Source organism: Hypomesus transpacificus, chromosome 15 (assembly GCF_021917145.1).
Source record: "Hypomesus transpacificus isolate Combined female chromosome 15, fHypTra1, whole genome shotgun sequence".
NCBI classification, from domain to species: domain Eukaryota; kingdom Metazoa; phylum Chordata; class Actinopteri; order Osmeriformes; family Osmeridae; genus Hypomesus; species Hypomesus transpacificus.
The window spans coordinates 10331281-10472132 of record NC_061074.1 but is presented as its reverse complement, the minus strand read 5'-3'; the positions used below and the strand labels follow the sequence as shown (position 1 = coordinate 10472132).

Sequence of the window (140852 nt, the reverse complement as noted above, 5' to 3'; positions counted from 1 at the left end):
TTTAAGTCTAGTCTTGGATTTTAGAGCTAGTACGGAATTGCATACACAATGGTAGATGCTTTTACTAGATTGGATGAAAATGGAGAGATGAAGGTTGTGTCATACTGGCAACAGCTTTTTATTTTAATAAGCCGTTTGCTGCGTCTCTTGCCCAGGGCTACCTTGAAATTGTGATTAATGGATGGTTCCTGGTTAAGGAGAGTGTATAACATTTTTACATGGCGGTGATGTTATGGAAGATAATCGAGTTCTGTGTTTACAACAAAGATTTTAGCATCATCCTATGACATTTTATGCAGTCAGATAGATGTACCTGTACTTCATTACACATAGTATCAAAATCTGAACTACAGAAACCCAAATTGGCTTACTTAAAAAAACTAATGACATAAGTAAAGATTAGAGCCATTCAAATTGTATATGGCCAAGCATTATGGTGAACATTGGAGGTTCGTTTGTTATGTTACGTTTGTTAGTATGAGGGAATTTCTAATTGTCCCCTTCCTTTTGATCTTCCTGCCAAATGGTCTCCCATCTGTGTGTCTGAGCGCAGAGGTAAGGGGAGTTGGGGGAGGGGAATTGGGGGGGGGGGGGGGGTGGAGGGAGACTGCAGATGTCGGCGCAGAGTCTTCATCATTCTCTATGTCATTCCAACATCTGCCTCCATCCTGCTCGAGGCATTGTGGTCCAACCAACAACAGCTGTTTATTTCAACAGAGGGACAATAGCCTCAAAAGACATTTGGATATCTTCAGAATCAGAATGTGTTTTAATCGCCATGATAGTTTGCACAGACAAGGAATTTGCTTTGACAGAAAGGTGCATACATTAAACATATCAGAATCTTAAAAATTTAAATATGAGGTCTAACTATACTAAGGGTACATAAACTAGCAATACTAAGTGGATTTAGAACGTAAAGAAAAAATACAATAATATGAAATACAAAGTTGCCGTAATTTACAATATAAAAACACAAAAAATACTAATATTACAAAAAATACATATAGTACAAAAAATACAATTGTGTACCATTTGTATTTTTTGTAATATTTGAATTTTTTGCATCTTAAACATCGAGTATACTCTGTAGATCTTGTTGGTTATTCGAGGGGTAATGTTAGAACATTAGGTGGCTGATGATTTGTGGATTTCATAAATAGAAAGGGTGATCTTGATCTATGTGTAGGATCCTTCAAATTGACGGTGTGTATCATGCACTGTATGCGAGCCTAAAGCGACACGAATGAGCTCCATGATTGAGTTGGTAGGAAGAGCTTGTGTTGATGTAAATTAGTTTACATTAGAGGTCTCTGTGTCATTATGGCAGCGGCTAAAGAAATCATTAGTGTCGCCATTTCTGTACGTTTTTACACCTTCTAATGAAATAAGGATTGTTTCTTTGAAGCATGTCTTTAAAATGTTTCGATTAGCCTTTGTAGAATTTGTAAATGTGACTGCCATTGCTTGCAACTCGCAGTGAACTGACAGGTTCATAAATTGAGTAATGAATTAAACAGGTATTCATGATATTGAGATAAATGTCTGTGGTTACAGGTTCATTTATCACCCGTACTGACTGCATGTTTCTTTGATATTTTGCACATTTTAAATTACTGCTGACCTTTTAAGAACAAATTAGCTTTAGACATAAAACATGCCTTCATGTCACATTTTATACACAAGACAAGCAATTTATTTGTCGCTTTATTTTTTACAAAGATTGAATCTGCTGTGTTTTTTGTGTAATTTGAATGTTGAACTAAATGACAGCCACATGCGTCAAGATCTCAAGGTGTCAACAGTAACCTTTTGAGGTAATGTATGAAATTAAAAAACCCAAGCAGGATTTCAGAGCAGTGAAGTGTATCATCATTGGTCATGAATCTGAAGCCAAATCATCCAGTGATTTTAATTTGCTGTTGCAAAATATCAGTTGACATAAAGTGGAACGGACTGTGTTGAGGCAAATTGATATTCACAGCCGCAGGATTCCAGGGCAACTATTTGTATGGTTAGAAAACTTTAAAAAGGTCAATGTCAAAGCTCGTAATCCTGGTATAAACAATTGGGGATGAAAGAGCACTGAAAATATAAGATGCTTCAAACAATGTGAGGATGCTAATTTTCTTAGCCTGACCATGCCCTATGCATATCATTTGCTATCTACATAAAGCTTATTGGAGCCAATGATAGAAAAAGTGTTGTAAATTGTGTGGAGTGGCTTACAATGACTCTCTCATACAATAGATCAATAGTAATTAGCAATTAGGGCCTTTAGGATCTGAACTTGAAGGATGACTCTTGAAGGATGATCATGGGATGGTGCTGTATTGACTGCTCGGGTATTCAATGACTGATGACTTGTGACTCGAGGTGATGTGCTGGTATGCTTGGTAGCCGAGTACGAAACGGACTGGCACTGCACAAACACATCAGTGTCCAATGGTGACCTGCGTAGGCATATGCAGACACAGTACTGCCTAAAATTAGTATTATAATATGTCAAACAACTGCACTCTTCTGACTTTCAGTCAAAATGCTTAGGATCAATTTAAACCCTTGGTAAACCATTGGTTGTGTTTGTGGATTGTAAAATAGCTGCACAAAGGCTGCTTGTAAACAAAGGTGATATGAAATTAATGTTTTCTTTGTTATACTCACAGGGACGTCTGCACACAACTCCGATAGCGAAGGGATGACACAGAACCCATATTGTAAATAGTGTGATGATGGACACATTTCATGAGTACCTCATCGGAAAACAGGGATTTCAGTCCCCGGTGAACACGATGATTAAAGTTGCTTTGACATTCACAATTTCCTGTGGCAATCAAACAGGGCAGCAACAGGAAGAGGACATTATTAAACATTGCTAGATGCTTGCCAGATCAAATACGAGTTACATCTTTTTGAGGCAGTAATGAAAAGCTCTGCATACCTGTATGATCTTAACTAGTAAGCGATTTACTTTTTATTTCAGTTTGTGACACACATACCTATAATAAGCACACTTTTATCCCTTTATACCATTCGCCTGTTCTACATGACGAGCAGCTAATTGTCAGATTTTTTTTTATTTATTACACCCTGTTGCATTGCATTGGGAAGTTTGGTTCATCTTCTAGTGACTGGAATGTCAAATATGACATTATGGTATGGTATTACGGGGTTCGTTGTTGGATATGCTTTGATCGATTTTGTGGGGCACAGCCGTTAAAGCCACTTTGCTTCTTTTTAAAGGATGGTTCACAAATGTTGTAAATTACTCATATGGCTCATTAATTGTTGACTATAGTATTTGATCAACCACAAAGTCATTTCATGGTGTTGTAAAAATGTTCATTTTTTATTCATTCAGTAATATTAATTGTCACCATATTGGACTGTAACTACCTACAGTTCATAGACTGAAAGAGGTCTATTCTAGAAACAGACCTGTCCTAAAAGGTCCATACAATGCAAGAAAAAAATACCTTCAATAAACATGTTCCAATTTGTTTCTTCGCCGAGTGCTGCTGAGGCTAACACGTTTACCACCCTGCTGCACTCGGTAAAATCAGTGTGAATCTGCAAATTAATTTCCCCCATTTTGGTTGTTAGTCTCTTTATGTTATCAAGCTAGGCAGTTCACACTGCAAATGGGCTCTGGAACATTATCTGAATGAGCACCCGCTCTGTAGGCCTCCCTTTCTCTTTTAGTTAATCTGCTTATCCCTTCAGAGATAGCAGGCTTGAATGGGCCTTGGTAATAGTGTTGGAGTCCTATAATGGAATTTTCTAAAGAGCTGCCCATAGGTACGAGTTTGGGTAAATAATGTTTGCACACTCCTAAAATTATAAAATACACAAAATACATACGCAAAGTATACAGAATAAATCTTCTTATTACAATATTGCTTCTAATGTGTTGCAAATGATTTTGTGAGAATTGAATGTGTATGAGTATCATATCCAAAGTTTTTAAGCTGTTTCTATAATGGAATCACCACAAGGTTGAAAAGGAGAGTTATACAGTCTACTTTCTTGTAGGGGATTGTATACGTAACATCCACACTTAGCAATGGAAGCCTCGGAAAATGACAAATCTGCAAGCTCATGGTTAATTTTCTCTGGCCACCCTCCAATTTAAACTAATTTCCCTCCGGTAAGAAAAGTGCCTGGCCAATCACAACCATTTATCTGATATGGGTGGGTTTGATGCAATGACGGTACAGAGGAGCCGTTTTGAGGCATTTTCATAAACAACCGACTTTTCATTGCTCACCTGTCCAATTATATTTTACATTTTGTCCAGAGGCGTATAAACGGACTGCGCCCATGGATTCAGCCCCATGGAAATCGAAAATGAACTGAGAGATTCAAATATGCATTTGCAAATTGATCTGGCAATGCCAAGCTACTGAATCGGGACTAGTTGATTGAAATCAGCAAGCCTAGTGTCCCTCATTTGATTTATGATGGCCCTATTTCTGTTTGAGTTATTTTATTTGCCTACATGATGGGACTGTCAGAGCAAACCAAGATAAAGTACTGCCGGTATGTCGAGCATACCTGAAGGGATTCTCGCTGTCACTTTTAGCTACGCTTGTCTCCTTACGAAAGCAGCCATTTTCATCCCTCTGTTACCCTAACACTCAGGATGAAACCAAATTCAGTTTCATAAGATAATAGGTGCTTTTGAAAGCGTACGGTTCATGAATCATTGATTTGAGTAGGAGTTGATTTAAACTCCTTGCTTCTTGCTGTGACCATCATTTTTCACTGTTTGGGAATTCTATGACAGCATTATAACAGGGAGTTTCTTTTGTAACCATAACTCACAGTGTTAGTAGACTACTGAATGTCACCCTACTGTATATGAGTGACTGTGAACCTTGCTATCTTTTAGCTTATGAGTTACCTTTGCCATTAGACAATGCCGTTCTTGGTAAGCACAGTCGATCAAATTAGTCTCCACATTTGTCATGTGACTTTTAAAGGTTGTCAGTTGTTTTTCCACTTGTCTTGTCACTGTATTCAATATCAGTCATTTGAGCAGAGGGTCTCCACTGTGACTGGTGCCTAGCAGGAATGGAACTGGGTCTTCTACAGCAGCACTGCACTCATTAGATAATGCTTTAGCACTCATAACACAGAGAGCTGCCATTCAGCCCATGATTAATCAAGTTCCTGATGGTCAGGCTGGGTTTGGAGTTGGCAAGCTCTCAGAATCGAAATCTCAAGACAGAGAGTCCACAGCGATGTTCCTAGAGAAGCTGAAAGAAACACATTTCACACCATATAACCTTAGTGCATTAAACGCTAATGAATGTGAAGAGAAGAGAGCACTGCAGAATGTTGTTGGTCCAGCGCAATCGTTTAAGCCTATTGCTTACGTTAATTTCTGAAACAAATGGATTGTTTACTTTACCCTCTTTGTTTTCAATCGCATACAACATAATGATACTCTTAAATAATCTTTTCAAAAATTGTATCTTCAATTCAGGAATATTCAGGAACTTATATTGGAGTTTACTCTTCTGTCACTTTTGTCAATGTCAGACAGTCATCCCACAAACATACAGTGACATGTTAATAATGATAGGTTTCTACTTTTTGGGCCTCCTTAAGGATGCCGATGGTCAGGTTTAGAAAAACAAGCCAATCTGTCAGGCATTTATTGGATGGCTGTTTTTATTGATTGATATTTGTTATGCACATGTTATATGTTGCATGTTGTGTATGTTATACACAAGAACATCATTTGTTGCTGGATCAAGAATTTGACCAACAACTTCTAGAGGACAGAATAGACATAGTGTCATATTGATTGAGGACCAGATCCATCAGTTAAAGACTTGATCTACAGGGGTGGGTGGCTGAGCGGTTAGGGAGTTGGGCTATTAATCAGAAGTTTGTTGGTTTGATTCCCGGCCGTGCGAAATTACGTAGTGTCCTTGGGCAAGGCACTTCACCCTACTTGCCTCGGGGAGAATGTCCCTGTACTTACTGTAAGTCTCTCTGGATAAGAGCGTCTGCTAAATGACTAAATGTAAATCTAACTTTCATAGACATTCCTACGCAGAGTCCCTCTGAAATAGACATTTTAAATGTTAATTTTGGTTTTCAATTTACTTCTTTGGTCAAATTGACAAAAAACAATTCAGCAATGTGAATCATTTCATTTTGATGGTTGTGCATCTGTTTCTAATGAACTCATGTGAACTCGAAGTCTGAAACTATCAAGTGTTGTCCACTGATAGACATGAGAACAGGAGACAGAAATGTTCCAGTTCTAAAACTAGGTTACTCTTCGAGACGCACACCCACTAATTTTCTAATTATCACCTGAGCCAATTATCTGCTCTGCTGGCTCCATGTTCTGTTGGAAAGATAGCAGACATGTCTTCAAATAAACAGGCATGCTAATCATTCAAATACTGAGGCTGCCTTATATAATTACAATACAATTTGTAAACAGTCTTGAGCTGATGGATACTTACATGTCAGATGGAGTACAAAGGTTTATTGCAGTAAATGTTAGGGTCATGTGGTCTGGAATCCAAATCCCATTTTCTCTCAAAAAGCGACCTGTCAATCAACAACCGTATTGATCCATCCTACTTTAAATGCTACAAACCAAATTCAATTCCACTCTTACTACAGACAAATCAAATGATGTTGCTATTCTACCTCTATTGTCCATGCAGGTCAATGTACATTATGATATCAAGTCCATTCTTGACACATTTTTACACATTGCCCCAAAAAATAAATGGAACATTTCCAACAACGAGCAGGTCTCAAACATTTGTGGGCAGGTTACCATGACATTTGATGTATGTTCAAGAAGAGGGATATCTCAGGGGACTTTATTAATGTTTAGAGGTGCCCAAGGAAGAACATTTGAGTTTTTTTTGCTCACCACTACACTGTATAACACTTCACATAGGTGTGATTAAATTTGAAGGAAATTGCTCCTGGAACCCCTTGAGCCTTCCAGAGAGAGAGAAAGAGAGAGAGGGAGGGAGAAAGAGAGATATTAAGTGTGCATATGACCCCAGAGCCAGAGTTGAGGTCGAAGGTAAAATTGGAACAGCTAGCATGGTCAAATAACTTTGTCATGCTGTAAACTTCATTGCATTTATTAGCTATTTGTAGTATATGACTGCAAAGTGGTCTCTATCAAATCTCTATCAATACTGCTTGAGATGTTACTGTTTCTGCACATGTTAACATGTACAAACCTTTCTTGGGCATTCATTTGAATTTTTCTCAAGTTCAAATAAGAGATTCTTGACAGGATTAAAATGGTGTTTGTGTAGATTAAATCCTTTGAACAAATACAAGATTATATTCAATATTCTTGACACTATGGTGATCATAGTCATGCATAATCTTACAAAATAAAGTGAATGTGTAATCCTCTCTTGGAAAGTAAGCTCATCAGGAACATCAAAATAAAATCACGTATTTTTGTTAATTGGTTGAAGAATATGTCAATCAACGGCTCCCTCCATAATTCACTTTCTTTACCCATCGTTATGAATTCCTGCCATTGACATTCATGCTCACATGCAATCACCACTGGGGCATTAATAACACTTCCCTTGAATAACAGCGCAACCTACTGGTCAGACACTCGCATCATACTCAGAGAAATCCACGACAGTCACCACAGAATCTACTAAATGAAAGACAAATATGCCCCGCTGTGCCTTCTCTCTTATAATTCACATGCCTGATGGTGCTGTGTGTTCCTGCATGTTAAATGAAGCACAAGTTAAAGAAAAGAGTCTGCTTCAGCTGTTTGTACAACGATTTATTTTATTAATGCCCCATGTCCTGTTTTATGTTTGAAAGCACTAAATCATTTATTATCCAGCAAGGGGACATCGCGTGTTCAAATAAATGTAAGGAATATCACTTCACCCAACCCTAATTGCCACTGGCTTTGATGCGGACCATTAACAATAGTGGTGGTGAGATGTTTCATATTTGTGGACTGGAGGGACAAGGAGAAGAGGGACAGAACTTGGAGACTTGGGGCAAGGTTGGCATGCGTCCATGATTAAACATGTGGATGCCAGGGGGTGCAGGAGTGTGGAACGGACCTTGATGAATAAAGTCATTGGGTGAAATTGAATTTTTTGTGTGCAAATGGTTGTTTTAAAAAAGGTTTACAGATGGGAAACTTTAATTATATTTTTGTATATACAGAGGCATGTATTAAAATGTTGACAAAAATGTATGTTAATGATTCAAAAAAAAAAAAATATGTTGACAAAAATGTTGTTGTTGATGTTTGGATATGTTTACAGTATACACTGAACTGTAGTCTTAAGACTTGTCAGCCGATGAGGATAGAAAGGCTGGCTGTTTTGTGGCACAAGGTATTCTGGTTGATCTGACAGGTAACCTATATGAGAAATGTGAATGATTAAAGATAGGCTTGCTTAGTGCAGATGATTTTTGGTCATTTACGTCTCATAATTGAATTTAATATTTTTAACAGTTGAAATGAAGCCCATCAATTAGGCCTACCGTATTTCTTCGATTAAATGCCGCAGCGTTGATTACACAATGTTCATTTTTGGTGCTGCGTTTATTCGAGGGCAGCGTTTATTTGAGGGCGGCGTTTAATTAGTAAGAGGGATTTCGTGAATTGTAGCTGCAGTGTGGCCATAGACAAACAAAGAATACAAGGAGGTCAAACACAAAGCCTAGTGTAAAATTGAAGCAGCGCGTTTAGTCGGGAGTACAAGTGCAGTATGAGTGCGGCAACTCCCTTTCTCATTGGCTATCAATTGGCTAACTGTCTCAGATACAAGTATTCTACATTGTGTAGAAAATCTGAAACAGCAAGCCAAAAGCCACTTTAGCTTTCAAACAGAAAGTTATGCAGAAAGCACTCACCAGCAGCAACAGATCTGTAGCCCGCGAACTTGGGGTTGATGAAAGGCGAATACGCAATTGGCTAATAACATTGTATATTGTACACTTGTGATTTACTTGTGTAATAAATACTGTGTTTTAATTTCACCAATTACATAACAGTTTTCTGATTGTTTTGGTTCGGCGTTTAATCGAGGCTTTGTTTATTATACAATGTTCATTTTTGGTGCGGCCTTTATTCGAGGGCGGCGTTTCATCCAATAAATACGGTAAATCTATGTTTATCTCTCTACTACATTTTCATGGTAGTTAGCAACATGTTGTGTGTGTATGCATGAGTGTTGATCAGCAAAATGGGAGTACATATTTAATAACACATTCTTACCATCCCTGTCATCCAGCAAAAAAATCAACATTGCAATTGCTGAATATAGGCAATGTTTACTTATGCCATTTATTCAAAAAGCAGGTGATGAGTCACACATGGCTATAAATTAAATGGATGCTCCCCATAGTCTGATTTGTCCCCTGAGGGGCCACATCAGTGTGGTCGGCTTTTATGATCTAATGGCTTGCCATAGAAATATAAAAGGCCTTTAATAATGGTATGCCAGGCTATTAGCATTTTGCTTTGTAGTGATTTTCTCATCCTCCCTCTAGCTACTCACATTCCTTTATACAATTGCAAAAAATAGATCTGCCCATACATAATCCTGGAACTTGACTGAAGTACATGATCGTCGAGATGATGGTGAACACTAATAGTCGAAAGTTCTACCTAAATATATAATGAGAGAGGTCCAATCATCCAACAAGTTTGACATGGCTCTCTTGCATATTTCTGTTTACACTATATGGCGAATATGTGGACAGTGACACCTCTCAGTAAATGGACACCTGCTTGATGCAAAATCATGGGTAGCTATTAAGATGGAGTTTGTTCCCTCTTTGTTTCTGTAACCACCTTCACTATTCTGGGAAGGCTTTCCAATTGACATTGGAACATTGATGCAGGATTTGCTTCCACAGATGCAGACCTGACTTGCAGATGGAGTTAAGAATTCATCCCAAATGTGCTTGATGATGTTTAGGTCAGGGATCTGTGAAGGCAACATTTTCTACACCAATCTTTGTTTGAAAACATCTCTGGATGGACCTCCCTTTGAGCATGGGAGCATTATCAAGCCAAAACAGAAAAGGGTCACAAATTGTTCAATTATCAAATTGTTGACACAGTTTGAAGTTCATAATACTTTAGAATTATCTTATGCATTAGCATTTCCCCCAGTAGAACCGAGAGCTATAACTTAAAACCATGGAACCCTGCCCCTATTGTTAATTGGCTTGATAATGCGGAAATGTTTTGTTGAGTTAGGTGTAGAAGAAACTTGACTTGACTGGCCTGCACAGATCCCCCGACCGAAACACCACCAAACACGTTTAAAATAAACTAACAATACGTGTCTAATCTCCCAAAATCATACACGTTGCCTTATGCTCGCTCATGAATACAAACAGCGTTACGGGTGACTGATAGCCTACCTAGATCACTGTATGAAGGTCTGTCACTCGCGGTTGACGTGTCCTAATGTTATAATTGTACGTCTATTGAGGTGATTCATCAAAACCATGGTTGACTGGTGCTAACTTGTTCATCGCTAGGCTATCTGCACACGACAAACACTTCAGAGTTGCAATCCGTAGACATGGTGTATGGTCACAGAGCAAAGGGTCGCCTCAGCATCTAATGGCCACTGAGCGACAAAAAAAAAGACGCTAATTTGTGGGATTCATCACATGATGGATTAGACCTGCTGTGAGATTATACCTGCACCAAAGCCTGGGCGTGGGTGATTTAACTTTTCTTGCGAATGGCGAGGATGAGGCGAAGATGATGGTGGAACAAGAAGCGGGAGGCGACATGTCCTGATTCCGTGGTGAATAGTGGGCTGGAGGGGAGGGCATAACTTCCTGATTTGGAAAGAACCAAGTTAGGCAGAGACTCATAGGGGCTGAGGGGAAAGTTGAGGCGGAAGATGGGATTGGCTGGCCTGCTTTGATTTGTTTTGCTGCATTACAGGGTGAATATGAGCATGTCTGGGGAGGGTAGCGTGACGTTGGAGACAAATGGGTGAGCAGAGGGGTCAAAAGTGGAGGAGTTGGAAGTAAATTCCGAGCATCTAAGGAAGCCGAAGAAGGCCAGGAGGAACATGGCCTCTAGGGTGGAATCGGTGGAAGGGGAGGAGTAGGTAGTGCGCAGTGTGTGTATGCAGGCGGCTAGCAGGTTGGCAGTGAGGGGGAGCCGTGCGGAAGGAGAGCAGGGATCTAGGTGCTTAAGGCCTTTCATAAGGAGGGAGGTCTGACTGTTGGAGAGGGCTGTGCAGGGGGAACCGGAGAACAATTTGCAAAATAAGTTTATGCCACTGAGGTACACGTGGATGGTGGAAGTGTGGATGGAGAGGTGCGTGTGAGCGTTAGAGATGAAGCTGGTGATGGAAAGGAGGTCGAATGAGGGGAAGGTGAGGTGGTGAGAAGTTTGGAAGGACTTAAAGCACTTCCAGGCTGTCCAGTAGGTGGAGAGTGTACGGGGGGACAGACCTTGAATTATGACGTCTTGGGTGTGGAGGTGAAGGTCGTGGAGGGGTGCCGTCATGGGAAGGTTGTATAGGAAAACAGAGGGACCAGAGTGGGAAGGGGGTCCGCCTCTGGGGCCAAGCGTCTGAATTTATGGAGGGAGAGACGGGAGAGGGAGTCAACAATGGTGTTGTGGTGGTCGGGGAGGTGAGTGGCTCTGATAATGTATTGATGTGTGACTGAAAGCCAAATGAGGCGGCAGATGAAGGGCATGGCAGTGATAGTCTGATCGGCCCTTATAGAGGGTTTTCACCGAGCCGCTGAAATAACGGCGTAACAGTAGCTGTTTATCAATCCGAAGAACGCAAGTACATTCTTTTAAAGAACGTTCTGGCAAGCCTCCTTGCGAGAATGGTCTTGCAAGGACGCAAGGACGGAGAATGAATTGAGATGGTTAGGGTTTTCCTGGACTCGCAGCATTATGATAACACTGACTAACTACAAAAACTAGATAACAAAGCTAAAAAATGGTCCGTCTACATGTAATTTTACGTTTTTTGTAGCCCTTGCTAACTTACAGTACCTGTTAACTAGTGTCTGCACCATAGAGTTAATATAACTAGAGTAAGCTACTTTTGTCTTCCAAGATGGCGTCCCCATTCATTTCTATGAAAAGTGCTCAGTGGCGCAGTGAGGCAAGCGAGAGCGCGAGACTGGACGCAGCCATCTTTCCACTTCCGTGTCTTCCCGTCTAGCTTTAAACAGTGGCTCTTTTTTTCCCTAGCTCCGAGAGCTCATGTAAATCGGCTATCGACCAATGTGAACTTTTGTGCTCGTGCCCTGTTAGTATCCGCCATCACATTTGCAGGCAACTTTCATTGACTAAGCAAATAAATGGGTTGCTAGTTTACCCATTTCGGATTGGTTTCAAACATAGCAAAAATCGGGAAAAATTATTCTATGAAAAAGCTAGTAGTATGAGCCAGGTTCGAGAATCAAACAAAAATTATTGGGGGAGATAGTTTTGTAAATGTTGAATGGAGTTAATAGAATAAAAACGAGCGGAAGACTCGGAAACCTAACCGTACATGCAATATCACCTACATCCACCGGGGCCGTTGCTTCAAGCCGAGGGGCGAGGGGTGGGGGCTTGGTCACCATCCGATGCATCCTCGATAAAAGGGGCGGATCAGGAACATTTCCGGGTATTTTTGGCGTTCTTGGTGACTTGTGTTCATTGGATCGGAACCGTACTTAGGCAATAAAAGATGACGTCAAACGAGTTCGCAAGAACACAAGAACGGAAAAAAAGTGGATTGATAAACAGCCAATGACTTGGCGGGCCCGAGTGCAGATATCACCAACGGGCCCCTTAACCGACCTATCGTCAGGCGAAATTATTGAGTGTTGAGCTTAGCGAGGCGCATGGAAATGTACATATTATCAGTGTTGCGTCTGAACACGTTCATGAACTCATTCATAATTTTGGTGAACGTGAACTGAACGTAGCCAACTGTATTACTGCCTGATGAACGATACTGTGCAGTGGACGCATTCATTTCTGGTGTTTGTGAATGGCACGTTCACTCTTTTTAATTTCGTTTAATAAGGTGCCAGATTTCTAGAGACTTCCAGGGTAAAAACACACCGTTAACAGTCTTGTGTCCAGGGTTTCCCACCCTGTCAATCGCTGCGTGTGCTTTCTTTCTTTCTTCTACTGTCTATGCCTGGCAAGTGTGAGAACGCCGAATTGCGTAGAGGCAGAGAGCGGTGTTGCAGACGGCAGCCACATATTGAAAAAAAGAACTGAACTAACCTGGTTCATTATTTGGAGCTTTGAACTTTGAATTATTAACTATGAGCTGAACTAGTTCATGTAGAAAGTGGACTTTCCCAACACTGCTTATTACAATACACATTGTGAATTGATTGGCGAATGTTTGGTTAGCTAGATATGCTAGCTTGATGTTTAGCCTATCTAGCTAGCTTTAGCTATTTCCAACAACATCCTGCACATTGTTTTCAATATCTAACCTGGCTGCTGCTTTATGCCTATACGTGCATTTAATGACGTTTAACTTAATAGCCATGTCTATCAATAGGCATGCATTTAATAGGCTATACCAGACAGTAAACGTTAGCCTACCCTGGTGGCTGAGTTTCACTCATTGCTGTTGGGCCGGGGGTAAGACGTAACGTCCTCTTGAACACCTCGCCACAAATCCAAATGAAGATAATTTTGCCAGCTTTGCCACCCTTTCATCCTGCTCTTTGCGTTCGTGCCGCTTCCTGCAGCCTCATTTGTGTTTTTGAATGAAGGGCATGGGGTAGCCTACTTACCGCAATTACTAAACACGAGAAGCAATGCAACACAACAGGATGGCAAACGATCACAACGTGTGGGGGCTATAGAATCTTTGACATCATATCACCCAGACAATATTACTTAATAAAAACGAAATTATTTTAATTCAGCAAAAGGCAAATGAGGCAAAGTGAATTATTTGCTGTTTTTAAGACTGACTATTGTTAAAATGTTTATTGGGCAGGTGAGTATAACTGACACCATAATTGAGTGATCTTTCTGTGATTTACGCGGAGCGAGGGGCCCGGTCAGTTCTTCAGGTAGAGTTCTCATTTGAGATCAAGGACGGGGCCCCTTTCGCCACGGACCCTAGTGCAGCTGCACTCCCTATAGTTACGCCACTGGTTGTCGGAGTGAATGAGTATGGATTAGCTTGACCATTCATGGCCCCAGAAGAGGGTGCCGATGATGACGGGGTAGATCTCATGAAGTGCGGGGGGAGGCAAACGGGCCAACCATTAAGCCCGGTGAGGTCGAGGGAGCAGGAGGAGCGGGAGTGGGCCCTGCCGCAGAAGGAGCAGACGTGGAGGCTATGGCAGGATGACATGGAGCAGGTCCCGGTGTTGAAGTTGTTACATATCATCCCGTTCTGCAGCAGGATGGGGCGGGCCCAGCGGTAGGTGCCCGCAGGGCCAGACAGGAGGGGCTGCGCTGTGATGGGGTGGGGAGTGGGAGGAAGCGAAACCGGGCCAGGCGGGGGGCCAGTGGCCTGGCACAGGAGCCGGGCGGGCCGTGACTGTGCACTCCAGGTAGTGGGAAGGAGCACCGCACAGGGAGCAGGGCAGACTGGGCAGCGAAAACCCGGCAGTAGATCTCAGAGTCCAGCAAGCCCCAATAGGTGGCCTCATTGTACTATTGGAGCCGCCCCGTGGGCTGCAGGATGAGGGAGAGGTAGTCGTCCAGCTCCTCCCAGCGCTCGGGAAAGGAAGAACATATGACGTCCTGGAACAGGGAGAACGTGTACGCAAACTCGGCAGCCGTGAGCTTCCGGCGCCTGGTGGGTTCAAGGTGGCGGAGCAGGACGGGGCCACAGTACCCGATGATGGTGCGAGGGGCAGATACCTGGGACGGGAAGAGAAGGTCGGCCAGGTCAACGTAATTACCTTGGAGGATGGCCGCCCGGATGGAGGGAGACATGGGGCAAGGACTGGAGGCAGAGGGAGCCGCGGGATGGGTAGGGGTAGGCGCCGGGTCCCGACTGGAAGGGCAGCAGCTGGGGCTGGCAGGGTGTTCTAAGCGGAGCCACCTTCAGGAGGGAAAGCACAGGGCAGGGTTAGAGGGAGGCAGCCCGGAGGAGGCAGAGCCAGACCAGAGCAAGCAGGGGAAGGGCCAGGCGCAGGGCAGAGGTGCGCTCTGGAGCCCATGGAGGTGACAAACGCCGCAAACAGGGCAGGAAGGTCGGCGAGGGCAGGAGCAGGGCAGGGGAATGGGGGGTGCGAGGCAAGAGGCAGAAACACAGCAGCGGGAGAGTTGGGGTGGGAAAGGGAGCGGGGATGCGCGCCAATCCCCAGAGTCCCCAAAGCAGAGGTGGAAGAGCCGAGCTTTCGGATCAGACCGGGAAAACCGGATTCCCCTGGCCCTGAGGAGGCACTGAAGGCCGGCAACGGTCCAGTTGGGTGGCAGCGCAGGCAGGTCCGAGGCGAGGGTTCGGCACCGCAGAGCAGGAAATGGAGAGTGCCGCGACCACCGGAGCTGAGGCCGGGGACGCCGAGGAGCAGCGATCCCGAGTGGAAGGCCCTGCAGGCGGAGACCACGGAAGATGATAGAACCGACGCCCGGTGGAGCCCTAATATTAGACCAAGCTTGGAATTACAGCACGAGGAGCAAGCTTATGATCACAAAATCATGGGGGCCTGAAGCGTGTCAGCATGCACGGAAGCGTGTCATCTGACAAGGAAGACGATAGAATAACAGCTGTGGATGTGATAGCTCCACCATATTTGTTGCACCGGGTCTGGTCTCTGATACTTCATTTAACGTTATACACTTGCCAACTATCTGACTAAACCAGGCCGGCAGTCGTCTATTGTTCTAAATTGATTTGCTAATTGCACGCTTCCTATATTGTGATATTTTGATGGCAGGTTTGGACCCCATTAGTGTGTTGTAGCAGGATGTGCAGGATTTGTTTCTTTAAGTACTCTAATACTGTATGTCAACCAGTTATTTGTAATTACCACGTAATTGTCTGGGGCTTAGATTGAAAGAGAATCTATAGATCCCAGAAATCACTCTCAGGTGACCAGCTGTTGTTTGCTAACCACAGAGTGTGCCTTGACATGTTTGTGATTAACGCTGTGCAGAGTCACAGAAAGTGCAGGTTAAATGTGTTTGACGTATCAGATGTGACAAATGTTAAAGGTGGTAGGATATGTGTTGTTCTTATGCTATCTGTATGAAGCACTGTGAGGAACACAAAGCATGACAGGGAGCATAGGGAGTCAGATGGCTGAGCGGTGAGGCAGTCGGACTAGTAACCCGAAGGTTGCCGGATCGATTCCCCGCCGTGCCAAATAACGTTGTGTTCTTGGGCAAGGCACTTCACCCTACTTGCCTCGGGGGTAATGTCCCTGTATTTACTGTAAGTCGCTCTGGATAAGAGCGTCTGCTAAATGTAAATGATGGGAGATTGAACCAGGGTTCCTACACAGAAATTCAAGCTCCACTCAAACATTAATATAACTGATACCAAAGAATATTCTTACTGGTTACCTATACCTACCTTGTTATGGAAAACGTAATGAAAACCCAGAGCATATTCGGAAATTCAAAGGTTACTTGGAAAACACAGCTGCAATTTCTGAGAAATTACAGATAATAAACAGCTGGGTGTGACAAATTATATCATGAGGGATGATACCTCAGTTACCAGTACGAAGTGCATTGACATTTAGCCAGTTATCATCACGGAGTCGGACGGACTAGTTACATTTATACTACTCCAACGGCTCTGAGTGCTGAAAGCAATTCACCGCCAGAACAGTAGATAGCGCTGCACTGCAATGCTAGCTAGGTTATCGAAAAGTCGGAGCAAATTTACAAATGAGCCGTTTCATCAATAAAATAAGCACATTTTCAGCAACTACACTGCCCATTTCTCGTCACATTTTAATTCAGATGCTGATTTACATGTACTGTTTAGCTGAAATAAGAGTTGTAAAAACTTGGCGGTCAAAAGCTTCTGTTCTCTTGTTGGCATAGAGTTAATATAACTAGAGTAAGCTACTTTTGTCTTCCAAGATGGCGTAAAAAATATTCTATGAAAAAGCTAGTAGTATGAGCCAGGTTCGAGAATCAAACAAAAATTATTGGGGGAGATAGTTTTGTAAATGTTGAATGGAGTTAATAGAATAAAAACGACCGGAAGAGTTGGAAACCTAACCGTACATGCAATACCACCTACATCCACCGGGGCCGTTGCTTCAAGCCGAGGGGCGGGAGCTTGCTTGTTGGTCACGGCAACCCCACCCCCACCCCTGACGCAAGCGGTTCTTAATGCGGACCAATCACAGCCAAGGGGTATCCGTAAAATGACGCACGGAAAGTCAGGAAAATCGAGATGGGTATGGCTGCAGCCTGCATCCTCCCGTCTCATGCCCTCCCGTCTCATGCCCAAGCTGTCCAATGGTAAATGCAAAGGGTCAAAAATACCAAATCGCAAAGTATTGTACGGATGGAGTTAAAGGTAAATTCGTGAGCACGTTTGTTGCAATAAATTGAAAAACTAAAAATTGTACTTTTTTTATCAATATAGTTTGCTGATTTCTGGATGTTTTCCCTGATGTTAACGTATATTTAATTAAACCTGCAATGACTGCATCAGCGTTTTATGCTGACATTTGTTAGCGAATATTAGCTAACGTCACCTAGAGCAATTTATGGTTGCAGACTTTGATGGTTTCTTTTTGTGATTTTCCTTAGGTACACAGTGGCTGTGTCTACTACCGCGCACTTTATGAAGTACACTGCAATACAGTGCCCTGCAAAACAGTGCACTTACATATTCAGTGCACTCTGTCGCTGATAAGTGCTGCCTCAAATGGAACACTGCTACGTTAAACACTTGGTGGAAGTGACGGACGCCACACCCGCAAAACCTGCCTAAATGAACGCGCTTCTCCACTTACATGGAAAATCTGCCGAAAGGGCTCCTCCTTTTCCGCTACGTAGCCAAGATGGCGCCCGTTTAGGGCGTGTAGTGTCCATCGTTGTACACTGTTTTTTTGGACCGTTTGCAGTGCGCCATCCTAGTACTTTCAGTGCACTGAATTATTCTGGTTTTGTGAGTGAAGCGCCCTAAGCACTGAAAGTCAGTGCTCGAAGTGCACAAGTGCGCGGTAGTAGACACAGCTAGTGTCTTTAAAAAAAAGAACACACCGCAGATGACAAAATGCACGGTGTGCTGTACCGACCATCATTGTCCCCCAACCGTCGTGGTTGTGCCTAACCTTAACCTCGACCTCTGCTACGACTCCTGGCCTTAAACTAATCCTAACCTCAACCGTCGTTGTGACGCCTAAACTCAACCGGGCCTCCCAGGCTGCTAGAATGGACAAAACACGTACACCAAAGTAGAAAGGAGAAGTAGCGGACCAGACAAGCTTTTATTTTGAAAAGTAGAAGCATGAGACGGGAGGGCATGAGACGGGAGGGCATGAGACGGGAGGGCATAAGACGGGAGGGCATGAGACGGAAGGGCATGAGACGGGAGGGCATAAGGCGGGAGGCTGCAGGCTGCAGCCATACACTCTTGGGAAAATCTGGAAGTGCACGCAGAGCTCTGCGAAGGGCTCGGAGAGGACACACAGAGGGCGTTTCTTGATGGAGAAGGCGGTCCCCGTGTGCGTGTGCGTAAAAACGCAGAAGTATAAATCGGCCTTTACAGTAAGTACAGGGACATTTCACCCGAGGCAAGTGACTTGCCCAAGGACACAATATGGATAACTAAAACATTAGAAAATGTATTTTCACGCTACCTACACCGTTACTGTAAATTAGGTGCTGAACATGTTTCTGCTAATTTACAGATTATGCTCACTGTAAATATTTGAGAGGCGAAAACGGAGATAGCTAAATTATCCAACCATTACCATCCTCACACAAAGACATGCGTTTAAAAAAAATTCAGCTAATGGAAATACAATTGAAAATACAAACAAAAGGGCTCTAATGTCAAAGAGACTATATATCTGAAAGACAATGATAACCCTCTAAAGGGAAGCAGAGTGGAAAAATGACAACAAAAATCCTTTCCACTATATTCTTCTGAATCATGATGTTTTAGGAATGGCACATGTTCAACAGTTTCTATACTGTTAGAGGTGATTTGCCATCGTGCAGACAATGAATTCACTTGAAATGACAGCTACTCCAATTAACAGATATGACTATGGGAAAAATCATAGCATGAAACACCCACACTACAGAGAAATAGACAGAATTGGAAAAACGAATAAATGCTACAAAACTACAGAAACAGAATCTTTTGCAGATCTAGCTATGTAGCCTACATTGAAAATCAATAGCTTTGCTGGTATGATATTTAGGAGTGTCTAACGTCAATAGCACATAAATACACGGTAACGTTTATAATTGCAAGGGCACATAATATATCACAAGCTACGTGTTGCGTTTGGTAGTGCTCCACACTGGGACTCTAATTTTCTCATTAGTCATTGCTCCATGCGAAGCAACAGCTTTTCCATTATCTTCCCATCATCCATCACTAATTTCTGCAGAATGTAAACTTTCTTTAATTACATGCCACTAAGCGTGGCATGTCCATTTGTCTTGGTTCGGAACAGCAAGCATGTCAATAGCTTTGCTACATAAACACCTGCGTACTGTATTTCTGTGCAGCATTCACAATTAGCCAAACTTTTGGTTACAAAGGCAAAACCTGAACCCACATTGTCCTTAGACCAACTGTCTCTTCCCTTCAGGTGTAAAAACTCTTTCAGGTCACCCAGACTTCCCGTCCCCAATCTTCATGTCTCCAAATGGTATCTCTACCAAATGGAGTTAAATCAACAGTCATTGTATAAAGCTTCTCAAACCTATCTTAAAACACATTCATTGTACATATGACAAAAATGTCCTCTACAGAACAATCCATCATCTGTTGAGCCGGGTGCCATATTGATGATGGCGCTGCAAAATGTGGGTTTTGGCTGTTCTCCTTTATTCATCAGGGGGCTCATGCTCCAATCAGCTCAGTCTTCCTCCCACTGGTGAGCTGTGCAGCGCCGGGTCTCACTGCACACAGAGCTCATAGATTGGACAACAACAGTTAATCATGTCTGGCCTTTCAGCAGGTTGACAATGTGAGATCCTCACTAGATGTGTCCAGTCCAGAGGGGAAGACCCCATATGCAGCAGCAGACCAACCATGTTAAGTCACTCCCAGCCACGAGAAAAGATTACTGTGGTGGATTCAGTCTCCAGTGCCACGACAGACAACATTTTTTTTCTGTTCAAGGTGTTCCTCTTGTGGACTATCAGAAGAAGGGTTATCGTCTGCAGAACTACTTCACATGACAAAACTCCAGCCAGTCACGTCAGCTACCCAGTGCAGCTCTGTGAAGGAGCCCTCTGCCACCAGTTTCTCGAGAGTTTGAAGAGCACAATCTAGACTTTTTTCTCCCTGCTCTAATGTGTCAAACAGACTGAAACGAACAACACCAAAACACAATTTGTTGACATCCAACAACCCCCTGTGTCCATACCTTTTCAACCTGCCTCATCACGTGCCCAGCCCATACAGGAGAACAATGACTGTCGCTTGCTCTGCTACTTCTCAAATTGTAAGTCGCTCTGGATAAGAGCATCTGCTAAATGACCAAATGCAAATTAAGATTTTTCTTTTTGAGATTGCACAGCTTCCATCCAGCTAGCCGGCATCAAGCCGGCTGATACAAAATCCTTATAACCCGGCATGGGGATTCAGGAAATCTAGTTTATATTACAACCAAGTAAAATAAAAAAGTGTACTATGTTAATAGTTTTTCAAAAAATATATTTCAAGCCTATTTAGGCTATTTAATTTGGACATACGGGTTTTTGTAATGTTCGAATTAGAGGGAAATCCCAATTTGATGACCTGGTAAAAATTTAAATTCTGTAAAAATAATTCGTCAAAGAATGTTAAAATTATTTTTACAATCGATGGTAAAAATGTAGGCTACGTAATATGCATTGAAAGCAGCAATGTTCGGGAAGTCAAATGTTTTCCTGTTGGCAGCTCTGTTTGTCCCAACGCAGCAGTAGTAGTGTAGGTTGATAGGTAGAAATGCGGTAGTAAAATCATGTTGAGATTACAGGTTTGGACACTTATGGTTCCAGATAGGAGTCTAAGAACCGTTCAAAATGTAAATTATCAGAATTATCTCATCAGGATAACATGTAATAGGGCGTTTATAAAAGCTTTTTGACTCTTGGTTGTTCGCGGATACAATGTCTCTGTTCATATATGTGTGTTTTCTCTCTCTTTGGGGAACAGTGTACGCCTCAGGTAAGTAAACTATACCAAAAACACAACTTTAACATTGAATAGAATTCGAGAAAACGTTGCCAACCGGACTATTCTGTGCAATGGAAACTGCTGTGTTGACAACTTGTATAGCTTTGCTCATTATTGCAACAAAGCAAACCACCGGTAGACACAAATTAACCCATGCCACAGGTTAATTATAACATACAGCTCTGGAAAAGAAGAGCACTGCTACTTTTTATGTCCTTTCCAAATAATTAGGTAAGGAAATCCTGAGTGAGGAACAGAAGGGTTCAACTTGCAGTGGCCTCTTAAACCTTCTGTTCTTCACTCAAAATGTTCCTTCTCAACGTTTCTGGAAAGGAAAGAAAAAGGTGCAGTGGTCTCTTTTTTTATTTTTTACAAAGATGCATATCATACCTGTATGATTTGTCTCACTTCTCTTTTTTCCATTGAGAGTGATATACCATAATCTGAATGAATTGTCGTCATGAAATGATCAACATCTTGTTTTCCAGACTTGTTTCGCTTTGCCTCCTATTATGGAGATCATATGGTTCTACAGAAGAGCCCAGAAAGCGCTGTGTTATGGGGCTATGGGCCAGATGCAGCCATGATCTTTGTCTCTGTGACAGGACCATTCACACATAAACCCCCGCCAACCACGGTCTCTAACGGTGAGCAATGGGATCGGCACAATGTCTATACCAATACACACAATCAGGAGGCTGATATTGAAGCTGTAGCTGAACAATGTCATTTGTAGAGTAAAACTTAATTGTAAACCTCATGATACTAGGCTACTAGTCCCAATTAAGAAGAAAGGGACTCTTTAAAAAAATGCTTATGGAGGTTTCAAGTTAAATAGAAAAGAATAACGTTCCTGTTGACAGAGCTGGAATTTATTTTCTTTTGGCAGTCGTTATATGTTAGACACATAATGTACAAATCCACATCACTGTGTAACACTGTGATATTGTAGTTTCTATTCGCTGTGCCTGTAATTGATCAGTATGGGTTACATCCACTGGTATTTCTTGACAGGGATCTGGAAGGTGAGTCTAGACCCAGTGGGAGCTGGGGGCCCCTATAATGTGACTGTGTTTCTGAAGAACGGCTACAGCATTACCCTAACAGATGTACTGTTCGGTGACGTCTGGCTGTGTGGAGGCCAGAGCAACATGGCTTTCACGACTTCCCAGGTGATTTGATGAGCGGTGGTTGTGACTTGGGGGATTTAATGTTGGTTTTCAACAACGGTTTTCCATATATTCATTGTGATTGACTGTGTGAGTTTATACCATTGTTTGTAGGTGTTTAATGCTTCCTCTGAGCTGGCACTGGCCTCTAAGTACCCCCAGGTGAGGGTTTTCATGGCTGCACTGGAGCAAAGCAACACCGAGCTGACGGACTTGGCTGGAGTCACTGTACCCTGGTCAGTTCCCACACCAGGTAAGAACAGAATCGAATACCAACACTTCCCTCATCAATCATTCCTTCATTTTTCTTCCAGTAAAGTAGAATTACTACTTAGCAGCCATGTAATTATCAATGATCAACCAGTCGGTCAACACAACATCATCTAATAGTCAATATTTTCCCACGTAGCCTTTTGAAATAGTAGTTCAATTCACTGGCTGTCAAAATCAAAATATAATTGATGGTGTTGTTGATTGCCGTCATCTTTCCCTCTCTTGAGCAGAACTGCTTGGCGGTGGGAACTTCACCCACTTCTCTGCAGTGTGCTGGTTGTTTGGCCGCTACTTGTACAAGACCCTGAGGTACCCTGTTGGCCTGGTGGAGTCCTGCTGGGGGGGTACACCTGTAGAGGCCTGGTCCTCACCGCGGGCTCTGCACCAGTGTGGCCTGGACCGGGCCAGTGATGGGTAGGCATATAGAATAGTTTCCCCTATGTGTGCTGTACCATATTTAAAGCTACAATAATCAAGCTTCAAACTCCATTGCAACATGAGCTGATAGTATCCATTTTGGGGTATATTCATAAACAAGAATGAACAGATGAAGGATCTTTATGTTCTGCAGTTATTTGAATGTAACCTGATCATATGATGTCCCCAGCATCCCCGTGTCAGAGGACACTGTTATGTTACAGTCTTTGTGGAGGAGCTCTGTGTTGTGGAACGCCATGATCCACCCACTTCTCAACATGACCCTAAAAGGAGCCATCTGGTATCAAGGTTAGAATGAAAAAAAACGTGGTTCTGTACAGCTTGGGAAAAAGAGAGTAAATGCCCTCGCACACTGAGTGCGAATGCGTTTTTTTTCGCAATCGTCAGCCTCAACATTCGGTGGCTCTGAATTTAAAAAAAACTATCAAAATGCTGGCTATGGATGCGAAAACGCAGAAAATCGAACCAGATCAGAACTTTTTTTTGACGGACAAAAGTTTCGGTGTGTAAGTGCAATTGACATAATGTGGTGAGGTCGTATTTATTTTTTAAGGTCCAGGTACATTTCGGATACAAATTTCGGACTCGGTGTGCAATGGCCTTAACATAGTAAAGCAGGAGGCAGGTTCAGTTTTCAACAGTGCAGTTTTGTTTTTGGTAGGTGAGGCCAATACTCAGTATCACCAAGAACACTACTCCTGTGCCTTCCCCACCATGATCTATGACTGGAGGATGTCCTTTCACCAGAGCTCTGGGGGACAGACTGCCGCAGACTTCCCCTTTGGGTTTGTTCAGGTTAGGACATCACACAGCCTGAAACACATTCCTGTTAAACGCCATTTAGTCAAATGTTACCCTTTACCAGCTTAGTGATGTTCCCAGCCTTTCTCCGCTGCAGCTAATAGCATTGATTCCTTTGAATGTACACCAGTAGATCAGTTAAAGGTAGGGTAGGTAAGTTTTTGTGAACCTTGTAATTTTGGATTGAGTAAAAAAATATTCAAACCAAAATATTCCACCGCTTCCTTTTAAAGCCACTTCCCTCAAAACACATGCCTGACTACTGCTGGGAGGCAGGTAGGTAGGTAGACAGACAAGTAGCCCGTCCAGTCCTTGCATTTGGTCCAAATTTGATTGTGTTTATTACATTCCTGCAACGCCCACAGATACCCGATATGACAGTCAAACCTTTAGATGTATGCCATCAGGATATATCAGCAAATATGACAAGTGATTCTCAACAATAATACCTACCCTGCCTTTAATATAAAAGGTGATACTATAAACAGATGATACAAAGAGCCTGACTTTTCTCTCATTCCCCAGCTGTCAACGTACAGAAAGAGCTCCACACATGAAGGCTTCCCATCCATTCGCTGGCAACAGACTGCAGACTATGGCTTTGCTCCCAACCCCCGGATGAAGAGGACCTTTATGGCTGTGGCCATGGATCTGCCTGATGAAACATCCCCCTGGGGCAGGTGTGACATGAAAGAAAAGCAATTGTTAAAACATATACACACTGTATGCTATTTTATTGAGCTTTTTCCCCCCCAGTATTTGATAGGATTGTTGTGCGTTCACCATTGGCTTAGCAACATAACCCATGTGTTCCAGTATACATCCCAGAGACAAGCAGGATGTTAGCATGCGACTGACCCTGGGAGCCAGAGCAGTGGCCTATGGGGAGAGGGAGGTCTCATTCCAGGGGCCCTTCCCTAACCAGGTCCTGGTCCAGGATACAAATGTCAACGTTACCTATGATCAGAGAGTCTCTGTTAATTCATCAAAAGACATATTTGAGGTGAGTGTGACGCTATAATGCTACTGTGCCACTGTCAAACTGGCTTTTTGAACCGTTGCGTAGTCTCAAATAATTACTCTTTTGGTTGAAAGTGTTATTAAAAGACCTCTCATTTCCCCACTAGATTTGCTGCTCAGTGCTGAAGGCACCCTGTTGGTCTTTTTCCAACTGGGTTCCAGCTCCCATCATTCAGTGGGACAGGACGTCAGTGCAGTTGTCTACCACCAACTGCCAATCCACAAACAATGTGGCTGGCCTACGTTACGCCTGGAGGGACTGGCCCTGCGACTTCAAGGCCTGTCCCATTTACACTGCTGATGGGGTGTTACCCGCACCACCCTTCACTCTCAACCGCTGGCCATTCCAAAGCATGAACAGTGACGTCTACCCTTCTTCCGAGCTATGGACTATTCCACCCAAATAGAGGAAACAGAAGTTGCAGTGTTGTGAACTAAGAATCAAGCTCTGAGAGGTGTGGAACTGCCTGTGACTTCCTGCGTATTTTGATTGCACTGCGAAAATTGTTTACAGTCCATTGTGTTATGAATTACTTTTACATTTGAAACTAATCGATTCCAATTGAACTAAAGATTGCTATTTATTTTTTTATGAAAAAAGACTGATAAGCGACACTCATTAATGACCGTTAACCGACAAGTTACATTTTGGGGAATATGTGTCTGTGACCCATAAAAAAATACCAATACAACAACAAAAATCCCATGGGTTTATTAAGTAAATAGTAGTAAAACTATAGTTGCAAAAAACAACAGATTTCTAACAAATTGACATTGTATTGATTTGACTAGGGAAGGTGAAAAATTACTGAATCTAGCAAAATTGTTGCCAAATTGTCAACACGGTTTAACCAACAGTATTAATCGGGAAACATTCGGTTAACGGTTAACTATGAGCGTCCCTAAATCAAACCCATAATTAAATCTTTATTATTGTGATTATTAGGAAAATGTAACAAGATTATTTTTATTTAAATGTTCAAACAGACCAGGAGCTCTTAAAGTTGTTCAATAAATCAACTGTCACAGAAGTGCCAACTTTAACACATTTACAACTTTACTTGTACATCAAAAAACCCAGCAGAGGGCGCTACAATTGGAAAACAACTTTCATTTGCTGGTCATTTCCTACAAGGAAACTTCTTTCTGTCCTTCTTGCAGGGTGCAAATTACAGGGGGGTTTCCTAATTAAGATTTGGATCCCCCCATAAGAGATAAAAACAACAGGTCGGGGGGCTCGATTACACACCCTGGAGAAGAAATTGACCCCCCCCCGATTGTCATTGTATAATTCACACCTGTGCCTCCTTGGTGTCATGTAGGTTATAATGAATGTTAATTTCAGTTCCAAAACAGTAGTCCAGTAACTCTTCCTTTGAAACAAGGTCTGTATAGTCTCTCTATTTGAGGGTTCTTCAACGCTTGTGGTGTTTTTGGAGGGCATCTTAGGAACTGAAGTAAGAGGTAGAAGGTGAGCTCAGGAGATGCTGACGAGAGGAACTGGGACATTTTGGAGTTGAACCTGGGGATGAAAAGATTTATTGAACCCAGTGTGACGTACAGTTACAGTAGAGTTAGTCTTGAAGCAAATGCAATCAGCTTTCATGTTTTGTGGATGGGCGATAAGTATACAACTGGCTTCTATGCTATTGACTTACAATTTGTTTTTCATGATACTAGCATGCAGGTGTCTTAAGAGTTATACATTTTCCATGACAGCAAGTGGATGAAAAGCCCAATCTACATGAGTCATGTAATGTCACCTGCCATGCTGTGGTCTGTCTTCACACTTTCATCGATGGTCTGGTGCCTCTGGTACGCCTCAAAATTGACTGAGGCATCATCTTCTGATAGGCTGTGTGGAACCTGCCCGTCACCGGGGCGACACACCTCGAAGCGTATCCATTGGTAACTGTGGAGGGGACACACCACCAGGCACGGTTAGGTCATGTGACTATTCTTCAGCAGAATGTGTATTACACAAACAAACATGTTGTGGATAAGGAGTATGTTGAGGTTCAGTAGCAAAAAAAAGTAAAAATTGAGTGAAAAAGTAAGTGGGCGGCACTTACTTGACGCACTTGCGTGCTCCAGGACAGCTCTGGATCAGATTCTGGATTGTGGGATGGGAAAAGCCGAAAAAATCTGCCCCTGACGGCATAATGGGGTTGACAGACTTTGACCTACTGAAAGAGAGATTCGATGAACTGCAGAGTACGGTGAAGTAGGGAAACTCAAAAACTTAAACTTGGAGAGAACCCAAACCTCATCACTCCAATGGCCTTCAGAAGGTTTGAGTGGCAGGTCAGGGCAGAAGAGGCAACTATGGCATTTTGAGGGTCATCTTCAGGCACAATCTCAAACTGGGGGACGACAACAAAAATAAACAGATTGGCTGCCAACATCATTGCACTGTGTGTGCAGAGCTGTGTGTGTGTGTGTATTTACAGACCTGTGGTCCTGCACCCCCATCTTTGATTTGACAGGTGAAGAGGCACTGCTGATCGGGGTTCTTCATACTGGCAAACACACGGGTACTGCAAAAGCCCACCGGGTAGATGGCACACTGGTCATGGAACAACATCCTATCCGGAATGATCTGGGAGAGAGACACGAAGGACATACAATACATTCATAATGTGGGCTACGTTCAACAGCCTAAGACAGCTGCCTGTCACCTCTCCTTTGCTAGCGTGTGAAGGGCTGGACAGTTTAGTTCTTAACAGGGCTGAACATTCAGTTCAGCAAACGCAGCCCTTTTGAGAATGATGATGGACAGAACACAAATTCACATTCACTCAAATCTCCCCCCAAATAACAAAAAGGGAAGGTGTTACATGTTCAGGCGTGCACAGAGTCGAGACCGGCGAGCAGAGCTGAGACACTGACCTCCCCCAGGCTGTACACGGTCAGACCCCCCAGCACGATAGGGAAGACGGGCCGCCCAGATGAGTCCAGAGAAATGGGCTGGACTAGCTTACGGGAACCCCCGTCGCCAAGCTTACGCTTCTTACCCATCTTTTTAGAAACTACAGCAAAAATAATTAAGATTCGATTGTTATGAGAGGCTACCTGTGGTATTTGAGGGGGTTATTTAAGTGAATTTGGATGTAAAGTCTATACTACAGGGTGATAAAGTACCCAGTTTATACGGGCTGAAATGAAAAGAAACCCCTACTCGCCTTCCTCTTTTCCGTTCTCCCTCCCTCGTTCTTTTCTCTCCTTCTTGGGCTTTTTTGGGAGACCATCGTCTCCCCCTGACGTGCTGGGGTGCCCTCCAGGCAGGACAGAGCCCCCAGGGGGCCCACCACTGAAACTAGCCAGGGTGTGAGAGCTGGTACTGGGGGCAGTCTGGATATCCCCATCAGACAGAGACTGGTACTGCAACAAGGTTTTCAGTAAGAACCTAAAAACAGATCAGGAAGAGGAATGTGAGTCAACAAACAATCCTGTCCCTCATCTGGTGATACAGGAAATACTTCTGTTTATTAGTGTGGAAAACCTCAGTTAAGGTGATCCTGTGAGCACTGCCCTGCTAACCTGCGTTCCTCTTTTGCCCGAACAAACTTCTCCTCCAGGTGGGCGACTTCGTCGCAGAGTGCTGCATTCTCCTGTGGGTTTTCAAATCACATTTGTCCACTGACTGAACTGTTAAGCTAAGGATACCCCTATGCTGTTTTTCTATCAATCTCAATCAGTTACCCTCCACATATTTCACACAACTTGAAAGTGTAACATTCCATACCTAAACGAAACAATTATAGCTCAAAGTTGTTCTCGACTTACAAATATCATGGCCCGTGCAGCTTTACGAAGTCTGAGGTACTTTTGTCGATACTTCTCGTTCTGGTTCTTCCGTGGGCTTTTCTTGGCTCTGGGCCTGGGCTCAGAAGAGCCTGTAGGTGAAGGGAAAGGGGGCAAGGAGGCTGCAGAACCTGAGCTGGAAAAGGCCGTCTGGGGAGGAGAGCCCAGAAAAGACTGGGTGCTGAAGGCCTGTAAAGCCTGTTGCCTCTCGTCATCCGTCTAGGAAGAGACCAAAGTGAGAGAATGAAAGAATGACCCAACTGGTGAGTTCCCAATTCTATAAACCAGGGGGGTCCTACAATCCACTTAGAAATCTGTAATGATAATGCATACAATGACAATGTTTTGTGCATGAGATGGCAAATAACTGAAATGAGGTATAAATAAAGTTTAAATAAGTATAGCTAATATTGGCATAAAAGAACAAACAACATCAACCCCTAAGGTTAAATTGACTGCTCATTGTTCACTTTTGTGTTTGGTTTAGACACGTGTTCTCAATGTCTGATTGCCTACTTGGCACCAATAAAGAAGTTCCATTGAGTTGAAGAAATTATGGGACATGGCTCATCAAAAATAACTTTCTCCTGTCATCTATGTGAGATGAGAACTTACCAGCAGTGCAAAGACTCCATTTCTGTTCTCAATCCTCTTGAATCTCCTGCTCCCTTTCTGTGTCTGTAACATAGTGGGACTCTGAGGCCAGGTTTAATGTTGGGAATAAAAAACCCTGATCAGAGCTAAAAGTTGGGCTGGGTCTTAAAGGTAAATGCAGTTGTGCCATTTGGGTGTATCACTTTTACGTTTTGCAGTTTTAATGCAGACAGTGATGTCTCTTTCAACAGAAACGGGGGGGGGGGGGGGGAGGGGGGTCTAAGAAGAAAGAGGAAAATATGTATGGAAAAAGTACGAAAATAACTTGAGGGAGTTTTAATGAATAACATGTAACTGATTTCATAAACCAAAAATGGAGATGAAACCACTTTGGCCTTGTCGAAAACAATGGTTTGAATCCAGGTACCTACCTCTCGATACATAACAGCTTCAAGGCTTGATTTGGCACTGTTAGAAGCAAAACAAACCACAAATTAACAACAGTTTGAAATGTTTTGTTAAATTATTGTTTAATAATTCGTTTTATATATGACAATTCAAAAATGTTGAATAAAGTTGGTGAAAATGGAAGCTCAAAAAGAGAAATTCTCTTCTGTACTTGGATTGAACTAATCCCCGATCGATGATCCTCTGTTTTATCTCTTTAATGTGCATGGGACGCCCAGCTTCCTCCAAGACAATCTTAACAAAACGGAAGACAACTAATCATGCAGTGCATGGTTGGTTTCTGGGCAGTTCTGTCTGCATACCCTATGTGAAGCCCTCTATGGCAATGCTTATAAAATGGGCTATACAATTCTTTTTTTGCAACGAATAACAAAAAAGTAACTGAAAACTTTTGTAGGGTATTATATGGTGCATTGTACAACCGGTAATATGTTGGAGAGGCTGATTTTCTACCTGTGCTGCATCCAACCACGTGAGGTTGGGTTTGTCTGCAACATCGGTGGGTGCATCACTGCAGATAGATGAAGCACATAGTTATCATAAGATGGTTAAATGAGACCTGTCACCTGACCTGGTAATATCTACTGTGATACATTTTTAATATTCAAGCATTTTTACACTGGCATTTTTACAATTTGTACATGTATGCAAGATGACAGCAACTGTATAACACGGGACACAAAGCTTATCTACGTTTCCAGAGTTTCTGAAGTTCCTGACAGACTAGCCATGCTGTCCAAGGCAGGGAAGAGTGAGTAGTTTCCCTGTCCATCCGGCTCCATCTCTGATTCAAAGTTTGAGAGTGTGTTCAGAGGGTCCATAGGGGAGAGAGGGGTGTCCGTGGTCTGGTTACTGCTGGACGACGGCTAAAACAATAAAGAGGTAATATGAAGAAGGAATACGGGTTTTAGTTTGCAACCTCGCTATCATGAGCTGGTCAATACCGTTTGGGCTAGCTACCAAGCTAGGTACAATATTACCGATTAATTTAGCTAATTATCACATCCAATTACATGTTCTACTAATAATATATGTCGTTTGATTTGAGCTATTTGTGTCAAATCAAAATGCTAATATATTGCTGAAACATACCCCACTCTTTTCAATTCGTGTTCGGGTTTGTTCTTTTCCGTGAATCATCGGGGAACCGTGAAGCACTTCTTCGCTTGTGTCCATTGCATTATTCACTTAGAGAAAGACGTGACGACGAGCTAGCAAACAAACATGCTTTTCTTGTGTGTGTGCTTTATCTATATTTGCCGCGCATTTATTTGCTTTCAGTATGAAAACACTCCTCTCCAATCGATCGTGTTTTGATTTTGCTGTCGGAACTATGAAACTGCATTTGGCTCGGAATTGTAAGGAGAACGTACACACCGGATATCCTGTCTGCCATGTATACGTAATCAGATGCCGGCCGGACGCAATGAGAAGGGTCCAAATGCAGTTTGTTTGATTCTCGAACCTGGCTCATACTACTAGCTTTTTCATAGAAGAATTTTTCCCGATTTTTGCTAAGTTTGAAACCAATCCGAAATGGGTAAACTAGCAACCCATTTATTTGCTTAGTCAACGAAAGTTGCCTGCAAATGTGCTGGCGGATACTAACAGGGCACGAGCACAAAAGTTCACATTGGCCGATAGCCGATTTACATGAGCTCTCGGAGCTAGGGAAAAAAAGAGCCACTGTTTAAAGCGAGACAGGAAGACACGGAAGTGGAAAGATGGCCGCGTCCAGTCTCGCGCTCTCGCTTGCCTCACTGCGCCACTTAGCACCTTTTATAGAAATGAATGGGGACGCCATCTTGGAAGACAAAAGTAGCTTACTCTTGTTACATTAACTCAATGGCTGTGTCTACTACCGCGCACTTGTGCACTTCGAGCACTGACTTTCAGTGCTTAGGGCGCTTCACTCACAAAACCAGAATAATTCAGTGCACTGAAAGTACCAGGATGGCGCACTGCAAACGGTCCAAAAAAACAGTGTACAACGATGGACACTACTCGCCCTAAACGGGCGCCATCTTGGCTACGTAGCGGAAAAGGAGGAGCCCTTTCGGCAGCTTTTTCCACGTAAGTGGAGAAGCGCGTTCATTTTGGCAGGTTTTGCGGGTGTGGCGTCCGTCACTTACACCAAGTGTTTAAGTAGCAGTGTTCCATTTGAGACAGCACTTATCAGCGACAGAGTGCACTGAATATGTAAGTGCACTGTTTTGCAGGGCACTGTATTGCAGTGTACTTCATAAAGTGCGCGGTAGTAGACACAGCCTATGAGTCAAACGTCCGCACATGGCGGCCATCTTGCTACAGTCAACTCGCTCACCCATAACATCTTGTTGGTGCTACATGTACTTTTTAAATGACTGTTATTTGCCCAATTTTCAACCGATTTTGAAACGGTTTGGTTTGTTATCCACTGCCACTGCATACTTCTAATCTATATAAAAAAATAAAGAATTATTCCTAAGTATGCTTTACGATGCTTTCGGGAAATGCAGCGATTATTGGTCATTTAACGTAAGAGTCTTAGCCTGACGTTGTCATACTCATAATTCTAGTCAGAATATGAGTCTGAAAACTCTCCGTTGGGCTGTGACTACGGGGCGTGTTTCAGCCGAACTCGTAAAACAAATGCCTCCTACGTACTTCCGCTCAATTTGGATTTTGCTTCTGTACTAGGTCTGGGATGTCGGTTCTGAAGTCGGTTTCCAGAAACACATTTTTTGTAGGTCTAATCAGCGAACAGAGGGAGTGGCTGAGAACGATGACGTTAATGTCGTGCACTTGTTTGAGTAGTTCAGTAATGGCGGCGGAGAAAGATGCGAGCGAAACTATTCTGCGGTTGTGGCAACGCTGCCGAATATAGGTTAAAGCCGGAGCAAAGAACATTCCTTGCTGAGTTTTGTTGGTGGCCATGATGTTGTGGCCCTCCTCCCCACGGGGTTCGGGAAAAGTTTGATTTTCCAGCTACGGCAGCTAGCTCGGTTTCAGTAGTGGTGAAGGAGTTGGCTAAGGCGAACGCTTGCGATTGGTTATGGCAAATCAGAGTGGCTCTGGGCGGATCCAATAGTTTTAAACTTCAACAGAGGACCCGCCTTGAAGTTAACGTTTGTCAATCGAGAGATCCCAGACCTAGCCTGACGTTGTCATACTCATAATTCTAGTCAGAATATGAGTCTGAGAACTCTCCGTTGGGCTTTGACTACGGGGCCTGTTTCAAACGAGCCTGGAAAACAAATGCCTCTTCGCTCAATTGGATAGATCTACAACCAATCAGAGCAACAGAGTATGTGACATATGTCAAGCACCTCATAGTTGTTGACAACAGAACTAAACTGAGAGGCAGCTAAATCTTTACTGACTAAACTGCAAGCAGACTTGAAGTATGCTTGAAGAATGAATACAAACGATTTTTGCCTGTGTTGTAAAATTAATTTAAGGGTAGGGGAAGTACTTGTTCACACGTCAACCTTTTTGAGCGAAACAATAAAGGGCAATGCATATACGAACAAGTTCTCCGTTTAGGATTACAACTCCACAAAAGAAAAGGAGAAACCACAATGGCCACTGGGTTTTCATTGTGTCCCATCTTCTTCGCGACCATCGGGCCAGCTGATAAATTAAACTTTTACCGAATCCCGTAGGAAGGACTGCAAAAACATATTTTCCATCGACAAATGCCTTGATCGCGTCTCTCTGTTCCTCTTTCAAAATTAATGCGCTGTCGATGTCTTCTAAAACAGACTCGATGGCAGAATCATAACATCCCAGATCTCCAGCGGTAGCCATGTTTGTTCAAAACGAATTCAACTTAAGCGCTCTTTTGTGTCGTGGGTGATTACGTTACTGTTGATCATCTGTCCATCATCGTATAAAGCCCGCCCTGGCAATTTCATTGGTTCGCCCAGATTCTGGTTTTCTGTAGTTGGTCCCCAATACGAGACCCTCCAGACCCAACTTCCCGACCAAATTTTTTTTGTGGCGGGGAGAAATTGGGCTGGCAGCCAGGCTATCCCAGACCCTCTGTACAAATGAAATTTACGAGGGTCTGGTTAGGACCAGGCTACAATACGAGACCCTCCAGACCCAACTTCCCGACCAAATATTTTTGTGGGCGGGGAGAAGTTGGGCTGGCAGCCAGGCTATAAGAGTCTAAAACCAACCTTCAAACTACGAAACATCGAATTGGAAGAACGAAGTGACTTTGCAAAAGAAACTGAACGAATAAGAGTGAGCACTACACAAATAAATAAACAATGAATGAACATCTACTACAGAAATAAATAAACAATGAATGAACATCTAATGAACATGTAACAATGAGATGCATTTTAATTATCTATTTTTCTCAATCACACACACGTAGGCCTACTCAAATGGGCTACACACTTCAAGCACTGCTGATACGAGCTCTTGTTGGTGCCTAAAGAACAGTAAAAACTGAAGAACTTGATATCTGATATTTATTTACCATGTGGTATATTGAGCATTTGAAAATTAAGACACACAAAGAACAAGATATCCAATATTTTAGTAAACAATGACAATATCACATCTTCCTTGTTATAGGCCATCCAAACACATGTAATGCTTTACATTTGTTGCACATTGTGTTAATGAAGATTAACTAAACAATCTCATATTATTATGGGCCTATGTTAAACTACATTTTGAGGAAAATTAGTGAAACATGTATTTAATAGCAGTTCAGCCAGCCATAGTTTAGGAGGACGCGTATCACTGTCCTTCTGGGAAAAGAGTACTCACTCTGCCTGGGCCCATCAGAGAAATAAAGATACCCTATTGGAGGAAACATTGTTTCAATTCATCAATAAACTGAAATATTTACTGCAGCTGTAGATTTATGTGAGATGATAAGTGAAGGATTTTCAACACCTGTGTTATGTCACTGGGTGGTAACTCAATCTCTCTGCAAATACTGTATGTTGATCACTTTCATTCTCTTACCATAGTTCTCAAAGGCAGCATCCACTTTTGAGCCAATGCCTGGGAAATCCTGAGTTATTAATCTAGGGTATCCAGAATCCATTTCACGTCTGACCTCATTGTAGCTGTAGCACAAACAACCCATAAGCCATCATTTACTTTACATGCAATGTGAATCATAAGTGGCCAATTATTATTATAATGTAATCTAAACGCTCACCTCCAGTATTGGTTGTTCACAAAGAAGAGGGTCTTTTGTGTTGAGAGAACATACACTGATGAATCTATCTTATTGACAGATGATGGGAATCCAAGTGTGGAAATGGGTTTTGGATAGCCCGGGATCATTGTCTTTGCATAGGCCTTTATACCCCAGTACTTATTACCTGTGAAAAAAATAGTGTTTATCATGGTATCTCTGTGTTACGCAATATAGGGCAAAGAACATTTTTAAAAGCACAGATTTTGAGAGTAAGGACATAATTTCGATTTCCATTAACTCAAAATCACCTTCAAAAAGGTATACCACATCCCGATGTTTGACCTCATAGGCAGCATCAACATAGTTAATTTGTGACCATTTGGTGGCCACTTTAGTGAGAGCAATTCCACTGATTTGTGTACTCTTCCTCCAGTAGTACCTAAAATCAGGATGAAACGAAATTCCCAAAAGATTCATTTTCCAAAAGCATAGTTTTAACACAGTTATGACAATGCCAGATGTATTAGAACGAACAATGATTGCCTGAACTCACCCATTTTTGAAGAAGTAAAGGTCTCCCCACATGGAAGTGGCTGCATCAAACACAAGATCCCGGTCGCACTGTTGGTCTTTTGGGTTGGGCCCGGGGCCAGGATTGGGGTCTGGTTCAGTTGGCTCTTCTGGTTCAGGAACCGGAGGCTCTGGTTTGGGTTTTGGCTTAGGATCAGGTGTACGGGTTCCTTGGAGACACACATATCGTAACCTTACATAGCTAATCAGACTCCACGAAGAAACATTTAATTGCGATGTGTGTTTATAAATAGAGTGCTTTTTAAAGCACATCAACGGTGTAGTGGAGGGTTTGATTACCATACAGGGCCTGCACCCCACGCTTATCATCATCGGGAAGCTTGTATCCGTTTGTGTTGACGTACTGATAGGTGGGGAACATTAAAGCCTTCCTGTCTCTGGAGTGATCCAGTCCCAGGGCATGGCCAAACTCATGGGCTGCAACCAGCAATAGATTCACCCCTATAGACAAGATGCATGGGTGGGTGAGCCCAATTTCATTGGAAAAGGTTATGAATGAGATGTTACAGTATGTGGAGACATTCTTACCGTTCTGAGTCAGAGTCCAATATTCATCATCGTCAAAATGTGTGTCTCCACCTTGGCCCTGTCCAGGTGAGTTGGCATGGGCCAAAACTCCACTGGGTCCATCAAAAGGATAAAAGTCCCCATGATCTTAATCGGAATAGGAAGGTGTTTATTTTAGTGATGAGAAAGTGCTTTAAAACTGTTATCTGGATCTCATACATACATCCGCCTTTGAAGAGTATCATGATGTCGGCAGTGCCAGATTCAATCTGTTTGAAATCCAGTGGAATTACGTCACTATACAGCTTGAAGGCCTGAGCTATAGTTAAGTCAACTTGATTCCGGCTCACGTCTCGTGTGTATTCAGTGATTCTTAAAAAAAGTTATTAACAAATCAACCACTGTTACAAGAATACAAATCTCTATCAACAACTGAGATACTCTGAAATATCAGTTCTCAAAGGTCACAAATGCAATACTCTACTTCAGACAAAGGAGACAGCATCCTGGAGTGGGTTAGGGTTAGGAAACGTAGGAAACACACCTGTAAGTAATAGTTCTCTTCTCCCATTTGGGTCTCCCAGGGAAGTGTCCATATCTGCTGATGTCTGACACACCACACCTTGGCTCCTTCATCAACTCGAGGGTTTTCTGATCCAGTCTGCCAGTCACTTCCAGACCAAAGAATGCCTGCATGGCCTCCAAGGTCTGGTTGAACGAGGTCTGGGCTACATTCCGAATGGTCAAATTATTGACCCCGACATCAGTGTAATACTTGGATAGATATTCCTGGAGGGTAAGTGGTCAGTATGATAATTATTGCTAACCAAACCCCATTATTTAACCGTTTATGATAATCATGATTATTTACAATCATGAGTTATCGGTTTTCCGTGACTGGGTAAAAGGGCAGATATTTGTGAATATTAAACAATATTCAGAGACAATATGGTAGAAATACTTTACCTCAGCAAGTGTCTCTTCTGTCACATTTGGGGTTGTGGTGGGAGCTGCTTGACACAGAGAAAAACAGGCTAGAAACAGGATCGTTGTCAGTGTACCCCTCATTTGGAGCCTGTAGAGACTGGAGATTATTTCCCCCATCTCAAGTCACTCTCCTTTAAAGCCTGTCTTTCAGCCTGCAAAGTTCTAGGATATGGATGTCTAGTCATGTGAGAGCCACAGAGTAGTGTTTGTGTTCTTGTGCAAACATGCAAGTATTTGTACAAGCTCCAGTCCAATAGATCACTCACCTCACAACATAACCCCTCTAGTTCCTGGGATGTTAATGAAAATGAATAGCATTATAAAGTGATATATACATGTTTATGATATCTAATGTTATTGATATATAATAATATACCATACACAGGATCGGTTGATTTCTTATGAATATTATTTAATAAAAATTCAAGCAATGGTTGATACAAGATGAGAAAGCAAACAAGTGCTCAGTGTCTCACCAGACAAAAAAATCCTCTGAAATGATTACTGTTCCAAAGTTCATTTCAAGAACAAAAAATATACATCTAAAAATATATAACCCACTAGAATATAAAATTCATAAAAACAGACATGAAAATTGAATGATCAGAAATTGTATCTTAAGAGCTCTACATAGGCCCTGTGTTTTTTGATAAATGAGTTAACAACCAAGCCATGCATTTGCAGGAATCCTCTTGAGCACCCTGTCTTGTCTGTAGTCGTAGAGGTATGCCTTTGTCCCGCTAAAGAGGTAGATATGACCTGCTGATGCAAATGTACAAAAGTCAGCGTAAATTGAAAACATGCTCATAAGAATGCATGCTCCAACAAGCAGCTGGATTAAGTGACATGCAAGATTGGATTTTACCTTCTAATTCAAACGCTGCATCAATCTTCCTCACAATGCTAAGCAAGTCCAAAGGGAAACTTCTTGGAAACCCTGGGTCCATCTTCCTTTTGTTTTCATCATACCTGTGGAATGTAGTAACACTATAAACATAGAACATAGAAACTTGTTTTTTAATCAACCATGAGGGGGCAGGCTTTGAACATGTTTTAACTTGTAAGTGGCCAAGGATTTTGATTGGTGGTCCAATTGCTCAATCAGGGCAACAAACTAAAGGCAACATTAGTTACACAATTTGTTTTCTATAAAACAAATTAAATATATTTACGGATGTAACCAGAAATACGAAGAGTTACTGTTACCAACTGGGTCTTACAAGTTATTTTAGGGTTAAAGTTTGTTATGCTTTGCAGAGAATATTTTACCTATAATAAACCTGTCCAACAAAGAAGAATGTTTTCCGATAGCCACTGACATGAACAGCAGCATCAATGTGCTTCACTGTGGATGGAAATCCATACTCATAGATTGAGCCAAAATGACTTTTCATCTTTAGCTGTTGAACCACCCAGTACTTTGGACCTAAAAAACAAAGCTGTGTTACAGCATTTTTGGGACACTATGAAAAGCACTAACATACCACAAAAACTGCCAAATGCAGTAAACCTCTTGCATGAAGTGTGACACTTTTAGTAAAAGACTATAATTTGTGTTCAGCGGTTGTGTTCTGTAAGATATCCAGCTCTGTCATGCCTTGTGAAGACTGCACATTACCAGTGAAGATGTACGCCACTCCCTTGGCTGGGATGTCATAGGCCGCATTTATAGCAGAGTTGATGCCAGGAAGGTATGTGCTACTAAATCCTTCCCTCAGCTGGTTCCAGTACGTTGACCATGTTGTCCTGATCCACATATATCTGGGAATCAATCACTGTCATGCATGGTCAATATAGTAAAACAGTTCTTGAAAGTCCAGAATTTGATCCCCCAAAAAACAACCTGTCTTTGAAGAATACAATCTCATTCCCGATCACCGCCACAGCATCAACTGAGAAGTTGGGGTCACACTTTCTAGGGATGGTAACTGTTTCCTGTTTTCTGATAGGCTTGCCTTGAGAATGAAATATAAGTATATGTATTTAAACATCTAGTGTCATAAGATGTATTAAGAGTATCACGGTTCACTCACCATACAATGCCTGGATACCCATCACGTCATCTCTTGGCAGTGTGTACTTTGCACTGTCATAATACTTGTAGTTTGGGTACATAAGTGCTGAGGGGTTTTTAGAATGGGAGAGTCCCAGGGAATGGCCTAACTCGTGGGCAGCAACAGTGAATAGGTTATAACCTGAAATTGCATAAGAACCTTAGTTGTGAGTCATGTTCTCAGGACATCACATTCATTTGATTCTAAACTACTGTAGGAAGATTTACCCGGCTTTTCTTGGCCCGTTGTCCAAGTTTCATCTTCGTCAAAGTGCACATCTCCCCCCATACCTTGCCCTGGCTCAAAGGCATGGGCTAGCACCCCCTTGGGGCCGTCAAAAGGGAAAAAATCTCCATGAGCTGGGACAGACAGAGACATGGAGTTATAGTGAGTTAGTAATTTGCCAATACGTTATAGCCTAAATATTTCTGTGGTTAGCCATATACTTGTGGTCTAACTTCCAAGCATATAATTATAGTTTAGATAAAACCTCACTTGCAACACACTGTATCAACCCTAAATAGTTTTACGTCCAAACATAGAGAGAAAAGTGATAAAATCATGAACTGAAATGAACTGAAATCAAAGGCAATGCAAATCATGCAGTTTTACTTCTTGATGCGAACGTGAGGACGATGTTTGCTTTTCCATTGTTCACTTTGACAAAGTTCAGCGGGGCTGCATCACTCCAGAGTTTTAGAGCCAAGTGGAAGGATCTATCAACTTCCTCTCTTGTAAGATCAGGGGTGTACTTCTCAATCCTGCAGTTTGTTAGTAAATTAGGTTAACATGACACAGTCTGAGCACTAGCTTTATACTTAAAGCTTTTTATTTAAAGTTCTAGGGGCTGGGAATCTGTTGGCTTGCCATAGAGTGTACACCGTATAGGAACTATAATGTACGCTATCGCGTGCTCATTTCAAAATGATGACATCGCTACAATGATTGCTAGTCAACTTCTAACAATTTAGGAAACACAGACATCTAAATTACTACATTATTGGATGGATGAAGGTTGATTACAGCATCCCTTTCAGATTGAATGGATACCTGTATGTGATTGTTTTGTTCCTCCACTTGGTTCTTTTAGGATAAACACTGAAGTTCTCTACATCTGGAACTCCACACCTGTCCCTTCTCATCACAGCCAGGGTCTGGGGGTCTAGAGTACCAGTCTGCTCCAGACCAAAGAAGCCCTGCATCTCTTTGATCTTGTCCACCATGGCGGAGGTATCCCTTCTATTGCGACTTTGATGTCGGCTACTACTGGATGTTCTCAGCTGATAGAATCTCCTCAGGTACCCCTGCCACAGATACCAGTTAGCCTTCAAAACTCCAACAGACACATGAAACAACATATTTATGCATGTTTGTGATGTTTGTATTAAACTGTTAAATTTAATAATATGCTAAATACGATGTCACTTTGATTATCTCACTAAGTTGTGTCAGCCAAATGTCATTGCTGACTGAATTTGAAATCTGATGTTAGACAATCAAATGAATATGCTGCCATTTTATTTTCCGGTCTGCATGTGGAGACACAAACCTCAGCCAGCTGAACATCTTCAGGTCTCAACCATTGTTCCTCAGAGATGGGTAAAGTCCAAATGATATCCACAAACATTAGAGATCCTGTAAATATCCAACACCATAGCAACTCCATCTTTCAAAAAATACCTCAGCACATGGATTTGAAATTAACCCGAGCCTTTATACAGCATGCTTGAGGTTGAGAGGTTTATCACGTGGGCCCAGAGCCCCCAATCCCTCAGCTACACTAGACTACCTGAGGCTGTTCCCAAACAGGTTTGTTTGCAAAATGGCATTATGGAATGTGTTAGAATATCTTTGGTTTACCTCCATGTAAGGTAGATCATGGACTTACTTTTTTCCATTCAAATTGTACTTGGTTGCAACATTACATTTTTACATTGTACTTTAAATATATTTCCCTAAATATTGACACGGTAATGAGAAAGAAAAATAAATAGTTGATATAGATCACCTATACCAGACCTAGATATGGGGTTGAGGTCTACTTATAATTTATCTGTGTTAAAATCTCTACAACGCTTGACAAGTGCTCAAACTCAAATATTTGATCGAGAGATTGTTGATTAAATCCCTGTACCCTCATAAATCAAATAGTACTTCTGTTCTGGAGGTTTTACAATGGAACATAAACATGCATTTACATTCTTCAGCTTCAGTGACATTTATGTAACAAAAAAATAGAAAATAACCCAATCAACCAGCCTTTTATTTTTTGAGAGAAAAATTATTAGATTAGCTACATGATTCTGTAGGATGTTTATTCAAATGTTAACACCAAAGTACAAGTACACACAAAGTCTCATGTTCTCTCAGGTCATTTCCACTGTGGTTCATCAGCACCCAAGCCAGGTATTTGCTTTTTCAACTCCAACGACTTCCTTCAAGGTGTAATCGTACTTATACACTTGAGGTCCAATGAAAAAGAATATGAAACCTGGAATCATAAATACATTTAAAAAACAGTTGGACTTATTTGATGTGAATTTACAATTAAATTGATCGCATTTAAAATAATTTGTATACATTTGGTAAAAAGTAAATTCCTTTTCCTTAAACAATTTTAACTTTAGTTAGAGAACATTATTAATTTCTAGAAACAGTAGACAGACATGGCTGTTATAGGTTATTAATAAGGGAAATAATGAATTCTTACCATCCTTATGGACAGCTGCATTTATATTTCCATCAACTCCTGGGAAATCATCACTGATGTATTGTGGGTAACCAATATCCATTACCCTGCGATTTTCATTGTAACTAAGAAAGCCAACAGTAACATAAAGACTCATTAAACCTGCATGAATTGCTGATGGGATGGGAAAGTTTTACGTTAATGACCAAGTATTTCAATATTGAGTAATATGAGCGTATTATCATTAATATAATTTTGTCATGTCTATCTCACCTCCAGTAAATGTCATGACTGAAAAAGAAGGTGCGGCCTGTTTTGACGATGTGAACTGCTGCGTCTACCTCCTGCACCCATGGTGGTAACCCAAAGTTACTAATGGGTTTTGGCTTGCCTTTCACAAGGGACCCCTTAACTACCCAGTACATGGATTCTGACACACAAACAAAACAGTAATTTCTTACATCAATTATTATTCAGGAACACATTTAAGAATAAATTTATAACATCAATCCATTGAATGTGCAGCATCATCATATGAGTTGTATACCATGAAACAGGTAAGCAGTAGATCGTCTAGGGACCCAGAAGGCAGCATCAATTTTGGTCTCAATCTTTGGCATGAAGTTGTTGATAGAGCCTTCTTTGATGTCATATTGCTGGTTATGTTTGATCCAAAGATACCTTCGCAAAAGAAACACATGCTTAATAATCTCATCATTGAACTAGTAGGTCCTTAAGAAGTGATTCACCACATTAATTTGAACACAATCTTCTAATCCTTATAAAAAAACATATTACTAGTGAGTTTTTATTTATGAATTGAACACTTCAAGGTCAATCATCATACCTGTCGCTGAAAAAGAAGGTGGAGTCCCCCACGGTTGAAACAGCATCAAAGGACAGACCGGGGGCACACTTCTGTGTGGTGGAGGGGAAAGGGGTGCCCACAAGCCAAGGGTTGGAGGGAAGACTCCACCCTGTCCTCAGGTAACGATACAGCAGTTGTTCCATGGGGTTCTGCTTACCGTAAAGAGAGTTGATGTTTGTCATGTCCTCCCAGGAGAGTGGGTTATGTAAACTCCGGGGTCTGTATGTAGGGTACATCAGCGAGTCTGGATTTTTTGAATGTTTTAACCCCAAAGCATGGCCAAACTCATGTGCTGCCACCAGATAAAGGTTAAATCCTGTAGGGACGTGAACAAGAAGACAGACAGAATGAAAACCATGTCCATGTTTTGTGTTTTCTTGGATCTAGATCTAGACGACTTCATGTGATTCCTATTGAACACTGTTGATTGCATGTAATTATATACATAATTTTCATCTCTTGAATTCATACCATTCGGTCCAACTGTCCAGGTCTCATCATCATCAAAGTGGGTGTCCCCTCCAGTGCCGTCTCCAGGACCGTATGCATGTGCCAAAGTACCCTTCGGTCCATCAAAAGGATACAGGTCACCATGCTCTTGTTTATCCAGATAGTGTAGAAAACATAAATTTGTGGGGTGACATAAATGTTACGCTTATGGCAGTATTTATCGATTTTATGTGGATTCAATGTTCAATGTTCAAAGACATAAGGCATTGGTATCGTTGATTTTTTCCACCCACCGTAAGTGGAAAACTCCACCATGATATCAGCATTCCGGGTTGGTGATCTTACAAAGGTTAGAGTGCTGGCTCTGCTCCAGACACTGAGTGCTGACTCAATCAGAGAATCCACCGTGCTGTGGGGCAGATCACTGGTGTACCTGCCAATGCTGAGACATCGAAAATAACACACAAACACAGATCATTTATCACACAATGAATTCCCATTGTTCATGAGTCTACACATGTGTTGGATTTTATTGTTGGGAAATCATACTTGTACGTAATAACGTTCTTGTTCCACCGGGTTCCATGGTTGTGGGTGTAATCATCCACATCAGGGACTCCACAGCGAGGGGTCTTCATGACCTCCACAGTCTCAGGGTCCAAAACACCTGTGGTATTGAGGCTGAAGAAACTTTGCATGTCCTTCACCTTGGAGGTGAACGAGGGCCAGCTCCTCTTTCCTCGACCAAAAGGTTCTTTCTTGAGATTGTAATATTGTCTGAGGTACTCCTAAAGAACAGCTCAGAACAGATGTTGTTGTTACAGATAAACATCAAATTAACTGGCATCATGATCAACGGAATGTCATGGAATTACCCCATAACATGAATGTTACTGTTTCACAGTCTTTTGATGAATAGACTTCATGCCACTTTGACGACAATTGAGCAATTAGGATGTGGAATGTGTGATGTTGTTCTCCTTTCTAACCTTAGTTTATCCCATAAAAAAACATTAAAAAAACTTGGCATACCACAAGAATTCAAATCTAAGCCTATAGTTTACAATATATCTATCTCAGCAACAGGACTAGCCAGACTAAATTCAGTAAGATTTATAGGCTTGTTTTGTACAAAGAAATACAATTATCACATTTGAATTGGTCTACAGTACACTATGTAATAGACAACTAGACTTGAATTAAAGAAATTGCACAGGAAACAATTTTGCTAACGATGGATTTACCCAGATTGAGAAACATGCAGTAATTACATTAATTTTCTAAAGCTTACTCTTGGAGCCAATTACACATACCTCCGCCTCCCACCCATGCAAAATAGAACAGTAAAAAGATTATCCTAATGTCTCATAGTGTCAGGAACCCAATTCTGTCACATGGAGTCTTTCCATGGCTTACATCCACAATTGTTTAAAAATGTTGTACATACTTACAATGTGCAGTCCTTCTCAAATAAACACACTTACTGTGGCATGTTTCAGGTCATTCTGGGGTTGTAGTGCAGCAACTCTCTCTTCCTCGGGAATAAATGTAGGCGCTGGCGAGCCTTTACCAGACAGAAATAATAACAAAACACAGGACCAAGTGGACTGAAGATGCATTTCCAATCACACTGACAACTGCAGTTACCTAGTTTAGAAATGCATACAGTAGCTTAGCCTGGCTATGTCTTGGTTAATGGGGATGCCTTTTAACTGCTTATTGTGACTCATACTCTGTCAAAGCCAAGGAGGTCTTTAACTGCCCCATAGAATCAGGGAGGGGTTTAGTTAGAGCTTAAGGAGAAAAAAAACTTCAATATTGTCTAAAATGTTATATGTAATAAACTCTATGTATCAAAGTATACTCCCCCCCCCCCCCCTTAAAATGAACAAAATTCATCTAATTTCAGCTATTTCATTAATAATTTACTTAACTTCCATGCAACTCATTACAACTGATATGTTATAGAGGTGAGATGAGGTGACTACATCTCTAAGACCCAGGTTTTTGTTGTCCGTTTGTTGAAAACAAGTTACAAATGTGGAGGTTACCCAACTGAGATGGATTAAGTGTTACAATAGAGAGCAAAATAGATTTCTATGGGCTGCTTTTTGTTTACATCCAAAATCTGCAAAGCTTATACATTATTTAGAAACGTGCCTTATATCTTAATATGTCCTTTGTAATTGTGACAAAGTAAGAAGTTATCTAACATGCCTGTTTTCTTAGCCACGTACACATGCTAACTGATGCAACTGAATGTGGCCTACCACACTTTACCTCCCACACATTCTGCAAGCTCTCCAAAAATACATCACTATGGTCCATTCTTGTACTTTTTAAAAACACATTTCTATGACTATTCTCAATGAAAGACTTAAAGGAATTTCCAACTGGCTGTAATTGCAGGGATTTCTTGGGCCTTTAAAAAAAGAAAATGGCTGCCAGCCAGTGGTGAGGGTGGTGCCATGGCAAATTCAGACTGCAATTAGCCTTGATTGGGTGCTGCAGAGCTTTATAGCATCAGCAGAATTCCACTACTTGAGAATATGGGCCTCCAGTCCCAGGGTTTATTGAGATCCTTTGCAGAAAGATTCAAAGAGCCCCCGTGGATGTTTGTGTTGTTTTTTTTGAGAAGTGAAAGAGCTGGTAAAGTAATTATGGGAACTGGAATCTTACCAACTGATAGAGCAGGCAGACAGGCAGGGTCATTAAAACTATCAGGAACATTTTTTTGCCCAAAGACACAGTAGTTAAACTTGAAGGTGCCAGAATTAAAGCAAAAATTGTTCGGTTTTACTTCTCATTCTGAACTTCTTCCAAATACCTTACAAGGCAAGGGATCTTGGTCCCCTCATATTTCCCATGGAGCTTTGGCTTTCATTAACCAGATTATATATAAATGTTGAAGTAATATAATTTAATATAATTTTCTCAAACATTAAGTTGATGTAAAGTGAATACAATTAAAATCACTGGTGGGGGAACGGAAACAGTGATCAGAAGTGTTTGACTGTGTTTGTGTTTGATGGTATAAAACCAGAGACATACATTATCCATCCAGGCAAGAAAGCCCAGTGTATTTGTTCAACACAAACACAAAGAAATTGTTAACCTTTGGATGATAAAATATAAAGGCAATATAAAAAGAATATGATATTCTGATCAGAATAACTGACTATGCTTATACAGCACAACATGAAAGATGATCTTATTATTATGTGACAAAATGGCCAGGACAAAAAAGAAAACCAGTGCTACCTTCCCATATTTAATGAAGATAGAGTCCATGGCATTTAATCATTCACAAAGGAATCGCTGCACTTACCGACTAGTTCACAATGGTTGTTAACAAAACCTTTTTTTATCTTCAGTATTCACTACTCTTGGTCGATTAAAAACTAGCGTATTTATGTACAGCCTAAACACATGCAAATAATGTCCTCAGAATGTTGTGTTCAATGTTTGTGTTTCATAATTTCTACAAAGCCTGATGAGCCAGAGTAGGCATGCTGTATCCCTCGGGCAGTTGTTGTGCAAGTCTGAGCGAGGGAAGCTTTATCTCAGCCTCATGGTTCAACACAGCAATAGCAAAGGCAGTGTGAATTAGTAAACATGAAGCCATAATAATAATATATTACTATATTGTTAATATATTATAACATATTATATAATATATAATAATATATTATTATATAATATATTATAATAATATATTACTATTATAATATATTATAATATGTTATAATTATTATAATATATTATTATTATAATATATTATAATATATTATAATTATTATAATATATTATTCATTGTTCATTCAATCTCAGTGTGCTACAAGGTATGTCAAAAAAGAAAACAATCAAGGCAAAAAGTACTTACACTTAAAAGTACCAGAAAAGATTTTAAGAGTTTTTAGACTGGCTTTGAAACCATCTTTCGACTGGGGTTCCAGGCTGTTCTGCAAATTAGTTCCACAATCGAGGGGTGGTGGAGCAGAAGGCCTGAGTCCCCCATCTACACCAGGTTTATTCTTGGGATATGCAGGAGGGTTTATGAGGAAGTTATATTTGAAGTTCTATTGGAATTTCTTTGAGGTAGGTGGGTACTCTTCCCATGGATGCAAAGGGTAGCAGAAGGGTTTGGAATTGAATCTGGTTGGAGATGGGCAGCCAGTGAAGGGACTTGACGGGGGTAATGTAAAACAGCTCTGCTGTTGACAGCACCATAGTGCTGTCAACAGCAGAGCTGTTTTGAATGTACTGTAGCTTCTGTAGGCTCCAGTCAGGGATCCGGATGAGTGAAGTGGACTGTAATCCAGTCTTGAAGAGACAGACATGGACGAGTTTCTCAACATCTGACAGCGAGTGAGTGGAATTTAGCAATGTTTTAAAGATGGTACTGTGGAAAGAGGTTTTGCACAGATGTTGACATTGTTGCTGTGTATGAGGGAGGGGTCCAGTTTTCTACCAAGGTTGGAGACTGAGGAGGGCAGAAGGATGTTTTCTCCGTCACAGGTGAGGTGAGCGAGGGGTGAGGGCACAATCAGGTAGGAGGTGCCAACAAAGAGAGCCTTTGCTGTTTAGTTGGAGAAAATCAGTGTCATTACAGTGATTTTCCAAGCCAGATAGTGGACAGACAGTACTAAAGAGAGTTTTGTATCGGCGGCAACCTCGATTTGCAATGAATACTTGAGGAACTTTACTGCCCTCTCCTGGTTTGTTTCGCAATATTAGGTTGTGTCAATTCCAAGTTGAGTTGAATAATGAAGCAGGTAGGTTCTTGTAAGTGTGTTACTAAAGGGCCCCAGGTGTTTTGTTGTGTATATGCTTTTTGTTGGGGTGAGTCTATCACTAACTCTAACAATACAAGCTTAATACGTAATCTAAACTATGCTCAATGAGTAAAACATATACCCCAAACCCAAATCATACAACTAATTCCTTATCTTGAACAGCCTGTAATTCCATGACATGGATGTATAAAATAGGTAACTACTTTGGTTGTGTTGACAATCGGGACAATTGTTCATTTGTATAGGTGTCTGAGTATAATTTGTTTATGATATGTCAGGGCAAGTGTGGACCCAAAAGCAGACTCCAAAATATGTGTCGTTCTTCCTTTTATTGGAAGTAGAAATAATATACAAAAAGCAGATCGTCAAAAAGCAAAACCAAGGAACTGTAACTCTGTGGCATGTGAGAGAAAAACTAAGCACATAACTAAGAATCCAAGCCACAGAACAAACAAGGCACAGGTGAAAACTATGTCAAAATGGGAACAGATTAACAGAACCAAAAACAAGAATACACAGCGAGGGCCTCTGGTGGCCAACAAAGGGTCAACAACCCTGACATGATATCAATAGTTCACCATCAAGTTTCAAGCTAAAGTATTTTGATGGGTGAGCTTCAGTATATAATTTGGTGACCTGTACTGAATATTGGGTGATTTGACCAAATGTGAAATAGGATTAAATCAATGTGTGTTTGAGTAATACTGTATGAGTATGTATGTACACGTGTGTGTGGGGGGGGGGAGGTTGTCTGGATGTTGACTATCCGAAAATAGGTTCAAAATCCCCCCATCCAACTTCCCTTCCCTAACTCTGACTCAGAACCACCCAGTTCTTACTCCTCAAAGTGATGTCACTATGTATGGAGCCAGTGGTCTTAGTCATAATGACACAGCCACATGGTGTGCAAATATAGCAAATTACATTAAATCATATTTTTACGTACAAAAGGTGTACTTGAATGTTTGTCAAGCTTTCAACATGTTCAGACTGAAGATAGGGTCAAGTGCAGGGTTGTTGTTAATTACATACTTCCTTTGAGTGCAAGGTTGCTTGTGTTATGTAATTTGTAAGGTGGTCCTGGCTCTGTCTATGTTATGGAATTTAGACACGCAGGCACACTGCACACTACTGAAACCCACACACACACAAAATGCTGTTGTTGAGAAAGGTGAGTATTGTGAAATTCCGTACTTTCTGGAATACAGATGTCCACCAACGAGAAATGACACAGTGAGACTTCAACATAAATAACTACTTCAGTCGTTCCCAATACTACAATATGAGTCTGTAGTTTAAAAAGTGTTCATTGACAACACTAATGTTTTAGTGAACTAATATCAGTCCATCAATCCACATTGTTCATTTTATAGTTTTATACAATCTTTTTTGTCGTCTTGAATTTTACATTGTTCTTGACTGAGTTTTACATTAGTCATGCCTTCTGTCTGGTTCAAATTAAACACTTACAAACAGTCATGGGAACAATGTGTCTGAAGACTTGACATGGTTCATCTCAAGTCTTGATTTCTTCAAGAGTATTGACAAACGTCTGTTTTCTCCTCATTGGTCAAAATACACCGTTGTTATGCGAACTTCAAAGTGCATCTACAGTACAGTTCTGTAGAAACAGTTTACAAATGAGAAATGTATAAGAATGTATTTAAGAAACCCAGACAAAATGGCCATATGACTTAAAAACTACAGAATTGCACATTCCAGGTGAGTTCAAGGCAGTTCACATCACCAACAACACTCCTGTTGCTGACATACAATTTTCAGGTGAAGTTGAGAGGAAGTGGCTAGGTACTTTTACATGAATCACTCACACTTAAAAGGAGAAGAAGAAAAAAAACAAAATCTTATAAATAGAGCCTTTCTGCCTCCCAGACTGTGTTGGACATTACAAAGACAACATGGAAATGACAGGTTTGCTGTTTCTGCTGATGGCTGCCAACTCTGCATTCACAATGCCTCTATCTACAGACGACACCGACAAGTGGTTACAGGCTGAGGTAAGACTAGCTACCGATGGTATGTTCTGAACAGTCGGAGTTTGGCATTTGTGATTTGTTCATCTGGTGTGTTTGTGTACTTTCCTATTACAGTAGTCATTGTTGTGTCATATTTGTACGAAAATATGACGTTACATGGTGTTTTATGTGGATCTCATTGCTTTTCTATCAACAAATTATTGGATTTTTCTTCCAGACATGGATACTTCATGATGTCAAGTCAATAATCATATATTATATTATTAAATATATACGATCGAAAAAAATCAAATAAACGATATGTTGACAACCCTCACAAAGACACAGAGAGATGTGTCAGAATAGTAAATGTTTTCATTGTCTTACAACCCCATTGTCGTCCAAACAGAGATACCTTCGTAAGTTCTATGGACTCCCAGTTGCTCTTCAGAGCAGGAGATCCAACTCCATGGAGACTAAGATCAGGGAGATGCAGTCCTTCTTCAAGCTCCAGGTAACAGGCGAGCTGGATGACAACACCCTGGATATGATGAACAAGGCAAGGTGTGGTGTTCCAGATGTAGGCGAATACAACCTCTTCCCCAGAAACCTCAAATGGCACAGCAACAACTTGACTTTCAGGTGATTATTACACGCAATAGACACATTCATGGGCAGTGTTGCATTCCAGAAAGTTCCACAGCACCAAAGCTGTTTGTACCCCTCAGAGATAGCAGGTGAGAGGTCTGGGCATAGCTGTTAGTTTTTTCCATAAGATTGCTGATTCTGGTTTTGAATCCACAACCAAATGAACAACATAAATCAGGGTCAGATGGCTGAGCGGTTAGGGAGTCGGGCTGTTACTCAGAAAGTTGTTGGTTCGATTCTCGACTGTGCCAAATGACGTTGTGTCCTTGGGCAAGGCACTTCACCCTACTTGCCTCGGGGAGAATGTCCCTGTACTTACTGTAAGTCGCTCTTGACAAGAGCGTCTGCTAAATTTAACATGGGAACCATGTTCTGAAAAGCATTTTTGTGACATTTTTGTCATCACTGCTGTGATATATAAAACACATGAGCCATGTAGACCTAAACCACACCAGAATCGATTCATTCAATTATAATTATATATGTGTATAAATCAGATAAGTTACCATTCCTTTGATGTCTCAGGATAGTGAATTACACTCCGGACCTGAAGAAGGAGGAAGTGGACAGAGCCATCCGGAAAGCTTTCAATATCTGGTCTGATGTCACTCCTCTCACCTTCAAGAAGATCTACAAGGGCAATGCGGACATCATGATAAGCTTTGGGACAAAAGGTTAGAATTAATTATGAATAGTTCAACCGTGGTATTTAATCACACTGACACTGTTTTAGATTATTGTATTTTCCATACCTTAACACTTTGACATTTGCCTATGTTGGATAGAGCACGGAGACTACAATCCCTTTGATGGACCTAATGGCCTCCTAGCCCACGCCTATCCCCCTGGTAAGGACATTGGAGGAGACACTCACTTTGACGAGGACGAACACTGGTCGACGGACTCAAGTGGTGAGTTACGTTGTTTCACATCACATCATATCATCATTTGATGTTTTGTGAAGAAGGTTTGCCATTTCTTGGTTAGTTGTCTGAGACCAACCCGACTTCTGGCTCCTCTCTACAGAATACAACCTGTTCCTGGTTGCCAGCCATGAGTTTGGCCATGCTCTGGGTCTGTCCCATTCTAACGACCCAGGAGCTCTTATGTACCCTGTCTACTCATTCAGCAAGGATTACCCACTGGCTGAGGACGATGTCATGGGCATTCAAGCTCTCTATGGTGCGTTTGTCTTAGTCTCACAACAGTTGAGCTAATTATTTTCATTTTTTTTGTTCCTCTTGTTGGAATACCACCATGTAGGGTGTCAATTAATGATATTGTCGCATCACAGGCCCCAACCCCAACCCCAAGAAGGTGAACCCTAAGCCTGATGCCCCCAACAAGTGTGACCCCATGTTGGGCTTTGACGCTGTGACTGAGCTCAGAGGAGAGACCATCATCTTCAAAGACAGGTTCTACTGGCGCCTTCACCAGCAGATTGTAGAACCTGAGCAGACCCTGATCAAGTCCACCTGGCCCTCCATCCCCAACAAGGTGGACGCTGCCTACGAGAACCCAGAGAAAGACCTGGTGTTCATATTCAGTGGTGGGTTCCAGAAGTTACATACACATGCATACTAGTGAAGTTGAATTTCTTGTCATGTTAACAATGCCTAGTCGTCTGCAGTGTACCTTCCTCTTCTTTCCTCTGTCCTCAAGCACTGAAGTATTTAATTACATTTTGATTGGTTTCCACAGGAATCAAAATGTGGGCCCTGAATGGTTATAACCTGGTGGAGGGTTACCCCAAGTACATTCACAAACTAGGCCTTCCCAAGACAGTCCGTAAAGTGGATGCAGCTGTGCATATCCAGGACACTGGCAAGACTCTGCTATTTACAGATGAGGACTACTGGAGGTATAGGCACTCGTGTACCACTTGTGTAGTACATGATTGAGTGTGTGTTTTACTGTAATTGATAAGTAAGTGGGAATTTCCCCTCAATCTATTTTTTATGTATTTCCACAGCTATAACGAGAGTATTGGCCAAATGGACAGTGGCTACCCCAGAGTGATTGAAACAGATTTCCCAGGAATAGGAGAGGAGGTGGATGCTGTTTCACATATCCATGGTATGTTTCCAGCCTCTAAAAATACATAATTTCTGTAAAATGTGTTACATTTATGTTATTATTATTCCCCCATGTGTGACAAACACCTATGTAATTATAAAAAAAAAAATATTTGTGCATGCTTTGAATGCACTTTAATCAAATATTGATCGTATTAATATCAATGAATAATTTGTATCTTTTGTCTCTCAGGATATTTGAATTTCTTCCGTGATAACTTGCTATTTGAGTACAGCTACAACTCAAGGAAGGTCATGGGTATTCAAAGATCGAACTCTATCCTCAACTGTTGACAGATTGCATATATGTGCTGGACACCTGTAGTAAATGTCACTGGTTTGACATTGATTGCTGGAATATTATATGTCTAAAAACATGTCTGGTATAGGTAGAATATTTATTTTGTGTATTTTATTAAATGTAATAATTTGTTGTTTTCAAAAAATCATGTTTGAAGTAAACACTATTTCTGTAGAACTCTTCATGTACATTTTAGAGCTTGTTGTTTTGGCTTCTCGACATTAATGGTCCCACTGCTCTCAAGTGAATAATTTCGAGCACGATCCTAGAGCTGTGCACTTTTCATAATGCAGCTACATCATGTGGCCACTAGAGGGAACCATGTCAACAAGAGTAAATGAGTTGGAACAACTTCAGTGCTATCGGAGTAACAAAAGAATAAGCTGAGCACCATGTGTCCCCAATTACATTTTGTAATATGTGTTGAAATAAAAAACCCAGTAAGAACTTCCACCATCCTGGAAACTTTGTAATTTATAACCTTGTACGTCCTCAACACTGCAATAGTAACAATAGCACTGTTATACTGTTGATGATATGGCAACATCACATGAAGTTTTGGTATAGTTTATGGTTTCATGATGAATAGCTAACGCTGACATCCTCTGTGTGTATATAACTCCACTACCCAGACAGTCTTGCTAAACAGCTAATGACCTCATCAAAAGGAGCTATGACACAAACAGCATGAGACAGACAAGGAACCAGACTCATCAGAGGGAACCTCAGACAATCCACAGTCTGACACATAAAAATGTGCGAAGTTTGTGAGCAGTTTAATCCCAATCATGTGGATACAATTATAGAGCGGGCCTCTCATCTTTTCTTTCCCAGTCGACTGCATCTCTGGCTGCTTCTATTGCCAGTCAAACATCCCTCTTGAGACATCTTTGGCCTGTCACAACATACTTAAACTTGAAATCTTGTGCCTGCAGCACGTTCTGAATAGTGAAACAGTAGTGTGACAAAATGGAATCGCTACCATTTGCTAAACCACAAAGCAAGTGGGTGATCACCTACAAACATCCAACCATTTCATCTTTATTCCTCCAGCCCTGGAACTGAACAGCCCAATGAAAACCTTACAAATGGAGCATACAATGGTGCTAAAGAGCCAACTGGTTTGTGCTGAGAAAACACCTCAGGCACAGAAAGGTCCACAAACTGTTAACCCGCTGCAGAGCTCTTGTCTCCTGCTGGGAGCAGCCTGACCCGTAGCACCTCTGATGGAAACCAGATGTGAGAAAAAGACAGCAGATAGGGCAACAGTCTCTGGACGTCTCCCCTTTCCTTTGGAAAACTCAGGACCTCAGAGAGCGATGCAGGTCTCCCACCCAAACAGCAGAATGTCAGTATTTTGAAGATGCTGGACAGTATGTAGTCATAAAGATAGAAACTATAAGATTACTTGCAATATCTCTCTTTGCTTATTTCTTTGTCGTTGGTCTGTTGCCCAGATTCTATAGCTGTCGATTCTGAGAAGCAGGAATTATTAGTCCTGACCACTTTAAGGCCTTTTGACAGTGGGTCTAGGAATCACAGGAAAGGACAGGGTTCTGTTTCACAAATAACAACGTACCAATAAGGTTTATCTCAAATCTACTGGGAGTCACTGGGAACTTCCCGTGTGGCCTTTGGTCTTTTTCCATGGCACACTGCCAGCTGGACAAGTCATGATGCTCTCTCAGACCAGAATAAAATAAATGATAAATCTGAATGCTGTGTTTGAATGGGACCCATAGAGCCATATCAGAAAAATGCACTGTGTGTTGTGCATCACATATCCAAAAATAGTCCTACCATGGCTTGAAAAGAAGTTACAGTCATGGTGAAAATGTCATTAGCTTATTGTATGAACAGTTACCAGCTGTAGTTTAGTGCAAATTCAAAACTTGATAGTGGGAACACTTCACCTCTGTGTGAAACCTAAAATGCCACACGAGTGTGTGTTATAAAAAAGACGGGTGGTGGTGTAACTGTCTCTGTAAACTTCACATTTCTGCAAGGGTCAACTTTACTGGAAAAGTGTGTTTTTCCAGTTCAGAGCTCATTCCATTTTCAAGTTGCTGAGTGAAACCGAATCTGTAAAGTGAACATATTTGCGTTAAAACTCACAAACACACATTCCTAGAAGGGTGAAAGTTGACATTCTTTTCATATAGCCAGGAGTGATGTCAAGGAGCTATGTAAAACCACTCTTTTTCTCACCAAAGAGAGGTGACTCTTTAGATTGATGTTTCTTGGAGCAACCATGGAGAGAGTAGGTGAATATTATTTATATGACCCACCAACATCAACCCAAAATGTCATTATTAACATAAATAGGTTCATTTAAACCAAATCAAGTAGTAGACATGACACAAGATATTGAACATGATAGCACACAAGTTATAAGGACAGTCAATGCATGCAGAAGAATCTTGTTACACTTGATACCAGATATTGACAAATCTTGACAAATCTATAGATCAGGAAGCATCTACTTACATTTACGTTTTACATGTAGTCATTTAGTAGATGCTCTTATCCAGAGTGACTTACAGTAAGTACAGGGACATTCCCCCCCGAGGCAAGTAGGGTGAAGTGCCTTGCCCAAAGACACAAAGTAATTTGACACGGTCAGAATCGAACCGGCAACCTTCTGATTACTAGCCCGATTCCCTAACCGCTCAGCCAGCTGACTCCCTAGTTGCAACAGAATTGTGTGGTTCAGATTTGTGAACACTATAACCTAAGCTTACAATTTGGGAGGCAAATTATTTTTCTCCCATGTAAAACAATGTGCCACCAGCTTCACCTACAACATACTGCAACACAAAATGTTCACAAAAAGAGTCAAGAATTTCAAGAGTGAGACAGTAGTGACACTCCCATTAATGAAGGCCATTCAATCCAGTAGCACTTGTAGGTCCTTCACAGACATAAAACAATGTGCCACCAGCTTCACCTACAACATACTGCAACACAAAATGTTCACAAAAAGAGTCAAGAATTTCAAGAGTGAGACAGTAGTGACACTCTCATTAATGAAGGCCATTCAATCCAGTAGCACTTGTAGGTCCTTCACAGACATGGTAAATAGTTGTGAGTTAACCTTAAGGCTGTAGCAATCTATCTACATAGACTTCAACCAGTTTAAGTCAAAATAAATTAGTTATAGTTAGTTATAACTACAACTAAAAATAAGTTCCAGTTATAGTGACGGTTTTAGTTTGGCATTCAAAAGCTGTTGTTCAAAAGCAATGTATTTGTGTGTAGAACACAAAAAAAAGAACACAAAATCTAAGCAGGCACAATTTCTTAACACAGAACTCATGACTGAACAGCGATGTGTGTCTGTGACACATGATCATCCCAGCTCCTCTATTGTTTGCTTCTCAAACAGCAGCCTCTCGTGATAAGCTGTGACAGGGGGTGATAGCAGCCATTGTTATCTAGGAGCCTTGAGCATCATGATCTTTCCCCACAAAGCCAAAGGGTACATTAAGTCAGCACAGCCAGTACTATCCAAACAAACAGCCGATAAACAGTCTCGTTTCATGAAAAACCACTGCGGTCTTGCACTTAGTACCCCAAAAGACCAGTTTCAAGCATCCAGACAAAACCTGTAATTTGCCAAAAAGAGCGAGGGTAATGTGTGATCTAAAGCAATGAGCTGCTTCAGTGGCTCAACCCTCAGTGGGATGTGTCCATTAAGGTCAGATTACACTCGTATGATAGCTGTTCAAGCATGCATGGAAAGGTGAAGCAAGGCTCTGGACCTGCGTGCAAGAACTAATTACACACTCCAGAAGCTCCACTTGATTTGGAGTGATTACATTTTCGAGGCATTTTCGAGCCAAATACATTCTGAGTGTGGAGGGTGCTAAGGTTCATTACCTCTGTAACATCTTTCAATCACAAATGAACAACCTTTAATTGTAATGAGGTCCATTTAATAAAGCCTTTGGTTGGTCTGGATGAACGTAAATGAGGACGTACACCATAAACCACACACTCTCAGGTACTTGATCATATTCACAGTGTGTGAACTGTGGGGTGTTTTACTTTGCAGTTGCTTTCCAAACCCTTTACCGATTGATTTACCTTGCAAATTTTCCAACTTCATATTTTGTTTAGAGTTGTGTTATTGAGGAAAAATACATAGAGCAATCCAAAGAACTCAAATTTTGAACTCAAACTCATTTTCCTCCGGGGTCATGTGTAGGTAGTTTGGAAAACTGGAAAATCAAGGCACCTTTGAAGTCCTCAGAAGGTTTCTCTTCTTGTTCGGCTAGATTGTGTTGCTGATTGAATTGCTCGAGCTGTATCTGACTGAAAACAGATTCCTTCCCTTCAGGTCTGTGCTGCCCCAGTTTTCCACTCCAGCATGAATAACCTGAAAAGGGTAAACATATCCTTGTAGTTTCCTTGGCTTCACCTGAGCACAGTGCTGGTGCTCATATTGCTTGAGCAAGTACTTCAAGGTGAAGTTGAGTTTAGCCAAAGTTTTCTAGCACAGTGATAGCGATGGGGTAAACACTTTTTTTTGTATTGTTCAAACAAACACATATGGCTGTGGATGTTCTGTACAAAGACAGAACGGAAGAGAACAAGGCACATGTACTTATCAGCTCACTGCTTCAAAGTGAGTTGAGAGATAAAGTGGGCCGTGGATGCTTGGCTCAGAAGAAGAACAAAGAAGCCACTTCATATGTGATTATCAGGCTGGCTCCTTGAAACTCAGCCACCCCTGGAGAGATATCACATTCCCTTTCACGTGACATAGCTACAGAGCCATGAGGAATGCTTTTCTCTTTGACCATGGATATGGTGTATCACTTTCTCCATTCCGGTGACAGGACAATAAAAATCCTCATCAAGGCACTTCTCAAATGCTAATTCTGTACATGGATAAGTTCAGTGCACAAAGGTAGCCAGTATTTGGCTGTGAACCAGATTTTTGTTGGTTTCAACCTTCCACCGGTAATAAGTTTAAGTGTTGAGCATCATGGGAACTTTGAGGATAGGTGAAAGAAAAACAATACGTAAGTCCAACTGTATTTAAAACACTAGAATTTGCAAAAAGAAACAGATATTGTGAGTCAGAAACAGAACTAGAGTTTTTAATACATTATGCTCATTATAGAGAAAGCATCAACATCTACAAAGGCCATGAAAACAATTCCGGCGCATTGATTTTCTTTATTTAATATATAATGCATGATATGGTCTGCTCAGTGTGTGTGTGTGTGTGTGATGTGCATGTGAGCGTCTCTCTTGCATGTGCATGATCACAGAAGGCCATCACCCGTCAGTGTTAACACACAGACACACACTCTTGCCGTTGTGCAAGGAGATAGCTCTAGCTGTTTCTCATGCATTATTGAGTGGCCCTCAAATGTTGTTCGACATAACTCCAGAAGTCTCATAAACAAAGCTTGCAGCATTACCGTAATCCATGGAGAGAGAGTAAGCCCTTGGCCCGCTGACCTGTGTGTCCCATCCAGCTTTTCTAAAGAGCTGAAGCATTACTAAATACCATGCAGGAGAGTGGCAGTTTTTTATTTCTTTAAATTATTTTGCATTGGGATGACACTGACTTAAAGTGGATACTCAACCTAGTGGCTTGGTCTACTCCACACCCCACCACAACAGCATACCTTCTCTGCATGAGACATATGGCACAGAAATCTGCAGGTGATTTATTACGTAATGGGGTCAGCCCACCCGTCCCCCCCACCCCCCACCGTTCCGTCCCCACACACACACACACACACACACACACACACACACACACACACACACACACACACACAGACTTTCCATGCTGGTATGGCTAGTTCGAAGGCATTCTAATTAGAGGTCAGCAAAGTTCAACTGGAAATTCCCTGTTTAGTTCATTCAAGCCACCTAAGCCCACAATTGCCAACTTTGGTTTGAAAGGTTGTCTATTGTAATGTGTGGGACACAATCTGTAAATCCCCTTTTTGTGTAGTCGGATGTTGTTTGGCTCTGTCTTTAGCATATGGGTCTCTTAGAATTCAAAGAGCTTCGTCTTGGCAGTTCGTCAGACAAGCCTTAGGGATAACTGAATGCGTCTCTGTGTCTTCACTGAGGAATAGGCCATAATGCAACACACCCTCTCAGCACACACAGAGGAGATCTGTAAAGGTTTCCTCGCCATGACTGAATCTTGGTTTGTCTCTCTCCCTTTTTTGTTCCTTTTTGTTCTGTCTGAAGCCGTCAGTCCACCACTCCATGGTGCCATGCCAGGGTCGGCTTTCTTGGCCCACTTGTGATTAAAGGACCTCTCAAGACCACCAGCGTGTATGTGAGTGAGTGAGAGAGAGCATGGTGTGAATTTGTTTGTGTGCGGACTTTACTGTACAGTAAATAAAGGAGGTAGCTTATAATCTGCACATTTTAAGAAAGTAAACAGTAAAAGTAAACTAGGAACCAACAGTTGTCCTTGTGATAAAGCAGGCAAGGAGTCAGCGTCTTTTGGATGAAAGCGCACAAGGTCTTTACTTGAAATAAACAGGCTTTCACAAAACAAAGGTCAGACGCCACATGGCCATTAACATGAAACAAGAATAAGACTCCACAACGAAGTCGGAAACATCTCGGCTTATATAGCCGTCCTAATTAGTCCCAACTCAAAACTGGTGCGTCTTAGAATTCCGGTGACGCAGACCGGCGCACCGTCGCTGTGCGCTCCGTGACAGTTCTCAAGGAACACACCCTGTGAGTCAACCCAGGAGACATGCATTTTTTTTCTTTTTCTATTGAATCGTGAAATACTGTGACACTATTGGTGGATATAAAAAAGAGACGTGTATTTTTCTTTGCAGACACACCCAGCAATTAGCAGCAGCTGAAACAGTCAATAAAACACAGACATAACACAGTGTTCCAGAACAATCCTGTGCATTTCAGTTGTGAGAGAATTCAGAGAGAAAGTCATTTATTAAACAATATATTTAATATACAAAGGTATAAGCTCTGTTGATAAAAAAACATCATTTTACAGATGTTTTACATTCAAAATATGTCATCTGCAGTGATTAAAATGATTGTCCGCTTAGGTCAATCTACAAACCACAGGAACACCAATGTAGCAAAAGATACTATTACAATTTTTGGGGGAATAATTTTTGAATAAATTTGCCCAGTGCATTATCAGATGCAGTTAAGATAGTGTTACATCAGAGAAACTTACAATAATATGTCTAATGCTAATGTGACTAACTGTAACGCTCTTTGGAGTATCTGCTTGATAAGAAAACATGAATGTTCAAACGTGTCTGCTTTTATGCATATCTGTTCACAATAAAATAATTCACAGGAAGACAATTCAATTAAATTACACAAACTTCAAATAAAAGTTTATGGTGCGGCCTGAAGGAATTCTAAAAACAAACACACATACTATGAAAAGTTGAACGGAAAGTCTTTGTTTTGTATTTGTCATTTGGAATTATAAGACTGCATGTCAGCCCTCGTTGTGTCACCTGTCTGTTTAAAGTGAGCAGCCAAAGCTGAAGGTCCGAGGCCATGTAAACATGACTGAACTACAACCAGACTGTCCACTCTATCAGGAGGCTAAAATATTACTGGAATTGGCAAACAAACTGTAGAACAAGTTTGCATAGAATAGTCCACACTTTGAAGACAAAAAATTAATACTACTCATTAAAATAATATATATATTTTTAAGGTAGTTATTAATGTTATCCCAAGTATCAAAAGGCATTGTGGATTCAACAGAAATGCAAACACATTTTGTGACTCATATCCATGTATGCAAAAGAGACCCACCCCCAAGTGAAAAAGTGCAAAATTACAAATTGTTGGATAACACAAATGTTAAGCAAAGTATAACTTGAAAGAGTAAGTGAGGCCTTCATAAAGAACATGGCGTATGTAACCAACCTGGCCATATATACTGAAATGGCATTACACATTCAAATGCAGTTACGAAGGCAGCATATAGAGGCAAAATGCTTAATTTTTAGGCATAAAATGGTGGAATGGTACATTTAAGTATGTAGAGTTTAGGGTTAAGTTTAGAGCTCAGGTAGGAACGTGAACATTCTGGAAACTGTATTTGAACCTGGGCCACATGCTACAGTAGGTATTTAAAGGTGTCTATCACCTGGATATCTGCCTGGATTAGCATTGGATATCTGCCTGATGTAAAGATCATGAAACTGGATAAGGTATGACAAACATATAGCACTGAGTATAGGGACCTCATGTAGCTGTGTCAAAATGGTTAAACATTTGGAAACTTCTTTAAGGAAGGCTACATAAAGGTTTAAAGTATACTTTGTATACAGTCAAACCAACTAAATATCTCTATAAGAGCAAGGATCAAGTTTGACAGGAATAAACAGTTGCATATTGAAGAAGGCACCGTTATTGGAGTAGTCCATTCCAAAGGCATAAGGGCCTCAAGAAACAATGCCCTTGATGTTACAGGTTAGTACGTGGTCAAACTGGACTTGACCTAGCTGCCTGTGAAACTGCCCTTGTTTCTGAGTTCTCCAGCAATGTGTGCTTGGGCCTAAAGTAATACTCCTAATGCTAGGCAAGTGGCTTAGCATATTGTTTGGCAGAGATGTTACTCCAGAGTTAGACAAATTGAGCTCCTGCAGGGAAACAAGCCCAATGAACACTGCTGGGCTCAGTGTCTTGAGATTGATGTTGCTAGACAAGTCCAAAACTTGGAGATTGTGCAGGCCACTAAAGCTGTTCGGTTTGATGTCTGAAAGCTCACTGAGGCCACTGAGAGACAGGTGTACAAGGTCCTTCAGCTCCACAAACGCCCCCTCCTCAATGCAGGAGATAGAATTTCCATCCAGGTTCAGGTCCCGCAATGGCATTCCAACCAACTTGGGGACGCTCCTCAGCCGGTTCTCCGCTAGCGTCATGCTCTGGACATGCAGCGCACCCCCATGTGGCCCCCTGGAGACCGAGCTCAGCCAGTTGTGGGACAAATCCACAGTCATTGGCTCGCCGTGACCCCTGGTGATGAACACATCCAGGTCAAAGTCCCGGAAATGGTTGTGGCTAAGGTCCACATCCACTAGAGGCAGGCCAGAGAAGCAGCCCTGAGCCAGGCTGTCCAGAGAGTTGTGGCTCAGGTCCAGGGTCTGGAGATAGCGCAGCCGGGACAAGGCCTTGGAGCTGACCTGGCTGATGAGATTGCTACTGAGGTCCAGGCTGACCAGCGTAGTGTAGCCGGGGCCAGAAAGCATGGTGTCAGACAATAGGCCTATGGAGTTGGAGGAGAGGTCTAGATGGGCTGTGTCCAGGGGGATGGGGATGGGGATGTTGGAGGGTCCCACTCCCCTGCAGTCCACTCTGGTCAGGCTGAAGCTGTCGAACAGACCAAAGCTCTCCACTTCACAGTGGCAGCTAGGGTGGCAATTCTTTACTTCACCTGCATGGACCCAGGCAAGCAGGGACATGCTAATCCACAGAAGAAGACTCATCCTCGTCTGGGAGGGGACATAAAAATGATTAACAAGTGAATCATCGGTTTCAGTTATAAGAATACAGCACAATGACTCACTTGGTTTATATGAGAAAGTCCAAAAACATTTAAAAAATGCATAAAATACATAATGGCTTCCGTTAAATGAAAAAGTACAGCTGATAGGAAATAAATAAACGTGTCAGGAGATGTACTAGATATACTCCAGTGTTTGTCCATTTATAAAAATACTGTATGAAACATATTGAATTTGAAATATAAGTTACAGATTTATGAATACATATGGTCAGTAAGCTAAATACAGCCAGTGCATAAACAAAGTGCTTATATCTAAGATTTATTGATGGAACTGAGTTTTGTGTTATTAGTTAAAACTCAAATTCAATCAACTCAGATTACTGTATCCATTGAAACAGTTTTACTTGTTTCTTACATGCTCTGTATGAACATAGCCCAGTACAGCTTTAATTGAACAGTTTGAATTTAGGCTGGAATATTAAACATGGCTTTGAACGTTAATAAAATAGTTTTCCATCCCAAAATCCATCTTGCATTTTGAGCCAAACAAGCTTCTCTCTAATTGGCTTTCCAGTGGGTTTGGCCTGATTGTGTTCACCAGTCCATATTGACGTTTTTAGTCATAGTTTATTACACAAAACATGTTAATGGTTGTAAAAAGAATTTAGGCACATCCTCACTCAAGGTTCTTAACATATCTCTGTCTAGCCGGTGGAAAATGGGTACAAAGAGTAGTATATGAGCACATTGGAGCGTAAAGACGCAAAGAGATAGCAGATGCCGTGGGTCAGGTGGCTCAGGTGTCTAACAAACTAACAAGTCTAAGGTAAAACACTCTAAAACAAACCACAGCTAAATGAGATAAATCTTTGCAAACATTTAATTGAATTGCATAACAAACAGTAGGTGCATGTATCAGCAACTTTGTGGCTTAGTTAAGTCACATCAAAAAGGAATAAAGTTTGTAAACACCCCGGCATTTCAAAAAGCAAAAGAATTACATAGATATCACCACTCCAGATGCTGTAAGTGCCACATGCTGAAATTTTCTACACTCTGTACCTCTATGTCCAGTTGATGTCAATGGTTTCCTCTAATCTGAACTATTCCACCTGCTTTCAAAGAGCTTCTGAAACTGAACAGAATGCTGCTGGTGCTTCAAATACATTTGCTGCTTGAACGAGTCGAGCCTGTCTGCAGTTAAATGATCTGCCCCTAAACCTCTTACATCACTTGGCAGCCACATACTCATAATAGGTGGAGAGAACTCTCTCACACACACACACTGACACGCTATTGGACAAAGGTTAATAGTTGGATTTGTACTGGTGGAGGCAAATTGTGTTTTTTCGTCCACCAAGACCATGACCAAGCACTTTTTTTTTAAAGTAGGTTAAGGTTGTTTTGTCAATTTACAGGTTTCTTATCCCATTAAAAAACATTATCAGAGATAATGGTCCTTTAACATAGAAGGGTTACAGAGTGTTCTTTCATAAGTGAGGTTGCACAATCTAGGTATTCTGAAATAGTTAAAGTTCATAGTAAGGCTTATTAGTGGTAAGCTGACCTTAAGTCTACTCAAAAAGGAGCTGTTAATTGTTCTCTTGTTTTCTGACTGTTATGATTGTTTCCTCTTTGTTCGCATAAGTTTCAGTAAAAAGGCAGTGTACATATTTGTGTAGACCCATGACACAGATATGATATGGAATTCGATTTTTGCATTTGAAAATACACAACTTTCAATTATTCCTCATAAACTTTATGGTTTAACTTTACAGTTTGTGTATAAAAAAACCTACATTGTCCAGTCAGCTTGCATCTCTACAATAGACCCAACTGCACCAGGCTTCAGGGAAGGAACAGAAAAATGCAAAAAGTAAATAAATAAAAAAGTTTCACAAAACGCATCTTCAAAACAAATATACAAACATTCCTGTTTTGTGTCTCCACGTAAAGTAAAACAAGTTCAAGCAACTGTGCTGCTGTGTTGTCTGGCTGTAATTTAAAAGGTATTGCACATACAGGTTGAGAAAAACAGAAAAGCAAACAATTACTGTGGCTGAGTATGATCCCAGTATGAAATCGTTTCTCTCAGAAATAAAAACATTAATGAAAATGAGAGAGGAAGCAGACTAGTGTGGGTTTGTTTTTGTTTTTTTTGCCATTGGGTTTGTTGACTTAAGCTTGAGTCACGCCAACTGTGTTTTAACGATACAAGAAAAGCCAAGTCTGCTTATTTTATACGTAAACTTGAGACGAGTAAACACGCCATTTCCCTATTTAACAACTTTCCAAGATACCAAGCCCTCCTTCAGCTTAGCAAAGCTTCCTCCTATGCCTTCACACAAGTCCAAAATGAGGTCCACATCCTATTGTTTTTAATACAAACTGAACCGGCACCACCCTTTTCCTCCACATTACCTCATTTGCACTTTTAAAAACAATTACTTCATCTGCAGGGAATCATCTTCCCTCCAACATTTACAAGCCCGTATCCCCTCATGCAGACCTTGAAGAAACTTTATTAGAAAACCCATGGGAGGGCTGTCTGTGTAAATAAGTGTTGGTACTACAAAGCAAGTGCTCGTTTGGTTTATCAGAGTGCCACTCTGATGCTAGTAAGGCCTTCTTGTCGCTGCCATTTGGCTCAGCAACCCCATCTATCCATCTGCTTCATCACAAGGGGGTGGTGAACTTTTATCACCAGCTGTTTCTCTCATCCTTCGAGTCATAAATCTCAAATAACAGCATCTGGGTGTTCCGACTTCAAATCAGCTCATATTTAACCACTATAATTACTTGACTGTGATGACTATTTGGGGTGCAAATCTCTTCAGTGGACAATTGACAGAGAACCTCTAGCCATGCCCCACAAACACCATTTCTCTTTCTCTGTGCATATCCTTAGGCATGGACACCTACCATAAACTAGTATATCACTTCCAATAAAAGAGAAAACAGCTGCAGATTACATAAAGTACATGATCAAGTGTGATCATGCACTACAGATAAATGAGTCTATTCTTAAGGGATTTCAATTGCCTTTGCATCTTCATTTATTGTAAACCTCAGCAATATTCTATTCCACCTGTTGTTTGGGTCCACTTTCCCAACTCAATCCCCAAGTTCAAGCTTGCAAACAATTCAATTAATAGGATAGACAAAATGCTAATCCTTTTAAGACAAATCACTACATGGCATTAAGAAAAGTCAGATTTAATGTGTGCTTAAAGCAGTAGTGCTTAACAGTATTAGACCAGGACAACTAGTGTCTGATGGACAAACTATGTCTTTAAGCAGATTAAAATGACACTTGAACCCCCCCAACTGTGATGTGTTTAAACTTGTAGTTAAGGTAGCCGGTCACAGTACAGTTTCCCATCCAAGTCAAACTACCCTAAAGGTGCTTCTAAGGTGTATGGCATGCTACAAACTAATGATTAACGTAATGTTTTTTTAAAGAGAAGCCTACTGTAATATAGTAATTATTGCGCAATAGGCAGTCATCGTTTGTTCCAACCTCTAAGGATACTGTATCAGTGGCTGAAAATGTTGGTTCATTAAAAGAGTATAAAGTGATAATACTGCGCAATAGGAGCCAGAGAAACTGGTCTGGGTAAGCAGGTCTAGAGGCGGGCGATATGTACGGTGGCCCTGAAGTGCAAATGACACCCCCTAATATGAGTACATCCCCCAAATGAAAATACTCCCCCCCAATACGAGTCAACTCCCCCCAAATCGGATGACTTGTTCACCTCCCCCCAAAAATGAAAATACTCCCCCCCAATACGAGCCAACTCCCCCCAAATCGGATGACTTGTTCACCTCCCCCCAATACAAAAACGCGCTCCCCCCCCCCAATACAAGTCAACTCCCCCCAAATCGGATGACTTGTTCACCTCCCCCCAAAAATGAAAATACTCCCCCCCAATACGAGCCAACTCCCCCCAAATCGGATGACTTGTTCACCTCCCCCCAATACAAAAACGCGCTCCCCCAAATGGAAAACGACATTACATTAACTCAAAAACACATTACATTAACTCTGAACGGAAAGGGTAGGTACTACACTTTAGCGCTGATTGGATGCAGTAGGCTAACTGACAAGAAATAAGAAATTGATTGACAGAAGTACAAAATGCAATAGCCTGACAGAGTTACGTGCACCAGGACATTTATTTGGGTATCGAAGCATGTAGCATAGGCTATGTATGCAAAAGCATAAATTGCTATGTTAAACGTAAACATCGATAGCCAAACAACTAGTCCACGTAACTCTGTCATTATCATGAAATTAATCGTTTTGATTTGAAGGAAAGAGGAAACATTAATGTTTACAATTCAGAGTCATTACACTACTCTTTATTTTAATCAGGGTCATTCCTATGAAATAATCTTAGATCTGCTGTTAACGTTTCACAATATAAGTAGCCTATGCGCACGCTAAAAACGCAGTTGAAGGAATCAGGACTTTTCAGAAGAAAAAACTGATAGTCCACTACAGAAGAATGAAATGCCACAATGACAGAGTAACGTGGACCAGGATAGTTGTTTGGCTATCGATTTTTACATTTAACTCGAAATACTTTTGCCTAAGAAGCCTACTATTTGCTACATTCTTCGATAGCCAAACAAATGTTCTGGTGCACGTAACTCTGCCAGGCTATTGCATTTTGTACTTCTGTCGATCAATTTCTTATTTCTTGTTAGTTAGCCTACTGCATCCAATCAGCGCTAAAGTGTAGTACCTACCCTTTCCGTTCAGAGTTAATGTAATGTGTTTTTGAGTTAATGTAATGTCGTTTTCCATTTGGGGGAGCGCGTTTTTGTATTGGGGGGAGGTGAACAAGTCATCCGATTTGGGGGGAGTTGACTTGTATTGGGGGGGGAGCGCGTTTTTGTATTGGGGGGAGGTGAACAAGTCATCTGATTTGGGGGGAGTTGACTCGTATTGGGGGGGAGTATTTTCATTTTTGGGGGGAGGTGAACAAGTCATCCGATTTGGGGGGAGTTGACTCGTATTGGGGGGGAGTATTTTCATTTGGGGGATGTACTCATATTAGGGGGTGTCATTTGCACTTCAGGGCCACCGTAGATATGACTTTGGGTACTGCCACTGCAGATCAAATTTCCTGCAGCCGTGGCAGACCATGCAGGGCCCTTGTCGCGAAGAAAGGTATCTATCACACCCATCCATGGACAGTATTGTCAAGCCTTCTAACTAGAGCAAAAAACTCAGAAAAGGTGCTTCGGCTGAAATTGTATCACTTCGATCACGCCCCCGCCCATTTCCTCTGTCAATGACCATGTGTCAATTTCTCCACGCATCAATCACTCACATGTAAACGGCAGAAGTTAGGACAAAGAAAATCCGCTTAAGAGGTGTTATAAACATCATATTTTCTAGAATAATTAGTGGCATGTGCTTTATGCATACAAATAAAACCAACAAGGCGGGTTTCAAACAAGCCACGGTAATCTGAAATCTGATCTCTCTCTGAAATTTTCGAAACCATTCCATCCGCATGTAGCTAAATACATTTGAGTAGCCTAACTGCTAAATTGAAGAGTCCTCGCTTTGGTTAACTTACCTTGACCATGTAATAAGAATGTGGAGTTAAAGTGCCATCCGGACAGTCACTTTAGGCTATTTTATAAGCATTTTACATTTGACAAAATCGGCTCCTCATCCAATTGTGTAGATCCGTCGGCATGTTGAAATGTAGCGAAGTATGTTTGACTCCTTGCAGTCTGTGGATCATTGTCTGGTGCGTACCATAACGCTGACTAAAGGAGGAGAGATTCGCAGTCCTTTGCACCCATATCTCATAAAGTCTTTCTGGGTTTCCGCCGCAACGAACTCCTCTTAGCACAAATGCGCACTCTAGCGGCACCCTCGTCGGTACCGATGGCAGAATTATAAGGAACGAAAAACGTTATACAATAATGAGGCCGTCCTATGTCTCAGATAAGCTCAGAACGTGAAAAGGAAAGTAAAAGTTAAGTGTGGAACCGTTATACAATTCAAAAAAGAGCTTTTGATACGAACTAAAAAAACAAAAACAAATAGCCTACTGTCCATTAAACTTTGATCAAAACAGAAGGGACCATGTATCATATTAGTGCCATAGTTTGAATTCCATCTTTAAATGTCCAACTTCATCTATGTTGGTTTCTATTTAGTGCCTATAAATCGGACAAGGATCCATGGCCATTCAAAGTGGCCAGTTGTCGAGTTCAGTGTGTAGGCTACGTCAACAGAGATACTGTAGGCCTATATAGGAACAAAGCTTAGGGAGGGTGAGAGCCACAGGGGGATATGTTAAACAGCATGTGTTGCAGGACAATATGGGGCCTCTGTCTCCCATCTGGAGCTGCTGCATGAGAGCATTGTTTCACTATGATAACCTACGGTGTCTTTCAAACTTATGGAACGAGTGTGTGTGTGTGTGTGTGTGAGAGAGAGAGAGAGAGAGAGAGAGAGAGAGAGAGAGAGAGAGAGAGAGAGAGAGAGAGAGAGAGAGAAAGAAAGAAATATTTTTTTCACACAAATGAATACAAATTCACTGTACCAGTTTTAGAAATCCTTTATAGGATCATGCAATTGACCTCATGCAATTCATCTTAATGATGTATTAGTCCCTTATACAGATGTTTTCTTGGTGTTACTTATTGTACATGTGTGGGCTTACAATTGCCTTAAAATTTCCTAGTGTCCCTCCTTTAATACAGGCATTGTTTATGATTGTTATTTTGAGTTCATTCCTATTTGCCTTTCAAGTGCCAAGCTGCAAAGCATTTAACAATTTCACGATATGCCATGTGATTTTTGTACAGTGCAATAAACATTGGTTGAAGCTCACTCTGTTTTATTGTGAAAGAGAAGCAAGGAAGAAAGCTGACTAAGAATAATCCATCAGATACAATGGGGAACTAGAACTTCAGAACATGGAGTCAATGTTCTATTATAGTTGACACGAATATATGTTCGATATCCTCTCCACAAGGTGGCGCCAGAACAAAGCACATCAAAATAGAAAAGGCAATTCACGTGTCTGCATTAAAGGAAGAAAAGACAATTATACAAATATGATATTATTACAATACTGCTCTAGGATGCTCCACACATTTATTTCATTTGTGTTTGCATGTGTATATAATAGCATTTATAATAATAATAGCATTTTCTCAGATGCAGATACAAGATAGAAAATGACCTGCTTGCACATTGACAGGTTTTCTTCAGTGTAATATTGTGTTCCTCGTGAGTGTTTCCAGAGTCTTAAAGTGTGTTCAGCTGCATCACAGTGTCCATTTCTGCTGAGCGGGCAATTTTCTCCCCTATACCAGGTTGCAGGACAGAGGTGTTACTTTTAAGAGGCTCATCAGCTTATATGGATATGGGTCAGCAAAGGTGGAATCACTTACCTCGTCCTCCTGTACCACCTGAACCACACACCACACTCACTTGGAGCATACCTTTCTCTCTCTCTCTCTTTCTCTCTCTCTCTCTCTCTCTCTCTCTCTCTCTCTCTCTCTCTCTCTCTCTCTCTCTCTCTCTCTCTCTCTGTCTCTCAAGCCTTTCTCATTCTCTCTCTCTTCATCTCAGTCTGTCAGCCCCTCTCCCTGCCTCTCTCTTTCTTTCTCTTTCTTTCTCTCTATGGTGCACATGGCCTAAATAAACTTCTGATGATCTGGGGAAAAGAGAAATCATTGTAATTGCTTGTACAGTATGTAATATTACATATACATTCACAGCTGTAGTTATATGGTATTTGGTACCTGAAATAAGGTATCTGGCTTTCCACATGGCTAGCACCTGTTATTCGTTCTGTGCATTTATAGTTTATGGTCATTAACCCTAAGTATAGGCTTACTGTTATACTGAACAGTCACAGGTCCAACAATCTAATATAATATTTATCTCCTTATGCCTTATTTGCCAACCGTGGTTCAGCCCAAATTATTAGGTCACAAAGTGTCCTGTACAAACCAGCTGTTTGTCTTTCTGTCACTTTGAATACCTAACAGAGGGAGTCTCAGTAGAGATGTAAGGACTGACGCAGGCACAATGCTAGATAGCTCTGGGGACGCCTGCGGGGGAGAACTCTTCGTTATCTCTAATTACTCCCTCTCCACTTCGGTGCAAATTCAATTGAACTGGGCCTATGTTGTCTCACCAACACATTAGGCCAATTATGGCGCTTAAGTTGTGTCCACGCAACAAGTTGTCTCCATAACAAAAAGCCTATTCTGACTTTAGTCAACTTTCAACTTTATGTTGCCTGAAATGTGTTGAGGCCACAATAGAAGATTAATTGCAGCTTTTAAGGTGGTATAGAATGCATTTTATACTTTTATATCATGTATTTGTGTGGAGTGTTTTACCAAAATATGGAGACAAAGTCATACAGATATCTTGCTTGACAAGGCTTTATGAGTCCCTCCAATCCACGTTTACAATCCTCTTATATCATGCCTAACTGAATATGGATTAGGGCCGGGTGTAACGCCTACGTTTTACCCACGGGTCACTTTGAACGGACTTTGATTGAATGGGCGTAGGTGATCCTGACCTGGCATAATAGATATTGTCTTTGTATTTTGTAGAATAATTTATTAATTCCGAAGAAATCCGACAGCTTTATGGGAAATGTTCCTGCCTTTTTTAATAAGTGAAACTCTTTTTTTGATCCGTTGAGGCTCAGGAAGATGATTTGCTCCAAGATAATGAGAAGACGAAGGTACATAATGCTAAACTGTTTTAGTAACGCTAGACTACTTTGATAAAATTAAAGCAACTTTTAAAATTTGAGACATGTTAGACATGTTACCTGCATTTGTAATGTACGTGCGTGGTGTGAGTTTGTAAACCCCTCAAGAGGTGCGAACAGCAGGGTCTAAGTAGCTCTCCAGGGTGCTGAAACGGTTTCCCTTCGAGACAGACAGATCGGAGATCCAGCCTCGCCCTTTACACAACAGGAATATGTTGTGTCTTTTCATCGGCTGTGAAATTTCACAAGAACTCACAGTTCGACTATAAAGATGACAGGAAAGATTAGGTGATCAAGAACTACTGGAAATACATGAGGTTTTGCCGTATTGGACCACTTACATGTCCTGCAGGCCCTGAAACGCTATGGTAAGTTATGACTGGTTCTTATTCACCCATTGATGAGTAGCCTACTTCTTTTATTGCAAAAAGTTTGTTATCAAACAATCTCAAACTATTACATTTTACTTTTTTGCAGGCTTACTTTGCAGGCGTCTTCAGATTGATTGATGATGCTTTGATGTAACCTCCAAATTCCCCAATAAGGATATTTTTGAAAAACAATGCAACATATTCCTCTACATTTTGGAGGTGTGCTGTGGGAGTTATCCAGCTATCCCTGTGGTCCCATATACAAAAGCAGACACAGCCTAGCGACTCTGCCGTTTTATAATTTCCTGCTATGGGTCCTACTCGGGGTTTTGACATTCCCATGCTGTGTCCAGTGCTTGATATTCAAAGTAGGAGTCCTCGGGCCTTGGAACTGCGACCCCGTCTTTTCCAAGGCCTTGCCCGCTGTTGCTGCCAAACTTGCAGTGGGCAGGATAAACGAGGACTTCAGCTTAGATTTGGGTTGCAAATTGGACTTTGTGATCCTGCAAGAGCCGTGCGAAACTTCAAAAGCGTTGACAACATTTGTTTACTATGAGAAAACGGTTGATGCATTCGTGGGACCCACAAACCCCGGCTACTGTGACGCAGCATCGCTTTTGTGCAAAAACTGGGATAAAGGATTATTTTCTTGGGCTTGTATTAACTATGAGTTGGACCGGATGAAGGGCTACCCTACATTCAGCAGGACTTTACCTTCTCCCACCCGTGTGCTGTTCACCGTGTTAAAGTATTTCAGCTGGGCTAACATTGGCATTGTCTCATCCAATGAGGATATATGGATGGACACAGCTAGTAAAGTTGCCAACGCTCTTAGGAATCGGGGACTACCTGTTGGCATAGTGACTTCAATGGGAATAAATGAAACGGAAATTGAGAACACACTGGGGAGTATTCAGGCGGCAGGGGACATCAAAGGTAAGACAGATGACATCAACTCATGAATTTGCAGTTTGTTAACAATATAGACTGCATTCTTTAGTCAAAACTACCATAATAGAGATTGACCAATTATAGAAAGGATAGGCTTTTAGACACAATAACCATGTGACAAAGTAGGCTTGTTGTCAAACCTTCAGACACTAGTTGCGCAGCTCTCATCCCAATTACGTACATCAGGTAATACCCTGCTACCTGATTACGTCCACAGAAGCCAATTTGTTCCAGAACACTCTCTGCCACATGGCTGAAGTGAATTAAAGAGCTTGTTTATGTGTTCTTTATAGGTACTGCTAATCAGTCCACAAATTGTGTCAGAGGTCTTAAGGGGTCCTAAAGGTGGATTAGAAGTAGAAGCTGGGTAACACAAAGATCATGGGAACCCGAAGTTAGAATCTTTTATTCTTTTAAATTCCAAAGTAATTAGGGAACCCTCCCCCATGTCCACTTAATATCAATGCTACTTCAAAAGCTACTTACTGGACTGAACTGGTCTTCCAGGTGTTCAATGTCTCCCTCCTTTTCTTCCAGTCATCATCATGTGCATGCACTCCGCTCTGAATGGTGGCGAACAGCAGGTTAACTTCTTGTTGAAGGCCAACAAAATGGGACTGACCAGGGGTCGCTACGTATTTGTGCCCTACGATACTCTTCTCTACAGCCTCCCCTACAACAACATCTCCTACTTTCCACTCGTAAACAACAGCAAACTGCAGGAGGCCTACGATGCTGTCCTTACCATCACCGTGGCGTCGGACACTATGTCCTTCAACGAGGCGTTTAACATGGCCAAGAGGACTGAGGAACTCACAATTTATGTTGAGCCTGAGCAGGTGAGGGCGTCCACGTTGTGTTGTTGGTGCTGTACATGACTGTTATGTCCAGTTGTATTGGATGTAACGGCATTACTGTAGGACTGCCCAACCGGATGTTACATACCTAATATAATAATAATAATAATAATAACAAGATTTTGTTTATATAGCACATTTCATGCAAGAATTGCAGTTCAAGGTGCTTTACATTAAATCAATAAAAGCAATAATACAAGTAATAAAAGTATAAAACCCTTCTGAGATCAAATAAGTAAAGTGCTTTGGTAAAAAGATTCAAACTGTCTTTTGAAAATCTCTAGCAGATTTGCTTCCCTAATATTGATGGGTAATGTGTTCCATAGTTTTGGGGCAAGTTGACAAAGGCCACATCATCAATTTTCTAATGACTGTTTCTGGTGACCTCTAATAGGCCTGCATGTGATGATCGCAGTGTTCTAGCTGGTGTGTAGTTAGTAAGAGAGTTAGCAATGTAGCTAGGTCCTTGTCCATTTAAAGCTTTGCATGTGAGGAGAACGACCTTAAAGTCAATTCTGAAAGTAACAAGAACCCAGTGTAGCTAGGACAGGACTGATGTGTTCTCTGCTTTTAGTTTTGGTTAATAATCTAGCTGTAGAGCTTTGAATGAGCTGTAGTCTTTCAGTGGTTTTCTTGGGAAGACCAGCAAAAAGTGCTTAAAAACAAAATAATTACAAAATAAAGAAATTTCTTGTTTTGGCTTCTCCCATACAGTATAATGTATGTCTCAACATATTTAGATTGGCCTTTCTCTGTAACACAGGTCAACCCCCTGTTTGGGACCATATACAATGGAATTTACCTGCTGGCCAAAGCCATCCACAATGCCAGGAGAGCTGGCCAGTGGCTCTCAGGAACCAACCTGGCCTACTTCACCCGAAACATGACCTACAACGGCTTCAACCAGAAGATCATCATAGATACTGAGGGTGAAGGCCAGACCAACTACGTCATCCTGGACTCAAATGGGTGGGGCGGTAGGCTGTATCGCACCTACCTGGTCGACCTGAGCACAGATATGGTCCGGTTTGCGGGCAAGTCCATTCACTTCCCAGGGGGTTCCCCTCCTGCCTCCGACTCCAGCTGTTGGTTCACCCCAGATGCCATCTGCAGTGGAGGTAGAAGACTTTAGGGGTTTTTAGTTCAGACTTCCTTAAATATGTCAACTGTAACTATTCGGGTTGTGTTATTATTAATGGGCATCTATCAGCTCATTTTAGCAGCTCATTTTTACAGCTCAGTGATATGGTTGTCAAGAATCCACTTTGATATGGTATACTCTCCAGTTTTCTGTTGCCTCAACTTTGACCCAAACCATATTTGGTAAACATTTTTCCCAACTCACAGGAGTGGATGTCACCTACGTCATAGTGGTGTTTGCAATCATAGCTTTTCTGGCTGTTGGTGCACTTGGAGTGAGTCTGATTGTAAGGTAAATACTTTACAGTTACATGTCTATGTTGTGGTCTAAGAGATCTAGTTGGTTGGTCTCTTTGTGGTCTGGTCTGACATGCATTCCAACTGGCAGGAGGAGGATTGAGCAGATCCAGTTGGTCAAAGGACCCAATAGGATCCTTCTGACATTGGAGGATCTCACATTCATAAATCCTCAACTTAGCAAGAGGGTAGGTGTCCTAAATGTATTACCTGACCCACTAAAAATAACATGAAACATGAAATGTTCATGACTGCGTTACTAAATCATTTCTGTGGTGCCTCTCAGAAAATAACCTTGGAAGATCTTAGTGAATCGAAGAGTGCTATGGACGAAAAGAGCACAAGGTCTATAGACCCATCCCACTCCGTTAACAGCTTGCAAACAGAAACTCACGAGTCCACCAATGTGGCCATCTACGAAGTAGGCAAAACACTGCAGAGGAACATTACACACATTCTTATCCAATAAATATATTCATCCAATTACTGAATAATGTCTAAGATTCAGTGTTGAAGTGTATAAATACAATATTTTCACTTCACATAGGGAGACTGGGTGTGGCTGAAGAAGTTTGATCAGGGGCATTTCAAAGAGGTCAAGCAAAGCACCACAAAGATCTTCTCAAAGGTACAGAGAAAAGCCACCATCACTACGGGACTGGGATATGTTGTGGTCGTTTTTGCAGACAATCAATCGTTTTAAGCTGAAGTCGGGTGAAGTATAGAGTTAATGTTTATTTGATGTAGGTCTAAACATAACAACGTTACCAACATAACATCATCAGCACACAAACATAAGACAATAACACAAAGACAATTCCATACAGCTCCATCTAGCATTCTAGAATGGAACCGGGAGAATCCAGCCCACCAGCACTACTCAGCTGATGGCCCTGAACCCCCCCAGAACATTCTTCAACAGACCATTTTATAGATACGACAGTTCTCAAAAGCCATTGGTCCATCCTACAGACATGAAGCTATACCAAATCTCTTCTGTATTGGTTAAATCCTTAGAACAATACAGTTGAATCCACATTTTCTTCAAACCAACTGTCTCTTCCCCCCAGGTGACAAGAACCCTTTCAGGTCACCCAGACTTTATGTCTCTTAGACTTCATGTCTCCTAGTTAGGTGTTATAAAACTACAGGTGGCATCTCTACCAAATGGAGTTGAATTAACATACATTGTATCAAGCTTCTTATCCAACTGTAAACTTCTAAAACACATTCATTGTACATATAGGCCCACTTTCACAGATACTAAAGGTTTGCTAGTTTGTGTTTTACCATGTAATATTTTAGGATCTGGTCCAACTATAGTGAGGTTCAGCTGGATTTTCTTCAATAATTAAAACAAACACATACCAAGAATATACACATACTGTACCAGGGAGATTTCTTAAAGCCGGTTCTTTTTGGTTTGTTTGATTTGCACAGATGAAGGACCTGCGGAATGAAAACGTAAACCTATTCCTGGGCTTCTTCTCCGATGGTGATATTTTTGCTGTGGTGACGGAGCACTGTTCCCGAGGCAGTCTGCAGGACCTGCTGAAGAACGATGATGTCAAGCTCGACTGGATGTTCAAGTCTTCGCTGTTGCTGGACCTGATTAAGGTAGGCTGTGGGGTCAGGTCAGGATCAGGCCAATGGAAATCAGTTTTGGTGCATGTCATGTTTTACACGCTTGACTCAATAAATAATTTGTTTGATTTGGTTGATCTCTCAGGGTATGAAGTACCTGCATCACAGAGAATTCCCTCATGGTCGACTGAAGTCTCGTAACTGTGTAGTAGATGGGCGTTTTGTCCTGAAGATCACAGACTATGGCTTCAACGAGCTGCTAGAATCCCAGAAAGCCCCCCAAATTATATCCCCACCTGAAGGTAATGTCTTTGACAAAGCATAATATCAAGTCACATTTATTGAGCTTTAACCTATGCTCAGTGATTTCAGAATGTGTGCCAAAACAAATATACACCCTGTCAATGTTAAGAATGTGTCAAAAGTATTCTAGTTCAATGTGTTGGGTCCTGATTTACAATGTGATCCTTTAACAATAATAATACTGTTATTTGTCTCCAAGAGATGTTTTGGACAGCTCCAGAGTTCCTCCGGGACCCAGAGAACGCTAGAAAGGGGACTTATAAAGGAGACGTGTACAGCTTCGCCATCATACTCCAGGAGGTGGTGGTGAGAGGATCCCCATACTGCATGCTGGGATTGACTCCTGAGGGTGTGTATTGACAACTGTGTATGAGTCAAACCACACCAATAACGTTTTAGATAGAAATAAAAAAACAGATTCTTCAAACGCTTTACCTCCATTTGATCAAAAGAATGCAACGACTACGTTTGTTTCCATGGCGATAGATAATGTCATTCTGGGAGGTGGAATAGGGGAAAACGCACAAATGCCGTTCCGCAAAACATAACTTGCTGACAAATATAGCCCATGCTTTTGAAGCGCCTTCAGAGTTTCTCTTTGTTTCTCCCCTCCGTCCATCAGAGATCATTAGGAAGGTGAAAAAGCCCCCTCCGATGTGCAGGCCCACGGTGGCCCCAGACCAGGCCCCGCTGGAGTGCATCCAGCTGATGAAGCAGTGCTGGGGGGAGCAGCCTGACCGCAGACCAGCCTTCGACGAGATCTTTGACCAGGTCAGCCCCTGAATCTGCGTAGCAGAAAATATATTGGCTATATGTTGTATACTGTACATGGAATTATCCTATTTGAAATATGTCGTATGCAATTCCAATTGAAACCAAAATGTTCCAGTGCTATTTTGTGCTTATAGAATAATCTGACTGAATGAAAAACATGCTCAGTAAGTGTATAGGCTATGCCCAGCCTCCTTGATGCTCAAGTTATCTGTGAGGAAAGATTATTTTTTTGCCATGGGCTGTATACAGTGGAAACAATGGAACTTCTCATTTCTTTCTCAGAACTCCTTCCATCGAGTTGGAAACACATAGGAATTCAAGTTCTGTCTTGACCCAACCACTGACTGACGTGTTCAGTATGAGAGCTGTGCTCTAGCTGTGTTTGTTATGGTTCCACAGTTCAAACTGATCAACAAGGGGAAGAAGACCAACATCATTGACTCTATGCTGCGCATGCTAGAGCAGTACTCCTCTAACCTGGAGGACCTGATCAGGGAGAGGACCGAGGAGCTGGAGGTGGAGAAGCAGAGGACTGAGAAGCTGCTGTCTGAGATGCTCCCTCCGTGAGTCAGGCCTCACACGCACACACACACACACCAACACATACACACACACCTACACATACACACACACACACCTACATACGCATACACACAAGCACTCACTCTCAAACACATGCACACACACATACACTGTGTGTGATATCACGGTCCTCAACGTGTCATCCATGTGGCAGTTCTGTGGCAGAGGCGTTGAAGACAGGAGCCACGGTGGAGCCCGAGTACTTCGACCAGGTCACCATCTACTTCAGCGACATTGTGGGCTTCACCACCATCTCATCCCTCAGCGACCCCATCGAGGTGGTGGACCTGCTCAATGACCTCTACACGCTGTTCGACGCTGTGCTTAGCAACCATGATGTCTACAAGGTCAGTTAACGACTGGTCAGCTAGCTGAAGGTTAGCTCGCCAGGGGTGGCTACAACGCAATGCGCCAGTCAGAGGTAGTTTTTTCCACAGTTTGAAAGTGACCAGTTGAATGTTAACTTGAAACAAGATACTGGCCATCGAGACGACATGAGAGATAATTTAATCAGTTACTGATCAATATTCTCCGGGCAATCAGTCTTCACAGACTAGTGTAGATGTCAGAATAGCACCTATAGTGCTGCAGTCAGTTGATCAAGTGTATTGTTACATCTAGTTGTGCACAACTAGATGTAACTAGTAGAACACAGCAGGAGCAGGTGTACTGCAGAGGGGTCTAATGTTGTCTTCTGACAGGTGGAGACCATTGGAGATGCCTACATGGTGGCATCAGGTCTGCCAAAGAGGAATGGCAACAAGCATGCAGCGGAGATAGCCAACATGTCCCTGAATATCCTCAGCTCTGTGGGCACCTTTCAGATGCGACACATGCCCAATGTACCCGTCAGGATACGCATAGGGATACACTCAGGTGAGGTTGGCATCGTTTTGGCATGAGAGTCATGTCGATAACTTCTGGAAGGCCTGGAAGTTGTTGGACAGTGTTGATAGTTACAGTAAGTTGGATGGTTACAGTGTTGTTGTGGCTTGTGTGTGTGTATACTGTGTCCCCCTGTGTGTCTGTGTGTGTGTGTGTGTGTGTGTGTTTGTGTGTCCATGCATGTATTCATTTGTGTGTGTGTGTGTGTGCAGGGTCATGCGTTGCCGGGGTGGTTGGTCTCACCATGCCTCGCTATTGCCTTTTTGGAGACACAGTCAACACCGCCTCTCGAATGGAATCCACTGGGCTGCGTGAGTTTACTATTTCTGCTGTTCTGTGCGGCACCATGCTGTATTATTCTGTATTCTACTGCACTATGCTGTAGCTGTGAGAGCTATTTTCCTCCCCCTCAGCTTATAGAATCCATGTGAACATGACCACTGTGAAGATCCTTCACTCCCTGAATGAGGGATACAAGATAGATGTCAGGGGCAAGACAGAACTGAAGGTAAGGACTTTAGATTTTCCTTTTATTTATGATCCTTCATAGATTTATTTACTTTAGTCATTTGAAAGATGGAAATTGTGAAAATAATAATTCCCATAAAATTGACAACCGGATATATGAACTTTTTCTTTCAGGGTAAAGGCATTGAGGAGACGTACTGGCTAGTTGGGAAATCAAACTTCACAAAGCCTTTGCCAAAGCCTCCAGAAATCAAACCAGGGTATGTGACTTATTCTCAAGATGTTTAGGGTCTAACGTGAGTTACGTTCATTCCCTTTCGGAATCTTTGTTAAATTTTGTTTCTGACAATTTATTTCCTGCCGGAGAAAAAACTGTGTTGAAACGAAAGCGTGGGACAATCAGAATCCTTTGAGTGATGCTGCTTGACAGTAGTGTCCTGTGTATGTCTGCTATAGGGAAGACAATCATGGACTGAACCCAGACGACATAGCCGAGTACAAGAGAAAGAAAGCTGAGAAAAAAAGCATGGCGCTCTCATGATTGAGGAGGTAGCCACCCGTGTGACATATGTGGTGTTGTAATGGAAAGCTTGTCACCATGTGGTTGCAACTTTGGCTTGATGTTGTTTTGTGGCTTTGTGTACGTGAATCTGAGGGAACATCGGAGTCTTCTCTATCCTTGTCCTCTATAAACTTTTGAAAAAATATATAAATGTCCTTTCTTGGGTGGCGCTTTGTTTTGCTTTGTCTTCCCAACACTCTTTGGCATTCTTGTTTGACATATACTTTGTTTTCTTAGAGTTTGTTGTTGTCTTCTTCTTCTCAGTGTAACGTGGTGTTTAATATTGATACTTGTATTTTTTTAAGGGACAACTGGCAAGCGATGGTGACAGAAGAGATCAAGTCCATATTTCGAAAGGCCAACAGGGAAGTGGACAAGCCTAAAATCTGAGTGGAAGAAGAAGAGTCTGAGAGTGAAAGATAGATAGAGAAGAGAGGGAGTCAAATTAAAAAGAAGAAGAGGACACATCGTTAGGCAGAAGGAGGGATGAGGGCCGACTGACAGGAAGGAAGAACAGAGGGCATGGGCCAGTCTGCTCACCTCAGCTTACATGGGACTCCTTTAATAGGATTGCCTGTTCTCTGGCTAATCTGCTTGTGTCCAGCGTAGCAGAAAGGGAGAGTACTAATGAAATGAAAGTTGCTGTATTACTGGTGCGCAACAGGGGAACGTGTCTATCTTCTTAACAGTGAATGCTCCTCTCTGCCATCATTGGCCACTAAGTGGCCTCGCAACGGGAGCCCCCCCCACCCCCCCCACCCCTCCCGACGATTCACCTCCTGTACCATAGCTTTATTTTTACAATAGAATTGTTACAATCAGTCCCTGTTTGGTTCCCTGCTAGATGTGGTTACAATATATAAGGGTAAATAGATTTATTTAAGGGTAGCACTTCAAAATTGAGTATGACCTTGTCAGAATAACACCTGCTTAATTAACAATACTCCTGAAAACACAAGGGTAAGAAGCAGTTTGTTTCCTCTGAACAGTGCGTTCCTACATGTAATGTTATTGTGTTAAAATGGCATGTATCATGATAGTTTGTTTAAATGTTTCTGTAAGCTGTGTGAATGCATTCTAAACCTTCATTTAAAAAAGATGTTATGACACATCATTCATTGACGCCAGGATCATGTTACTGTAAATATTGCGGATATAGTGAAGGACCTGTCAATGCCTACTTTGACTAATGGCAATGGCAGGTACACAGGAAGGGCAGCGTGTGACCCAGCATTGTCGCCGCTCCTTGTTGCTGCCTTCATTGACAAGAGCTCCACCTCTTGTCAGATTTGAGACATTGCTTGTGCAAGAGAACTGAACGAACTTCATCTGTCTTTGAAAGACTAGGCCTACCTTAATAATATGCTACGATAGAAAATATTATCAGAGCAAGAAATAGATTTAAGAACAAAACAATTCAAGCAATAATACTGCTCAGTATATATTTGTGGATAATTGGAGAAATAACTCTCTCATGTAAATTCAAGCACATTATTTGATGTTTGTATATATTTCATACAGATCTAGATAGACTGTAAGGACTTTACTGTACATACTGTAAAACATTGTCCAGATTAATTATATGTTCTTATTTGTCTTGGATGTTTATAAAATACAATGTAAATATGGCATATTTAATTAAATAAATCATGGATTTGTAATACTGTCCTTGTCCTTTTTGTGGAGCACAAATTACTGCAACTAAAGAGAACTAATTGTTTTAATTGAATACCTGGAATACGAACTACATTCCCATTTGATTATCCTACTCTGCCAGTGGAAGGCGCCAACGATCCCCTTCTGCCCTTTATTTTTCCAGACTGTGTCAAAAGGTGCTGTGCTTCAACGTGTGTCTTTTGGAGTCAGTTAAGAATGATCCCTTAGCCCTGCCTCACCATGTGAAACCTGTGCTCCAGATTCCAACATCACAGTTAGCACACTATTTAAGTAGGATATCCAAGCACAAGGGAAAGTTTCTTGGGCATCCAAGCACTGGGGTGAACCAACTGCAAAGTTACAGTTAGGGGATGTGACATGATTGGCGTGAGACAAAAGCCCTTGGTCTAATCATCACATTCCAGTCCAGACGTGAAATACTTCCCCTCAAGTCAAATGGAAAGATTGTTGTCATGGGCCTCATTGAGCTCCCCATGGTATAGAATAAGACTGAGAAAAAAGTAATCCTTGTACATCTAGGACATGGCCTAACAGCCAAATTACAAAGTTGTTTCTTTTTATTGAAAAAAGGGAAACATATAATTTTGCTTAACAGATTTGTGGCAAATACAGATACAAAATAGTTAAAAAAGGTTTCACAGAATTGTTGGCAAATTGAGCAACATAACTTTGTCAAACTTTCATTGACATGCTTGACTGAAACAGAGAAATATTTCAGTGCATGTGAGATGCAAAAACAGTGGAAGCCTGAAAAAGAACACCATTTTGTGCAGAAATGTTATTTTCTTCAAACATTTAAATATTATCTATGCACACATGCACTAGCCAAAAAACAAATCTAAAACAAATAAAATGCATAAACAAAAATGAAATGCTTAACTCGAGACCATTCTTAGTTATAAGCATGTTGTTTGTTTTGCCATAAATACTGCAGATTCAGTGGCAATTTTCTTGATATTGGGGTATTTGTTAGATCAAAAAAGCATTTCATTCAAACTTAAATACACCTGTTCCCTAACAGTAGACAATGATATTCAATTCCAAAATTACCTATTAGAATGTTTCTGTGCTACTGAAGTAATAGTCATTGTCACACCTTAATACACACACACTCTTTCCTGACACGTTTGAAAACTGTAACATCAAGAACTAACCACTGCAAAGAATTACATTACTTAAAGCTCGTCCCGCATCTTGTCGCCTTTGGGCCGCACCAGTCTGCCAATGTAGAGGATGGAGTTAGTCTTGTTGTCCTTCACCAGGAAGATAAATGGGTGGTCGGCATAAAACAGCTTAGGGTTCCTCAGCTTTTCAGAGCCAAAGATTTTGGTGTCAAAGGGGTTTCCCTCCGTGTCCAGCTCCAGGGCAGAGGCATGGAACACATTGGAGAGATAGAGGTCTTTCTTTCCAGAAATGTTGGACAAATCGGCTTTGGCCTTGTCCACAGCTTCCGTCAGACCAAGCTCACCAAGGTGTTTCTAGAAAGTAGAAGAATCTCTTCAAATGTATCGTAATGTCTACTGGTGACCGGGCTCAGAGAAACGCTATTAGCGCGGCACTACTGGTGGAAGTCTTCGTGCCATTCAGTCTATCAGTGACAATGTTCAGTATCAAAACCTACAGCTTTGATCTGACTGGTGTCTTACCTGAAGGTTATGGCTAACGTCCACACTGACTTTGGGCAAGGAGACAGCCACTGCCCTCTCCTCCATCTTGCTCATCCAGGTCTCCACCTGCTGCTTGCTCAGTAGCTTCTCCAGTCTCTCCAGGGGCTCCAGGTGATAGGGCATGATGAGCACCATGCTAGACTGCTTCTGGCCCAGGGGCATGTTCAGTACATACAGCCTGTTCACAGTGTCGTCATAGAATTTATACAAACCTGTCAAGAGCAAAAAAGATCACCCGACGATTAGATAAGCTTGCATTTGGCTAGGTTTGATGAATTTGTAAAAAGAGCCTACCGGTGCGGTGCATCATGGGAATGGAGACTGTGAAGGAGCGAGTCACCAGGAAGCCACGGTTGTCCACCATCTTGTGATGGAACATCTCTTCCCAGTGAGCTGTAGAGACAGAACAGTAATGTGTTCACTTCCTGAACACACCAGACCTTCCATACCATTTACCACCTAGTAACTAACAGTGTCGGGAAAGTTCACTTTATACACAAACTAGTTCAGTTCATAGTTCACAAATTTGAAAATGAACTAGTTCAGTTCATTGTCCATAATAAAATGCTGAACTAAGTTCACAGCTCCAAAAAATTGAGTTAAAAAGACTAGTTCAGTAATTTGTTTCCAATATGTTGCGAGCTATAATTTGTTATTATTATTTCCACAGTCCATATAGAACCACAGCCGGTGCGGCGGTGCAACACTGGTGGCTGCCGTTGCCAGATTAAAATCTACCTGTCTGCAATACTGCTCTCGGCCTCTACGCAACTTCGGCGCTCTCACACTCGAGATACAGGAACCCTGGATACAGGACTGTTAACGGTGTGTTTTTCGCCTGGAAGTCTAGTAATCTGGCACCTTATATAAAAAGAGTGAACATGCCGTTCACAGAGACCAGAATGAACGCATTCACAGTATCGTCCATCAGGCAGTAATACAGTACGTTCAGTTCACGTTCTTTCAAGTTCAGTTCATGAATTTTCGTTCAATAAACGCGTTCAGACAACACTGGTAACTAACTACCTCTACTCTCAACACAAAACATGACAAGTTGTTGACAAATAATGTCTTGCGAGTACTGAACTCTACATACGCTTAAAGAACATAGCATTAACGATCGTGGCTCCATCTGTGTTCTTCACTTCTTTGGTGATCTCCGGTAGCTTGCCGTTCGTCGACTTTGCTGCCCACTCATTGATGGAGTTTACTGCACTCCTCTTGTCCCGGAGATTGATCTTTGAGTGGTCATAGTTGTAGTACTTCTTGCTGTTCTTCACAAAGTCGTCATCAAAGGACACCGAGCTGGGGCCGTAAATGCGGTTGTTGATCTTCCAGGTTATGTTGCGCATCTTGGCGTCGCTAACCTCGGTCAGCAGCTCCGACAGGCCAGAGTGAAGACTCTCATCGTTGATGGAGTCTGCGCTTAGGACAGTCTTGGCCTGGGATGCGGTAGAGGACTTGCCTCCGAGAGCCACCATGCCCAAGGAGGACGCCGCCACCACTGGTGAGATGAGAATGTTCTCCATGACTTTCTCCTTGGCCATGTTGTGGTAAAGGCTGAAGGCCAGATCAGCACTGTTGTCAGCCAGCTTGGTAGCATAGCTGCTCAGCTTCTTATCTTCGCCAGTGGCCGCCAGGGCCAGCACGCTCAGAGCTATGAGGTTCCTTAACCACATTCTTTCTGTCTCCAAGAGAAGCTATCGAAGCCTGAAAGAAGAAAGGGTCATAAGTTGGATGTTAATGACGGTGGCCATATACTATGCATTGGTATCACAACCTGGATGCGTTTGTTGGCCAACCAGGCAAGACACAACGATGTTTTAACTGCTGAATAGGTATGCATTTGATCTACATTGTCACTGTGAACTCTGTCAGTTGATGATGGAACTGTTGCAGAAAAAGTAAGGCAGTGTTGGTGGAGTTGTGGCGGCCATATTTGCTGCCACGTCGACAGCAGCTGAAGTTCTCTTGTGCTGCTGACAGTCTCTCAACTCTGGGCTGACGGTGGGGGAGCAGGGGGCGTGAGCATGAGCTGGGGGAGTGGGGGCGGGGGGGCAGTAATTTGATACCTCCCTCTGTTGCTGTCCACATGTAGTAGAAGCATCTAGGACGATGTATTATTTTGAATTCCATCTGCCTGCCTTTGATAGCTAAATAGACTTCTGTATTTACTAAAAGTAGGCTATGAATAATTATACTGAATTGAGGCACAATACTTAGGCATTCCTTTTTGTATTTGTTATAATGTAATGCCATGCATAGGCAAACATACTTTGAGCTACCCAAGGCTAGTCAAGGATATTTAGCAAGGATATTTAGGATGAGCATCACCCTGCCAATGTGGACAAATTAGGCATACAATTTTAGCACCAGAATACACCTATCAAGTAGAAGTTCAATTGGACCACGCTTGTTGTTACATGTTTGTAAGACTGCTTTTCTATCCCAACAGCCACAAGATAAACACTGGCAACTCTGCTCAGTCTTGTGGTATTATAACTTTGCATCATTTTATATACATCGTATACCTTCAATTGTTTTCATAGTGATGTCTGCGATTTTCATTCTGAAAGACAAGAGGTGCATAACGTAATCTCCATAGAGCAGGTAGTAAAACATAAAATCACTCATACGGAGAAACTATGCAAAGGTTTCAGTTCTTAAAGTTAAATAAGCTTCATCTGCCCTTGCTGCAAGGGCCATTGGAAAAGTTTCACATCAAATCATTTTTGGTTGAGTTTCACAGTTCATCAGCATTGTGCATCTGTTGGTTAGAGCCTTCATTGGAGGGGAAAACATTATCCAATCAGCTTTGCCACAGTGGACCAGAATCAACTTCCAGAGAATAAAAGTAATTTCAGATCCTCCACCCATTCCCGAAGTTGTCAATGGAAACTGATTCAATCAAAAGTCGATTGTGTTTGAATTAAGCCCAGCTATTTACAACAATTTTGTCCTTGATCAAATACTTTTCAAAACAACGGAATTCATTATGTTCTTTTTGGTTCTCTCTTGAATTTACTGTAACCATTAATACAATAACGTAGTGGCATGCATCAGCACGCATCAATGTTATTATGAAAGACAGCTGTGATTGCACAACTTAAGTAACTCAGAAAACAGAGTACACTTTAAATCTCTTTTGTATATTTATAATAACTGGTATGCACAATATAAACAATGTATCATAAAAGTACTGCAGAATCTTTTTTCAGTCATGATGTCTTGTTGCAAATTGTGAGACAGCATGCCACTAATAAATATACCTTTACTTGTTGAGAGAAAAAAACATGCTTTTTTCCCCTCTCAATTCCTTCACAAAACAAAGAATCATTATCCTTACCTTGCACAGATAAACTGGATTTCTCCACTTACGTTTGTTGTCTTGAACACTAGTATAGCAGACTGCAACACCCCTATATACCCTGGAAAAGAAACTTCTGGAATATGGGCCTGCACTATTTAAATGAGTTCCTTGTTTTTCTCTCTGGAAGTTAGACCTACTCTCACAGTAAAGGCAGCTGGAACAGCACACTGCTGCTAGGTCCTAGTGCTCCTCTACGGTCTGACTCAATCTAATTCAAAACTTTAATCATAAATCATTTCACATGCTTAAGGATTTGTATCAAATGTATCATATTTATTAGTTTAAATGTTATGATATGTTTAGAAAAGACCACTCTAGCTAGCCATTATATTTGATTTGAGCTAAATGTTTGCTAACTGTACATGTCTGGAAAATGCGACATTAGATTTAGGAATGATAATAGGTTATTGGCAGTCACAAAAGACACATCTTTGGCGTCATGTTTTGAAGGGGAAGTGGAGGTTATAGAGTTTTTGAACTGTAGTTGAAGACATGTTGCAGCTAGACCTCTTCATCACCTCTTCCCCCCCACACCCATACTGCCACGTCCTCTCTTGTCGGAGAAGCTGATTGTAGGGTAGATCAGGATGGGGGAGGAGGGGAAGTTAACTACAGGGCCGAGCCTGGTGGTTCAGACTAGTTGTCAGTCCAACTCTGTCGTGAAAAGACCCTCCCAGGTTCCCACAACGCAACAGTGGCAGGGTTTGCATCATTTCGTCTGATGCACTGTTGAAGGGGTCGAAACGTAATACTTTGACGCAAACATGTTATTTGTTACTTTTGGCACAATGCCGTCTGTAAAGAGAAGCGTATGCAACCTCTTGTTATGGTAGCAATGGCCTTCTTTATTGTGCTCTCACAGTAGCCTTTGAAGTCAATTAAGTTGTCCATAACTTAAGTCTGAGACACAAATTCAAGAAAATCGATTTCATATATATGATCATTTAGCATCATAATCTAGTATCACATTGATCTATGAGCAGTGCTTGTGAGAGGGTCTGTATTTACGAGCTTTCTGGGACACCATTTTTCAGTTGTCCTGCCCCCATTCTGCCGCCCTGTCGTAAACTGCTCTCACAAGACGAGACGGACCTTTTGTTAATTACCAGAAGAGCTTCCCTGAGGCTTGAACAAACCGAGAGAGCAAACCAAGTGGCTAGAGATCCAACAATCCCTGTCCACCTAATCCCACACCCATGTCCCAATGGTCCTGCTCAACCCCTTCACCTCAGGCTCTGTATGTCATTCAGCAGGAGCTCAACCTGGACATTTCTCAGCACCTGTAAAGAATGGGCTCGGCATTGGGTCAAATTGTCTCAAATGGGAATGATCAAACAGGTGGTTTGGTTTATGTCTTCTCTAAACAAATGTTTTTTGTGTTAAGTGTGAATAACCTTCTAGAATATAGATGAAGACGAAGAGGTAACGTGAATGTCTTGGTTTTCCTCTGGAAGGTTCTTTGATGGTACTAGAGCTCTTTCATTATTAGCCCACACAGGGTTAAAGAGCAGCATGTTATAGAATAGTTTACCAATTAGTCTGTTTTTGTTTTTTTTAATACTTTTTTTAATGCCTTTAAACTCTGGCACCTGGGCCAAAAGTATTACCTGATCCAAAAGAACTGTTAAACATTCACATGGACTCTCCTACAGCTTCAGTCTGCACAAAGAGCAACATAAGGGATCCATTGAGATGGATTGGGTTGCCAAGCCCATGATGTAAGACGTTAGTGAGGTTTCAACTCTCCTGTATGATGTAACCTCACGCAACAAAAATAATTGGGTGTAGAGAGTTACATTCTCAATCAAAAACATATAGCCAACAGCAGTCATTTGGTTTACAGTTTCAGATGGCTTTAAGCTGTCACATCAAACTTTTTTTGACTTCCTTATACTTTTATTAAGTTTTGCACCTCTTGTGCTCTGCAGGATATGCTGAGCTGGCAAGTCACATTCCTTTTAGACTGATGAGTGGAGGAATCCCACTTGAAATGGCATGCCCTCTGGTGTTCTATACAGGTCATCTTCTCCTGGGACAACAAAGTTAGTGTCTTACATTGTACGTATTTTACTGTGGGGAAACATTTGCACTATTTTAATTGAGGTCAGAATCTAGCTACAGTAGCTCATTAAAATAATTTTTATGAGGTTTGGTTTTATTAATATAATCTTTGGAACTGATCTTATTTGGCTGCACTAATCTTTACAGTAATTATAATATAATTAAGCACAGTTCTTAAAGTAGAACAGATGATTCATCTTTTTCTATTCATCCACTGGCACACATCTTCAATAGAGGAATTGAAAATAAAAAGACTAAACGTTCTGAATGATTCCTTGCTCTAACTATATATGACATTGTAGGCCTACAACCACTAGATGGCAATATTAGCTTACAAAAACACATGGGAAGTGACACTGAAAGGTTCTTGAGAGTAGAGGGATAATCAACATTCATCAATATATGGATATACTGTATGATGCATAGTTTCTATGGTTTAACATGTAAATGGTTCTTATTCATCATCAGAAATACAGTTGGCTATATTGACTCCTTAGCTATTACTTGTGAAATAAGATTTACGTTAAAACTTATATGAGTACTTATAGGATCCTGTTGCCCACATTTCCCAAGTATACTGTATACAACAATATGACTGTGTCTCTTTGTTGTCTGGACACTTAAACAACCCAGTTTAACCTGTGTCCTCATTCCACTGTGCCTCTTTTCTTTCCACTGGCCCAGGTCAACTCCTGCCCCCCTCCTGACCCTGGAGCCCACACAAGCTGATACCCCCTCTTGTGTACCTATATGTGGGTGTGTGTGTGACTGTGCATGCTTGTGTGTGTGTGTGCCCACGCAAGCTTGTGTGTGTGATTATATGACATAAGAGTCAAGCTCACTTGCAACCCACCCCCCCTGCCCTTACCACCAGTATCAGACCCCTGGTTCGCCACCTCCCCAGCACCACCCTCTCCCTCCCTGCTGATTGGCCTTTTTGAGAGGGAGGTTCAGACTGAAGAAACCAGCTGGTGTGGATGACTAATGCCTGACTGAGGAGAGAAGGAGCAGGAGGTCTGCTTCAGTTCCATCAGACATGAAATGTCACAGGAAGTTCCATCTTTTGAACATGGTGACTCCACAGTTCCTTTCCCCTCCATGCTGAGTGCACGGGAGTCGAGTCTCTGTGTTTGAAATGCAAATACATTCCGCTGGCATGCTTAATTTCATGGAGGAATTAATTGGATTTCTATTATTCATATTCCATTACTTCTTCCGGTTGTTCATTCTCTGCCTAATTGTAAATCAAACCACATAAATGAACAGATGAATGCATCGACAGGCCTATCCTTTAGTGCTACGAACACCAAATCCAGTCATTCTGAGTGCTAAGCATAGGGTACACGGTGGATCCATTTAATGACTCAAATACAATTCAAGATTCGACCCACGTCAGATTGAATTTCCGACAGACTAAAATAGAAATCTCTGCTGTTTCCTTAGAGATAAAAGTCACTTGATAATCCTTTTTTCACCCAGTCTCCTCCCACCTGAGATCCTGTCATTCTAATCACCATCAGCCAGGTGACAACAATGAATCAGAATAAAATGCAACAATCTTCATCGGATAAACTGTAAATGTAAATTGCTTTCCACATCCAAGCATTATTAAGTAAAATATTGTATTTGATTCAGAACATTTTGGGTTCTTTGTCTAGGCTACTACTTGTAGTGTGCGATATTGCACGAGACAGTTTCTAGAAAGAGAGTTGATTTAAAACAGCTGTGCACCAATGACATTGTTAGTCACTTTTTAACATCCCTTTTTCATTTACATTCCTATCACAATCACTAATTAAAACTTGTTTATATGCTTATTGATTACCACTGTCCAACATCATCAACAGTATATTTCACATAAAATAGTAAGTGACAATGAAAATATTTTACATAATTAATAAAGGAGCTTGACAGCAGCTGGTCAGAACAGGACATATGAGGATGGCTGTGGAAACCATGGCTACTGGATTCTGATTAATATGCTTTTCAAACAAGTGCCAAAGCTCAACACAGTGGGACTCATTAAGCCACAAAAATTGTGGTTTAATGATGAAAGTGGTTGAGAAGTTCCATGGGCGTATCTACCCCTATTTTGGAGCCCCCCCCCCCCCCAAAGTTTCATCAGCCCCCCCCCCCCCCCCCCCCCCCCCAAAAAAAAGAAAAGATTAATAATTTCATATTTTTAATCTAAATTTGTTAATTTATCTTCCTAAAACCCACTAAAGGACACTATTTGAAAGGATATTTTCAAAAATGTCTTCTGGGGGAACCCCCAGACCCCCCTAGTTTTGCTGGGTCACAGAACAAAGTATAGGTTTTATCTAGGGGCTTAGCTCCCCCAAAAGTGGGAACCTAGATTTGCCCCTGAGAGGTTCCATCCCACTCATTCAAAAACAATTGGATCAATCAGGGTCAGTGTGTTTACGCAAAAAAAGTACTTGAGGTTACAAACAATTCGATAGCCAGGCTTTCTTGTGCAGAGGGTCTTGGGGGCCATAAGGTGTAAATAAATCTCAGTGTGCAGTGTATGAAGGTAGCCTTCAGGGTGCATTGATTTTCTAATTGCATACCATTGTCTATTTCAGGAAAATATTTCGACCAAGACCATTTTGAAAAGGTCTATTGAGCCCAAAAGCTTACTTTTACCCTAATGAATTAATAGTTAAGGTAGGCTATATTGATCAAGTTTTGACCGTGGGTTCACGCTCTCCTCTATACTCTGGTACCTTAGTGCAGGTCTGCAGGAGAGCAAGCGATAAAAGAACGAACTCCGCCCACTAGTCCATTCCATTGAATTACTTGCCCGGTGTTCACGGAGAAGGCATGCTCTTGCCACAGACAGGAATGAAACGGTGGTGGAATATTTACTGAGAATGTGCGGTAGACGGATACTAGCCCTAATGTGCAATACACCCTCATCGTAGAACTTCAAAGAATATTCGCTTTTTTCTACAAGTTTGCAGAGCACATTTTATTTGGTCTTTAGTGTTTGTCAAACCTCTGTTGCCGACCCACCTAACTAGGCCACCTACTGACATCTGACCGTCCCCATTTGTCGCTTGACGGCTTTTTTTACGGACTCCGACTCACACCCTGAAACAATTTCGCTGCGAACGACTCAAATAGAAGGTAAGTTTTGTCAAACAGATTATAGTGATGTACGAGTAGGCTACAGCTTAAGTCTAGCTGGTAGTTGTTTGACTTTACACAAATAGCATCAATCACATTCACAATAGCCAATATCGCTTTATGTTGGCCAAAAATAAAATGTAAGTAAAAACAAAATACATTTGTTCAACCAATATTGCAGGCTACGAGGAACTATTTATAATTATGAATATGCCATTAATATATATTCGTCACTTTACTCATTTAAAATGTATGTAGCCTATTGGACTAGGTCAAGTATTGTTTCTTTAGAAGAACCGCTTCACCTGTTAATGTCTCACGTGCTCGTGTCATTCATTAAGTATTTAATCGGAGTAACGGGAACGCCCGACACTGAATCATGTAGGCAATTTCAATTACAAATTATCAAGTTGCTGTTTCGACTTCTAACTGGTATTTATTCTCACACCAGTTCAATGGGAATGGTGATCTATTGTTATCCTCAATAGTTTAATGGGTTACGGATCACCACATTTGGCGTACAAAATTAATGACTATAGATTCAATATGACAGTAGGCCTACTATGAAGTTAAAATAGATTACAATAGAGTTCAGTGGACTGCACCCACAACAGTAATCTGCATACTTTTATCCTGTGTTTCTGGTCACCCATTCATTCACACTCACCTTCACACACCTGGATAAGGATCCATGCTCCTTGACTACGAGTTGACTCATAGTTTGTTTGACCCCAGGTGATTGCCTTTATTTCCGTACCTATTCTTCAGTCGATATTGAGACACATATTTCAGAATGTTATATTTGAATAAATTGATTAAAACAAGATCATCTTTACTACAATATATGATGAACTTGACATGACACTATAAGTACAATTAGTTCACATGCTGGGTGTTTTGCTTAACATATTACATTAATAGTACCCAGCCCTTCTTGGCTAACATAATTGCTCTTTAGGCCAAACACGGTCAGAGGAATGTTTGCTACCACACAATGTGCCTGACAACAGCCAAGATCGGCTGTCTATATCTATCTAAAATAAGACCTATCGCTACGGCAACCAAGTATTTCCCTCAATTCAACTGAGATTGTTGGTATTATCCTGTGGGAGCGGAAGATGGTGAGAAACAACCTATTATTATGGTATGTCCCATGTGACTGAAGGCAACCCACCCACAATCCACATCGCATCCTCCCTCAGGACACCCAGTTTCTTTCTTGTTTCTTTCTTGATTCTTGTTCTGATGACTAATGTCAGTCACAGCATGCGAAGCCACGCCTCTTTGTCTATCACTAGACTAGAGAGCAAATAACACGATAGGGGCTCTGATCTCTGTAGTTAATGTACTGCATCTAGATGTGTGTCTGTGTGTGCGGGGGCGGGGGGGGGTCCAACAATATTAGATCAAAAAAGGAGTGACTGGAATGTAAGGTTTTTGTAATGGGCATGCTGTATTGAGTTATAAGGCCATATTGTTTGTTGGTTCGCTTTGGGGACATTCCTGTGTGAACTCTGTTGTTTATGCGAGGGAAGGGAATCGTTCCTGTCTCACCTTTTTAGTTCTGTTAGGTTCTCCATTGTACTAATAACGTGTAGTAAAACATTTTGGAACATCAATGGCATTGGCATGTTCACTTGGGCTCAGTAGTTGGAGGGGAACATCAGCTCTGTTCACAGTTCGGCACAGCAGGGGAGCTAGGCTGTTATGTCACCGTCCCTCCCTTTCCTGGACTAATAACAGCAGTTATTCAAAATCAGGGAGACTTGTTTTGGTTTCAGTCGGAGTAATATAGTAGTGTGTCAGTATTCTCACATGGTGATTCACACGTCCATCAGAATTTGTATGTACTCTGTCGGTGTGAAATGCTTGTTCTTTTAAAATAAGAACAAAATGTTTCTTTTGTGAAGTCTGTTGGGTTCTATCTCTTTGTGTGAGGTTAAAGAGGGGAAAACTAGGAGACTCAGACCCAATCCCAATGTCCCCCCTTAAACCCTGAACCCTCACAGACTTACTTGACATACAGTGCAAGAGGCTGCAAGGGCTAAAAATGCTATGAATAGAAATGGGACAGTACTTTGCGGCATCATCGTAATGTTGTTGGAACAAATCAGATTAAAGCATATTTGGAATTGATCGTCATCGGACAAACTACACACAGTTCTGGCAATATGAACAATCAGTGAGCTTTGTTTTTAAACTTGCATGTGTGACGGTATGCAACGGACGTGGCCACGCTCCGTCACTACAAGGCGTCGTTCGCCACTTGCTGGGCTCGAACGCACAGCCTCTGACTTGCCAAGCACGACCACTACCAGCTACGCCAAAGAAAAGCTAGCTATTTGTTGACGCGGGTAGTCCATTAAATACCTGAGGAGTGAGTTTCACAGGTTCACACCCGTTACATTCACCCCTCTGAAATTCACTCCGGCGGTTAGCTAGTGCTAACCTCATGAATCCGGGTCACGGCACCAATGTGACGGTATGCAACGGACGTGGCCACGCTCCGTCACTACAAGGCGTCGTTCGCCACTTGCTGGGCTCGAACGCACAACCTCTGACTTGCCAAGCGCGACCACTACCAGCTACGCCAAAGAAAAGCTAGCTATTTGTTGACGCGGGTAGTCCATTAAATACCTGAGGAGTGAGTTTCACAGGTTCACACCTGTTACATTCACCCCTCTGAAATTCACTCCGGCGGTTAGCTAGTGCTAACCTCATGAATCCGGGTCACGGCACCAATGTGACGGTATGCAACGGACGTGGCCACGCTCCGTCACTACAAGGCGTTGTTCGCCACTCGCTGGGCTCGAACACACAACCTCTGACTTACCAAGTGCGACCACTACCAGCTACGCCAAAGAAAAGCTAGCTATTCGTTGACGTGGGTAGCCCATTACATACCTGAGGAGTGAGTTTCACAGGTTCACACCCGTTACACATGTTAAACTTTATTTGTAACTTATGTTTACGTCAGGGTTGGTTGCTCCTCCCATGCTTGTTTGTTTACCGTTCTTCTTCTTTCTTGTCTTATGAGGAAGGTTTCACTCACTTACAGGCTTCCACTGGTAGCCCTCGTGTTTTGCCGTGAATTGTGGGCAATTCCCTCAGACAAAGAAAAGGGTGCATAAAGGGCTCAAAATGTCTGCGCAGCAGCCCTCACGCGTGTCTGACCTTGATTCAGCCCCAGCTTGGTACACACGCATGCCTGTACACGCACACATACACACACATGCACACACAGTCACCTGCATTAAGAGGACATAACTCAGTGTGATGTCAACAGACACAGATGGCTACCTAGCATCCATTGCCCAAAAACACTGATGGCATCTGGACACAATCTCCTTCTCTCCTCAGATAAGTAAAGGACTTAAGGACAGCGTATTGAGTTAAGGCCCCGTCTGCTTTTGTTCGTTCGCTTCAAAAGCAATGGCTTACTCCTCTGTCTGCATGCCACGGATGCTTTTGTCAGCTTTGTCCTTTTCAGGTCACAGTATCAGCCCCTGTGATCCAACCCCAGACATTTTACATTCCCTTAACCTACCGAGCAGGCAGACCAGGAAAAGATAGACAGTACAGTGGTTCTCAGACTTCTGGCACTGTTGAGCAGCATGAGACAATGAGAACATTGTGAAGTATAGTAGGCTCATTTTTATGAGGGTGGAGTGTAGGAAATAATAGTGTGCAACATGAGATGGGTGAAAGTACTTTCTTTAGAGGGCTGGGATTGGTGAGACGAAGGGGTTTTGGGGAGGGGGAGGGGGGGTTCCCTTCTTTCACCTGAGAAGCATATTCATGAGTTGTCAGTGGTTCTTTTCAAGGTTGGTTACGTATTTGGGTCAGCGAGTCAGTCGTGTAGGGTTCTTGGTAGTTCTTACCTGCTGGAGAAACTGGGTGTCTTTTCTTGGAATGGACTGGTGTAAAATAACTGCCATCTGTCCTGTTCGGTAGCTACGGTAACACAGCAAGCTTCTACGACGCACCAGAGGCAAAAGATCATGGAAAGTGTTTATTCATCAAATATTCGACCGCCGCCAATTATTATCGTTCAATCAAATGAGCCATCATGGACATAGAACATTGTAAATTGTCTGCTTAATTAGACTGGCTTTATGGAATTGAGTTCCATAAAGCCAGTTTCTGGCCATTTTTGGGGTGACATTTTACAACTAATTTCCTTATATTTTAAATAAGTATGCATACTAATTATTTATGAAGATGGCATAGATTAAAAAGTATACATTTGTTGCTGCTCATTTACACTTACTACTAAGTTACTAACAGTGAAGTGTAGAATGAAACAGGGTTCTGTTTTCATTTTCCTTAATGCAAGAGGGAATGGTGATGGGCTATGTTGCAGGCTCACATAGTTGAAACATCAAAACATACAAATTGGGCAATCCTGTGTAAAAATGGTCCCAACCTACCAACTACGTCACTGGCAGTATCTTACCTGGAATCACAATTCAAACATCACCCCCTGCAGACAAAAAAATGCCCCCCCAAAACATAAATAAGCTTGAAATGTACTTCTGGAAAACTGGTTGATGTAACAACTTTACCAGAAGTGATCATTATGTCAGTAACAACAAGAAGACTAGGAGGTCCTGTGGTGTGACCGCCTATCCGCGCTGTAAGTAGGGAAAACCGCCTTGCGCTTATCCATGCCAATCGTTCGGATATTGAATGGCATCATTGATCTAGGATACCACTCTCTTGGTCAGTTACTTTACAAATGTATCAGTCCCACCACTACTAGCTCAACAGCGCAAATACAGGGAAAACAAAGCTGACTGATTTATTAGCTAACTGGTTTGGTAGCTATTTACTGGAGCTGGCTAACACATTCCGGGTTTTGGAGAACTGGATTATCTCCTACAGAGTAGGAGCACATCCTAGCAGCAGGCATAATACCATTTTCCTCACCTGGAGAAGCCATCTGTCCTGCGTCTTGCTCCTAGATGCAGACCTGACCCCTGGGCCCGGAACGGTAAGTTAGTTTTACAGCTATGCTAACTACTAGACTACCAATATGTGGGAATCGCAGGCGCTAACCAGTCAAAGGGCATAGAAAAATACAGGGTGTTGATATCACACACAGCGTGGAACATAGCTAGCAACTTGTTACCACCCCGGCCTTTGCCTGTGGCGTTTCTGAAACTGTCTTGCCGTTTTAGGTAGCTAGCCTAGCTATATCCAAGAAGTTAACAGCTTCTAATCTGATTTTCTATCATAGGTAATCCTGCACGGGTTTGTGATGTGACGTTAGTTACTTAATGACGTTTGTGACTGTGGCTACTGGTAGCTAATTAGCCACTGTTAGCTCCACACAAATGTACAGAATGTCTTAACTGGGCAACATAACCTTCCACCTGATACAAGCAAAGCTTTTGGAACCAAGACAAACATTTTGACACCAACATTGGGTATGCAGTGCAAACCTTTACAGAGTTTTAAGGATGGGGAAAATAATCAATAGATAATCTTGTATGAGAGAATAGAGTTAGGGTGTGCCTTGCCAATGGCAACACACCCAATGAGCCAATTGTCTACCTCCTTGAGTCAGTTTCATCCCCAAACATCACAGTCCATTATTTTATAATAAGCCAGTAAAGAAACAATTATATGGCAGAGTGGTGCGAGATAACTATTAAAATGTATCTTGCTGTGCGCTGTAAGACTGTCGCTAATAGGTTATAAAAGCCAACCACAAGGAGCTTCGTCTTCCCAGAAAATGCCCTACTGTATAACAAAACCTTTGAAGATTGACTGCTTTTTCAGTTATCATCCCCAGACAGTTGAAACATTTCTGCTTTGGTTTTTCTTGCCAAGCACAGGCTGAGCTTCCCACATGGCCTACACCTGCCGTCAGTTCAAAGACACCAGATACCAGGCCGACAGGAGCCAATCTACAGGCCAGCCAGACTGTGTTTAAAAAGAACTGCTTCTGGCCAAGAGTACCAGCCGAGCATGGATATTACACTAAGCCTGACAGCTCAGGCATGATGCCGGCCTCAGACAAGCCATCGGGCATCCTCTTCAAAGCAATTTAAGCACAATAGACCATTACTCAAGCGTTCTTGGAAATGAACATAATTGATCCCTATGGTAGTAGCCATTACACTTTCTTGAATTTTCCAGAGGACACACTATAAACTTCAAGAAAATACTTAGTGTTCAGTGTCACAGTGTGAAGTGCTATATACAGACAGTTGAAATTGTTGTGTGTGGGCGACTTGGCAACTGGTAATCCCAGTCCTGGCCTTCCCTGTCGCCACGTTGGCAAAATGGCCTCCCCTGCTGTCTTTGATGATCACCTCACCGAGGCCAGACATTCCACAGTGAGCCATAGCACCCTCCCTCCTAGCTCCCTCACCCTGTCTCTGTGGATTCCTAAATCACAGGTTTAGAGACGCCTGTGAATATACATCGCACCCACACAACGACACGGAGGGGACATCTCAGCGTGTCACCCAGACGTTCTGACTCACTGCAGCGGGTCATCCTCTGACAAGCTGATCAAAATGCTCTCGCTTGTTGGGTTTACTCTGTAAGTTTGGAGACAGACCAGCGATAGCTAAACCCACTTTTGACCAAGTGCTGGCTTTTGAAGTGATTTAGATAGCATGCTAATATTCTGATACATTGCCTCTTTTGTGTTTGGGATACTTCTTACTTGTCAGTGTACAAAATGCCATTGATAATGTTATGTTGCAATGCAGTGCATTGAAAATGATTGCTTGGAAATACAATGCGTGTGCCTTAGCAAAAAGGATGTTCATGATAGATTGCTTGGCTCCACCCAAGGGGAGGCCACAGCCTTTCCCAAAGCTACAAATGTACAGTATTCCTAAAATCTATTACCACCTTTTTAGTAGATCAATCATCCCAAGGCTTTGAGATGTATTCCTGTATTTGTATCTGCTGACTTATTCACTCTCCTCAGCTTGAATCAAGACCTCTCTTGACCTGTGAAAGGAGACCGAGGTGTATCTCCTCCTTGGAGATTCACCCGTTCCACAGTGAAAAATGAGATGGCTATCGCCTCCCGACACCTGACCCACTTCTATTCTCCTGGCACATCTAGTGTTCCATCATGGCTCCAATGAGTGGGTGACGGCCCCCTTCTTTAATCTCTTTGTTTCATTCATTTCAAATGAAATGATTGACTATAGTACCTCCCACCCCTCTCACGCTCAGTAAAATGATACCTGAAATGATCGCTGTTTAGATGTATTGGTATGCTTACCCATTTTGTCTGTGCAATGAACTGTTTGGCAGTGTATACGTTTTTTTTTTTTTTCGGGATATAATTCATGAGTATTGTAGTAATAGCCACGAACATGGGAAACTCTTGGTTTTGATTTACTAAACATTTGCTAGTAACACGCGTAAACAGTTTGTCTGTACACACATTTTTTCATGTGCAGTTATTACCTTTTGATGCCAAAAAGAAAATAAATTGATTGCATTCACCTCAAATCCTGGCAATAACCTTTACCAAACACTTATAAACAACTGTTTATGTAACCTTTTAATCATAATTTATTGTAGTAATATTCTAACGGTTACATGGTCTGGCTTTGCTTGTGGTGTCTATGGTTTTGTCAGTACAGGTGTGGGGGGATAATAGACACAGCCTCTGAGCAATGTCGTTCAATGTGGGATCCAGCTGGATTTAGTGGTGAGCAATGTTGGGTAACTGTATCCAAAACATCTCGCTCTCTGCTATTATTAACCCCCACCCCTCTGTGAACTTTGCTTTCACATGACTGCATTGAATGTAGTGTAGGTGTGTGTATTGTATGCGTGAATGTGTGTGTTTTCAGTCTCCTTTGGCCTTCTTCCTTTTCAGAATGTAAATAGATTAACTTGTGGATAGTTTCATCAACTGTCGTTCCATAATCCACATTCTTAAGATATTTTTCCATCAGGGGAGTTTTTTTGTTTTGTTGTTGTTGTTTTTGGGGAGGCCTAAGCCATATATTTCTAGAAAGGTATGCTGAAATGAATCTGCAGCCAGTGCAAATTTCTTCATTTGATTCTTTCGGTTTATTTTTTTGGACCCACAAAGTGGACTCCTTCTTTTGAGCTTTGAAGAATGTTCTGTTTGTGTGGATAATATCTGTGGAGCAGCGTCGATGATTAGTTGCCCTCTCCTAGATCTTTGCTAGCTCACTAGCTTTCCGCTAGATGTTAAAAGGTCAAAACGGAGAGTTGCTTCATTGCCCCTGGGGCTCCAAGCCTTGCTGAGATTTATCTGCTGTCGAGCGTGTTCCTCTCACTTCAGTCTGTCAACCACAAGGACATGCTACTGTATTTGGCTTGTCAGTTTTTGGCCCATGTCTGGGCCACCACATGGTTGGTAATATGTATTTATCACTTCCATTGCTATTGGTATTACAGCAGAATTTAAGGGTTTGTTGCAAAAGGGTTGAAATACTAGATTTCTTTTTTTTTGTTGCCGTTTAGCCATTCTCTTTCTAAACTAATTATAAACAACATTTACCATCAAACTGTATATAAAGGGTTTGTTAGCCATCTAATGCTAGCTGTTTGCCATAAATGTATTGCTTGATTGCAATAAAATAAGACTCATCAAAGGCCAGGTGAAATGTGTGTGTTGACATTTTTGGAGGCCCTGTGTAAGCTTTTTATCATCACCTCTCCTAACAAGGTCAGAATGTTCTGCTGCCTGCATTTCTCAATAAGTTGCTGTTAGACACTGGGCACCTTTTGCAGCATTTCATCTCTGGGATTTGGATAAAATAATTCACAAAAGCAGGTGACCTTTAACAAAACAGCTTCAGGTCTTGATTCACTGATTCTGAATGATTCCCTTGATACATTTAATCAGAATGGCCCCTCTCGTCCAAAAGAACAGTAAGGTATTGAGGTATTTTAGGGGCAAACTATATATTGTGTTAAATACATTGTGACACTTTACAGAGATTATAATAGATTCTGTCAACTCACTCATTGTGACTTTGGCTATTGTGATTCATGTGTATGTTTTGTGGTCTCTCAGAGACGCTATAATAAGATCGCGATATAAGATCACAAAAATAACTCTGGCTATGCCCCCTTGTCTGTGGCACAAATATTATGCCCCTCTTTAATAATCAGTTAGTGGCTAGCTAATGATTTGGTGTGGGAGGTCCATCACCCACCATCGTCCTAACAAGAGAAAATCAATGTCTTATATTGATCAGTCATCTGTTTCCCAAGGCTTCTCGCTGCGTAATAAATACTAGCTCCAGGTACCAGGGCACAAACATCATTTTAAAGCCAACTAGAGATCAGTATCGCTTTCTCAGCAGCAGTTTCTTAATGCCCTGGTTGGATATCCCTTGCTACCATTAACTCAATGTATGAGCTCTGCTATAGATCACAGCTGCATTAGCCCACCAAGCTAAAGTCTTGACCTTAGCTTTAATGTATGGAGAATTCACATCCAAAAGACAAAAGTTGCATTCAATATGGGGTCTTCCAAACCACTTTTGTTTCAGTTGCAGAGTCATCTCCAGTTTGCTATGGTGATGAGGTAAGGACGTGTCGACTCAACCAGAGGAATGGACTCAGCTGTGTCTCTCACCACTGTTTAGCTGACTGGGTGACTTTCAGAGGGTGTTTTTGTGTTTAGGGAGAGGACAATAGCAGGTTATGTTTAGCAGCCTTGGACAGGGTATACAGGGAGCATACTGGGATGACCCCTCTGCTATCTGTCTCTGCGTGTAGAATCACACGCCACAGCATTTCAGCTGTGAGTGTTTTATGACTGGCGTCTAGTGGAAGCGATGCGTTGGAGTTTTTACGGGGTGGGAAGGATTCTTCTACAGTACAAATGGTTTTGCTTGTTGGACTATCACAATTCCAGAGCCCACTTGTGTAGAAAATGCTCCATTGAGTATCTTGAACCTTGTACGGTAAGGAACATGATCTCCTCCACTAGCCAATCCACACTTCAAACCCTGCTGAAGTGGACACATGTTTGGTTTGAGTGAGGAGACATCACCAGCCCCCCATGCTCACATGACGTACCTCTAAGATCCCATTTTCATTATCTGTGGACTTTCAGTGATGGATCTTGAATAAACATTTTGGGAAACCTAAAAAAGCAATACACCAGTAAGCAATATCCCAGTAAGCAATACCTCCCCTCTGACATTACTAATAACAGTGCTGCTTGGCTAAGCCATTGCCTCTTATAGGTGATTGGTTGATGACAAAAGAACAGGAGCTTACATAGAAATGCCTCCAATATAACTTAGTACAGCACTGTAGTGTGTGCTTCACCAGGCAGTGCTTTGGGACTGAGTGTGAAATATACACTCAATATTCCACCCACTGCCCATTGAGTTCTGTTAAACTCTCACTGTAAGGCTTAGGCACTCACACACACACACGCTCTCTCTCTCTTCTGAGCTGGGTTGGAAGTGGGAGTGGAGCAGCAGGCCTTCCAATATGTTATTTGGCTCATAAAAATGTGGTTCCTGGCGAGGAAGATTTAAGCAAGAGGGATAAGGTGCTGCTGTAGCATGTTTGGTGTGGTGACGGTGAGTAGGGGCAGGTGGCACACACACACGTTCACTCTTGACTGGGGAAAAAAAAGCCATTTAAATCAAGCTGTTGATGAGTCATGGAAGAGGGTCAGATGACAGAAGAGGTGTCACCAGCTGACATGACACAACCGTCCCCACAGCCCCGGTGATACATCGTCAACACTGAGCTGGCTTTAACAATGATGATTTGATTACTAAGCTTGCTGCTCCTTCTAATGGGCTTTCATCAGGCTTATTTGTTAAGGCAAATCTTGCACAGTCAACTGTAGGGCTGAGTCCCTGAGTCAGGCCTCTATGGAGATGCATGGCTTTGGTGTTCATGGTACTTGCTGTATGAAAAATGGGGACCCGGGGGTGGCTTCTGATTTGGTTCCATTAAGACTAGCAAGGAGTGTTTACAGAAGTGAACTAACAATGTTTTATCCTCATAGTTTAGCAATCGGTGCTACACTTCACAAAAATCCCACTCAAAAAGAATCTCTTTCTCAGCACTTTACTGTAGGTTCAGCTCATTTCTGGAGTGTATATTTTCTTAGCTAAGAGTCTTGGGAGAGGTCTCCTTAACCGTCCAGCCTCCACCCTGAACCCAGAGACCTGGGAGACCTCTGGTCAGGCAGACGGCCTGTGCTTTGTGGATTCAGCCTCCGCCTCCACCCGCTCGTTCTGAGAAGCACCCCCTTCTCCGAGAAACTGCTGAAGCATTTCCTACCCTGCAGACTGTTTTTCTCCCAGACTCTTTGATTGGAGGAAATGAGGCAGCAGAATATGAGTTGCCAACCATGTTGGTGCCTTCCTCCCCCAAGTCTGTCTCCCCTGATATTAATACAGACTTCAGTGAATCATGTGCTGCCCTGTGACAAATATTTTGGCATCCACAGGTTTTGTAGCACAAGAGCAAGGCTAGTTTTGGCAATTAATTGGTGGCTCTTGTTGGCCCATGCGTCTTATGGTGGCTAACTTAACCTGGATAAGAGTCTCAGGGCGGCTTCACAAACTCTCTCAACACTGTTACTCCCCATATTGTTCTTCACATCAATGACCTGCAGTGTAACATTTGGGTTTGTGTGTTCAGTTCAGATGCTGTCTGTCAGGACTCTCTGGTGCATTTTGCCAATATTCAACCAACACCTGAGGAGGAGAAGGGCTTTAACACTGAGGCTGTGAGACCCACAAGGTTTACACCTCCAAGGTGTTAAACCAGCGAGCGGTGTCAACACTTATCCCTCACTATGGTAATGTGGGAGATTAAATGAAATTAATGTTTTGATGAGCATGTTTTGAAAAATCCCCTTGATGTTTTCCTTATGGATATGGTAAACTGTGTGTCAGTAATTAGGCTGTAAATGAGTAGCTAGCCATCCTCGTCGTTGTTGTTGTTGTCGTTATGAGACGTCTGCATGTCCAGACAAGAATAATTTGTCTGAGTTTACACATCAGCAGTTGTTAATCCCTAACGTTCCCTGACCTTCTGCTCACAGTCATAAAAGTTGCAACATTCGTACAAAAACAAAGTTACTTTACTGACCTCAAAGGTCCTTGTAGCATTTGTATATGGTGGTACTTCCTCAAATATTTGGTTGGAAAGGTTTTGTTGGCTGAGAACACCTGTTTGGGAAACAGTATTTTAATGAAACAAATGGTAAACTGGAAAAACAACTTTGTTGCCGTTGGGAAAACTCATCCCTTCCATTGAACTGCTATTGCGCAATCAGCTGAATCTCTCTGCCTGTGTTTTGTGGAATCCTGACTCCCTTTTTCCTGTTTATAAAGAAAGTGCGTAATGTAACTGTTCCAAGGAAATCATTTTGTTCAGTCAAAACGAATTGATTAGTATTTATCATTTTTATACACAATCATTCTTAGTGTATGATCCTGCCCAGGGAGAAACTCATTTCTTATCAGTATTACATGCAGGAGGATAGTAGCCCAGAATAACACAGGAAGACAGGATCTGGTTAATTATGCAGTATCTATTTCTCTCTAGACCTTGAAGTACTGTATAAAACCTTCTCTGGATACTGAGCTCTATGTGTCTGGACTAGCAAAGATCCAGCATGCTGCTGATGGGTGGAGCAGTTTGTTTCCCTGGTAGGCTGTAGAAGATGGGGGGGGGGGGGGATTTGTGTGTGTGTATGTGTGTGTACTTCCTATGCTCTCCTTCCCCATCACCACTAATATATTATTTATTTTGGACATAGCTGTGGACCGGATTAGGTCCACAGCCTCTACTCAATCCCCCTGTATTGATGCTGTCTGGTGTGGTTCATGTCCTCCATAGACTAACCCAACGTCTGGCTTTATTCATGAAGCAATTAAACTGTACACCGTCAACATCCTCATATGAGGTAGGGATGTGCCACAGGCATTCTCCAGTTAAGGTGTGATTGGAGAGCTGTACCACGGAAGAGTGCGACTGGGTCTGGTTGGGTATTTACTGTTCCAGCGAGGGGTTTCAGTGGCGGGGCTGTACTAGAGGTCTAAACCCAGATTCCCACTGAGGTGTGACAGGGTCTCTGGGAGCAGCCCCACCCTCCTCACGGGAGACTCTCTAATGACAGGAAGCATGGCCCCCCTGCACAGATGCAACATGCGGCCAGCCTGATTGCTGCCTGATGAGGGTATTTAACGTTTGAATATGCTCAGCCCGTTTCCTCACTCAAACGATCCCAAAGGCTACTGCTTTGAGGAAAATACAGTAAGACATTTAGTCCAAAATCAATGTCAGTATGACGCCCCAACAAGAACATGTTGCGCTGTTATAAACTGTGTAGCCTCAAGTATCAGTCAAGTAATCACCTTGTGCATTTGAGCATTTACTTCCATCATACATTTTTATCAGTGTCTAGTTATCCATGCTCCAATCAGCCCATTGTGGGCTCACAGTCGGTTACAGTAATCCGTTAGGTGATCAACCTGCCATATCTCGCTGAAAGCTCTCCAGGTGCTGCGTGCTCCACCACGTCCCCGGAGTCATGTGACACGCTTGTGATCAAAGATGGCGGGCTTCTAACGTCATTATCGGTCTTAGATTTGATTGGTGAGATTGCGGCTCGCCGGTGTGCAAGGCCTCGCTGCGTCCCTGAGTGCCGTAGCTGTGATGGGGCCATCTTCGACCCCAAGCAAGCCTGTATCCGCTAGGCACCATATGCGCATCCTTGAGGCATGCCGCTGATAATTTAGAGGCTGATAGGAGTCCACCTGGGGCCATGTCGACCTAGACGGCTGCTGACAAAGGAAGTTTCATCCCCACGCGTGAATGTCGCTGTCTTTTATTTATTTATCAGATATTCAAAAGAATCTCTGCGTTTTCCTTTTCAATTATGATTTGATTTGATTATTTCTCCAACCTTGAGAGATACTGATGAAGGTAACATGACGGCCGGAGACAGTTGTCACTGGAGAAGGAAGCAGGGAATCTGAATGTGCTGCTTTGTTTGGTTTCAAAGCGAAGGTGCTTGTACGATGTCTGGTCTTAACATGTCTGAAAGCCTTGATCACTTTTTCTGATCTTTTGTATGCTTTGAATTTGGTATTAAAAAAAAATCAGCAGAAGAGGATAATAGATATTATATGAGGCTTGAAATCTGAAATCAAGAGATTCTGGATATCTGCAGGAAATGCTCCCTCTCTTTGCAACCTTATTCATATTCCCCTTTCATTGCACACAACTGCTCTGCTCAGTAGCCTCTATTGTATGTTGACAAGATTCACCAGAATATCACAAGTACGCATTAATTCCAAGTTTGCTATGTTTACTTATGATGTTGTAGAAACACTGCTAACTGTGCTTCCCTGTGCATCTACCTCCCAGGATCCCAGCGGTTAATGGGATGTTAGTGGCGTGGAGGCGGGGCCAGGACTGACGGAGCATGGTGAAGCACCAACCCCTGCAGGTCTACGAGCGTCAACTGTGTTTGTCATGTCTAACTGGGATCTACGGTTGCCGCTGGAAACGCTACCAGCGGTCACATGATGACACCACCAAGGTGAGCTGGGCAGGTTTTCATACTGGCCCCTTTTGTTACCCTGTGGTCTTACTGCACCTTAACCTGATCCCAAACATTTTCTCTTGGGAGATGCAACCTCGTGCCTTGTGTTTTAATAGGTGGCCTGGGGATGGGGTTGTGTGAGGAGTCAAGCGAAACTTGAACTTTAGCAGCATGTCGACGGTGTGATCCGAGATTCGTGCTCAGGCCAAAGCATAGGGTTACTTGTGGCAGTTTTTGCTTTGCACAATACGTCTGGAAAGCATCGATTGGGCACGGAACGTGATCTTATGGTATCAGCCATTGCTTGGCTGATACCATAAGCAATACCTCTGCTCAAGTCCACTCTACATCTTAATGCACTCACCCAATTCATTTCACTAGCAGAGTGGAGGGGGACATTGGTTTTCACACAGGATGGTTTTCATAGGGATTTCTTTGCCCTTTAGCCATCTGTTTCACTTCAGAATTTGGGCTGCTGTCATAAACAGAGGATATTGACCGCATCGCAGCAACCAGACAGCTGAATAATCTTTCATTACCTAATGTATCACATGAGCCTCAATGATGGGATTTCCTGCTTTTGATGATAACCCCCCCCCCTTAACCCCCTTCTCCAACGGAAATTGTATTAAAACATGTCCGGATGCCCTCTAAGTCAAACAGGCATCATTTCAATGATTTGTAATGAAAATAGATCCTGTAGCCAATAGGAGCTCAAGCCTTAGGAAACCATATTTTTCCATTGGTCTGTGCTAGCTTACTCAGGACTGTGGCACTGTTTTAGGAGTTTATATGACAAGGTTCTAATGTGGTGTGTTGCGTATGTGCAGTTGGCTGAGTGTGCGTGTGTTGTCTGTAAACTCTCAACAATGATTTATAAAGAGCAATCTGAGAGCACCCTTGCCAAACTATCCTTTAAATTGATAACCTTGAGTTGTAGCAATGTCTCTGATGTAGCAGTGCTCCGTCCAATGTCCTGTTGGCTCTTAAGCACAGATGACAATTGATTTGCAATTAAGCCCCTTGCAGGCTCAAATTCATTTTTGTGGCTTTTGTTTGAAAGCCTAGATGTCTACCAGATGTCTACTAAAATCATCCAGCCTGTGACTGAGATTGAAAGTTTGTCCATCAAGCATGTAATAAAGGCTTATGGGCTGAAACCTGTGAGGAACTGTTCAGACACGGCTGTAGAAATGTCTGTTTGCAAACACGACATAGTTCAGTTCCTCAAGGTGTGACCAGCGTTACCTCAGGAACTCCACGAGCCAAGCAATGCAAATGAACACAACTACACGCCCGTTAAGTGTCAGTGTTTCTATTAATAGAAACAAGGGGGCATGTTTAACGAGCCGGGCATGGTGTCTACAGGAAGAGTTTATCAAAGTATTGAGGCCCGTTTGCCTTCCGGAATGTTCTTTGTGTGTGTGGGGAGGGGGGGGGTCAGAGAGGATGATCAGGCTGGACCGTCCGAGGCCAACCAAAAATGTAGAGCATAAAGATATGGGGTTTTCATCCTCATCCTGAAAGGAAATCGGATTCCTGTGCTCTGGTTTCCTGTTGTGCTCTTGTCTTTTCGCCTGGTAGATAGGGTACTGCCTCGTCAGCATTTCTTGGCCGTCAGCTATGGCCCATGGAGATGTGTAGCTCTTGACCCGCTGGGAGTAACTGCCAGTCAGCTGTCCATGCGCACACTGATGCCGGATGTACTCAACCTCCCATGGTGCATTTCTGCGGCCCCAGCCAATCTCCTCTGCCAAAATGTGCCTACTGGCTTACTCTCTAAGCTCCAATGTTTCTGGTTTTGCCAGCTAGAAGGATACATTTAGGTACTGCGGACACGGAATGACATCAGTGATAGGGCATAGCAACGTCACATGAATTTAGCTCCTCAATGAGCCAGTGTATGCTGCCTCAGCAATCTAGAGAAAATACCCAGGCCATGCGGTACACTGACGAAACTAATCTCGCCTTCACTCCCATGGTCAAGGTAATATTAAAGACTGTAGTTTATATTGATTTGATGTGACACAGCAGTAAATAAGTGAATCATTTCATATATGCCCCCATTATCTGATATCCGTAACTGAGATAAAACAGGTGAATGATTGAACAAAAAAGGTGATTCATTCCATTTGAAAATATGTAAAACCAACCAGTGTGAAACTGGATCTAACTAAATTATTTTGGTGTATCAGAGTAAAGAGAACTTCAGAGGCTCCCCAGACTCTTGTCAACTGGTGTTTTACTTCAGTCAGGCTGGCAGTGGGCCACAGCTTCAGTGAGCTGGCTTCTGCAGGGAAGGACTGGCATGCAGCCGGAAGTTCTATTCCTACATTCCCCTTGAACCCTTATCCAGAACGCATAACATCATTCTGCATCGGTCAACATTGCAAGCATTGTTGAATCAAATTGGACACAGGTACCAGGTTTGTGTGTGTCATTGGACCATTATTGTCATTTGAACAGACTTTTCTTCATGTCTGAAAACATAATTTGTCGGCATCTTTTAATAATCCAAGGGCACAATCTGTTTTACCAATCGGGGACGGGCATCGGTTACATGTGACGATGGTGTCACTGGCTCCAGTGAGCCAGGAGAAACCCAAGGTCTCACGCTGAAATAGAACTCTCATAATCCACAGAACAGGAGGCCTCCTCCTCATCTTTGTGTGCCCTGCTGAACAGCACAGTGAGGCACTCTTGAGACCAAGTGACACGGGTTGTTTAAGAAGTCTATAAATAAAGTCTATACATTAAAAGAAGGCCAGCCACGTCATTCACTGCAAGTTGATCTCGCCTCAGTAATAATTGAAAGTGTTTCCATTTAGCCAGTCTTTACCTGACACAAAGGCTCCAAATTTAGGGTCATGTATGGCTTTGGCCTGTTTAAATGTGCACTGCGCACACGCATGTTGAGTGAGTGTTCTTTTTCTCTGACCTATATTGGATGGGGCTTAAAACGAGAACGGAGAGTGTTTAGCAAGCAAGATGGGGGGGAAAGGATGCAGTCTTCTGGCTTCTCTCTGGCTTTGCACTTTCTGGTTTCCCCAACAAACTGAAAGGTCATCAGGCTTTGACACCTACACAAAAAACGCTTTCCACGGGCCGTTCATCCCACCGACGTAACCCGGACTGAAGGTTAACTAGCATGGAGGATGATGTTTTCCTCAGAGACTGGAGGCTAGGAAGTGTGCCTCAGCACACATGATGAGCAGGTGGAGAGCAGAGGCAGAAGGTGCAGGCGCACATCTAGACACTCAGGCAGAGGAAGTGTGTGTGTGAGGGAGAGAGAGCGTGAGAGAGACGGCATGTCTTTGTGAATTAATCCCATCTGATGTGCGACGAGAAGCCGCTAGCTGGATGGATGAGGGGGCGGTGGCTGTTGTAATCACAACTGACCAAGAGCTTTTATTTGACAACACCAGTTGATGGTTGTGTGAAGTTAATGGGATTGATTGAACCCCTCATTAAATGTGCATATTTGTATACAAACAATTCTTCATTTGAAGTCGGTGCCCTTTAGTTGTATGGTTGTTTCCAACTGCCAAAGAAGCATTGTGATTTGTCAGTTCTAATCCCTCCCCATCTGTCTGCAGCCGGAGTTCCCGACAGGAGGGACTTTGTCTACATACAATAATTGCCCACCATTTTGAGGAAGAATAATTCCATGTAGACATGTTATTAAAGTCTGGCTCCCGCCAACAAAACAAACAACAGAAAGTCAGCATTTGCTTCCAAGTTGGTTGTTTTCACAGTTTGGATTTATTAAGAAGTTGTTTTATCATGCAGCATAAAGCCATAGCCAGTGACTTGTTTTGGTGTGGGGTGTGTGTTTTAAAAAGAGTTATTTGAAATTGTGCTGAAAATTAAGTTCCATTGTAGTTGGGTTGTTTCCTTTTTGAATAAATCATAGCTTCGGAGACTAAATTACATTGTGAAGATCCTGATGGTAAAATCAAGCTAGGCATAAAAAATTATTTTATCACAGTTGCTTCCAAGTAACTCATGTATTTGTTTGTTCAAGGTTTCAAGAGGTCTTATTCATGACACTGTGATTTCTCAAAGGACATGTTCTTGTGTGTTTTAGTCAGCAGGCTTACCAAGGTCTTTCATGTTTACTTGACCTGTCGAACTCTCAAGATATGGGTGAGTGCCCAAGGACTGCATACTTCCAACGTCTCAAATAACAAGACTTTTGAAGAACAAAATAATTGAATGTCCAAAGCTGCAGACCCTGCATAACTGTGTAGTCTAAACGTAATTTAACTTCAACATAATGAAGCATTTACATATTTCTTAAAGCCAAAAACATAGGTCAGCTAAGTAATGTGCTTCATTTGGACTATAAATTGTCTTTACTCAACCTTGAATATTCACCCTAAAAGTGTTCAAGGGTATGACTATCCAACAATACATTATATGCAAGCTAGTAAATGCTAAATCATTGTTTTCTTCAGTCAAGACAGCCTGGTGTAGCTAGGTGTTAACCTGGACAGCTGGTTCCACAGAAGGGAGTGACCTGGCAGCCCTCGAACCCTGGACCTCTGCCAACATTGTTGGTCTGCTAGATAAATAAAACAAACAAACAAAAAATGATTGGCCCCTCCCTTCCCAGAGGAGAGATGGATTACAGAAGGGGGGAGGGGCTGGCTTCACCAGCTGTTACCTTGTGTTGTGTACTTCACTTTCTCCATTGCTGTTGCTCTGGGTTTGTCATATTCATTTTCATGTTCTGACACATCCCCCCTTGGAGTCTTGGCACTTCAGGACTATTAAAACAGTGCTGTTAAAGTATTTGAGCTCACTTGTATTGCAAGCATACATTTACAAGTGTACCCTCAGGACTTGTAGCATCATATACATCTTTATTTCACCCGCCCCATATCTTCTATGTGCAGTTTTGCTGTTCCAAATGGAAGGAAATCAATTGTGAAACTAGAACAGATTGATTATGATATTTAGTTGGTCTTTAAAGGACTTGTGCAGGTGGGTGGAATGCGCACATTTGATCATAATATAATGTAGCAGTCAAGTGCAATGTAAAATAGGTTGACAAGCTTACTTGATACATGCTTGCTTGTAAAAAAATCATTTAATTCAAATGTAATTGTTTGAAATTAGCATGATTCTTCAATCCCTTTTTGGCACTGCTGCACGCACACACTCTACTGGGTATGCTTTGATATATCTAGTCAATGCTCCCTGAACAAAGGCATGCCCCTTTATACAGTATGTCCACACACATTTAGTTCAAGAGGAATTCCCACTTCCTTTATTGCATGCTTGATTTGAAACACCAAGCCCTTAGGATCGAAGAACAATGCTTATTCCTCGGCTTAGCTACCACAAGCCACAGTGACATAAGTAGGGCAATGTTGATCAATGTCTCCCCTATGCAGCTGGGTCTGTAGTCTTAATGGGTCCATATTAGCATGGTCTCTTAACAAACAGCAGAAAGGACTGCTTGCAGTCATGGTTTAATACAGGGAGGTTGCATCCCCTCCTCCAGTCATCCCCCTGGCTGATTGGATGGAGACTGTAGTCAGAGGAAGTATTGGAGGAAGAGCTGTTAGCCATGGAAAAGGCCTTTGTGTCTTTTTGAGAATGCTGCTCATACGATTATGCTTAGAATTATTTGCATTGATTTGAACCATTTTGTATTGGTCGGCATCTTACAGATGGTGAGTTTTAAAAACACAGATGCCAAACTGAAATCTTGTGCATGGCAGGGGTGGATTCGCATGGACTACGTAACTCCACTTTTGGGGGATTTTGGGGAGGATTTGAGAAGAATTACCTCTTGATCCTTTTCATACGTTTATTTTTTGTCTGTTCTGTTGGTCTTCAGGGCTTAGCTACGAGGTTTTCCATCCTTCCCTTTAGCCCCCTCTGGTACAGCAGTTTTCATTTCACCCGGTGGAAGAAAGTCATTTTCCATATTCCACTTGGAGAACACACAGCTGCCCAAGAACTGTCCTTGTTGAGCTCGTAAAACTCTCAAAGCTTTTGTTAAGTCATCCCTTCCCCCTCCAATCCCATTTCCTCGTACTTGTGCGTTGGAAATGGGGTGTTTTGGCAGGAAAGCAGCTTTGAAGGCTACAGTACGGCGTCAGCACGTACCGCAAGCCAACCCCCCCCCCCCCCCCTTCAAAACTGCTGAACCTGTACAAGATGCATTTCATCATCACCAAGCAGGCAGAATCACGCCAGACTCCCCTGACTGATTAACTCTCAAACAGGAATGGCAGGAAGGAACGAGTGCAGTACAAGATGTCTTATCTCCCTCTAAACCTGTGATCCCTTGTATTATACATCTTGCTGGGAGGCAGAGAGGGCGTTGATTGATAAGTCAGCTGTATACTTATAGCACACAACCTCTCACCTCAGTTTGGCTTTTCTCTTAAATGTACTGTAAGCTTCAGGTTCGTTTAAGGTTGCAGTTTCACCAAAATATACTTGTTTACGTGCATTATACACTAGCATTACAAACCAACTGCAAGTTTCAAAAAACGTATTGTCTGTGTTTCAAAAGTCTGCTTCAGACTGATCAACTGCAGCACAATGTTCCCACCAGGGCCTGCCACAGTCATCATCCATCTTTGTCCTCCAACCAGAGGGTCTAGCCTGACGTGTGAACAATGTCCTCTCTCATGGTTCCCAAGGTCTCCCTCATGGTGCTGGTAATCATTAAGCACCATGGGAGCCACAGCCAGAACAGGCTAATCGATGAGCAGAGCTGCTAGCCTCCCTCCGGCCTGCACCCCTAGTCCAGGACTGTAGAAAGATTCAAGGAGATTTGTGTGATGCCGTAGGTTATCACTTCATCCCACTTGCTGTCCTGCCCGTTATGTTTAAGTTATCGCATTCACATTCCTTCATCCAATTATGTTGTCTGTTTTAACGTGTCCATGTATGTTTGTTACTGTTCCCGACAAGGGGTGGTGTAGCTTTCTATGAGAACATGGAAATACAATATTATTTTGCTGCTGCTCAGCAACAAAAACGGAGAAAAGTATCAGAAAAGTCTGCTTATTTGTCGCTAGATTCGATTTTATTTTCACTAAATTGGCAACACTGCATTTGACGTGGTGATATCACAGACTGTTTCAGTTCAGTGGCTGGACCTGAAGTATAAAATTTACTGTTTTGAGCTTATGCAACTTGTTATTGCCTATATGGGTCATGTTTATTCATTGTGCTGTAGGAATGTGTTTAATTCTCTTTAAACTATTTGCTGCTCAGAATGCGTCAGTCCTGGGGTGCGGGGCAGATGTTTTGGGTCATACAGTGAGGGATTTTTTTTTTTAAATCCCCTGCTGATTTTGTACGTTTGCCCACTGATAAGGAAATTATCAGTCTATCATTTTTATAGTAGGTTTATTTGAACAGTGCGTGACAGAATAACAACAACAAAATCCTGAAAACGCATGTCAAAATAAATGCACCAATTGTTGTCACCTTCTCACCAAGCTGCTTGGCGATGGTCTTGTAGCCCATACCAGTCTTGTGTAGGATTATTGTCCCTGACATCCTTGGACAGCTCTTTGGGCTTGGCCATGGTGGAAAGTTTGGAATCGGATTGATTGCTTCTGTGGACGGCAGGGGCGGATCTAGAGATTTTCATTCGGGGTGGCAATGGGGTGGCAGAAGGAAGTTGTTGGGTGGCCTCCTGGAGGCGAATCAAACCCAGAGTAGGGGGGTACAGTACTCCCTATGGTAAATGATTGAGCTAGATTGCGATCGACGTGTCGATCTCGGAGACTTTCCCTGTCGATCTCCAAAATAATTTCAGAAATACTGATCTCCGACTAATTCATGAACGCGGAGGATTCTTAAACTGAACGCGCGTTCTCTTGTACCTGGATTTGCATATTGGCCTGTGCGTGTTGCAAAGCAATTCACCGACAGAATAAATGGGCGTTTTTTCCCGAAGACGACCTTTGAGAGACCTGCTATCCCAGGATACCTGTGGGCGTGGTTGCCGTTGGTTTGTTTATTTACCCGGCCGTGTTGTCCACATAGTGTTAGCAAGCATGGCAGAGGCACCACGAAAGAGGGCGAAAAACTACAGTTTCCATCATGAATGGGAGGAGGAATTCATCTTTACCTTGGTAAAAGACAAGAGTGTGTGTATGTTGTGCCACCAGCCACAGGCACTGTCTAAGCGAGGGAATTTGGAGCGGCACCACAACACTAACCATCCGAAATTCAAAGACTGCTATCCACCAAAGAGCGCAATCCGCGCCAAAAAAGTTCAGGAGCTGAAAGTGGAGTTGAAGGCTCAACAGTCGCTTTTCTCACAACCTACGTCTCAAAGTAAGGCTGCAACTGAGGCGTCATTTCGTATTAGCCACATTTTGGCTAAACACAAGAGACCTTTTACAGATGGGGATTTGTTTAAGGAACTATTGACCGTCACCGCAGAGACTGTTTGCAGCACCTTCAAAAACAAAGAGGACATAAAAGCTGCATTCCGTGCTGTGCCTCTTGGTCCTACAACAGTGACACGAAGGATCGAGTTACTGTCGGATAACGTTGGTCAACAGGTGTTGGAGGACTTGTCACTCTGTGAATATTTTTCACTGCAGTTTGATGAATCGCTGGATGTAATGGACACGGCTCAGCTTGTTGTATTTGTCAGAATGGCTTTCCAGGACTTTACAACAAAGGAGGACTTCCTCACTCTTCTCCAATTAAAAGAGAGAACGAGAGGTGAGGATATTTACAACGTTTTTAAAAGCTATGTCCGTGAAAAGAACATCCCCATTCAGAAACTGGTGGCAATCACTACCGATGGGGCACCGGCAATGTGCGGTGTGCACGCTGGTTTTATAGCACTGTGCCGTAATAATCCGGATTTCCCCGACTTCATGAAGTATCACTGTGTGATTCATCAGCAAGCCTTGGCTGGGAAAGTTGTGGACTTTTCTCATGTCATGTCACTGGTGGTCAAAGTGGTAAACTCGATTCGAGCAAAAGCGCTTCAGCATCGCTTATTCAAGGCGTTATTGGATGAGCTCGATTCGGCGTATGGAGACCTGCTTCTGCATGCTGATGTCAGGTGGTTGAGTCACGGAAAAGTGCTGCAGCGATTTGTTGACTTGCTGCCTGAGATTAAGACGTTTCTGTCGAAAAGGAACGAGGAGCACGAGGAACTTTCAACGGATGCGTGGCTACTGGACCTGGGGTTTCTGACGGACCTAACCGGAAAACTGAACTCGCTCAACCACGAACTCCAGGGAAAAGACCGGCACCTCCTCCACATGATCAGCGCAGTGAATGCGTTCAAGGCCAAACTCTGTGTCTGGACCACGAATCTGAGGAAGGGGACGCTGACACACTTTACAAACCTGGAAAAAATGTCACAGTCCATCAAAGACTCTTCTGACTTTCACCCTGAGCAGTACTGTGTGCACCTGGACAAACTGGCAGCGGAGTTCAGTCTACGTTTTGGTGAGTTAGAAATCATGAAGGATATTGCTGCATTTCTTTCAAACCCATTCCTGCCTATTAATACAGAGGAGGTTGCAGACCAATTCGAGAAAGCATTTGCTTTGCCAAGTGGAGTGGACATGGAGATGCTTGATTTGCAAAATGACATTGAGCTGAAAGCCAGGTCAAGGGACAGTGACTTTTGGGGACTTGTCAGCCGAGAGAAGTTTCCTCTCCTCAGTGCATGTGCACTAAAAGTGAGTGCCTACTTTGGATCGACCTACCTCTGTGAAATGGCATTTTCACAGATGAAAATCACCAAATCCAAGTACAGGAGCCAGCTTACTGACAGACACCTCACAGACTGCCTCAGACTGGCTGTCTCTGCTTATGAGCCAAACTACAAGGCACTCACAGACAGTGTTCAGTCACAGCCATCACACTGACTTGTCACATGAGAAATTTGTCAGTGTTGTGTTGTAACTTCAGTTTATAAATAAAACCGTTCATATCCAGCCTGCTCATTGCAAAAGTGTTTTTTCTTGTTCATATTGTTCACAAAGTGTTTGATTTCATTCAATTACAATAAGGCCAAATATAAAGTTAAGTTGTAAGTTCAGTCTGGAGTCTGTTCTGTCTCTCAACGCCTCAATAGGTAGATCTTCGGGTCACCAAGGCAAAGGTCGGTGATCTTTGGCCTAAAAAGGTTGGTGACCACTGAGCTAGAATATTGTAGTTTAAATTAAACGGTAACATTAATATTATTTATTGAAATGTTCTGTAATGGACAAATAATATTTTTCCATGGAAGATTGAGGTTCATGTTGTTTAATTGTAACTTGTTTCACTACATGCTCTTATGGTTCTTCCCTTTGGGAGTCTTTTTTCACAATGTATGCTTCATGTTTTGGCTACCCGCAATGTTTGGAGCTATCTCGTTGTTATGATGAGTGACCTATAAACTTTTGTAAAGCTCTCTCTTGGAAGTCGCTTTGGATAAAAGCGCCTGCTAAATGCATAACATTTTTTATAAAAATGGTGGATGGGTGTCTTTTATACAGATAACAAACTGAGATTATGAGCACACTTAGGGGAGTGCTCCTTGTTACCTGTATAAAAGACACCTGGGAGCTAGAACTCTTTCTGATTGAGAGAGGGTCAAATACTTATTTCACTCATAAAAATGACAATAAATTTATAACAATTTTGACATCCATTTTCTGGATAATTGTATTGTTATTCTGTCTCTCACTGTTCAAATAAACCTACCATTAAAATTATAGACTGATCATTTCTTTGTCAGTGGGCAAACGTACAAAATCAGCAAGGGATCAAAACAATTGTTCCCTGTATAACAGTCAGGGCCTCATTTACTAGCATTGCGACGCAGCTTAATCTGCGCTTTTGCCAAACCCCAAATAGCGCACTGTGTATTTTCGCATTTTGCGTGGTTTTGATCAAATCCTCGTCGGGCAATCAGCGCCTTACTCCGCCCTTTAGTGTAAATTAGCGCGCCGTTAAAAGACGGGAGAAATCGCCTGCATGTTACTGCCACCATGGGTGATTCGAGGAAAAGAAAAAGAAGGTTCAGCGAACAGGAGCAATATAGGTTCACAAAGTAACAGCTAACATTAACTAGCCATGCTGCCAGCCCAACTTAGCCCCGCCCACAAATGAAATTGGTTGGGAACCTGGGTCTGAGATCGCTCGGTTGGGGAAAAAGTTTGTCCGAACAGGAGCTGTTTGGACCAATCAAATTGTCAGGGCGGGCTTTATACTATAAAGGTATATCCAATTGAGCGAAGAGGCATTTTTTTTACGAGTTCGGTTGAAACACGCCCCATACTCACAGCCCAACGGAACAGTTTCAGACTCATATTCTGACTAGAATTATGAGTGACAACGTCAGGCTAAACATTAACATGTTACAAGGAAGAAATACACCTCTCCTCCCGTCTCTTTGCAGCACACACCCACTTTCCCTTATACCCTCCCAGCAGCGGTAATCTGTGCTTTTACTCAAGTGCGCTGCCTTTGTAAATACGGTTTTATGTCTTTACCCACTATTTTACGCCTGAAATGGGCGCAATCCTGTTAGTAAATAAAGCCCTCAGTGCCTCTAGGACCTATAGTCTAGGTCATGGAACGGGGAGGAAGGGAGGTGGATGATGCCCTACCACATTACATACGTGGGACTTTCAAAGGACAAAATAAATTAACAATTATAATTGGAACAATATAACAATTTTTAAATGATTATTAATGATCTGATCTGTGGGACAGTCAATCCATACAGCAGCACAATTTCAACAAAGTGACAAATTACAGCAAAGTAGCAAGGCTTAGCAATGGATAGTTTTTTATACTTATAACAGCTTGGAGGACGTACTGTGTTTTAATAAATCAGACCACACAGGAGAAGTGAATTTAATTAAATGAGCCCTCTGTGGAGCACTCAACATTAAGCTGAAAGGGAATAAAAAATGCCTAGCTTCATTGTTGATTCTTTCATGTAGCTGCGGATTATAATGTCAAAAGAAGGCTTTTATGATGGCTGTGATCATATAAATACAAACTACCATTTAGTTTTAACACATCACAATTTGTCCTGACTATACACATTTAATTTAAACAAGTCCAATTCCTATAAACATGTAAATGCAAATGAGGACCAGAACGAGAATGTTCTGTTCATCCAAAAACTCTTCCATCTTCCCCGCCAACACATAATTAAACCCAAATCTCCCAAGCCACTGAAACCCTCGGCGTAATCCACAGACCCACATGTGCCTGTTTGCTCCCCAGTTAAAGCTACTCGGTTGGAGGGAACCTATTGTTTTTGTTAGTTCTTGAGGAAATGGCTCAATTGCTCAAAAAGTCCTTGACCCGATTTTTTCAAATTTGGCCCAATGATACAACAGGTCACTCACTCACTACTCCCAGACCTGTAATGGCCCACATACGCCCATAGGCGGAGCTATAAGCCACACCCAAAGTCTATCATTTCCCCAGCGCCCCATTACTGCAAAATGCGTATACACGCCTTATTTCTCATGGGGGGAAAAAAGCCTCAAGAACCCACAAGGCCATGATGGATTTTGCTGTACAGTGGAAATTAGGGTAAACCTACAAAACTGCTCTCCTCCTAATCCGCAAGTCCAACTGTCTAAAACATGGTATGTGTGGGATACACGTCTTCCTATAGGGTGACAAGGAATATAATGCAAAATGGCTGAAAGAGGTGTATTTATGTAAATGTAAACATTTTCATAATATCTTTTGTCAATCAAATATAATTTTGACTGATGGTTTTTCAAACCTAATAGGGTTCAAGATTACATCACTCTGAAGTACCATACACAATTTCACCTTGGTATGTCAAAATATGATTTGATTACAGCTGTTTAAACTTGGGTCAAATCTAACAATGCTTGCCATAGGAGAAACCGCTTACTTTTTTAATACAGTAACTGACCATGCTATATCCAATTGCTGAGATTAGCTCAATGGGCTGAGATGGTATACAGCTAAGTGCAAGGTCATGGGTTCAATTTCACCTTGATATGTCAAAAGATGACTGAATTACAGCTGCTTAAACTTTGTCCCAAAGCTAATACTCTGCCCTTTCTATTTATAACATCTCACCAGTTGACGTGTAGCAGAGAGGATAAAGAGGCTGACTGTCCAACCATTAATTAATTTTGCTCTCTTGTTGTCCAAGTCTTGACCTTCTACAATGTTAATTCTCATTATATTGTGCCATGTTGATGAGGAACCCGCATCGCTGCCTGCAGCTACAGTATATTTAAAACTTGTTTTTGTTGATGTTCTTGTTTTAATAACTTGAATAATGTACGCTGTTTGCAATGATTTGCCTCTGCTGCATTGGAGTGTAGGAAATGTCATTTAAGAAAAATAAGATCAAGACATTTAGCCAATGACTAATGATTTGTTTGTGAAATGTAGTGTGTAGGTCCCATTTGCAGAATCGCTCATCTTATTTGGAAACCTGACATTGGGTCTAGAATAAAATGGGAGAATTAAGTCACAAGTTTGTACTTGTTTGAAACCCGCTGTCAAACTGAAGGGTGTGTGTTGTTTTCTACAGTGGGAGCTCCTGTGGTCCCTCATCCTCCTCTTCACCTTCTCTCTCCTCCTCATCTGGTTCTACTTCTGGTGGGAAGCTCACAACGACTACAATGAGTTCAACTGGTGAGACGCCTCCTGACATTCCAGTCTCAATCTGAAATACTTCTGTGCTAGTAGTTTCAATGAATAGTTCATGAGGGTGCTGTTCTCTCAGATGTTGTACCGTCCTTATCCCAAGTTCCCAATGCTGTCATCATCTTTCATCCACAGTTTACACAAAACATTTTAGAAAGCACAAGGTTTCCTTTCTAAATTGATTTCAGAGTCATTCCTTCACTTCCTTCATTCACACATCTGAACATGGAGCATAAGCACATATTTGTACTGTCTTGAAGATTGGTGGGATACAAATTTGTACCTTATGACTTCAACCATACCACACCATTTCTTCTCCTTTCCTCAGAAGCTTAGGAACGTGAAAGCATACCAATCTCAGAGCCCATATCTGCTGTGTTTTACTGTCACAAAACATGCCTTAATGCACAAAAGTCCAGTGTAATTATGTAATATTCCATGTGTTGTTTTACAGTGCTGTTTAATTAGATCACATCCTACTGTATACTGTATGTACTGTAGTCTGCCTCCATGATGTAATAATGAGTGATGTCAATCTCATAGTTCATGGTGTCTTCAATCGAGATACCTTTGTTCTTGTCACGGTGTGGTGAGTTAATCCTGTCACCACAATACTACATTGAGCTGCATTTGCTGTCAATCCACTCTGACACACTGTCAGGTCAGTATGTAACTGACTGTCGGTTCTGACAGCAAGGGAACACACACACAGACGCATCTGTGTTTCTTGTACAAGGTGCAATTTTCTCTCTCTCTCTCTCTCTCTCTCTCTCTCTCTCTCTCTCTCTCTCTCTCTCTCTCTCTCTCTCTCTCTCTCTCTCTCTGTCTCTCTCTCAGTCTCTCAGTCTCTCAGTCTCTCAGTCTCTCAGTCTCTCAGTCTCTCTGTCTCTCTGTCTCTCTGTCTCTCTGTCTCTCTGTCTCTCTGTCTCTCTCTCTCTCTCTCTCTCTCTGTTTCTCTCTCTGTTTCTCTCTCTCTCTCTCTCTCTCTCTCTCTCTCTCTCTCTCTCTGTCTCTCTCTGTCTCTCTCTCTCTCTGTTTCTCTCTCTCTCTGTCTCTCTCTCATTCTCTCTGTCTCTCTCTCATTCTCTCTGTCTCTCTCTCTCTCATTCTCTCTGTCTCTCTCTCTCTCACACACACACCACCTCTTGTTGTCCTCCCCCTGCTCATCCCACGTCGACACACTGTCATCTACCTTTTCCCCCTTTTCATTTTCCTTCTCTCCATTTTGCGCTTCATCCCTCGCCCTCCCCCTTTCTCTCCCCTCTTCAGTCTTCTTCCATCTTCTCCTCCTCTATCTCTCTGCCCCCAGGATCCCTTTCCATATCTATCTCTCATGGGGATTAGCAGCAGTTGGAAGGGGTCCTGGTGTATTCACCCTAGTTTATTCATAGGGGAGCCATCACGGCGTGGCTGTGCCGCGTCGTCAGTGGAATCACTGATAAGGCTGGGAATGTAATTAGCAGTGTGTGGGGTGGGGTGAGGTGAGGGGCTTCTTGCCCTTGCTTAACCCCAACCTTAACCCCTGCTGCTCTACAGCTGTGACAGCACAGGTTCACTGAGACCCCCCTGCCTGCGTTCACTGAGATTCCCAGCCTGCTCCTACGTGTGTGTGTGCGTACGTACACGTGTGAGACAGCATGGGGACTGCAGGATATCTTTCCTGCCACCCCCTTTGTGCTTTACACTGCCACAAGGAAAGGCCGTCATTTCAGAACGAGACATCAATCATTTGCTGACCGTTAACATAACGATTACATCATCGCCAAGTCCTTGTTTCTCACCGGGGCTTGGCAACGGCCTCCATCACTCCTCTTTTGTTGTCTTTGACTCTCTGCTCCAGTCCTTTTATCAGAACAATAAAGACGTACAATCCTGCTCAAGGGCGCCTTGCCTGTGTCCCCTGTGGGATTTGAGAATGTTAGCATTGACTGTTTCTCTGTTATTTATCTCCTTTGCCTGTTTCTGCACCCATTTGAAATCTCCGGGTTTTGCACCAAGATGTTGCTGGGTGCTGGAGGCTTCGTTTGTTTTATAGTACCAATGAAATAACATTGATCTGCTGTTATTGATCTGCTCCTAATATGCTCCTAATCATATTCAGGCGGAGCGTACTGTACCCATCCTGTCCACCACAAAACCCTTCAGGTCTACTTTCTCCCTAGAGCACACTACTTCTCTGCTAACTCATGTACCGGCACATGTCCAATGAGACTAGCACCACTTCTCTCTGCTGCCGGTTATGATGCTACAAGTTGCTGTCCTCTTCTGCTGAGACAGTATTGTATCCTGTAACTCTGTCTTTCTCTCTGTCTGTCTCCCTGCCCAGGTTCTTGTATAACCGCTCCGGGGAGTGGAGCGATGGGACGGTGCCCATCTTGGCCACCACAGCCGCAGGCTTCACCTACATTACATTTTTAATGGTGAGTCATGACCCTTCAACCGTTCACTGTGAGACAGACCTGATACCGAGGGGACCGGGCCACTGGCCTGGTACGGTTAACCCGGCAGGGTTCTAAACCACACTGGCAGCTGGCATATCTGTGAGCTAGCGGAGGGTGAGCTAGCGCAGGGTGAGCTAGCGCAGGTTGATAACGCAGGTTGAGCTGTGGCAGGGTGAGCTAACGCAGGGTGAGCTAGCGCAGGGTGAGCTGTGGCAGATGTTGAGCTGTTGAGGCTATTTTCTCCGAGTGAGTGAGTGTGTGTGTCCTCTTTCAGATTTTAGCTCTTTGCCACATAGCAGTTGGGCAACAGCTGAACCTGCACTGGCTCCATAAGGTAAGGTAACGTCAACTATGTGTTTCTCAGTAGCCAATGTAAGTCTTTCTGAACCCCTCATGTACTCCCATGTGCTTGTGAAAGACATGCCTAGAGGTGTTAACATTTGTCCAAACGGAAGGTTTGGCACCAAAGGGATATGATGTAGCGTGTGTGACGGCCCGCATCAACCAGCCTTTCCCCCGCAAACAGATAGGAGTTATCGCTGCACTTCTCACCACCATCATTGGGATCATATCTGTCAATCAAACATGGGGCCAGGAATGGGATATCATCCCCATATCCCTTCAGGTTAGTAGGACTGTGCGCATACAGCTGCTCCTTACAACTCATACACCGTAGAAAATCAAGCCTCAGTATCACAGAACCTGCTTCGATATCATAGAACGATAATACAAATATTGCTCCTGCTTTATTATCAAATGGGGGAGCTAGTTTGAGTATGTGCAACATCATTACCAAGGAAGAAGACATTTTGAAATGTGTATATATGTGAGAGAACAAAGGTTGTGCTCCCCCGAAAGCAAGCACACCCAATTGAGCACGTTCCTGATGGAATATCATTCTACAGCAAGCCTATGACTGTTGTTTGATGTGACTAACTGTGCCCTCCTGTTCCTGTGTTCAGGCCACTGGTCCTTTCCTCCACATAGGGGCCCTGCTTGTCATCACTGCTCTGGCCTGGTTGGTCGCTGGCCAGGTCGCCCGTGCTGAGAAAACAAGTAAGCCCACCTCACTTTAGATAAAAAAACATCTCTCGGATTACTAGTGATGTTCCCAGGACCAGCCTTTTTACATGATCCCAGGAGGCAACCTTTTATTAAATATTGCAGGCTTACCGGTCACAGGCTTCGAATGAGAAAGCAAGTAGACCCTGTGTCACTGGCCACCATTCTGGCACTCTCCACCTCACTCACCTTGATGTAGGAAGATTTAGCCAAAATGGCGCTGCTATTGCAGGCGTTGAATATTTAACACCAAGTACACGAGGGCTTGAGCTCACCCATGGTGTTCAGGCATGGTCCTTCTGACATTCCTCTGGCGCCACGTGATGTGGTGGAGCCGGGAGGTCCTTAGCACCAGCTTCAAGGGCTGTTGACAACAGCTTGTTAGGTACGTATGAGTGACTCTATCTGCACTTCCAAACTGCCATGGCACGCCAGTGACTGGATTTCACATCTGTTTGTCCAGGCAGCAAGCACTTACAGCTAGTGATTATTTCATGCGAGTTCTGTATGTTGGACAACGTCAGATGCACGTTTGCTTAGTTACAATTCAGTAGCTGTAGATTTGTCTCACTGATGAACAAGTGCAGTATTTCCTGGCCTGCTGTCATTTAACCAGGTATGACTGCAGATGGATGCATACTGTCCACAGAAGTGAGCTTTCCATACGCGCATTCGTTTTGCATAATTGCAGAAGTAGGCTCTGCCGTCTTGGGTTTATTCTGAGGTGAGATGCTCTCTGTCGCTGTAGTTCGACACGTTAGCTGGAAGAAGGAGACCCAGTCTGAATACCAGAGGGGGGGGGGGGGGGGGGGGGAGGTGGGGGGGATAGGAAAGGGGGGGAGCGAGGTTTAAGGCCGTCAGCTCTCCTCCGGTAACCAGAGTTCATCTGACACATTCAACCTTGGCGCTGACCTTGAAATGAACACCAGTGTGGGTGTACTGTGGTCCACAACGTCATTCATCCCCTGTACGCTCATTAAGGTGGGGAAGCTGTGCTGAAAGCGCTTGTCCTCTGGGCCTCCACCCACATGCAGTATCCTCACAGTATTCAACATACGAGTGGTGTGAGCAAGGTTTGCTGGATGGAGTTTCTCAGCTTGCATCAGGTGCAATCAGTGAATCGCTGTTGTCCCTGTCATGGTAATGTAGTCAGATTCATTGATGATGCAATGTCATCTTATTTCTAGAGAGCCAATATGTAGGTTTGATGTCTCTGTAACGCATGTTGTCATCAGGTCCTCTCCCTTATATGTAATCATACTAAGACGGTAGAACAGGTCTGGCATCAGTAGCCCCACTGGGATATACTCAGTGAATGTGGACCCAGATAAAACCAATGTTGAGAGCTAGTCTTAGACCCCACCCCATCCCTCCCTTCCCTAACTGTCTCTTCCACAGGGTTCCAGATTGGAGTCCTGCTTCTCTACCTGGGGGTGCTACTGGGGCTCTACGTGGCCCCCCTCTCCATCACCTCCCCCTGCATCGTGGAGCGCTCCCACCTCAAATCCCGCCCCGACGTCATTGGCCACCAGGGAGCCCCCATGGTGAGTCAGCTGACCCAGCCCCGACCTATTGCAGAGCTGGCACCTCTGACGCTACGCTCATGTCGTTCCAGCTCACCACTGAGTTAGCTAACCTTCTCAGAGGGCGAGACAGGAAGTGCAGTATGCACGGCCCACGTTGCATCTCTCCGTTCATTTTTCTCAATCCTCCTGCCCACTTTTCTACCCCTGAGGCTATCCGACTGTAGAATATTAATGACCCAAGCCACCTGGAGCTGGAAATAGACTAGAAAATAGAGGAATGGATAGCTCCATACAGTACATTGTCTGCTGGTATACTCTAGGCTGCCAGGGAGCGCTTCATGACATTATATTTACATTTAGACATTTAGCAGACGCTCTTATCCAGAGCGACTTACAGTAAGTACAGGGGGTGAAGTGCCTTGCCCAAGGACACAAATTCATTTGCCTACGGCCGGGAATCGAACTGGCGACCTTCCGATTACTAGCCACTTGACTCCCTGTTGCATGTTGCATCTATCTTGACCAAAACACATTTTTCGGTGACGCTCTTGAAATGATTTCTGTTTTTCTTTATTCTTATCGTATGATTTGAAGCTTATTTAATGATCAGCTATCTACTTTTTCTGCATGTTGAATTTGAGTAGCCATTGGCAAGGTTGTCACCAGAAGAATAAGAATTATTTTAATTGACGAGTTTTCATTAGCTATGAACTCTAGCCTGACTGACTGCTCGTACTTGTACAAACACGTAACAAAATGCACAGGCACACCTGAGCAGCTATGAGAAACGCACATCGAGGAGCATAGACACACTTCTCTCTCCAGCTTGTCTGGGCTTGTTGTATTGTCAATGGTACATCAGCGGAAAAAGAAGGAATTAGAAGCCGTTTAGAATGGTGAGAAGTGGGGGTCTCGGGTTACGTGACAAACTCCATTTCCCAGCAGCCCTCTGCACACAGCACATTGATTTCCCACATTCCTCCACACCCTCCTCCAGCCTTCTGGTTGACCTACAATACCACTGGCCGCTATCGATTTGCCTTATAGATCCTTCCTGCCGTGTCTCTGCTGTGTGTTGATCAACCAGCAGTCTACTTGAGTGTGAGCTCATCACCAGTGTCTTGAACTGGGCATCCTTAAACAGAGAAACCGAGATGACCTTGTTTTTGAACACAGCATCCTCAGCCTGACTTAAACAACGGGTGCAGTGTAATAGACACTCCATTGCTCCTTTGCTGAACCTCTCTCTGTCTCTCTCTCTTCCTCTCTCTCCTTCTCCCTCTCTCTCTCCTACCCCTCTCTCTCTGTCTCTAGCTGGCTCCAGAGAACACGATCATGTCCTTTAGGAGGGCTCTACAGATGAACGTTACTGGGCTGGAGTCTGACGTTGCCATCAGGTATAATACACACACGCGCGCTTGTGTTCACACATAATACATGCATTCTCATCTCTTACTTTCCCATCTGACAAACACTATCTGCAACCGACATCTCTCAGCTCACCTGTCTACCTTGCGCTTGAACTGTAAGTGCGCTTGCGCGCACGCGCACAGATGGAGAAGGCTCGTTCAGCCGGATCAATAGCAGCTCAGCAGGGAGGGAAGTCCAGTCAGTGCTGACTGATGCAGGAGGTCAATCCAGCCCTGTGTCCTTATGCTGGGCCTTTTGTCCAGGGTTACACCTCCCCATCACCGGCTCTTTTCTGTACACAGGCCTGGCCAGGTCAAGGGGCAGATAAAAAGATAATGCGCTGGATGCTTCGACTTACCAGGAGATGACAGGATGAACTGAAAAAGAAATACTTTATTGGAGTTTGTGTGTGTAAGGGTAGGGCAAGGGGAGGAAAGAGGGGGGATGCACTTGTGAGTCTGGCTTACCGTGGGTTGAAATGCATGCATGTGGGCGTGGATAATTTATGTAAAATGTGTGTGTGTGTTTTGACTAGCCGAGGCATGAGTTTTAAGTGTGTGTGCTTCTGCAGTATGTGTGTGTAAAGTATGTGTGTGTGTAAAGTGTGTGTGTGTGTGTGTGCGCTTCTGCAGTATGTGTGTGTAAAGTATGTGTGTGTGCCTCCGCGCAGGTTGTAAATGTATGTTTGTGTGCGAAGTATCTGTACGTGTTGTGTGTGTTTGCTTTCATACACATGCGTGCGCACGTTCATTCAGCGTGTCTCCATTCCATGTTTGTTCTCTCTGCGGCCCTAACTAAGACGGATGAGGGCAGGAGACATGAGCCTCTATGACTTGTGGTCAGAGCTGGGATCAGAACTGTTACTAAGTAATTAAACCTGATGACAGAGGCAGCAGCCCAACCACAGATCAGCCACAGTCACGTGAGAGACACACACACACACTCTCCACACACACAAGTCCAAGTGCATGCACTTACTGTACAGTCCAATATGCTAGTCCACACGCTTTCAGGGAAACACACCCAGTAGTGCACACAAACAAATGTATAGGAGATTGACATGTTGAAGAATGACGAATGCATGTCATTTGCATGAATTGGAATGGCAAATAGCTGGGTGTTTTGTTTCATGGTTAACAACTTGAGGGGACGAAAAAGCAGCAAAAATGATTTGGTATTCAAAGCAGAAGTGCGAAAACATACTCTGGAAGTAGCACAAACCACTTGTGCCTCAAACCACTTGTCTTTTGCGCGTCAGTCGGACATGATTCAAATGTGTCTTCCTGTGGTGTTTAGTTGAACAATAAAACACTGGAAAATGTCTTGATGTCTTTCGAATAAGGCCAAGTAATCCCTTGGGATGTAGTTACTTCTCCATTATGATTTGCCGTCGACCTATCCCGGGGTCCTTGGGGCATCCTTGAGGTATTCTGGGATTTGTAGTTGACTCATGTCATCCCGTCCCCCAGCGCGGACGGGGTGCCTTTCCTGCTGCGAGACCGCACCCTGAGGAGAACGACAGACGTGGAGAAGGTCTTCCCTGACAGACAGATGGAGGACGCCTCTTTCTTTAACTGGACTGACCTGAGGGGCCTCAATGCTGGACAGTGGTTCCTCAAGGTAGTACCTCACCCCTCACTCACCCCCCCCCCCCCCTCCCAGAAGTAGAGAAATGGTATGCGCCAGATGCTTTCAGAGGCTGCTCATTCAGTTTACATTAACGACGCAGTCCTCCGAAGGTTTGGCTCAGTTCCAGTCCACTCAGCTAAATGGACGTTTAGTTGATGAATTAGAGAAACAGTCCTGTGGTTTTCAATTAAGATTATATCACCTCATGGATTTCCAGGGAAACCAACCTCACCCCTTAAACACACAAGCCCTCAGTCAGCTGTGTTACAATTACCCTGACAAATTACCAGGCCAACTTTGTTCCACTAACCAATATCCCTCTAATTTTCCATCTTTCCTTACCTATCGCATCTCATTGAAACCAACATCACAAGGAACAAAGTCTGACTGCTTTTCCAGAGTATTCATACACACTCATTGTGTGTGTGTGTGTGTGTGTGTGCCCTCCAGGAAGACCCATTCTGGACGGTGCATTCCCTGTCCCAGCGGGAGCTGAGGCAGGCAGCCAACCAGAGCATCTGCAGCCTGGAGCAGCTGCTGCGGCTGGCCTCCCCACACAACACCACCGTGGTGTTCTCCCTGAGGAGACCCCCGCCCCAGCACCCCTGCCACCACAGCTGGATCAATGACACTCTGGAGGCCGTACGGCGGGCGGGGGTGCCCCAGAACCTGGTGAGAACGGGCCACGCACGCACTCTGCCCCCGAACTAAGATCTTTGTCCTAGTTTGAATGCTATAGCGTTGACGGGGATTCAAGTTTGATAAGGGATGATGGGGAAGTCCCGCATATAGTATTCTTCTAAAGTTGTGTGTGCGCGTGCGCAGGTGATGTGGACCCCAGATGAGGATCGGGGCGTGGTGAGGAGGGAGGCTCCGGGTCTGCTGCAGACCTCCATGGAGAAGCTCCCTCCTTCGGACCTCCAGCAGCAGGGCATCAGCCGACTGCTGCTCCGCTACAACCAGGCCAGCGCCCGGGACATAAGGTTGGTCGCGCACACGCAATCAAATCATCACCACATGCCTCGAAGATGGATGTGATGAGAGCTAAGGGTTGTGTGCTATTGCGTGTTGGAGCATCAGGGAGTGTGTGTGTGTGTGTCTCTGTGTCAGATGTGTTAACTGTATGTGCTCTCTGCCAAGCAGGGATTTCTCGAGGAGCAACATCAGTGTGAGCCTGTACACGGTCAATGAGCCCTGGCTCTACTCTGTGCTGTGGTGTAGTGGGGTATCCTCCGTCTCCTCTGAAGCCCCACAGATCCTCAAAAAGGTGCCTTACCCCATCTGGCTAATGGTAAGACGCACACATACACACAAACACAAACACACGCCTGTACATAACAACACACCCCACACTTGCTTAACATATACATAAAAACACTCCCACACACGTAGATGGTGGTAAACATGCCCAGAGAGCCTTCCCATGCCCCTCTCTGTGGTGGCATAATGGGCACTAGCAGGGGAGCTCCCAGGCTGGGCTGAGAGTGTGGCTAGCATGGCATCTGCCAGCCCTGTCTGCTAGCAACCTCAAATGGAGAGAGACTCACACCGAGTTCCATATGACAGAGCTCATGTACATTTTGCGCCCACTCAGTTGGCATGCGTGAGAAAAAAATATTTAGTCCGACGTCCTACCTAGTCAAATAGTATCCACTGTTACATCATTTTAGAATGTTTTTTTTTTTTGTCTAGGGTTGAGTTTTGTTGTATTAGTCCATGCTCAGTTTGTTTTGTGGACATCGACATCTTGTGGTATAGACTGATTTATTGTCCGTGTCGTTCCAGAGTCCAGATGAATATTGCCTGATCTGGGTGGCAGCCGACCTCATCTCCTTCGCGGTAGTTATAGGAATATTTGTATTCCAAAAGTAAGTGAACGTTTTTAATGTTATTACTTGACAAAAAGGAATTAGTGTATTGAATGATAAAAGGCATCAGGAAGGAGGAATGTAGACAGAAGAGCACATGACTATGAAAAATGCTCTCTCGTTCTCTCTCTCCTTCCCTTTCTTATCTAGTTCTCTCTCTTTCTCTCTGTTAATTACTGGTAATTACTGCCACAGTGCCTCTAGGCACCCTTCACATACATTTCAATCAGCGTCTCAGCTAAACTCGCACACCCTTCAGCCTCACGCACAAACGCACAGCTGTGTTTTACGCCTCTGGTGCTGAATTACACAGTAACACACCTACAGTTATGTACTACAAACACATCATTAGCACATGACGTTGCACACATAGTAACATTATTCAGTGGCTTGTTTTCTCGAGAAACAACTTTTCTCCTAATAAAGGCTGTAGTTGTTGACTTTAGTTTCACGTTTGAAGATCTTTGTTCATTTGTGTGCCGCTCCAGCTTGTTCAGAGTTGCTGATAGCCTCCTTTAGTGGCTGGCAGAAGTATTGTTGTTGTGTCTACTCTACTGGGAATACATGTAATTGTTTAATGGTTATTAACAAGTCATTTCCCAGCAAATGGGTGAAACCCTGACTGGAGGGAGGGGTGACACATCAGTTGTACTCAGGTTTAGTCATTGGAGACCTGCAGAATATGCTCCCAAGGGTTGTTGACCCAATCAAATAAATTGTTTCTTAGTTTTCATTGTTTCATTCAGTTATTTTTTCAGTGCAGCTTATAAATATGAAACGATATATGGAAACAACAGAATGTAACCCTTTGAGTTCTGTCACAACTTTCTGTCCAAGCCTTCTTTATCTCTCTGGATGGATGTCGAGATCCCTGTGTGTCTAAGGCCTAATAGTGTGGGTTTGCTATGCTAAGCTAAATGCTAGCCGCTACCAGCTTCTAAACTGACCTCTTGTCTCCGCCTTCTTTTGTCCTTTTTTTTCCTCCTCCTACTTTCTTCCTCTCTGCTCTGCCTGATGTGCATGCTCCTCCTCCTCCTCTCTGCTGCATTCTGGCATCTCTCAGCTATCACATGATCAGGTAACTAGGTCACCTCTGCTGACCCTCAATGCTCTTCTCCTCCTTTCATTACCGCGCATCTCACTTTCTCTCCTACCTTAATTTCCTCTTCCGGAGCAATTCTTCGATCTCTGTCCTTTCAGCATCTCCACCAATTTCTTTCTAGCCATCTCCAGATTCTCTGTCTCTTTCTATCTCACTCTCACTCGGTCTCTCTTTCTGTCTTTCTCCTTTCAGCCACTCACTCACCTGTATCGTTGTCAACTACTCTGCTGCCACTTCTTATCCCCTCTAGAGGGGGCTAAAAACATAGCAAGCCATCTACCACCTGCATCTTGGCATACATCTTTACAGCACGCATCACAACAAGCAGTGCTTTTACCCACACAGCTAGAAGTGACTGGGCCATTACTCACTTGCTAAAGATTTACAGTTCATCTTATAAAATGAACGGCTTGCAAGTCTTTAGTAAATTAGGGAATGCTTGTTGAAGTTTATTTTGTTGGATTCGGACAAGCTTCTCGTTTGCCGTTTTCTTTAAGTGCCTGGGCACATTATCATTTGTAAATGTTGCAAATGCGTTACAGTAGAGTCATCAGGGAATCCCTTTATTGAAGCCCGGAAGCTTCCATCAACGGATGTCTGTGTAATTTGTGATGCAAAGGTTCCAATCTCTTTCAGTCTGTTCTTTATAGATTCCTGTCTCCGAAGGTATGAACTGACATGTTGTCAGATTACGAAATCAAATACAATCAATGTGAATTGCAAATATTTGTTGTCATCACACCAAAGCTGCCAGCATAATTTCAATTCTACCCTTAAATTTCTGTGTGTTAAATGTGCTCATTCATACCAATAAAACTAGAATCTCATCATTTGACGGACTCCATGTGAAAACAAAATGACCGACCTAGTATAGCTCCACATTGTCAACCCCATCCTTTGTGATCATAGGCAGCAGTAACCCTGGTTACGCCTCGCTGTACCAGCATGCCTGTTGACCTCCGGTGTGGTTTGCCTGCAGGTGGAGGATGAGTGGCATGCGCAGCTACAACCCTGAACAGATCATGCTGAGTGCTGCCGTGAGGAGGGCCAGCAGAGATGTTAACATCATGAAAGAAAAGCTCATCTTCTCTGGTAAGGTGAGACGGATGGCCCGCGTGAAGTCGTCCACTCGTGTCTGTTTCTCCTGTCCTCACGTGTTTGTTGTTGTGCGTCTTTGGTCGCAATATAATCTGACACGGCTTCCTGTCCTGTCTCTATGCTAAATAAGTTTGCTGGCTTGAGCATATCTCATGGAGATGGACGAGAGGGAACCGTTTCAGAGTATCTGGACACTGTCTTTGTATGATCCCATCCCAGCATGCATCTCTCTGAGTGTTTGTGAATGTCCTCCTCCCTTACAAGGTCGGCCGCAGTAGCAGCCTCATCCTGTGCGTACGACCACCAACTCCTCACCACCTCCTCTCCATCTGTCCATCCTCCTCCGGCGACAAGCGCTTCGCTCCATGCCTCCATCCCTCCCCTCCCCAGTCTCTGTCCGCCCCGCTGCCATCCTCCCTCCTTCCTCTGCCTTCCCTTCCGTCACCCGTCAGAACCCCTTCGTCGTGTGTGAGGGGGTCAGGGCTTGTAGACAGCCCAGTCTGGTTCTCCAGCCAGTTGTGCTGGGGGATGAAAGGTGAGTCAGACGAAGGGTATTCGCTGATCAATGATCAGTACAAAAAGCCTACAAGAAAGTGTAGGCTTCATTTAAAATCCGGAAGTTTCTATGGGCATATGTTTTGACTGAGTTGCACTGTTGTAGTACGAAGCTGTGGATGTGGTGTACTGATTTATTTACTGCCAAGACAGCATATGTGGATGGAAAGATTGTGCTCACTGAATTCCCTTTCATCTGGTGCCCCCCAGAGGTGAGCAATGGAGTGAGCAGTGCTGGGGAGTACATGGAAAACGGCTATGATGACTACTACACCAACCAAGGCATCTCTCACTGACTCAAACTCACCCAATGGGAATCTACTGACAGACACTGCTCTATTGTAGCAGGAGGGAACCGAAAACTAGGAGGGGGAGAAACCGATCTCCAAGTAACTTGATTGTAAGATAGTTTTGGTTCTCATTCAGTGCATCCAGATAGTTTTCAGTCTATTGCTCTGTGCTACTGATTCATTGAGAGACTGCTGTATCTCTGATAAAAACCTGGTCACCACCCATCCATTGCTTAGTGTGCATTCTGTAAATAAGTATTGCTTTCGCTTGTCATATGTGGGACCACAAGCACTTTCTATTGCTGAACTGATTAGCCAAAATATGTGGACTCCACTCCATCTTCTAGTTGTTTTGGAAGCCCATCAGTTTCTCATGCTTGCTACTATAAAGAAATGTCTTAATCTTATAAGCTCTACTGGTGGTTCTGATCTTTTGGTGGTTTCTCAGATCTGTCACTTTATAGTGTGCACTGCAGGCACAGTCATATGGCAAAATGTTCTTCAACTTGTTTTTTATTTCCTGAACCAATATTACAGCATGAATCTTGATGTGTAGCGTGTGCCTGCCTTGTTTTGGCACACCAGTGCAGTAAACTAACTTTATATAAAAAATAAGAACAAAAACACAAACTGTTTACAGAGGTCTTGCCTTCTCCTCAGAGTGAAATATTTACAAGCTGTAACAATTATTTTAACAGACATGGAACATTTCCTTCATGCATGTAGTAACAATATCAAGTGACCTGTGAGCTGAGCTCTTGTCAGGTTGGTAAAATGTCAACAGGATGACTTGTAAAGTTATGCTTTTTGAGTTTGTGAATGTATTTTTTTTAAGATTGTGTATAATGTATTGTGCGTATTATGACTGTGTAGACATATTACTAGAAATGTGCAGTTGGCGTGTTTGTGTGCTTACAGGTAACTGCACAAAATGGTTGTTTTTAGATGCTATGGACGATTGAGACATTTTATTTGAAACTTGATCGTGATGCATACTAGCAATAGTGTTGAAGTTATCAAAGTCAAGTAATAATCTCTGTTCTTTGATGAACAACTTTATAATTCAATTAGAAAATGTATCTTTGTGGTTTTAGAAAACAAAAAATGCATCATCTCATATCTACTGTTTTAAAGGGTAACATGATATCAATAAATAAAGTGGAGTTTCTTGACTGTGAAAGTTGCTATAAGCTGTTAAGGTAGGCTATATTATAATGGTTCCCAACAGGCAATCAAATGAATCCAAAATGTGTTCATTTACTTTTGGTATTATTGTGCCTCAGAAGTGAACATTAAAATGCTTCTGGTACCAAAGTTCCTGGTATTGAGTTTATTATGTAAAGTTTGACCTGAATCCCATAGTGACCCTGAAGGTTGTTTTTTTAGTAAATCCAGTCTGTATTTATGTGTCCTTTATTGTAATACATATTTATTTTGGATGCTGCGTGTTGTCTCGCAAATTAAATATGGGAAAATAAGTTTGTTTGAATGGGTTGATTATGATTTGATTTTGAGTTGTATTTTCTGTTCCAGCAATTTGCTCTGCATAGTAGAAAGAGATGAAAACATTCTCAGGAATGGAATTTTATTTGCCTGAAAATCAGGTAATTCAAGCATTTTCAACGTTAACATAGAAAATATGGTTATAGTACAAGATTGCTGATTTTAAATTCAGTACAAAAAAAGCTGTGGTTGAATGTTGAACAAAAACATCCAAATGTATCCCATAAATATTTTAGGATATGTAATGTAACAACAGTAGCCAGGGAATACAGTATTTATATTGTTTATTTGCTATCAAAGGATTCCAATGTAATTTTGGAATGCATTAGTGACTGTAAATTTTCACAAAAGAGTTATATCATTATTCTGTAACCACGTTATGCTCTTCAGTCAATATGTAGGATTGACCATGTTTCCTATAAAACAAATTTTTGTTTCTCAACACATTCAACTGGCACCATATGTGACCATTTGGTCCTTATGTGGCACAGAGGTACTTCAATATACTGTTAGTATTGAAGAACACTTGCTGAGAACTACTTTAGGCATGAGTGTTAAGCCAGTGTGTGAAAAAAGATGCAATATAGCAACAGACAAATTGGGTACTGTTAGTTTTTAAAGTGCAACAACAGGGATGACCCTTATTTCCTTTCAATATCTCATCAAATACAATGACAGTGACAAGAAATCAGCACACAAAATGCTAACTTCTTATAACACTAATCGAAGCTAAGTATGCAAAGCTGTTGGACTGCATATTATTAAACTTCTCAGTGGTGTGAACACAACAATGCACAACTTAACTTTAGCAGCCCTCAGGAAAAAGGCACACGCACATTGGGATGGGAATTAAATACACACTCACATTCACACCTAAAAAAATAAATAAAATGGTAATAAAATGGCATGTGTATTGGCTGGCCTCATTTGAAAAATATTGTTCCCTGAATTTAACATGATTGAAATCTTCTATAACAATCAATAAAACATGAGATGGTGTTCTCCAGTATCCAAGCTTCAAAAGGGGCTTGTCCATGACATTTCAGTACCCAATAAAGCTGGAGATTTTAACTCGGCAAACAATTAGTTGTATGGAGAAGCATGGTCAGTTGAAGCGCAGATCATCATTTTAAGTCCATCTTTCCCTGCAGCAAGCGATGCTGTCAGTTGAAGTTCGTCTTGCGCAGGTGTCTGTTGGGTATTTCTATGGCGCTGACTTGCAGGGGCCAGGAGCCCCCCATGATGCCTGCCTGGATGGCCACCCCAGTCACTACAGCCAGGTCTGGGTCCACAGACGTGTTGGGCTCCTTCCCAAAATATTCACTGATCAGCCTCCTGATCCGTGGAATCCTGGTGGAACCCCCGACCAAGACGATCTCGTCCACCTCCTCCTTCCCAAGGTGGCCCTCAGCCAGCACTGTCTCGACAGGGTCCAGAATCTTCCGGAAGAGATCGGCATTGAGCTCCTCGAACAGCTCGCGGGTGACGACGGCTTGGAAAAGCACTGGTCCTTTAGTAGAGCCTTGGGGAACCTCCAGGCTCTCGGGGGCATCCAGGTGGAGGGCTACCTGGAGCTGGACACTAGGCTGCAGGGTGAGGTTGAGTTTGGCCGCTTCCACAGTCTGTCGGAGGCGGTGGATGTCCTCTTTGAGGGTGGGGGGGAGGCCATACTGCTGGTGGACTTGTTCCATGGTGTACTGGAGGAGCCTCTGGCTGAAGTCCTGGCCTCCTAGCTTGTTGTTACCTAGAACAGATGAAGACACATTAGTGTTGCCACCCAATAAACACAAAAAGTTAAAGACAATGACGAGTAATTACTAACTACTCCCTCTCCACCTACCTGCCATGGCTCTAGTGAGGAACATGCCCCCCTGTTTGTTGAGCAGAGAAACATCTAGAGTGCCTCCTCCCAGGTCAACAACCAGCACGTTGAACACGTCCACCTTGTGCAGCCCATAGGCCATCGCTGCAGCCGTAGGCTCATTGATAACTCTGAGAATCTCCAGCCCTGTCAGTGTTAGGGAGACAAGTCACACATTGGATTCACTTAGGGGTGGATGGTATGAATTTGGCCTACGATATGGATTTGGACTATACCGTGCTAACCGCGGTAGAGCTTTCCAGAAATAAGATTTGTCAAAGCCCCATTCACGGCATAAAATTACTGTAAGGAACTTTAATGCAATATTACAATCACTCTACGCAAACATAGCAAGCAATCTTCGCCATCCTTATAACAAGTATTGCACAGATGGAGAAGAGCATCGTTTTCTGGCTTTGACGTAGAGAAAAATGCAGCATGGAATAGTGTAGCCATGCAAGCAAAGATGCCAGGTTGGTTAGAATTATTAATGTTTATTTTAGGCCAATAGAATCAAGTATTAAGCCATGTAATAATCTGTTATAGCTAGCTCACTACAAAACATTGAACTAAGTTTTCTTGTGATCCCATAAACGTCCTGTTGAAAGCTACATATGAGCTATTCAAACAAATGTACTAGAAATGTTACGAAAAACAAATATATTGCAATATATACTGTTACCGTCCGTACTTCAAATTATACCGTAATATACATTTTAGGCCATACCGCCCAGCTCTAGATTCACTGTATTATCGGCATAATGTGGGGTCCAGTCTATTACATCAGAGAGTAACCCAGTAATCATTTTCATTTTACTCTTTGCTATGTCACTGAGCAAGGTGCCTTTGTTTACATCACAAGTTATCAAACAGTTGATATACTGACCAGCTAGATTAGCAGCCCGGATAGTGTAATTTCTTTGCCTTTCGTCAAACTCTGCTGGCACAGATATGACTGCCCTCTGAATGGGCACTCCCAGATGTCGTTCTGCCATCTTCTTCATCTTCAGCAGGAGCCGAGACCCAATGAACTCCGGGGTCACCGTGAAGGTTTGGTTGGTGGAGACCAGAAACTCAGCACTACCATTGTTGTTTATCACCTGAAAAATGTGTGCACATAGTTCAGGACTAATGGTTATGGCATAAAGTGTAAAGTAAAGTGTAAGGTGTAAAGTGCCACACAACATTACATATTGTAAGCCTTAAGATCCCGTAAAGCAAATTCCATTCCATATTAATTTAGCTAGTGTTGCTGTTGTTGCAAAATTCAATACATTCTAGGGGGCGGAGATTCAGTTCCTCCAGGCGAGGGCCCCCACCCCCCCTTCCGTATCAAGCAGAGGAGACTGCTGATGTTCTCACAATTTCAAGCCTAACTTAACATACTTGTCTGGGTTTGTTTTTCATTCAAATTTGGATGGGTGTGATGAACTAAAAACTCATTTTCAATTCCACTTTACAGGATCTTTAACGAACATTACCCAATACCCAGGTAGATAACTTATTCTTTGAGGAATATGTGAATAGGCATTAGTTTGGTTACATGACAATGATCTATTCAGTAGTTGAGCAGCCATCACACACCTTGAACGGGTATCGAGCACTTTCCTGCTCAAGGAGCTCCTGTTCAAACAGCTTCCCAATGAACCTTTTGGCATCATAGATGGTGTTTTGAGGATTACTGTCAGCCAGGTCCTGGGCATCATGGCCCACTAGTACCTCAGTAGTAGTGAAGGACACAGCACTGGGTATGCTATTCCTTCCCTCTTCATCTCCAATTACTTCCACCTCCCCTGTGCCTGGGTGGAAGACCCCCACTGAACAGAAGGTAGTCCCCAGATCCAGACCAATCACCCTGGGCTTCGGGGGAGGCAGGTACTGTTGACCCAGATAGCCTGCAAGGAACAGAGCCAAAATAGTGCCCCCTGCAAAACAAAGAGATAAGGGACATTGATTTGATGAAGATAGTAATTTTGTCATGGATTAAGAGCTTGATAACAACTCACTGATTTAAATTCTGAGGCTTTCCTGCCCAAATCCTGAACCATGATGATATGGTGACATTTACAAACCGTTTAACTAAACTCATTCTAATCAGGCAATCAAATAAACTTGACATGAAGCGACTTAAGCACTGTTTTAGTGCTGGTTCCGAACTACTATCGAGGTTGTAATTGATACTGCCTGACATTACTGTACCAAGTTAGATTTGTAAACGCAAGTATTTCCGAGATTAAATGAACACTTATGTCAATGACCAACATTAGGGTAGCTTTACATCAAAAGAACATCTGGCTAACTTGGAAATGGGTACAGTAGGTAAGGCTATATTCATTAGCCTGACGGCTAGACTAGTAGTACTTCCCAAGCGGACGACATCATCATTCTTTATCTGTAGGCTACTTACCGAAAATTGACATTTCTCCTGCCATTGCCAAACACTAATTACCAAGAGAAAAAAACAGATATTTCCTCAATCAAAACCCGAGGTGACTTAAATACTTAACTATTGAAAGCTACAGCATCTGCGTTTTACCGGTTTTGATGATTTACCACGAACAACACGTCAACGTTACATTCAGTTTTAGGTGGCTGGAAAATGTAGTCCGGTAGTGACGTAATCAGGACGCGGTAAGCTTTCCGAAAAAATAATACAACTACAATAACCACAAAAAACAATCAAAGACTGACGTCTTTATAGTAATGTGTTCAAGACCAAAATGTTACACTGGGTTTTACCTTAAGCAGCCTATTGTACATTTTTTCTATTTATTTTTCAACACAGAATGGTGATTTAAAGAATGACATTGTTGATGGTGTAATTCTGCCGATATAACGTTCCAGGTACAAGATCAAATATATGACACATTTGTTAGCTTTTTCTGCTGTTTTCCCATCTTAAAATTAGACCATTGGCTACTAGATCAGACTACACTTCTGGACGTTGAGTTTTCCCTTAATGTCAGAAGTTTAGTATGTTTATGTTGTCTCCCTTATTATTAAAATTCGCCTTTGGATTTTCAGTCATAACATGCTTATTTTTTCTCTTGGTTGTGTCCTTGAGGTAGCATTTGTAGATGTACTGTAGTCTACATTAGAAGTAACTAAATTCAGCAATTTATTAAAATAGGAGTTATGTCTTGACTGAGCAACAGAAGAAGTGTTTTCAGTTACCATGTTTATACATGTGGTCATTTTCACATGCATCCGGAAAGTATTCTTTCAAGCATCCTGTTTCCACTGATCATTCTTGAAATGTCCACCCTTGGTAAATTCAGTTGATTGGACATAGGCCTAATTTAGAAATGCACACACCTGTCTATATAATGTCCCACATTTGACAGTCTATGTCAGAGCACAAACCGAGCCATGAAATTCAAGGAATTGTCTGTAGAACTTCGAGACAGGATCGTATCTGGGGAAGTGTACAGAAAAATGTTAGCTCCATTTTGAGTGTCATGGCAAAGGCTGTGAATACTTATTTTTCACTTTTAGCACATGTACGTTTTTTTATTTTAAATAGATTTGCAAATATTTCAATATAGCTTTTTTTCACATTATCATTATTGCATATTGTGTGTAGAATTTTGAGGGAAAAAATAATTTAATTAATTTTGGATTACGGCTGTAACATGACAACATTTAGAAAAAGTGAAGCGCTGTGAATACTTTCCAGATGCACTGTAGGCTACGTGTGAAAATTACGCATGCATAAACATGGTAACTGGAAACACTCATGTCTTGACTGTTGCTCAGTCAAGACATAACTTCAGTCCTATTTTAATTTATTGCTGAATTTAGTAATTTAATTCTAGTATAGACTACAATAGGCCTTCACCTACAAATGCTACCTCATGGACACAACCATGAGCAAAAATAATACTCTGAAAAGCATATTCTAACTGAAATCCAAAGGTGAATTTTAATCAAGGGAGACAACATAAACATATAAAATTAGGACATTATGGGTAAAATCAACGTCCAGAACTGCTTTACACAATGGGCTAACATCTAATACGTACTCATTTTAAAATGGGAAAACACAGAGAAAATCAAATGAATGTGTCATATCGTTTATCTTGTACATGAAAGGTTATATCGGCAGAATTACACCATCAACAATATGTCATTCTTTAAATCACCATTCTGTGTTGCAAAGCAAATGGAAAAAATAAAAAATAAGCTGAGTAAGGTAAAACCCAGTGCAATATTTTGATCTTAAACACATCACTGTCAGTTTATGATTGTTTTTTGTGGATAATGTAGTTACATTGTTCTTTTGGAAAGTTTACTGCGTCCTGATTATGTCACTACCAGACTACCATTTCCAGCAACCCAAAACTGAAATATGTCAGC

At 42.4% G+C, this 140852-nt stretch overlaps 11 protein-coding genes across 19 annotated transcripts; 4 read left to right on the top strand and 7 right to left on the bottom strand.

The window, feature by feature from the left end:
• The first annotated feature begins 21078 nt into the window (after window positions 1–21078).
• siae (sialic acid acetylesterase) lies at window positions 21079–26080 on the top strand. Its single transcript, XM_047035793.1, has 10 exons — window positions 21079–21326; window positions 21824–21982; window positions 22350–22507; window positions 22619–22757; window positions 23008–23191; window positions 23385–23503; window positions 23877–24010; window positions 24542–24696; window positions 24833–25019; window positions 25144–26080. The coding sequence occupies exons 1-10, from the start codon at window positions 21269–21271 to the stop codon at window positions 25441–25443; spliced, it is 1593 nt and encodes a 530-aa protein (XP_046891749.1). The 5' UTR covers window positions 21079–21268; the 3' UTR covers window positions 25444–26080.
• On the bottom strand, window positions 25988–31274 carry tbrg1 (transforming growth factor beta regulator 1). 5 transcript variants are annotated; one of them, XM_047035787.1, is made up of 15 exons: window positions 30995–31274; window positions 30596–30768; window positions 30356–30413; window positions 30054–30136; window positions 29866–29902; window positions 29456–29536; window positions 28823–29059; window positions 28577–28647; window positions 28219–28442; window positions 27926–28065; window positions 27489–27635; window positions 27302–27399; window positions 27109–27222; window positions 26800–26948; window positions 25988–26558 (listed from the first exon to the last, which is right to left on the bottom strand). In XM_047035787.1, exons 1-15 carry the CDS (start codon window positions 31076–31078, stop codon window positions 26482–26484), a joined length of 1773 nt encoding a protein of 590 aa, XP_046891743.1. In that variant the 5' UTR covers window positions 31079–31274; the 3' UTR covers window positions 25988–26481. The 5 variants fall into 5 exon arrangements, with proteins under 5 accessions (XP_046891743.1, XP_046891747.1, XP_046891744.1 ...); XM_047035791.1 differs by having other exon boundaries at window positions 26804–26948; XM_047035788.1 differs by having other exon boundaries at window positions 27109–27219.
• Window positions 31275–34325: 3051 nt separating this feature from the next.
• On the bottom strand, window positions 34326–37323 carry LOC124478325 (collagenase 3-like). The gene is made up of 10 exons (XM_047036574.1): window positions 37116–37323; window positions 36694–36938; window positions 36373–36521; window positions 36171–36296; window positions 35922–36083; window positions 35605–35791; window positions 35360–35490; window positions 35070–35235; window positions 34871–34974; window positions 34326–34702 (listed from the first exon to the last, which is right to left on the bottom strand). Exons 1-10 carry the CDS (start codon window positions 37251–37253, stop codon window positions 34599–34601), a joined length of 1512 nt encoding a protein of 503 aa, XP_046892530.1. The 5' UTR covers window positions 37254–37323; the 3' UTR covers window positions 34326–34598.
• Window positions 37324–37445: 122 nt separating this feature from the next.
• mmp20a (matrix metallopeptidase 20a (enamelysin)) lies at window positions 37446–40957 on the bottom strand. Its single transcript, XM_047036575.1, has 10 exons — window positions 40740–40957; window positions 40241–40494; window positions 39803–39951; window positions 39418–39549; window positions 39170–39331; window positions 38980–39091; window positions 38755–38897; window positions 38406–38562; window positions 38002–38105; window positions 37446–37895 (listed from the first exon to the last, which is right to left on the bottom strand). The coding sequence occupies exons 1-10, from the start codon at window positions 40854–40856 to the stop codon at window positions 37795–37797; spliced, it is 1431 nt and encodes a 476-aa protein (XP_046892531.1). The 5' UTR covers window positions 40857–40957; the 3' UTR covers window positions 37446–37794.
• Window positions 40958–41427: 470 nt separating this feature from the next.
• On the bottom strand, window positions 41428–44888 carry mmp20b (matrix metallopeptidase 20b (enamelysin)). The gene is made up of 9 exons (XM_047035918.1): window positions 44682–44888; window positions 43747–43985; window positions 43491–43639; window positions 43219–43344; window positions 42727–43063; window positions 42427–42560; window positions 42153–42309; window positions 41901–42004; window positions 41428–41681 (listed from the first exon to the last, which is right to left on the bottom strand). The coding sequence occupies exons 1-9, from the start codon at window positions 44814–44816 to the stop codon at window positions 41581–41583; spliced, it is 1482 nt and encodes a 493-aa protein (XP_046891874.1). The 5' UTR covers window positions 44817–44888; the 3' UTR covers window positions 41428–41580.
• Window positions 44889–47483: 2595 nt separating this feature from the next.
• mmp13b (matrix metallopeptidase 13b) lies at window positions 47484–53441 on the top strand. Its single transcript, XM_047035810.1, has 10 exons — window positions 47484–47565; window positions 49884–50008; window positions 50376–50608; window positions 51140–51288; window positions 51400–51525; window positions 51641–51796; window positions 51909–52163; window positions 52316–52475; window positions 52587–52690; window positions 52883–53441. The coding sequence occupies exons 2-10, from the start codon at window positions 49910–49912 to the stop codon at window positions 52981–52983; spliced, it is 1383 nt and encodes a 460-aa protein (XP_046891766.1). The 5' UTR covers window positions 47484–47565; window positions 49884–49909; the 3' UTR covers window positions 52984–53441.
• A 6030-nt stretch (window positions 53442–59471) lies between these two features.
• Window positions 59472–68397, bottom strand: tsku (tsukushi small leucine rich proteoglycan homolog (Xenopus laevis)). Of its 2 annotated transcripts, none has more exons than XM_047036402.1 (2): window positions 68081–68397; window positions 59472–62475 (listed from the first exon to the last, which is right to left on the bottom strand). In XM_047036402.1, exons 1-2 carry the CDS (start codon window positions 68087–68089, stop codon window positions 61426–61428), a joined length of 1059 nt encoding a protein of 352 aa, XP_046892358.1. In that variant the 5' UTR covers window positions 68090–68397; the 3' UTR covers window positions 59472–61425. The 2 variants fall into 2 exon arrangements, with proteins under 2 accessions (XP_046892358.1, XP_046892359.1); XM_047036403.1 differs by lacking the exon at window positions 68081–68397 and adding an exon at window positions 63552–66149.
• A 3428-nt stretch (window positions 68398–71825) lies between these two features.
• Window positions 71826–80582, top strand: gucy2f (guanylate cyclase 2F, retinal). The gene is made up of 18 exons (XM_047035937.1): window positions 71826–72570; window positions 73123–73424; window positions 74206–74560; window positions 74790–74874; window positions 74971–75067; window positions 75166–75300; window positions 75427–75507; window positions 76320–76496; window positions 76609–76765; window positions 76966–77115; window positions 77389–77537; window positions 77940–78103; window positions 78277–78469; window positions 78824–78998; window positions 79220–79318; window positions 79421–79515; window positions 79650–79735; window positions 80343–80582. Exons 1-18 carry the CDS (start codon window positions 71826–71828, stop codon window positions 80425–80427), a joined length of 3330 nt encoding a protein of 1109 aa, XP_046891893.1. The 3' UTR covers window positions 80428–80582.
• A 1671-nt stretch (window positions 80583–82253) lies between these two features.
• serpinh1b (serpin peptidase inhibitor, clade H (heat shock protein 47), member 1b) lies at window positions 82254–86888 on the bottom strand. 3 transcript variants are annotated; one of them, XM_047036213.1, is made up of 6 exons: window positions 86728–86888; window positions 85913–85950; window positions 84478–85091; window positions 83676–83774; window positions 83361–83593; window positions 82254–83192 (listed from the first exon to the last, which is right to left on the bottom strand). In XM_047036213.1, exons 3-6 carry the CDS (start codon window positions 85058–85060, stop codon window positions 82890–82892), a joined length of 1218 nt encoding a protein of 405 aa, XP_046892169.1. In that variant the 5' UTR covers window positions 85061–85091; window positions 85913–85950; window positions 86728–86888; the 3' UTR covers window positions 82254–82889. The 3 variants fall into 3 exon arrangements, with proteins under 3 accessions (XP_046892169.1, XP_046892171.1, XP_046892170.1); XM_047036215.1 differs by having other exon boundaries at window positions 86760–86779; XM_047036214.1 differs by lacking the exon at window positions 85913–85950 and having other exon boundaries at window positions 86728–86848.
• A 4693-nt stretch (window positions 86889–91581) lies between these two features.
• gdpd5b (glycerophosphodiester phosphodiesterase domain containing 5b) lies at window positions 91582–133791 on the top strand. 2 transcript variants are annotated; one of them, XR_006957158.1, is made up of 17 exons: window positions 91584–91941; window positions 106318–106492; window positions 120036–120139; window positions 122478–122571; window positions 122867–122926; window positions 123119–123217; window positions 123555–123648; window positions 125053–125198; window positions 126495–126577; window positions 128060–128210; window positions 128670–128891; window positions 129045–129202; window positions 129363–129510; window positions 130005–130087; window positions 132169–132281; window positions 132552–132822; window positions 133053–133144. XR_006957158.1 is itself a non-coding variant. In XM_047035370.1 (16 exons), exons 2-16 carry the CDS (start codon window positions 106376–106378, stop codon window positions 133136–133138), a joined length of 1758 nt encoding a protein of 585 aa, XP_046891326.1. In that variant the 5' UTR covers window positions 91582–91941; window positions 106318–106375; the 3' UTR covers window positions 133139–133791. The 2 variants fall into 2 exon arrangements, 1 of the variants encoding a protein (XP_046891326.1); XM_047035370.1 differs by lacking the exon at window positions 132552–132822 and having other exon boundaries at window positions 91582–91941; window positions 133053–133791.
• Window positions 133792–134706: 915 nt separating this feature from the next.
• hspa13 (heat shock protein 70 family, member 13) lies at window positions 134707–139083 on the bottom strand. Its single transcript, XM_047035371.1, has 5 exons — window positions 138904–139083; window positions 138081–138421; window positions 137383–137596; window positions 136476–136643; window positions 134707–136379 (listed from the first exon to the last, which is right to left on the bottom strand). The coding sequence occupies exons 1-5, from the start codon at window positions 138926–138928 to the stop codon at window positions 135799–135801; spliced, it is 1329 nt and encodes a 442-aa protein (XP_046891327.1). The 5' UTR covers window positions 138929–139083; the 3' UTR covers window positions 134707–135798.
• Between the last annotated feature and the right edge of the window lie 1769 nt (window positions 139084–140852).

Bases quoted from the DNA above. Each gene is read 5' to 3' on its own strand.
- siae (XM_047035793.1), top strand. From the start codon at position 21,269: ATGTCTCTGTTCATATATGTGTGTTTTCTCTCTCTTTGGGGAACAGTG. The intron at 21,327-21,823 runs GTAAGTAAACTA...CTTGTTTTCCAG, and splicing joins GGGAACAGTGTACGCCTCAG to ACTTGTTTCGCTTTGCCTCC. The intron at 21,983-22,349 runs GTGAGCAATGGG...ATTTCTTGACAG, and splicing joins GCCAACCACGGTCTCTAACG to GGATCTGGAAGGTGAGTCTA.
- tbrg1 (XM_047035787.1), bottom strand. From the start codon at position 31,078: ATGGACACAAGCGAAGAAGTGCTTCACGGTTCCCCGATGATTCACGGA. The intron at 30,769-30,994 runs GTATGTTTCAGC...TTATTGTTTTAG, and splicing joins CACGAATTGAAAAGAGTGGG to CCGTCGTCCAGCAGTAACCA. The intron at 29,060-29,455 runs GTAAGTTCTCAT...GTCTCTTCCTAG, and splicing joins ATGGAGTCTTTGCACTGCTG to ACGGATGACGAGAGGCAACA.
- LOC124478325 (XM_047036574.1), bottom strand. From the start codon at position 37,253: ATGGGGGAAATAATCTCCAGTCTCTACAGGCTCCAAATGAGGGGTACA. The intron at 36,084-36,170 runs GTAAGAATGTCT...TCTTGTCTATAG, and splicing joins TTGGACTCTGACTCAGAACG to GGGTGAATCTATTGCTGGTT. The intron at 34,975-35,069 runs GTGAGCGTTTAG...TTTGTGCTACAG, and splicing joins GTGAACAACCAATACTGGAG to CTACAATGAGGTCAGACGTG.
- mmp20a (XM_047036575.1), bottom strand. From the start codon at position 40,856: ATGGAGTTGCTATGGTGTTGGATATTTACAGGATCTCTAATGTTTGTG. The intron at 39,550-39,802 runs GTAAAACTGCAT...TGTCTGTCCCAG, and splicing joins CCTCACGTTCGCATCAAGAA to CTCATGGAGATTTTTTCCCT. The intron at 37,896-38,001 runs GTAAAATCCAAT...TTGCATCAGCAG, and splicing joins TGCAGCGTTTGAATTAGAAG to GTCATATCTACCTCTTTAGC.
- mmp20b (XM_047035918.1), bottom strand. From the start codon at position 44,816: ATGCATCTTCAGTCCACTTGGTCCTGTGTTTTGTTATTATTTCTGTCT. The intron at 42,561-42,726 runs GTATGATGATTG...TCTTTTGCGAAG, and splicing joins ACCTTCTTTTTCAGCGACAG to GTATCTTTGGATCAAACATA. The intron at 42,005-42,152 runs GTGAGATAGACA...TGGCTTTCTTAG, and splicing joins AGTCATGACATTTACTGGAG to TTACAATGAAAATCGCAGGG.
- mmp13b (XM_047035810.1), top strand. From the start codon at position 49,910: ATGGAAATGACAGGTTTGCTGTTTCTGCTGATGGCTGCCAACTCTGCA. The intron at 51,797-51,908 runs GTGCGTTTGTCT...GTCGCATCACAG, and splicing joins GGGCATTCAAGCTCTCTATG to GCCCCAACCCCAACCCCAAG. The intron at 52,476-52,586 runs GTATAGGCACTC...GTATTTCCACAG, and splicing joins ACAGATGAGGACTACTGGAG to CTATAACGAGAGTATTGGCC.
- gucy2f (XM_047035937.1), top strand. From the start codon at position 71,826: ATGCAACATATTCCTCTACATTTTGGAGGTGTGCTGTGGGAGTTATCC. The intron at 73,425-74,205 runs GTGAGGGCGTCC...TCTGTAACACAG, and splicing joins TTTATGTTGAGCCTGAGCAG to GTCAACCCCCTGTTTGGGAC. The intron at 78,470-78,823 runs GTCAGTTAACGA...GTCTTCTGACAG, and splicing joins GCAACCATGATGTCTACAAG to GTGGAGACCATTGGAGATGC.
- serpinh1b (XM_047036213.1), bottom strand. From the start codon at position 85,060: ATGTGGTTAAGGAACCTCATAGCTCTGAGCGTGCTGGCCCTGGCGGCC. The intron at 83,594-83,675 runs GTAGGCTCTTTT...TGCTCTTGACAG, and splicing joins TCCCATGATGCACCGCACCG to GTTTGTATAAATTCTATGAC. The intron at 83,193-83,360 runs GTAAGACACCAG...TCTACTTTCTAG, and splicing joins ACGTTAGCCATAACCTTCAG to AAACACCTTGGTGAGCTTGG.
- gdpd5b (XM_047035370.1), top strand. From the start codon at position 106,376: ATGGTGAAGCACCAACCCCTGCAGGTCTACGAGCGTCAACTGTGTTTG. The intron at 125,199-126,494 runs GTGAGTCAGCTG...CTCTGTCTCTAG, and splicing joins GCCACCAGGGAGCCCCCATG to CTGGCTCCAGAGAACACGAT. The intron at 132,282-133,052 runs GTAAGGTGAGAC...GGTGCCCCCCAG, and splicing joins AGAAAAGCTCATCTTCTCTG to AGGTGAGCAATGGAGTGAGC.
- hspa13 (XM_047035371.1), bottom strand. From the start codon at position 138,928: ATGGCAGGAGAAATGTCAATTTTCG. The intron at 138,422-138,903 runs GTAAGTAGCCTA...TTTGTTTTGCAG, and splicing joins AGGAGAAATGTCAATTTTCG to GGGGCACTATTTTGGCTCTG. The intron at 136,380-136,475 runs GTAGGTGGAGAG...CATCTGTTCTAG, and splicing joins CCTCACTAGAGCCATGGCAG to GTAACAACAAGCTAGGAGGC.